General features: G+C 42.9%; 4 protein-coding genes across 9 annotated transcripts; 2 read left to right on the forward strand and 2 right to left on the reverse strand.

The window, feature by feature from the left end:
- Positions 1–468: 468 nt before the first annotated feature.
- On the reverse strand, positions 469–10,745 carry mxi1.L (MAX interactor 1, dimerization protein L homeolog). Its single transcript, NM_001095701.1, is given in 6 exon segments — positions 469–2,591; positions 3,252–3,414; positions 3,553–3,667; positions 4,512–4,541; positions 4,698–4,806; positions 10,523–10,745. Coding segments are annotated over 6 exon segments (717 nt in total). The 5' UTR covers positions 10,674–10,745; the 3' UTR covers positions 469–2,442.
- Positions 10,746–30,858: 20,113 nt separating this feature from the next.
- Positions 30,859–49,470, forward strand: LOC108695696. 2 transcript variants are annotated; one of them, XM_041570104.1, is made up of 15 exons: positions 30,863–31,036; positions 33,432–37,644; positions 38,142–38,202; positions 39,182–39,252; positions 39,430–39,647; positions 39,844–40,004; positions 40,630–40,782; positions 40,901–41,030; positions 41,336–41,410; positions 41,679–41,768; positions 43,145–43,296; positions 43,764–43,937; positions 45,360–45,430; positions 46,483–46,587; positions 48,762–49,470. In XM_041570104.1, the coding sequence occupies exons 2-15, from the start codon at positions 33,834–33,836 to the stop codon at positions 48,917–48,919; spliced, it is 5,430 nt and encodes a 1,809-aa protein (XP_041426038.1). In that variant the 5' UTR covers positions 30,863–31,036; positions 33,432–33,833; the 3' UTR covers positions 48,920–49,470. The 2 variants fall into 2 exon arrangements, with proteins under 2 accessions (XP_041426037.1, XP_041426038.1); XM_041570103.1 differs by lacking the exons at positions 46,483–46,587; positions 48,762–49,470 and adding an exon at positions 45,808–46,334 and having other exon boundaries at positions 30,859–31,036.
- An 8,223-nt stretch (positions 49,471–57,693) lies between these two features.
- Positions 57,694–106,705, forward strand: nrap.L (nebulin related anchoring protein L homeolog). 2 transcript variants are annotated; one of them, XM_018224965.1, is made up of 42 exons: positions 57,694–57,913; positions 61,565–61,659; positions 63,016–63,103; positions 65,093–65,197; positions 66,239–66,325; positions 68,227–68,328; positions 69,014–69,118; positions 70,367–70,474; positions 72,329–72,433; positions 73,263–73,367; positions 76,651–76,767; positions 78,058–78,162; positions 79,269–79,376; positions 80,010–80,120; positions 80,619–80,717; positions 80,840–80,944; positions 81,060–81,167; positions 81,246–81,347; positions 82,298–82,495; positions 83,692–83,796; positions 85,279–85,377; positions 88,496–88,600; positions 89,311–89,418; positions 90,751–91,062; positions 92,133–92,237; positions 93,428–93,526; positions 94,145–94,249; positions 94,487–94,594; positions 95,273–95,386; positions 95,625–95,822; positions 96,164–96,268; positions 96,461–96,559; positions 96,681–96,785; positions 96,932–97,039; positions 98,016–98,327; positions 99,162–99,266; positions 99,601–99,699; positions 100,250–100,354; positions 101,462–101,569; positions 101,993–102,304; positions 103,557–103,706; positions 105,898–106,705. In XM_018224965.1, exons 1-42 carry the CDS (start codon positions 57,842–57,844, stop codon positions 105,991–105,993), a joined length of 5,187 nt encoding a protein of 1,728 aa, XP_018080454.1. In that variant the 5' UTR covers positions 57,694–57,841; the 3' UTR covers positions 105,994–106,705. The 2 variants fall into 2 exon arrangements, with proteins under 2 accessions (XP_018080454.1, XP_041426039.1); XM_041570105.1 differs by lacking the exons at positions 72,329–72,433; positions 73,263–73,367.
- A 1,012-nt stretch (positions 106,706–107,717) lies between these two features.
- habp2.L (hyaluronan binding protein 2 L homeolog) lies at positions 107,718–120,634 on the reverse strand. Of its 4 annotated transcripts, none has more exons than XM_018224966.2 (13): positions 120,458–120,614; positions 116,126–116,150; positions 115,699–115,779; positions 115,252–115,359; positions 113,684–113,800; positions 113,443–113,559; positions 113,189–113,360; positions 112,619–112,710; positions 111,045–111,336; positions 110,735–110,877; positions 110,288–110,422; positions 108,828–108,967; positions 107,718–108,726 (listed from the first exon to the last, which is right to left on the reverse strand). In XM_018224966.2, exons 1-13 carry the CDS (start codon positions 120,521–120,523, stop codon positions 108,565–108,567), a joined length of 1,650 nt encoding a protein of 549 aa, XP_018080455.1. In that variant the 5' UTR covers positions 120,524–120,614; the 3' UTR covers positions 107,718–108,564. The 4 variants fall into 4 exon arrangements, with proteins under 4 accessions (XP_018080455.1, XP_041426040.1, XP_018080456.1 ...); XM_041570106.1 differs by lacking the exon at positions 120,458–120,614 and adding an exon at positions 117,870–117,890; XM_018224967.2 differs by lacking the exon at positions 115,699–115,779 and having other exon boundaries at positions 120,458–120,634.
- Between the last annotated feature and the right edge of the window lie 13,739 nt (positions 120,635–134,373).

Here is a 134,373-nt window from a genome sequence, read left to right on the forward strand (position 1 = left end):
TATAGTTCTGTGTAACTGTCATTGTGTCTGTCCCTTTCTCTGCACTGCTGCTTCTGACTCCTGATACAACTTCCCAATATCCATTCATTCCTCATTCTCACTGGGTTTATAGTTCTGTGTAACTGTCATTGTGTCTGTCCCTTTCTCTTCTCTGCACTGCTGCCTCTGACTCCTGATACAACTTCCCAATATCCATTCATTCCTCATTCTCACTGGGTTTATAGTTCTGTGTAACTGTCATTGTGTCTGTCCCTTTCTCTGCACTGCTGCCTCTGACTCCTGATACAACTTCCCAATATCCATTCATTCCTCATTCTCACTGGGTTTATAGTTCTGTGTAACTGTCATTGTGTCTGTCCCTTTCTCTGCACTGCTGCCTCTGACTCCTGATACAACTTCCCAATGCAAAAGAATTGCATTATGGGTAAATTCCGAATCTAATGAATTTCTGTACAGAGAGAGACTTAATTTTTTCTGGATAATTTTTATTCGCATCAGAGCAACAACTACGGAACAAATAAAATAGTGAATAATAATAGTGAATTAAATTAACTCTTAGTGTAATAATTAAGGGGATGGGGCGGGTCTGGGAAAGGCGGAGTCAATAAATGCCTGTGGATTGGGTTACGGTGCGGAGATGCCCTGCAGCTTTATTTAGACTTCATTTCCCAGAATCCATAGGGGGAAATACCATCTCAGCAGCTCTACCAGGGGGAGCTGAGGATTCTGGGATGTGTCATTTCTGGTTTGTAACAGATTAAAGGGGAAGTCCACCCAAACACAGATTGCAGAATGATAATGACCTGCAGCAGCAGCCGGGCAGTAAATGTGCAGTGGGAGACAGTCACTGTCAATATTCAATAACACAATGTTTATGCAGAATTCCCCTTTATACTTAACAGCCAGACTCGCCCCCTGTGCAATACATTTTAAGTGGAATGTCCCTTTTAGTAGATTTGCCCTTTAACAAAGTGTTGTACATGGGCCCCTATAAATATGGCATATACCTGACTGGGGCCCATTCTTTACAATGTGAGCAGGAGCTGCCATATAGATAAGCTTAGGTAGTAACAGAATAGTAGAATCCAGGCATGGCCACTAGAGGGTGCTCTATTACTGGCCATATACAGAGAGGCAATTATATATATATAGATCTTCCCTTTAGCCATGAGATGCCCAACTCTCCCCCTGAGCTTCACTGATTGGATGTGGTTAATTAAAGGGGCAGGAGCTCTAATTGCCCCTCGGTTTGATTCCCACACAGTAGGAGACTGAGAGGACTGATAAAGGGTTAATGGGGAATCAGAAGGACAATTGAAATAACCAAAAATCACAGTTCCTGGGCGGAGTCACATGCAACCGGCATCATCTTGGCACAGAAAGGCTATTGGGTGGCTGAGCTCTAGCGGTACAAGCTGGGGGCGTGTCATTTAAAAACGCCCTCGTACTGTAGGAGGCGGAGCTTGCACCATCATGTGACAACTTACAAAGTTGAACATTTCCTTGTCTAGAAGACGGGTATATACACCTGCGGGTGTGACCCACATACTACACCTAATCAGGGGCGGGGGGAGTCGCCATAGCAACTAAATGTTCCCTTTCATATTCTAGGGCTTTGTGTCCCAAGATGCCCCGCCCACATCCAACAGGACAATGACAGGGGCTTCTGGGAAGGGAGAAACATTGTATCACACACATAATATAACAATAAATTAAAAAGAAATACAAAAGGAGAAAGAAAACGAGAATTAAAGGCACCAATTGTCACTGTGATGTCACCATGATGTCACTAGTAATATATTATTCTTCTCACTTTAAAAATATTCTCTGTTATCTGCAAAAATAATTTAAGGGAGCGATACAGGGAGACCCGGAAATAGTCGCGCCAGGTCCCCCCGTGTTCTGGAAGTCCATCCGGCGAGTGTGTGGGATGATGGGAGTTGTCCCTCCATGTTCAACAGGAACCAATCGGATCTCAGGGAACCACTTTTTTACCAGCAGATCTATTTCTAAAGACACAGTCCAAGAGAGGTTTGTGATTGGTCCACGGAGGAGTCCATCTTGGTTTATCTGCCACTTGTGGGCTGGGTCTGCTGAGTGGGGATCAGTGCTGGAGTGTGAGTGTGAATTAGTGCTGGAGTGTGAGTGGGGATCAGTGCTAGTGTGAGTGGGGATCAGTGCTGGTGGTCGACAGGCAGAACCAGACTCTTCACATTGAGACCAGTGGGCGGGTCAGTGATTTGCAGCAGAACAAACTGACAGTTTCAAGGTGAGTCCGGCCTGGTCTGGGTCCCATCAGAACCCCCTGACACTGGGACCCCTCAGTGAACGGCCTGTGCTTGGGTGTGGGGGGGGTGCATGAGTCAGAACTGTTGGTCCCAGTTGGTCTGTGATCCACGGACAGTAAGTGCCCCCCAACACTGGACTCCCCGTTGTCGGACTCTACGAGCTGAAGGACAACTTGATGCTGGCGCTGGAGTAGCCCTCGTCACTGGCCAAACTCTGCCTGCTGCTCTGATCATCCAAATCACTGATACTGGCGCTGACCAATTGCAACAACTCTGTGCTCTCCACGTCCACTTCAATCTCCTCTGCAGGGAACAACAACATGGCGGCTTAGAAACATACACAATATACAGTATCTACACGTGGATCGGCTTCACCTTTGTTATGTTATAGAATGGACTATTCTAAGCAACTTTTCCATTGGTCTTCATTATTTATTTTTATCGTTTTTTTAATTATTTGCCTTCTTCTCTTGACGCTTTCCAGCTTTCAGATAGGGGGTCACTGACCCCATCTAAAAACAAATGATCTGTAAGGCTACAAATGTATTGTTACTTTTTATTACTCATATTTTTTTATTATTTCTATTCATATTCCAGTCTCTTATTCAAATTAATGCATGGTTGCTAGGGGAATTCGGACCCTAGCAACCAGATGGCCGATATCACAAACTGGAGAGCTGCTGAATAAAAAGCTAAATAAGTCAAAAAACACAAATAATAAAAAATGAAAGCCAATTACAAATTGTCTCAGAATATCCCTCTCTACATCATACGAACAGTTAACTCAAAGGTGAAGAACCCCTTTAAATATACGACATCATACAGCACAGTGTGAGGTCATAATGGCGCTGACATAAGCCTGGCTCTGGGCCCATATCAGCCAATGGCAAATCAGAACTTCCTACAGAAGCTGCAGCTTTAATTTGGATTTGGGGGAATCATCACAAGGAGTGAGCCCATTACCTCTGTCAGAGTCGGATCTGTCGGTGGATCCAATACTGTCTGAGCGCACTCGCTCCAATTCTGGGCCCCCCTGGAGCTGCTCCAGTCGTCTCTTCAGGAACCTCTGCTCCCGCTCTAGAACCTCCAGCTGGTGCTGCCCACGCCGGGAATTCTCCTCAAGTTTCTGTGAAGACAAAGGGAATTTAGTGAACCAATCACAGACAAGCTTCATTCTCAAGAGGAATAAGACTGTGAGCTCTGTGGCTCAGGGACTTTCAGTGTGAGTTGGTCAATATTCACTAAGCTGCGCCGCGGGCCGTACCTTAATGTGAAGCTTTGCCTTGTTCAGCAGCCCCAGAGTTGTGTGCCGGGCGCTGTCCGACTCCAGGGGGATCAGGTCTTTTAACCTCTCCAAACACAGGCGCAGGTTGGCTCTCCTGTCGGGGGTAGAATAGGATGGGATCAGATTTTAACCCTATATTCACTCTGCCGCTCATTTAGGTGCCTCCCCCCCCCAATACTGGAGTGTAGGGGCCCCTAGAGGGGGAGCTTTCTGAGTATCATAGAAGTCAATTCCCTAATGAAAGGTTACAGCCATGAAAGAGTTAAAGGGCATTAAAAGGCCCAGAGTTCAATTTGCTTCTAGCAGAGCTGCCCTGACCAGGCAGCAGAGGGTTAAAAGATGCCCAACTCCTCTGCACATTTCTCTACTTTCAATTCAATTGTCAGCTCTAGAGGCAAAATAAGGAGGGAGGGAAATCAATTGTCAGCTCTAGAGACAAAATAAGAAGGGAGAGTATTGAATTGTCAGCTCAAGAGGCAAGATAAGAGGGGAGAGAATTTAATTGTCAGCTCTAGAGGCAAAATAAGAGGGGAGAGAATTTAATTGTCAGCTCTAGAGGCAAAATACGGAGGGAGAGAACTGTGTGGAGGGTTCAATGATAAGGATCAAATGATAAGGGTATTAGAAGTTACCTCGGAGTTCCATGACCTGTATAAAAACATATGGTTATGAAACTCCTCTGTGACTTATAATATCCTTATAATTTACAATAGGGGGTACTTTATTCACTATATAAAAACACTGGAAAAAATATCGGGCCCAGAACTGGAATGTCCCCAAATCTCACTCTGACCTTTAGACTGAGCCCCCCTCAGATCTGGGACCTTTCAAGGGGTTCAAGTAGTAGAACTGACAGCCGCCCATGTCTGCTTAGTAAGTACATGAGGCTCCTCCCCCGCCTGCTCCAGATCTCAGAGGCAGAACCCAAAGGTACTTACCGGTTCTTCTCCAGTTCATTGTGGGTTGATCTGAAATGACGAGAGAGAAGTGTCACTTGCAGGAAACAAACGACTCACAGACACTTTATATCTTTGTTCTATTGGGTCAGAACTTACTACAACGTCCAACCCAAAATCAAATCAACTCAGAGTAGGTCACTCCCTATTGGGGTTAATGCCACTTACCTGCTAATGCCGAGGCCACTGCATCTCTTTGACTTTATCCTCTTCTGCTTTAATCTCATTGGGTCGGAACTCTCTGAAGGGAATGTCGAAGCGTAACCGTGTTCACACTCTGTAAGTACAAACACACGTGTGAGATACACCAGGGGCCACACTGAGCAACCAACATGGCAGCTCCCTCCTCCCATATGTATATATACAAATATACAGAGAAGGAATGTTCTGGGCACACAATAAGCTATACCCTCATACTGTACTGTCTAAGGGAATCAATATGGCACCTCCTCCTCCCATATGTATAAATACAAATATACAGAGAAGGAATGTTCTGGGCACACAATAAGCTATACCCTCATACTGTACTGTCTAAGGGAATCAATATGGCACCTCCCTCCTCCCATATGTATAAATACAAATATACAGAGAAGGAATGTTCTGGGCACACAATAAGTTATACCCTCATACTGTACTGTCTAAGGGAATCAATATGGCACCTCCTCCTCCCATATGTATAAATACAAATATACAGAGAAGGAATGTTCTGGGCACACAATAAGCTATACCCTCATACTGTACTGTCTAAGGGAATCAATATGGCACCTCCTCCTCCCATATGTATAAATACAAATATACAGAGAAGGAATGTTCTGGGCACACAATAAGCTATACCCTCATACTGTACTGTCTAAGGGAATCAATATGGCACCTCCCTCCTCCCATATGTATAAATACAAATATACAGAGAAGGAATGTTCTGGGCACACAATAAGTTATACCCTCATACTGTACTGTCTAAGGGAATCAATATGGCACCTCCTCCTCCCATATGTATAAATACAAATATACAGAGAAGGAATGTTCTGGGCACACAATAAGCTATACCCTCATACTGTACTGTCTAAGGGAATCAATATGGCACCTCCTCCTCCCATATGTATAAATACAAACATACAGAGAAGGAATGTTCTGGGCACACAATAAGCTATACCCTCATACTGTACTGTCTAAGGGAATCAATATGGCAGCTCCCTCCTCCCATATGTATAAATACAAATAAAAACCAACCTCATACTTTCTGCCTGGGGTGAAGCCCCCCGACCCATGCTGGACATTTCTGCCCCTCATCATCATTCATGAGGAATTAAAGACATAAATGAGGGATGTAAATGAATGAGTCACTTTCCCTCAGTCTATAAGTGTCAGGCTCGGGCCATGCTCTGGGCACATTAGTGAAAGGGCCCAATTGTGCCCCAGTCTGTCTCTTGTATAGAAGCCATTGTTACCCCAGTGATACTAATTAGCAATGTAAACGCAGCATTTTATCATATATTTCCATTCCCAGCACATTTTGCTCCTCTGGCACTCGCCTGGTTAATTCCCATGAGTGTCTATAGGAACAGATTTACAGACAAGGAGGAGTTGCCATTAGTGCAGGAGACACAGGGGAGTCCAGTTCTCTCCAGGTAGTCGCCGACCTCCAGCAATCGCTAAATATTTATCATTGGCTCCATCTTACACCGGGTCCCCTCCCGTCTCCCAAAAATATCTCCCCTCCTCCAGGAACAAAAATATCCCCAAATCTCTTTTGTTTCATAAAAGAAAATAAATGTAAAGTCTGGGGGTGCTGAGTAATGAAACCCCAGGGTTTAAAGGCAAAATAAGCCGAGGGGACCCTACTCTGCAGCTGCGCAGGCCCCGGGGCCCCCATCAGGCTGAAATAAGATTCAATAGAGAAATAAAAGGGGGGGGGTGTTTACCTTGACGTGGTATGGTGGCTTTTCAACTTTATGATCATAACTTTGTAACTAAAAACCCCTGTTTTGTAAACTTACTTTTGAGACAGGGGCCCAGGGAATGTGCATTAAAACTAGCACTTCCTTTATACTTAAATATACTATTACTTAGCCTTTAGAGTGCTTCCACACCCCTATTTTTATACATTGAGAAATAAAAGGGGAATTTTCTGTCGGGGGTCACATTCGCTTCTCAGGCTCCAGCGACTCTCACTTTGTTACATCTCACTGCAGAGAGAAAGGGAAGGACTTCTGAGCTGCAAGTGCTGCTGGGAAATGTAGTATTTTCCCCTGCTCTGTAATGACTGTAACCAACAGCAACAGACACAGCTGGAGAAGAACTGACTTGTGCTACATTGTTTCAAGAGTCAGAACCAGCAGTGCAGAGAAGATGCAGAACATTCAGCCCAACTGCAACTCCCACCGTTCCTTTGGCTGTTGCAGCTGAACTACTACTATAGGGCCACAGTCTGGACTATTTGCCCCGGGGGATTGTGGGAGTTCAATCTTGGGAATTTATAGAATAGTCTTATTATTTCCATTATTATTATTAAGAGTGATCAGCGGGGGGCGGGGACTATACAAAGCTCAGCCCCCCACACACAGATACAGGCCAGCAAGGGTTAATGTGCAGATGACATCACCAGTTTGTAGCCACGCCCCCAGCCATGGAACCTCAGCAACAAGTGACATGAGAGAGAAAGCTCCAAGCTGATTGGTGATGTGAGCGCCAGACAACTCCACCCCCTGGCAGAGCAGCCAATAGCAGAAAGGAGACTGTATCCATGTGGAAAGCATGTGTGTGCGTGTATCCCGGCAACTTCCTCATCATGTGACCCTGCCCAACGTCTCCGCCACTTGGATCAAGTTCTACTCAGCACAGCCACGCCCATGTCTCATCATTCTGCTTGTGGGCTGAGTACCGACCCACCGTCACAGCTCCCTGACCCCAATTCTGTGTCACTGGCAGTGTAGTTGCCACTTTGGCTTTTTTTCTACAATATTGGGCTACTAATTTCAAGCTCAGGCGGCTTTACAAAGTACAAAGTAGCCGAGATACAAATTACATTTGGGCTGTTTCTTGGTTTGTACTTTGGAAACCAGACAATGTTTTCCCCCTAGTGCATGTTGGGTAATGTAGTTTTTATTTAGCAATTGCCCAAAGCCAAGGTTCATGTGAAACTACAATACCCAGAATGCAATGGGAGTAGAAAGCAAATCCCTATTTGCTGCAGTTGAAGCCTCTGAGTCCCGACGTGTCTGAACTACAACCTGCAACTTTCTGCATCTGCCGTGGGATTATTCTCTTTCTGCACTTCATCCTTTAACTCTTACAATCTCTTGCTGAGTGTTGTAGTTGAACAGCCCCATAGGCAAACACTGTCTGGGGTTAATACTCTGAATCCATTTGTGCAGTGACAAAGCTCCCGGTTGTGTTATTCAGCCTTTGCTTCATGATCCCCCCATTGCTCCCCTGTTTTCTGCTCATGAGACTGTCACATTATTTGGCACAATTGCAGATGTAAGTGTCATGTACTGCTTAGTGTTGTGTTGTGTGGGGGCGTGGCCACAAAGTTGTGTATCCACCACAATACACACGGCAGTTAGTAATAAAGTGTCAGGAGGGATGTAGTGATCTTGTTGGCTTGGCTGAGGTTAATTCCATCATTAGAATAAAACTACAATAACTCTGGTTCTGCCCAACCCTGGTCACTGGGGCAACATGGGATACGTGGAGGGAAGATGCTGTTGGGCTGAACTACAACTCCCCGCACCCTCCTAAAGGCACAGCAGCACATTCTGTGTCAGGCTATGGGAACAAGTGGCTGAAGGGAATAATCCCCTGTAACCCCCTATTTGTTATCAGACGGACACACACAATCCTGACCCCTTTTGTTCCCCTTTAAATGAACTGTTCATAATTAAACAGATATATTTGTTTTTTGGAATGTAATCTGAGCATTATATAGTGTTTTCTTCATGAAATAATCATTTAAGGGATATTCTGAGACAATTTGCAATTGATTTTCATTTTTCATTTTTTGTGGTTTTTGACTTATTTTATGCAGCAGCTCTCCAGTTTGTAATTTCAGCTGTCTGGTTGCTAGGGTCCAAATTCCCCTAGCAACCATGCATTGATTTGAATAAGAGACTGGAATATGAATAGGAGAGGCCTGAATAGAAAGATGAGGAATAAAAAGTAACAATAACAATACATTTGTAGCCTTACAGAGCATTTGTTTTTTTAGATGGGGTCAGTGACCCCCATTTGAAAGCTGGAAAGAGTCAGAAGAAAAAGGCAAATAATTCAAAAACTATAACAAATAAATAAATAATGAAGATGAATAGAAAAGTTGCTTAGAATTGTATAACCCACTAAATGTGAACCTCTCCTTTTAAAGGAACAGCTCAGTATAAAAATAAAAACTGGGTAAATAGCTAATCTGTGCAAAATAAAAAATGTATCTAATATAGTTAGTTAGGCAAAAATGTAATGTATAAAGGCTGGAGTGAGTGGATGTGTAACATAATAGCCAGAACACTACTTCCTGCTTTTCAGCTCTCTTGCTTTCCACTGATTGGTTACCAGGCAGTAACCAATCAGAGGCTTGAGGGGAGGCCACATTGGTCATAACTGTTGCTTTTGAATCTGAGCTGAATGCTGAGGATCAATTACAAACTCACTGAACAGTTATGTCCCATGTGGCCCCCCTTATAGTCACTGACTAACTCAGAGTTAGAGAGCTGAAAAGCAGGAAGTAGTGTTCTGGCTATTATGTTACACATCCACTCACTCCAGCCTTTATAGATTACATGTTTGACTAACTAACTATATTAGTTACATTATTTATTTTGCACAGCCTATTTATTTACCAAGTGTTTATTTTTACACTGAACTGTTCCTTTAAGGAAAAAGCCAATCGTGAAGCCCCACTCACAGTAAAGGGGTGGGATATAATAAAGGGATTCTGGAAACTTTTAGTTGTTCTGATTGTAGAATTTTCAGATTGCAAGCTCTGTGGTACAAGCCTCCCTCATGCACCGGCGCTTTCTAGAAGGACATAAGAAATGGACCTTTGTGCTGCTGGGGAGTCAGGTGGGTTTGTAGGATAAGTGGCCGGATTATGGGGATTAGTAGCCACGAGACTTGGCTCATTAGGGAGGAGAAGCCAATTTATCCTTAAAATAAACGATTTCTTTAAATCTTCTTAGTACATGTCTCCCCCACACCCACCTACAGGGACCAGCAGAGAGTTCAGTTACTGGAAGCTGGGGGGGGGGGTACAAATAGAAAATTCTGTGTCCCACAAACTGTGATGTGTCCCCCCCCAGTCCCACTGACTAAAGACCCCCCAGTTTTATTCACAGGGGGCGTGAGTCTGCGACACAATTATACCCCCCCCCGGCTACTAAGATTGTGATGAGGAAACTCAATTTAACCCTTATTGTCCCACTGACGCTACATGAGATGAGGGGGGGTCACTGGGACATGAGAAATAATGACATTAAATCCCCCCCCAGGACACAATTAACCCTCAAACCAACTCCCAATTTCCCCCCACGTGCGACACCGACACTTTCACTAGTGACCCTCGAGCCCCAAATTCACTAATTCCACAAACCAACGACTGTGTCATTAATAATTAACCCCCCCTCTGGCCCCTGGGAATCTGCACAGGGACTGGGCCCAAGAACTGACACTCTAACGACAAAAGCTCCTGATTCCCAGGGGTGTCGGAGACAATTCCTGAGCCAAATGATCCGACACCAGAGACTTGGGAGACAAATAAGGGGGGGGGGGTGATACATAAAGTGGCAGAAAACTGACAAACTCCCCCCCCAATGTTCCCTTATTGTCCCCCAACTGCCCCCCCCACAATCTCTTCTCATTGTCCCCCAGTTTCTCTCATTGTCTGACATTGAGGGGAGGCAACTTGGTGCCAGTGATTCTCTTTGTTACACCCCCCCCAGTCACTGACCCCCCAGAGAGATGTGGGGGCCCATGTGCCCCAAGTCTTTGCCCCCCCCACTTACTTTTCCTCTCCAGTCTCTCCAGATGTCCCGCCGCCTCCAACAACATCTGCACATGATCCAGAAACGTCATCAGCCCCCCCATGTCCCCCGAGTCCAACAGCTCCGTCACTGGGGGCTCCTGACACCCCTCCATCATCTCCTGCAGCTCCATCACCCCCCCCAGGACTCACAATATCCACCAGCTCCACTGACTCTAATACCGACACTGAGAGGAGTTTGTGCGACTGGAGCCCCCGAGAGTCTGATCTTGTCTGTCCTGTGACTTGTCCTCCCCCTGCAGCCCCCACAGCACAAACTCACCCCCCCTCAACTCCCCATTTATCTGCTAATGAGATTAAAGGGGAAGTTACACGTCCTACCTTTTAAAGAGACAGTAACTCCCAGAGACTCACAATGGAAACTCCCACCTGCTGCAGCATCCTGGTACTTGTAGTTTAACAACATCTCCAACTGACCTTCAGCCTGGGCCCCAAACATTACATATATAGAAATATTGGGGTGTCACCCTGCTATAGTTCCAGGGGTACCAGGGTACAAATAAACACTCACCCCAAATCTCCCCCTAACTGACCTTCAGACTGGGCCCCCTTAGCTCATAACAAGGTTACAGATATATAGAAACATTGGGGTGTCACCCTGCTATAGTTCCAGGGGTACCCAGGGTACAAATAATCACTCACCCCAAATCTCCCCCTGACCTTCAGACTGGGCCCCCTAAGCTCATAACAAGGTTACAGATATATAGAAACATTGGGGTAACAGTCACCCTGCTATAGTTCCAGGGGTACCCAGGGTACAAATAATCACTCACCCCAAATCTCCCCCTAACTGACCTTCAGACTGGACCCCCTTAGCTCATAACAAGGTTACAGATATATAGAAACATTGGGGTGTCACCCTGCTATAGTTCCAGGGGTACCCAGGGTACAAATAAACACTCACCCCAAATCTCCCCCTAACTGACCTTCAGACTGGGCCCCCTTAGCTCATAACAAGGTTACAGATATATAGAAACATTGGGGTGTCACCCTGCTATAGTTCCAGGGGTACCCAGGGTACATTACAGAGAGGAGTGGGGGGTCATTTGGGGAAGTCCAGGTGATTCTGATTTGTACCTGAGGCTACAGCTGATCTCTCACTGTAAGACGGACTTGTCAGGTGAGCTGACCATCTAAGGTGGGTGATATTGAGCAGGAATATGAGTAATGACGTATGAACTGGTGATGGAATAAATAGTGACTGTGAGGATTCTGTATCCAGAGGGGTAACTGACAGTTACTGGGGCCACAGCAAAGTCATTTAGTTTTGTCCCTAATCTCTAACACCAGTCCTGTTTTTCCCACAATGCTTTGCGCAGGGGGCACATCTGGTCAATAAGAATCGTCACCCACCCCCACCTGTTAATTAACCCCCGGGCCACTCACATATTCCATGTACAGAAACAATACAGAGGGATTATCACATGACAAGCAAAGGTGCAGCTCCCCTCCCCCCACATTCAGCATTAGCCAATCAGAAAGCTCCTTTGCATTTCACCTGCTGTCGCTCTGTTCCCTGAAGACAAAACCTGTCCTGGGTCTGATAATTGCACCTGCCATCTGTCTGTCTGTCTGTAGCACCCATTCACTTCTACCAGCAGCACCCATTCATATACCTCCCAACTGTCCCTTTTTCGGAGGGACAGTCCCTCTTTTGACAGCTCAACCCGCAGTCCCTCATTTGTACTGGAAAGTCCCTCTTTTCTCTGCACTGAACAACCAGAACAAGAAACAAAGTTTCTCACTTAATTGGCTTTTAGCAGAGAGCCCAAAACAGCTAACAGGTGCAAATAAGATACTTTGTAACAATTTTGAGACACAAAAACACAGTTTAAATAAGGAGAAATATTTTCAAACTTTCATAACCTGCCAAATTTTGTAAAACAAACATGGTAATTAGGGGGTGTGGCCACAGAAAGGGGTGTGGTCAAAAAATTGCTGCGCTACGTGCGGAAAAAATTTTTTTGTCCCTCTTTTTACTTCCAAAATGTTGGGAGGTATGTATTCACTTCTACCAGCAGCACCCATTCACTTCTACCTGCAGCACCCATTCACTTCTACCTGCAGCACCCATTCACTTCTACCTGCAGCACCCATTCACTTCTACCAGCAGCACCTAAAATATACAATATATAATATACATACTTCTACCAGCAGCACCCATTTACTTCTACCAGCAGCACCCATTTACTTCTACCAGCAGCACCCATTTACTTCTACCAGCAGCACCCATTTACTTCTACCAGCAGCACCCAAAATATACAATATATAATATACATACTTCTACCTGCAGCACCCATTCACTTCTACCAGCAGCACCCATTTACTTCTACCAGCAGCACCCATTTACTTCTACCAGCAGCACCCATTTACTTCTACCAGCAGCACCCATTCACTTCTACCAGCAGCACCCATTCACTTCTACCAGCAGCACCCATTCACTTCTACCTGCAGCACCCAAAATATACAATATATAATATACATACTTCTACCTGCAGCACCCATTCACTTCTACCTGCAGCACCCATTCACTTCTACCAGCAGCACCCATTCACTTCTACCAGCAGCACCCATTCACTTCTACCTGCAGCACCCATTCACTTCTACCAGCAGCACCCATTCACTACTACCAGCAGCACCCATTCACTTCTACCTGCAGCACCCATTCACTTCTACCAGCAGCACCTAAAATATACAATATATAATATACATACTTCTACCAGCAGCACCCATTTACTTCTACCAGCAGCACCCATTTACTTCTACCAGCAGCACCCATTTACTTCTACCAGCAGCACCCATTCACTTCTACCAGCAGCACCCATTCACTTCTACCAGCAGCACCCATTCACTTCTACCTGCAGCACCCAAAATATACAATATATAATATACATACTTCTACCTGCAGCACCCATTCACTTCTACCTGCAGCACCCATTCACTTCTACCAGCAGCACCCATTCACTTCTACCAGCAGCACCCATTCACTACTACCAGCAGCACCCATTCACTTCTACCTGCAGCACCCATTCACTTCTACCAGCAGCACCTAAAATATACAATATATAATATACATACTTCTACCAGCAGCACCCATTTACTTCTACCAGCAGCACCTAAAATATACAATATATAATATACATACTTCTACCAGCAGCACCCATTTACTTCTACCAGCAGCACCCATTTACTTCTACCAGCAGCACCCATTTACTTCTACCAGCAGCACCCATTTATTCTGCCGGGGCCCGGGCTCTGAGAAACACAGCTAGCTTGGGGTCCTATTGATCTAAATCAGGGGTCCCCAACCTTTTTTACTCGTGAGCCACATTTAAATGTAAAAAGACTTGGAGAGCAACACAAGCACGAAAAAGTTCATGGGAGTGCCAAAAAAGGGCTGTGATTGGCAGTTTGGTAGCCTCTATATGGACTGGCAGCCTACAGGAGACTCTATTTGGCAGTACACATGGTTTTTATACAACCAAAACTTGCCTCCAATTCCGGAATTCAAATATAAGCTCCTGCTTTGAGGCCACTGAGAGCAACATTCAAGGGGTTGGTGAGCAACATGTTACTCACGAGCTACTGGTTGGGGATCACTGATCTAAATCCATCCTGTGGCCCCCTAGATGCTCGCTGGACTACAACTCCCAGCATCCCTAGCAGCCTGGCATTCTAGTTACAGTGAATTCACACCAAGAGACCAGGAGCAGATTCACCTTGTCCCACAGCTGACACTCACAAATCGCAGCCCATGGGCTCTGTGGCCCCAGTCCTACACTGCAGTTTCTAATCAGACTAAAGTTGCCCATAGATGTTGAGATTTTTAAAAGATCAGATCCTTATCGTGAGACCTCGATTATCTCAGAACGATCGTACGAATTGTCCATCAAAAAAAAAAAAGACCAATTTACCAGGAAAACAAAGGGGAGCTGCTTGGCCCTGCAGACATACTGTACATACATTGCACTGGGACCCACAGAGATTTTATAACCTGGCTGATAAATTTTCTGACAGATGTCGGCCGAAAAATCATAACATGTACGATCGTTGGAATCCCACTAACCGCACGATAATTTCGAAGGATTGGTCGGACTTCCCTAAAATCGGTCGTTCGGCAAGAGAAATCGTCGCGTCTATGGGGAGCTTTATTTGTACACAATGGTCTTGTACAACTACACCCTGTGATACAATGTGACAAGTATAACCACTAATTATTCCTGTTACCCCAAAACCCCCATGTCTTTCCCTGTGCCGGGGCCACTTTCCTCAGGGGGGGGGGTTGCAGGAACAATGGGGCAGGTGAGTGGCATTGTGGGAAGGGGGAGGGGCGTGTCTTTCAGGTAATGTGAGTAATTATTGATGAAGCAACAAAGAGACAGAGAAACCTTCTCCCTCCCCTTCCCCCGGGTACATCATCATCATCATCATCATCATCATTCATTCATGGGGCAGGTTATTCAGCAAAGTGTCACAATGATACAATCACCAGCAAGTGTTACAGACCAAGATTAAAGTCCTGGTCACAAGAGCTTACAATCTAATAGTTACTGTACTATACGCATCCAGTTCAGCAGCTCCAGGGCAGCGTGAGATTGGCTCAATGCACATGTGGGGGCCAATTGCTCACATATTACATTATTATTATATTATTATATTATTATTATTATTATTATTATTATTATATTATGTTATTATTATTATATTATTCTTATAGTATATTTTTATTATGTTATTATTATTATTATAAAACACTGGGCTGAATGGAGTCACCTCATCACACTGTACAGAAGAATTGAAGTGATTGGCTGCGGTTCAGTTTGTAACGACCAATCCCAGTGGAAGTGGGAAATTAAATTCTGTATATTTGCCCCCCATTTCTGCCCCCCCCATACCTGTGTTCACTTTACACTTGGGGGGGGGGGAATTACAAGTAACACTGGACCCGACAAACCAAGTTGGCAACATATTGGCCCTTATATGGAGACCTCCAACCTGCCTCTCACCTGTTTATCTGGCTGAGGATCTAATCAGTGAGTGGGACAATGGGGCCCCTCTTATCTCAGCCGCAACAATGAGATGAATGGGCAATAGAGCTGACAATCTGCCCAGTCTGGAGCTTTTGTTCTCCCTCCAATCACTGATGGTGTGAAATGTGCAAATGAGGGGCCCATTGTGCTGCCCGGCAGATGTTACAAACCCCCAGCATTGAGTTACAGGATTATTTTCTATAAACAGACAGTCAGGGCTGGGCCAGAAACTGCCACTTCTGCTGCTGCACCTCCCAAGCAAAGGGCAAGTCAACCTGCACAATGACATGGGTGGGAATGTGCCGGTGTTTATAGAGACTCAGGGAGACGTTTACAATGCAGCCCCCACACTGCCCCATGGCAACAATAAACACAAGGGAGGGTCAGTGCAACTTACAGGTAGTTCCCTGTGTGAGCCCGACATACAGTCCACAGGTGACCTTTCTACTTTCACAGGAATTAGTATTTAGCCCCACTCCTTCCTCCCAAGTTCTCATGTGAATAAAGGACAGGGGGAGTCACTGCTGGAGTCCAGGCAGCCCCCCCCCCCACACACCTGCTGCATCTTAAGGGCAAAGACACGTGTAGATTCAGGGAGATTTAGTAGCCTGGCGACTAATCGCCTCTTCTTTGGGCAACTTATCTCCCCAAACTGCCTTCCCGCCGGCTAGAATGTAAATCCTCATGAGGCAACTGTGGAAAACAAAGAGCTCCGAGCGCCATCTCGCCACCGCCGGTGATTTAGACTGTAGCCGGCGGGAAGGCAGTTTGGGGAGATAAGTCGCCCAAAGAAGAGGCGATTAGTCGCCGGGCTACTAAATCTCCCTGAATCTACAAGTGTCTTTGCCCTAAATGGGAACTTCACCCAAAAGCTGATTTTGTACCTAATGATAACAAATCCTCAGTCTCACTGGGTTTATAGTTTGTATAAGGAGTGAGAACCAGCAGTGCAGCCAGCTGATTCCTGTGTGGATAGAATCACCGGCACAGAATTGAGTTTTGTGAGTACAAGTTGTGACATGCGAGTGGGTGGGGCAGAGTTCACATGGGGAATATAATTACAGTTGCCCCCGAGGCAGATGCTGGGAGTTAGCGACTAGTCAAACAGGGTGTGGCCCCCCCCCCAGGTCTCAAGGTGTCAGTTGTCCATAATGATTTCCATTAGTGTAATTGAGACACTGGATTTAGAGAATGACCCAGCACTGATTCTGTGTAATGTACTAAGGGGGGCCCAGCAGTGGGGATTTATCAAGCTGCTCCCCAGTTTCCAGGGAAAAGAGCCCCTAATTACAATGACAGAGAGGAAGAGGAGAGATATTCTGCTGATATTCTGAGCTTGTTCTTATCAAACTGTCACTTTTGACCCAAACCTGCCCCGGGAGCCCATTAACTGCCCAATACTTGTCTGTATCTGATCCATTGGCCCCAAAATCAGATGAACACAGAGTTTCCCCCCGAGATTCTGCTGGTCGGGACCCTAAGTTCAGGGTAAAGATCCCATTGTTAGGGGCCCTTGGCTCTTGTAGGGCCCATCCTTGATAAACAGTTTGTTCCTTTATCTGATCTCCCTCCTTTGCTGGTTTTTATTCCTTTTTTATTATTTCTACCCTCTTGCAACTGCCCCTCTGCCTCCCAATTGCCCCAATACACCCCTTCCTTCCTGGATCTGCACCGCAGGGGCAAACGTCTATTTACAGGCAAAGAATCAGCCTCAAGTGTCAGTAGTCACAACAGTCAGTGCAGCCCAGGGATGTTTATGGTTATTTGCCTTTGTATTGTGTGTCAACCCCAAACACAAAGTATCTGCCCCAAACACCATGTTTCACCCCCAAACACAAAGTATCTGCCCCAGGCACAACCCCCTGTTATTACATGCTCAGTTTCTGTTTCCTTTCTGGTAAATGACAGCAGGACGTCCTCGCTTTGTGGCAGAGATTCTCAGTATAAATGTTACTGTATCTCAGTCTCATGGGAGGGTCAGTTCCGTTGCAGCACTGCCGGCTGGAGATCCCGTGTCTGATTCACTAGGAATAATAATGAAGGCCCCCCCCAGTCTAAATGCTCAGCGGCCAATGGTTTGGGGCCAATCTACCAGTCTCCAAGCAAAACAAATCTCCAGTCCAATGAGACGCCTTTCAAATTTATCTTAGTAAAACCCCCGTTTCCCCCACTCACTGACCTCATGATGAAAAACAGGTTATACTTCCCCTTTAACACACCGGTACTGCAAATGATTATACAAAACATGAATCATTGACCCCCACGTGTTCTAGGCTGTTACCCCTGGGGCAATATTAGACAATAACTTTGATCCAGATCTAGTAACCTATGGCAACCAATTACTTGGCCACCTGGCCATAGGGGTGGGGCAGAGAATTATTAAGCCCCCCAGGTCCAATCAGGTCATTCAAGGTAACCAAGTTCATTTTGGCTCGTTGCTATGCTGTTGGGTGCCTGGCAACAAAGACGGCAGATACAGAGGTAACAGGGAAGGGGAATGACTTTGTAGTTACACCAGTTCTCTCAGTGCAACAATCCTGGCTGGGACCCTGAGGGATAATCTGTTGCCCCCCAACATCTCAACTGACCCCCAAGAGTCTAATGGTGTGTCTGGGGGTCGGAGCAGATCCAGGAGTCAATGGGCTAATACTAGCCGTCTGACTCAGAGACATCTGCCAGCGCTCTAAAGCTGCTCATCCCTAAAGCTGGTCACTAAAGAGTGTCGGACAATTGTGGGGGGGTCATGTAATTAACCCTTCAGGCTGAGAGTCCCCAACACCCACAAGGGACCGTCATTTATATGATAATAATACAGAGAAACAACAAATAGATTAATGGCTAAAAGTAATAAATAAACGTGCACTGGAGCTGCTCTAATTAGATTTAAAGGGGAAGTAAAACAATAAAGGAATATGTTGTTAAGCAGACGCTTTCATTGTGTTTCCAGCAGCCAATTGGAGTGAGTGGGTATAAATTCATATCAGATTCATTCCGTTTGTCCAATCTCACTGGGAAGTGCGATGGGCTGCGGCTTTGCATCTGATCCAATTATTGGCCGGTGCTGAACATTTGGACCCACTATAAATACCAATTATATCAGCCTTTATGTCTTTAAGCCTCCGGCCCTGTCCTGGTATTAAGTATCATTTCTACTGCCCTAGTGACACTAATGATGATGATGTTCTGAAATACATTGTTGCAGCAGTCGCAACCAACGGTGCAACTAAGACTTACTGGGAAAGTATTTTGGGGGCTCCCTAAACTGTTTTATAGAGATATAGTGACATTGTTTATCAGTCATTGCCCCCCTATACCTTCTGTGCCCACAATCTGTTACATGACCTTTATAGTTAGGCCCCAAGCACTTCCCTAATATTATTATTATTATTATATGATTATTAGGGGCATTAGATTATTGGCACCACTGGGGCAGGGGCTGATGGGAAACATTTATTCAGACCCCTGGGTGAAACACTTGGTGGCAGATGCTCAGGGATAATATTAGGGTGGGACGTGCCAAGGATCGGCAAGTGGGGGTGGGAGTCGCTGAACGGCTCAGACCATTCCCATGCACCCCCCCGTCACTTCTTTTGTCCCGTGACCCCAGTGAGGGTCTTTGTGTCTCCCATTGTGACGGCGGCAGGTCCATTTCTGCCTCATTTCTCCTTTTCCTCATAGATTCCGGTTTAATGGACTCCAGGGACTGATCTCACTTCTCATTAGACTCAGACACTTCATTGCAACGTCTGGAGAGAGCGGGGTCACTGACCCCAATTGCTTTTTAATGGATTCACTTGAAAATCCTCCCCCTATTAGAAAGTGAAATCTCATTTCTGTTTGTGAGAAATTTTCTCAAGCTCTATATATAAGTGACAGGTGGGCTCATCACAACTACGGGTGGAATTAGGGGCCACAGCCCAGAAACGGACACACAGTGGGGCCCCACAGAGCAGCATTTGTAGATTAAAGTGCAGAGAACATGTAATGTAGAGCAAGATGGAGACAGTAGGACAAGATGGAGACAGTAGGACAAGATGGAGACAGTAGGGCAAGATGGAGACAGTAGGGCAAGATGGAGACAGTAGGGCAAGATGGAGACAGTAGGGCAAGATGGAGACAGTAGGACAAGATGGAGACAGTGGGGCAAGATGGAGACAGTGGGGCAAGATGAAGACAGTAGGACAAGATGGAGACAGTAGGGCAAGATGGAGACAGTGGGGGCAAGATGGAGACAGTAGGGCAAGATGGAGACAGTGGGGGTAAGATGGAGACAGTAGGACAAGATGGAGAGAGTAGGACAAGATGGAGACAGTAGGGCAAGATGGACACAGTGGGGCAAGATGAAGACAGTAGGGCAAGATGGAGACAGTAGGACAAGATGGAGACAGTAGGACAAGATGGAGAGAGTAGGACAAGATGGAGACAGTAGGGCAAGATGGAGACAGTGGGGCAAGATGGACACAGTGGGGCAAGATGGAGACAGTAGGACAAGATGGAGACAGTAGGACAAGATGGAGTCAGTAGGACAAGATGGAGACAGTAGGGCAAGATGGAGACAGTGGGGGCAAGATGGAGACAGTAGGACAAGATGGAGACAGTAGGGCAAGATGGAGACAGTGGGGGTAAGATGGAGACAGTAGGACAAGATGGAGAGAGTAGGACAAGATGGAGACAGTAGGGCAAGATGGACACAGTGGGGCAAGATGAAGACAGTAGGGCAAGATGGAGACAGTAGGACAAGATGGAGACAGTAGGACAAGATGGAGAGAGTAGGACAAGATGGAGACAGTAGGGCAAGATGGAGACAGTAGGGCAAGATGGACACAGTGGGGCAAGATGGAGACAGTAGGACAAGATGGAGACAGTAGGACAAGATGGAGTCAGTAGGACAAGATGGAGACAGTAGGGCAAGATGGAGACAGTGGGGGCAAGATGGAGACAGTAGGACAAGATGGAGACAGTAGGGCAAGATGGAGACAGTGGGGGTAAGATGGAGACAGTAGGACAAGATGGAGAGAGTAGGACAAGATGGAGACAGTAGGGCAAGATGGAGACAGTAGGGCAAGATGGACACAGTGGGGCAAGATGGAGACAGTAGGACAAGATGGAGACAGTAGAACAAGATGGGCCTTTGGGCAACTATTTTCTCTTGTGATTCAGATCAAGTTTTGGAGGCACTAGCTGTATCCTTCTGAATTAAAGTCAGCTCCTCAGCCCCATACAGTATCTTTGGCTTACTAAGATCATAGACTGAGACACCTCCACACTCCAATGGTTCTATCAGGTGCCCAAGGGCCACATCCCTCCCTTGAATTAAATACTTATTCTATAGATCTGCTGAGCCCCCACTGTATTGTGGTTTTAAAGCAGAGCAGACACTGGGGGCTGCAGTTTTCGAACAACCAGAGGGCTCCAGCTAAACCTGCATGGGGTCACTGACCCTACCAACCAGATGGCTGAGAGGGGAGAATGAAAGGCAAATAATTGTAATAAGTGAGGACGAGCTGAAACCATTCTAATTACAACCTATTAACGTATATAACCCCTCCCCCCACATCCAGTGAAAGAGAAATGTGAAAATATAAAGTTTCCAGCCCCTCCTAAACAAAACTGTGCAGAAAACAGTTGGTGTGGGAGCTGCTCCCCCGAATGAGCCGCCTGGGCTGTATCTTTATTATTAGTCTTACAGACCTGCCTTAATGAGACCCTCACCCCCCAGTCCTAATTAGACACAATCCAGCTGCATCAGCCACAGCCAATGAGAGGAGACCCTGGGCCTGGTCCCTATTCACTGAGCTTTGTCCCATCACAATGGCCTCTCTGTAGGTCACCCAACTCCAGCAGAGCCCGAGCCATCTGCTCCTTCCCCGTCCAACCCCCTAAATAAGGGACGGGATCCTATTGTCATGGAGGGAGGGGGCGCGGGGCTCACAATTATACCAGTTGCCCAATTGCCAAAACTTCCAGGACCGTCAGACTGAAGTCACAGGAGGAATAAGATAATCCATTTATTTCCCCTTTAATATTCTCACCCTGGGACACAGGGGTAAAGGATATAAAACCCGGGGGCATTTGTTCCCCAAATCTGTTTCTGTGCTAAAATAAACCAGAAAACATAAGAATGAAGAAAAGACCAACTGCAACTTGTGCAAAGATCTCACCTGAGCCCTTTCATAGTCAGCATTCCGTTAAAGGGGGCCCCATTCACTTTGGGGCACCCCCACTGTGGGACTTGTTCCCCCTCAGTCCCACAGACACTGATTTACACTTTTACTTGAGTTTTTTTGGGGGGTATGTAGAATTTGGGGGTTTGGGGAAACAAATTTTGCCTCTATTTCTGGGGCCCCAGTGTCACATGTTCCAGTACAGTCTCTATGGGGCCCTGTGCACTTTTATTAAGTTTGGGGGTGACGTGACCCCACAGGGCTCAGCTAAACTCTTGTCAGATGGGGATTTCTTTGTTAATGTGATTTGGGGGGCCATGGGCCGGGCCCTATGCTGCAATGGGGGCCCCTTTGAGTTATTAGCACCAGGGCAGATTCTCATTGGGGGGCACTGGCTTTGTGCAACACTCAGGGCCCCCACATTCTGCACCTGCAGCAAACACACGGCGCTGCCCCTAATTAATAAACTTTATGACCCCAATTCAACTTACGTTGCCCCCGTTACCCTTGAGATGAACCCTCAGTGCTTAGCTCATTAACAGCCCAATTGTCCAACATCCCCCAATTTATGGCACCGACACAAAGTGAGGACTTTGGGGGCTGCTGAGTGACCTCACCTGTGTCACCTCATGTAACCCCCCCAATATACAACTAATCCACTGTGGGGGCAACTATTCCTGCTCCTCACCGGGGGTTTATCCTAATATACAATATACAGACACCGCTTCCCCATTGGCTCCTCTGACACCCCAACACCCGCGGCTGATTTGCTGCTCAATGGAGGGGGGGGTGCAAAGGTCACTCCAACAGGTGCAGAGTCCAGCCATTGTGATGTCTGTGCCCCCCCCATAATGTTAATGAGCTGCAAACTCTGCTCTAAAGGGAATTCTTATTTATTTGTCATTCAGCCCTGGCTCAGCCTTTCACATGTTAAACTGTGACCCCCGACTCACTCTCCAGCTGACAATCTATAGGAAGTAAATCAATAGGGGCCACAACCAGAACTAGTGCCCCCCATTCACTGCCCCCACTGAGAATTCAGCTCCAATATAAACCAACACGTCTGATATAATGTCTTGTATCCAACTGCACCAGCCTGAAATAATGTACCCCCTACTGTAAATGATAAGGATATTAGAAGTCACTGAGGGGTTGTTCTGTGACCATATAAAGGCACAAGGCTGCAGGCTGAGTTATACAGGGAACTCTGAGTATCACTCATGTATTATAAGGGATAATGTACCCCCTACTGTAAATGATAAGGATATTAGAAGTCACTGAGGGGTTGTTCTGTGACCATATAAAGGCATAAGGCTGCAGGCTGAGTTATACAGGGAACTCTGAGTATCACTCATGTATTATAAGGGATAATGTACCCCCTACTGTAAATGATAAGGATATTAGAAGTCACTGAGGGGTTGTTCTGTGACCATATAAAGGCACAAGGCTGCAGGCTGAGTTATACAGGGAACTCTGAGTATCACTCATGTATTATAAGGGATAATGTACCTCCTACTGTAAATGATAAGGATATTATTATACAGGTAAGGGAATGTATTACCGTACATTGAGTTTATCTCTGAAGGTTAAATCCCCACACTTCTCACTCATACAGGGATAGACACTAGTGAGCTGTTCATAACTAAACATCTGTAAAATTGGGATAGTACAGGCCATTCTTTTGAATTTAAAGGCAATGATCAATTTCCAAACCTTACTAATTATGACAAGCCCTACCTGTTTATAGTACATAACATGTTATAATGTGTACAGTCAGAGGTATCTCCAGTGATTATCCCCTCAGACCCTGCACATCACTGTAGGGCAGATATTCCTACGTGTCAGAAGCAGCAGTGCAGAGAAAGGGACAGACACAATGACAGTTACACAGAACTATAAACCCAGTGAGAATGAGGAATGAATGGATATTGGGAAGTTGTATCAGGAGTCAGAAGCAGCAGTGCAGAGAAAGGGACAGACACAATGACAGTTACACAGAACTATAAACCCAGTGAGAATGAGGAATGAATGGATATTGGGAAGTTGTATCAGGAGTCAGAGGCAGCAGTGCAGAGAAAGGGACAGACACAATGACAGTTACACAGAACTATAAACCCAGTGAGAATGAGGAATGAATGGATATTGGGAAGTTGTATCAGGAGTCAGAGGCAGCAGTGCAGAGAAAGGGACAGACACAATGACAGTTACACAGAACTATAAACCCAGTGAGAATGAGGAATGAATGGATATTGGGAAGTTGTATCAGGAGTCAGAGGCAGCAGTCAGGGCCGCCATTAGAAATCACGGGGCCCCGTACAACAAAATTTTTGGGGCCCCCTGGGCCCCGCCCACACTGACGACCAAGCTCCGCCCCATATCCCGCCCACATCGCAGTTAAAAGACCACACAGACATCAGCGCTAAAAAAGTAACCCCCCCCCCCACACAAGTTGTAAAAAGCTATTGATGGTCAGGGCCCCCTTATAAAAAAAATTGGGGCCCCAAAAAAAAAAAATTAAAATTTTTTTTTTTAAAAAACATTGGTGGCAGGGGCCCCCTGTTAAAAAAAACTTGGGGCCCCAACAAAAAAAAAATGTAAAAAAAACTAAAAAATAAACAAACATTGGTGGCAGGGGCCCCCTTCTAAGTTAAAAACAAATTGGGGCCCCAAAAAAAAATTTGAAAAAAAATTAATTTTTTTTTGAAAAAAAAAAAAACATTGGCGGCAGGGGCCCCCTTATAAGTTAAAAACAAATTGGGGCCCCAAAAAAAAAATTTGGAGAAAAAAAAATTTTTTTGAAAAAAAAAAAAATGGTGGCAGGGGCCCCCTTACAAGTTAAAAACAAATTGGGGCCCCAAAAAAAATTTAAAAAAAAAATTTTTTTTTGAAAAAAAAAAAAAACTGGTGGCAGGGGCCCCCTTACAAGTTAAAAAAATTTGGGGCCACCAAAAAGAAAATTAATTTTTTTTTTAAAAAAAAAACCCCAAAAAAAACAATGGTGGCAAGGGGCCCCTTACGAGTTAAAAAAAAAATTGGGGCCCCAAAAACAAAAGTTTTAAAAAAAAGATTGGTGGCAGGGGCCTATAGAATATTAAAATAATACATTGGTGGCCAGGGGATTAAAAAAAAAAAAAAACACAAACTGGTGTTCAGTAGGATTGAACTCATGGCTTCAGTACTTCAACTTCGCCTCCTTTCGTGACTTCGGGTCTTTTCACCGCTTCAGGACTTCGGCTTCGGCTGTTTTCGTGACTTCGGGTCTTTTCGGCGCTTCGTGACTTCGGGACTTCGGCTTTTTCCGTGACTTCGGGTCTTTTCGTCGCATCGGCTTCGGCTTTTCGGCACTTCCGCATTCGCACTGAAGAGGCAAGACGTACGGCTCGGGCGCTCGTAAGGGGGGCCCGGATCTTCAAAAAAATGCAGCGCTGCCGGGCCCCCCTTCATGCCCGGGCCCGGTACGCTTGTCCCCCCTGTCCCCCCCTGATGGCGGCCCTGGCAGCAGTGCAGAGAAAGGGACAGACACAATGACAGTTACACAGAACTATAAACCCAGTGAGAATGAGGAATGAATGGATATTGGGAAGTTGTATCAGGAGTCAGAAGCAGCAGTGCAGAGAAAGGGACAGACACAATGACAGTTACACAGAACTATAAACCCAGTGAGAATGAGGAATGAATGGATATTGGGAAGTTGTATCAGGAGTCAGAAGCAGCAGTGCAGAGAAAGGGACAGACACAATGACAGTTACACAGAACTATAAACCCAGTGAGAATGAGGAATGAATGGATATTGGGAGGTTGTATCAGGAGTCAGAGGCAGCAGTGCAGAGAAGAGAAAGGGACAGACACAATGACAGTTACACAGAACTATAAACCCAGTGAGAATGAGGAATGAATGGATATTGGGAAGTTGTATCAGGAGTCAGAAGCAGCAGTGCAGAGAAGAGAAAGGGACAGACACAATGACAGTTACACAGAACTATAAACCCAGTGAGAATGAGGAATGAATGGATATTGGGAAGTTGTATCAGGAGTCAGAAGCAGCAGTGCAGAGAAGAGAAAGGGACAGACACAATGACAGTTACACAGAACTATAAACCCAGTGAGAATGAGGAATGAATGGATATTGGGAAGTTGTATCAGGAGTCAGAAGCAGCAGTGCAGAGAAAGGGACAGACACAATGACAGTTACACAGAACTATAAACCCAGTGAGAATGAGGAATGAATGGATATTGGGAAGTTGTATCAGGAGTCAGAAGCAGCAGTGCAGAGAAAGGGACAGACACAATGACAGTTACACAGAACTATAAACCCAGTGAGAATGAGGAATGAATGGATATTGGGAAGTTGTATCAGGAGTCAGAAGCAGCAGTGCAGAGAAGAGAAAGGGACAGACACAATGACAGTTACACAGAACTATAAACCCAGTGAGAATGAGGAATGAATGGATATTGGGAAGTTGTATCAGGAGTCAGAACCAGCAGTGCAGAGAAAGGGACAGACACAATGACAGTTACACAGAACTATAAACCCAGTGAGAATGAGGAATGAATGGATATAGGGAAGTTGTATCAGGAGTCAGAGGCAGCAGTGCAGAGAAGAGAAAGGGACAGACACAATGACAGTTACACAGAACTATAAACCCAGTGAGAATGAGGAATGAATGGATATTGGGAAGTTGTATCAGGAGTCAGAACCAGCAGTGCAGAGAAAGGGACAGACACAATGACAGTTACACAGAACTATAAACCCAGTGAGAATGAGGAATGAATGGATATAGGGAAGTTGTATCAGGAGTCAGAGGCAGCAGTGCAGAGAAGAGAAAGGGACAGACACAATGACAGTTACACAGAACTATAAACCCAGTGAGAATGAGGAATGAATGGATATTGGGAAGTTGTATCAGGAGTCAGAACCAGCAGTGCAGAGAAAGGGACAGACACAATGACAGTTACACAGAACTATAAACCCAGTGAGAATGAGGAATGAATGGATATAGGGAAGTTGTATCAGGAGTCAGAGGCAGCAGTGCAGAGAAGAGAAAGGGACAGACACAATGACAGTTACACAGAACTATAAACCCAGTGAGAATGAGGAATGAATGGATATTGGGAAGTTGCTCAGAATGAGATGATATTTTATTAGACAACATGGTATTAGTGGGTATTATATCAATTCAATACATCACTACTAATTTCTTTCCAGGACATGTAGTAACCACGGTTTCCTAAAACTCCATGGTTCCACCTAGTGGCTGCAATTCATAATGCTGCTGAACACAAAAATTGATACAAGTATAGGACCTGTTATCCAGAATACTCGGGACCTGGGGTATTCAGATCTTTTCATAAATTGGATCTTCATACCTTAAGTCTACTCGAAAATCATATAAACATGAAATAAAGCCAATAGGCTGGTTTTGCTTCCAATAAGGATTAATTATATCTTAGTTGGGATCAAGTACAAGTTACTGTTTTATTATTACACAGAAAAAGGAAATACTTTTTAAAAATTTGAATTATTTGAATTAAATCAAAACAACTTCACTTCGTCAGGTTTTCTTTAAGGAACTGCCTCGTTTCTATGTGACACAATTTACTCAACGCAGCCGCCATTGCGAGTGATCTGGTTTTGTGTCTTTAGAGAAAAAAAGCTAAAAATAATATTTTTAGCTGCCTTATGTTTCCATTTTGTTTTTCTCCATTTGTGTTCTTTAAAGGATAAATAAAAAAAGTTCAATATATAATTACTCAAGGTGGTTTTCTAAAGGGGTTGTGTACCTTTAAATTAACTGTTAGTATGATGTAGAGCAGTGATCCCCAACCAGTAGCTCATAAGTAACATGTTGCTCTTTGACCCCTTGGATGTTGCTCCCAGTGACCTCAAAGCAGGTGATTATTTTTAGAATTCCTGGCTTAAAGGCAAAGTTTAGTTGCATAAAAAACATAAATACTGCCTAACAGAGCCTCCTGTTTGCTGCAAGTCCACATAGGAGCCACCAATACCCAATCACAGGCCTTATTTGGAATCTGCAGGAACTTTTTGCATGGTTGTGTTGCTCTCCAACATTATTTTATACTTGAGTGTGGCTCATGGGTAAAAAAGGTTGGGGACCTCTGATGTAGAGAGGGATATTCTGAGACAATTTGCAATTGGTTTTAATTTTTTATTATTTGTTGTTTTTGACTTATTTAGCTTTTTATTCAGCATCTCTTCAGTTTGTAATTTGTCATCTGGTTGCTAGCATCCAAATAACCCTAGCAACCATGCACAGATGTGAATAAGAGACTGGAATATGAATAGGAGAGGCCTGAATAGAAAGATGAGGAATAAAAAGTAACAATAACAAGACATTTGTAGCCTTAAAGAGTGTTTTTTAGATGGGGTCAGTGACCACTTTTTTAAAGTTGGAAAGAGGCAGAATGAAGACCAATTGAAAAGTTGCTTAGAATTGGCCATTCTATAACACACTAAACGTTAATATAAAGGTGAACCCCCCATTTAACGGGCAATATAATATTGTGACAGCACCACCTGCTGGTCAGTGTAAACGGTGCAGTTAAAGAGACATACACGTTAAAGGGATACTGTCATGGGAAAACATTTTTTTTTTCAAAATGAATCAGTTAATAGTGCTGCTCCAGCAGAATTCTGCACTGAAATCCATTTCTCAAAAGAGCAAACAGATTTTTTTATATTCAATTTTGAAATCTGACATGGGGCTAGACATATTGTCAATTTCCCAGCTGCCCGCAGTCATGTGACTTGTGCTCTGATAAACTTCAGTCACTCTTTACTGCTGTACTGCAAGTTGGAGTGATATCACCCCCCTCCCTTTCCCCCCCAGCCAAACAACAGAACAATGGGAAGGCAGGGTCGGACTGGGGGGCCTGGGGCCCACCGGGACTGCTGTCCAGGGCCCCCCAGCCCCCGCCAGCCCCCCAGCCCCCGCCTACCCTTGCTGCAGGGCCCCTGCCTCCCCTTGCTGCGGCACCAGTGCCGCGCTCCTCTTTGGCGTTGTCCCATGCCGGCGCGCATGCGCAGACGGCACCCCTGCCGACGAGAATGCGCAGACAGCGCATCGCGCCGGCTACGTTTTTTTTTTTTTAAATTATTACGATTGGGGGTCTGGCCCGGCGGGGCCCCTTGAAGGTCGGGGCCCACCGGGTATTTTCCCGGTGTCCCGCCGGGCCAGTCCGACACTGTGGGAAGGTAACCAGATAGCAGCTCCCTAACACAAGATAACAGCTGTCTGGTAGATCTAAGAACAACACTCAATAGTAAAAACCCAGGTCCCACTGAGACACATTCAGTTACATTGAGAAGGAGAAACAGCAGCCTGCCAGAAAGCATTTCTCTCCTAAAGTGCAGGCACAAGTCACATGACTGGGGGCAGCTGGGAAATTGACAAAATGTCTAGTCCCATGTCAGATTTCAAAATTGAATATAAAAAATCAGTTTGCTCTTTTGAGAAATGGATTTCAGTGCAGAATTCTGCTGGAGCAGCACTATTAACTGATGTGTTTTGAAAAAAACATGTTTTCCGATGACAGGATCCCTTTAAGAAGGGAAACAGAGACGTGTTCTGATGTTGTTAAGCTCAGGAAGGCGATGGGAAAGGGAAACTGAGGCTTCGGATGTATTTCTCATGCAGGTGTTTGAGTCCCTGGGAAAATATAAATGTTAAATATCAACCCAAATAACTATTCCTGAATTGTAGCGGCGTGCAGGAGAGTCAGTGGGAGGGGCTTTGTAATGGGCGCAGTAAAAGGAAGTGATGTTCTTATGTGCAGGAAGTCCAGTGGGGAACCACATAAAGGAATGATGGAACAGATACATTATCATAGTGATCACGATTAGTGATAAGTTCATTTCTTTTCTCTTCGCCATCTGAATTTTGAGAAACTGCAGCAAAAATCTGCAGAGTAAAAAGTCGCAGAGACAAAAAAGTCGCCACAAGAAAAAACGCCCATTGAATGATGCATTTGGAGTGAGAAAAAATGATTTTGCATGAAAAAACTTGACTCGCATGAAACAATGATGATGCCGCTTGACTTCAATACATTTTGGTAATTTTTTGAAATTTACCAATTTTTTCTACAAAGCTTAGTGGACAGATTTGATCATCACTCACATCACATATTGTATATTTATACCAGGGTTACAGATATATAGAAACATTGGGGTGTCACCCTGCTATAGTTCCAGGGGTACCCAGGGTACAAATAAACACTCACCCCAAATCTCCCCCTAACTGACCTTCAGACTGGGCCCCCTTAGCTCATAACAAGGTTACAGATATATAGAAACATTGGGGTAACAGTCACCCTGCTATAGTTCCAGGGGTACCCAGGGCACAAATAAGCACTCACCCCAAATCTCCCCCTAACTGACCTTCAGACTGGGCCCCCTTAGCTCATAACAAGGTTACAGATATATAGAAACATTGGGGTGTCACCCTGCTATAGTTCCAGGGGTACCCAGGGTACAAATAAGCACTCACCCCAAATCTCCCCCTAACTGACGTTCAGACTGGGCCCCCTAAGCTCATAACAAGGTTACAGATATATAGAAACATTGGGGTGTCACCCTGCTATAGTTCCAGGGGTACCCAGGGTACAAATAAGCACTCACCCCAAATCTCCCCCTAACTGACCTTCAGACTGGGCCCCCTTAGCTCATAACAAGGTTACAGATATATAGAAACATTGGGGTGTCACCCTGCTATAGTTCCAGGGGTACCCAGGGTACAAATAAACACTCACCCCAAATCTCCCCCTAACTGACCTTCAGACTGGGCCCCCTTAGCTCATAACAAGGTTACACATATATAGAAACATTGGGGTGTCACCCTGCTATAGTTCCAGGGGTACCCAGGGTACAAATAAGCACTCACCCCAAATCTCCCCCTAACTGACGTTCAGACTGGGCCCCCTAAGCTCATAACAAGGTTACAGATAGAGTCAGTACAGGTGAGTAATACTCGGCACTGCTCTATACATTCCCTGGGTCACACGTCACTGTTTGAGCCTGTGGTTTTCCTGTCTGACTCCTGCACCCGCCCTGCACCCTCCTCAGGTGACGTCTCAGTGGGCGTGTCTCACCTGCCCCACCCCCCTGCCTACCTGACGTGCTGCAAGTCTCACCTGGGCTGATCCATTCCAGGAAGTACTGTCCCTCCTTGTGAGTTTGTGGATCTAACATCTGACCCCTGCACCTTGACCCTTTGTTGAGGAAAGGAATGTGAGCTCCTGTGGTTCCCAGATCTCTCCAGCAGACAGGTAACAGACTCTTTCCCTCTCCCCAGCCCCCTTAGTGCCACCCCCAGCGGAGTTTCTCACAGTGTGAAGCTCAGATGTCTTTGTTTTTCTTCCTTTACAAACAGCCAGTAAACTCCTGCACTAAATGTCAGGCAGAAAGGAATTGCTGCGCTCTATTGACCCTCTCTCTGGCCTGTGCTCTAGTCTCTCTCTATAACACAATTAGTTGGGTGGCCCCTGTAACACTAGTGATTCTGCTTTAACCTCTGTTGTTTTGTAAGGCAGGGATCCTGCTGCTAAACTACAACTCCCAGCATGCAGTGCCAGCCAGTTAGAGGTGTAGGAGAAGCACATTAAATGGATATTAAATGGATATTAAATGGTCCATCCCTGGGGGGCGCTCCTTCCCTTACACCTACATGACTCAGCAGAGCCGCCTCCAGCTATACCTTCTATAACTGTCATCTCTGGGTGGGCGATTGTTCTGGCCACTCCCCTTTCTGGGCCTTCCTTAGATCCTAATTAAAACCCAGACGACAGCTGATTAACCCCAGCTCTGCCAGACAGAATTAAACAAATGCCAGTAGGACACAGGGCTGGGCACATAGAGAGGCATGGGGTCACTTCCTCATACAACTGGCCAGAGAATGAGTGGTCTGTATAGAGAGAGTCTGCAGGGCTGCATAACAATCAGTGCAGCCTGCATCTAACTGAAATATTGATTTAATGTGTGTCTGGTTATGGCGGAGTTTATTAAATGGGTTGTTCCCCTTTAAACTAACTGTTAGTATGATGAAGAGAGTGATATTCTGAGACAATTTATAATTGGTTTTTATTATTTGAGGTTTTTGAGTTATTTAGCTTTTTATTCAGCAGCTCTCCAGGTTGCAGTTTCAGCCATCTTGTTGCTAAGGTCCAAATTTCCCTAGCAACCATGCACTAATTTGAATATGAATAGGAGAGGCCTGATTAGAAAGATGAGGAATAAAAAGTAGCAATAACAATACATTTGTAGCCTTACAGAGCATTTGTTTTTTTAGATGGGGTCAGTGACCCCCATTTGAAAACTGGAGTCAGAAGAAGGCACATAATTAAAAAAAACTATAAAAATAAATAATGAAGCACATTTGAAAAGTTGCTTAGAATAGACCACTCTATAACATACTAAAAGTTAACTTAAAGGTGAACTAAACCCCTTTAAAGGGGTTGTTTGCCTTTAAATGAACTCTATATTCTGAGACAATTTTCAATTGGTTTTCATTTTTTATTATTTGTGGTTTTTGAGTTATTGAGCTTTTTATTCCGCAGCTCAGCCATCTGGTTGCTAGGGTCCAAATTACCCTGGCAACAAATACATTTGTAGCCTAACAGAGCAGGTTGTTGTTTTTAGATTTAGAGGGGGTCAGTGACCTACATTTCAAAGCTGAAACCATTCAGAAGCGCGTAAAAAATTAAAAGACTATGAACGAAAAATGATGAAGGCCAATTGAAAAGTTGCTTATAATTGGCCATTCTATAACATACTAAAAGTTAATTTAAAAGTGAACCACCCCTTTAATTAAAGCTAATTAATAATCCCATTTGGCCATTAAAGCTCACTGGGAAGTGCCATGTTCAGCCCCCCAAATGCACCAATCAGTGCTAAATATTCTGCAATTCATTCTGCACTGAGTATAATAAGGGGAAGGCTGAGTGTTTCCATAGTAACTGCCCCAGTGTTTAGTGCTAGGCCTGATCTTAGACCAATGGCATGAGGGGCCTATTCTGTCCCATGCAGCCTGTCACTTAGTTCAGGGGAATCCCCCAATGGTCATTATTAAGGATTAAATCCTGTGTCTACTTAGGACGGTGCAGATTCCAATTGGCTAATCCATTAGTTGATCCATTTCTCAGTAGGATCTATGGGGAATTATTGTAATTCTAACAGCTGCCTTTAATGAAACTCAGGGATTCTGCAGGGACAAACACATGGATCAGCTCATGGATTAGTTACAGGGTCGGTGACCCCCCTCCCACAGCAGCTTCAAAATACATAAGAAGGTAAATTATGAAACTTTACATATAGTAAATGGAAAGTCATTGGAAAAAAGTCTGGTGAACTGTCTGAAACCAACTGAACTGGAAAAAGTGTTGGAAGAGGAACAACCCCGTTCACATCTCTTCTCTTTAGGACAAGGGCAGATGGAGTGTGAGCTCTGCTGCTCTCAGTCTGCATCTTGTTTTCCGGCTGAGAGAAGTGGATCTACTCCGTGCCCCATGTCTATTGATTTATATAAGATGTGTGTGTAGTTCAGTCACATGTAACACAGAAGTGTAGAGTTTGGCCCCAAAAGTTCTACAGCCACTGCTGCTTTACATGTCAACATTTCAGGGTATTTGAGTTTCTCTAGTAACTTTGGGCTTTTGGCTGTTGCAGGAGATGAGTCCATGATGGAGACAGACATCAAGGGGAAACAAGGGGATCATCGGGGCACAGAGGGGAATGGGGCAGATGAAGAGGAGGCACCAAGTGATGGCACAGAGGCAATACCCACCGAGAAGGAGAAGGAGCCCACGAATGATCTTTGTGACAGGAGAGAGCAGGGGAGTGAACGGCCAATAACATTAACTGGGGAAACTGGAAATTCTGGCTCAGAGAGCAACATGGCTACCAGCAATAATGGAGACACGGGTCAAAGGTCACATGACAATAGCCCAATAACATCAGTTTCCACGGACTGCTTGGCTTCCAAGAAGAGAGAGACGATCACTGAGCAGAGGAAAACTGTCATGGGGCAGGCCGAGACAGTCATCGAGCAGAGGGAGATCACTACATATTATGAAGAGACAGTCACTGAACAAGGAGAGACATCAAAATGGCAGGGAGAGTCCACCACCAAGCAGGAAGAAGCAGCCACTGAGCCTAGAGAGAAAGGCACTTGGCAGGCTGAGACAGTCACCGAGCGGGGTGATTCAGTCACAGGGTTGGGTGAGACTGCAGGAGAACTTGGAGGGACAGCTACAGAGCAGGGAGAGACAGTCACAGAGCAAGGAGATGCAGCCACTGTGCAGGAAAGGGCACCTACTGGGAACGGAGAAGCAGTCACTGAGCAGAGGGAAATTGCCACAGAGAACAAGGAAACAGCCACTGAGAGAGGAGAGAGAGGAGAGACATCCATTGGGCAGGAAGAGGCAGCCAGCTTGCATAGGGAGACATCTACAGAGCAGGGAGAAACAACCACAGAGCATGGAGAGACAGACTCTGGGGAGGAAGAGACAGCCACAGAGCATGAAGAGACTGCTGCAGAGCAGGCAAAGACATCCAAAGAGCAGGGGGAGGCAGATGATAAGCAAAAAGAGACAGACACAAAACAGAATGAAGCCAGTCACAGAGCATGGAAACACCACAGTCAAGTATGAGCAATACGAGAGTGAAAATGAGCAGTGGCAAACAGCGACTGAGCAATGGGAGACAGACAGAGAGGAAGGAACTACAGACACACACGACATACATCCACTCATAGCACAGAAAATGGACAGAGAGAGAGACACAGAAGAAACTGCCAATCAGAGTAGAAGAGAGACATTGAGCGAAGACAGTGAAGAATGGGAAACTGCGAGTGATGACAGCATAGACAGACCAGTATTAGTGCAGAATGAAGAGACTGTCGATTGGGTTATTAGAGAGGTCAGGGAGATTATGAGGGAGAGAGAAGTAGAAGACAGTGAAGACCTAAACACAATTTCTCATGGAATCCAAACTGCCAGCCTAACAAGTCATGAAGTGACAGACACTATTAGGGAGGGAGAGACTGTTGTTGACAAAAGAACCTCAGTCAACGAGAGTGAAACTGGTGAGACTGGGGGGACACTGGCCATGAATAATGAGGACAATGTGTTGGAAACCATTAGGGATGGGACAACAGAGACAGGTACTGAAGGAAGTGTTACTCAACCTGAGGAGAGACAACAGGAGACTGAGGGGACAGCAGTCAAAATAGGAGAACAATGGGACTTGTTAGAGGAGAGGAAGGACACAAGTGCAGAAATAATGGCACCAAGTAAAACAACAGAAAGGCAAGAGAGTGAAATGGAGAAACTAGAGCAAGAAGAAATTCCTGAGGAAAGCCAAGAAGATGGAATTGTTATAGAGAGAGGTCTGTGCAATCTGTTGGGAACAGATACAAGGGTCCAAGGACAGGGTTTACTGGAGACAGATACAGGGGTCCAAGGACAAGGCTTAATTGAGACAGATACAGGGGTCCAAGGACAAGGCTTAATTGAGACAGATACAGGGGTCCAAGGACAAGGTTTAACGGAGACAGATACAGGGGTACAAGGACAAGGCTTATTAGAGACAGATACAGGAATCCAAGGACAAGGCTTATTGGAGACCGATACAGGGGTCCAAGGACAAGGCTTAATTGAGACAGATACAGGGGTCCAAGGACAAGGCTTAATTGAGACAGATACAGGGGTCCAAGGACAAGGCTTAATTGAGACAGATACAGTGGTCCAAGTACAAGGTTTATTAGAGACAGACACAGGGGTCCAAGGACAAGGCTTAATGGAGACAGATACAGGGGTCCAAGGACAAGGTTTAACGGAGACAGATACAGGAATCCAAGGACAAGGCTTATTGGAGACCGATACAGGGGTCCAAGGACAAGGCTTATTGGAGACAGATAAAGGGGTCCAAGGACAAGGCTTAATATGGACAGATGCAGAGGTACAAGGGCAAGGCTTATTAGAGACAGATACAGGGGTCCAGGGACAAGGCTTATTGGAGATAGATACAGGGGTCAAGGGACAAGGCTTATTAGAGACAGATACAGGGGTCCAGGGACAAGGCTTATTGGAGATAGATACAGGGGTCAAGGGACAAGGCTTATTGAAGACAGATACAGGGGTCCAAGTACAAGGCTTAATGGAGACAGATACAGGGGTCCAAGGACAAGGCTTATTGGGAACAGATACAGGGGTCCAAGGACAAGGCTTATTGGAGACAGATACAGAGGTCCAGGGACAAGGCTTATTGGAGACAGATACAGGAGTCCAAGGACAAGGCTTAATGGAACAGGAAATAACTTGTCAGTTTGGTGATGTTACCAAGCAAAGTTTGGATCATAAAAGTGCTGAAAAAGTGCATTTGACCCAAGAAATTACAGTTACTGAAGAGGAAGAGAGTGAGGCTCAACAGCCAGTTGATGGAATCTCTGACTCTCCACAAGCCATGATGGAAGCTGTTGACCATGAAACCCATTGTCATATTCCTGTTGAATTAAGCCTCAGTTGTGAATTACAAGATCCGATGAGGGGGGTCATCAATCTAGACCATATCTATGGAGAACCCAGTAGTACTTTTGATTTCCAGCCCTTTGAAACACAGAGAAGCCAAAGTTTATGCTCAGATGTTTTCAGCCCCACCTACTCTGACCAAACAGAGCCAGAAGGGTATGAACAAAATGAGATGCCTCAACTTGGGGACAAAGCTCATCAGTATAATGACCAATATCAGGAGGAGAAGGGTTTGTGTCCAGCTGTCCTTACAAGATCTGTTCTATGTAGCACAGACCCCAATAAGGATGGTAACTATGACATTGTTGAAGGTTCACAAGGGGTAGGCTGCAATGCAGTAAAAGAGACTCCTTCAGCGCTGGGAATTTTACAAGAGGCAGCTGGATCTGTGGAAATATCTTTAGAGAAGACAGAAGGATCTGATTCCCAAAACACTGGGCGATACCTCTCAGAGCAAGCCATGGATAAGGGTGAGACAGACTCCATCACTGATACGGGGACTGCTATGGAAAATGAAACACAGGGAATGACTAGGCAGTGGAGTACTACTGAATCCTTAGGGACAGCAGAATGTAGCATCATGCAGTCTGAACCCTATGATGAAGGTTCTCTCCAAAAGACCAGAATAGCGAGTCTCATCCCTCTAGTGAGTCTCACCCCTCCAGAGGACAAAGAGGAATGTTCCCCAGAAATCACTAGAGAAACTGTAATTCTCTCTGCCTATAGTCCACATGTAGGGCAGGAAAGGGATAATATTATTGCCTCAGATGAGAGGAATGCACAAAACAAAAAGACCAACTTCTACCCCATTCAGATTTCAAATCCCATCCTGAATTTGTCTGGAAGTCCAGAACACTTGGGGTTTTACAGTGAAGGGCTGGATAATTCTGAAGGGAACACATGTATGGACCTTCCAGGCAATCAGCCTGGGATGAATTTTGGAGCGTCTCATCATTCTCCTGTTCCTAAAAGACCCTTAAGGCCACAAAATCCTGTGTGGGTCGCTCCCCGCCAGATACGGTATTCGGAGGACCCTGCGAGAGTTTACAAAACAAATGAGCAACGAGAGAGTTTTCTGATAAGACGATCCACAATCAGATACAAGAAAGGTACATATCAAGGGACAGGCAATGTAAAGAAAAGGCGCAGTGTTTTCATTCCTCCTCCAGTGGATGAACAAGAACCTACAAGGGACTCTGGCAAGAGTGGCCAATCTACAATACCAACCTTCTCTGCCATTAACATCCTGAGACCTGGCTCACCTCAGTCTATACTTTCATTCCGACCCGAGTCACAGGCCATATTTGAGAATGAACAATCAGATGACAATTCAGGCCAAGAGAACCTTGCTGGTAAGTTGCTGTTGGTGGTGGGACAAAAGGATTAAAAAGGGTTTATCACATGGATATTATACGGGACATACTGTGTAAAGGCACAATACTGTGCTTTCTAAGCAAATGTGCTAAATTCACTGTGCCATGACCCATTGTTGTGCCACAGTGTAGCTACTTAGTAGCTGAGTTGATGATTGGGGTCATTTACTCTATTAGGTTCAGTTATGTGTAAGTTGTTTAAATAGGTAATTTTTTGTGTCCTAGAAGACACTTACTAAGGGCAGTGGCACCTGATCCACATGTAGAGCCTCACCAGTATCCAATATAAATTGATTCCAAATTTATTAGTAACCGTATCTCATTCCAGAGTTCATGTTGCATTGTCTATTGCAGTTGGAGGCATTTGTGCCTCAGGGTATTTGCACTTCTGGTGGCTTATTGAGTTGTTTTGTTATGTTGCACTTGAAGAGCACACAATAATTTCATATAACTACCAATGTCTTTTATCACTTCAGATGAAGAAGAACCAATCAAAAAAGAAAGCCCTTCTAGAAGGTCGGACTCTGTCGTCCTACGGTAAGTTCACCATGGACACTGGCAGTTTGGGGATTTTGATGCCTATGATTACGTGTGGTAACACACGAAACGCGTTAGGACGATAGATATTTGTGTAATAAAGTAAAGTGATATTTTACCGCTGTCTGGAGTCCTGTTGAGTGCGTGCCAAACTGCCGATTTCCAAGTCTTGATGTCCCCCCCATGCTGAGGGTTCGGGGCGCAGCACCCGGGCCACCGAACAGGAGCGGTGAGTGACCCACAATTTACTGCATTGGAAAGTTAAAAGCAGAGGGTTCGGGGCAAGTGCACCCGAACCATTTTAGAATAGCGGTGAGCAGGTTTCTAAGAACGTAAAAATAACCGCTAAAAAGAAAAGGCTTCCAATATATTGAATTAAACATACGGCGGGGGTTGGAGCGCTCCCGTCTCTTTTCCCCAGTTTAGTAGTTTGGGGTTGTTAACCTAGACTAGAGCCTTCTGGATCACAATCTGTGATTATAGTGTGAGGCTCAAGAGAACATAAACAAAAATGATGAGCCAGTCAGAGATCTCCACCTAGGGAAATTATCTTCCATCTACTTAGTACAACTGACATGTTCTAAATGTGTCTGCATAATAAGGTCCTACTGCTGGCCAAATCTGATAAATATCTGAGCAGATCTTCATGTATATGATTACTTACCAGGGGAGGTTCTCACACATTGAACCCTATAAAGAGAACATGAGACCACCATGAACACACACCAATGGCTTTAATCTAAAGTCAGAATATTAGCAATTAAGGCCCCAGGAATACAGGGCAATGGCACATTTATAGTTCAGACGAAGAAACTGCAAATCCATGAAGTCATCTTTACCAGATTCAGTGGAATTCAATGAATGTCCCACCTTTCTTCCCACACTAGGTACAATACTGATGTAAGAGGAGGGGCTCTGCCTCAGTATGTCTTTATGACTCGCACTCAATTATTCTTTCCATGTCAACCTTTTATTCCAGGGAGAAACATCACGATAAGACCCCAGAGCTGTCACAAAGGTTGCGGCGCAATTCTAAATTCTATGGTGCATGTAAGTGCCAATGATCTTCCTTGGAAATTAGCTTAAAACAAGTATCCAATCAGATATGGTTATTGAATATGATTAGCCATAACCTCCAACTTGTTCTTGCTAGAAGCACTAGGGCGCCATACTTACCCTAGGATAAGCTCTCTGATAGGATAAATATCTCCCTCCTTGACTCCTCAGCCAGAGTCCTGTATCAGGAATACAGCGATGAAGCTCTTAATCAGGCCATCAAAAACCAGACACCCGAGTCACCCAGACTACGTCGGAGGGAATCCCAAGACTCCTACCTGCAGCGCCTTTCCATGTCCTCCGCTGACTCCCTGTGGCAGGACATTCCTGAGATACGTGGCAGTGTGGGGTTCCTCTCAATGTCACGCGACGAGCAGAAACTACAGGAGGTAGACATCCCAAAATAAGTAGTCCATGTGTGATGGTTTTCCTATTGAGGTTGTTTGTTTTAGGTAATTCAATTAAAGCCTATGGCATACATATGATGGATAAGAAGGTGGGGGCATGTGACTAATAGTTTATCTGGGATGTTTTGCCTTTACTGATTCATTTAAGTGTCTACTGCCTTCCCGTTCTCTCCTCCAGGCCAAGTTTGAGCTGATCATGTCAGAGGCCCTCTACCTGCGCAGCCTGAATATAGCGGTGGATCACTTTCAGTACAACCCGGACCTGCAGGAAGTTCTGACTGCCCAAGATCGGCAGTGGCTTTTCTCCCGGCTGTCTGAAGTGCGAGATGCCAGTTCTGAGTGAGTTTGTAGAGATACTGTACATCTCTTCTGCCCAAAAAGCCATCACTGCTACTGTTCTGCCAGGCAGTTACATGCAACTTTTATGCAGAACAAAAGGTCGTTAAAATGCAACCTATGCAGCTAAGGTTTATGTGTTGGGTAGAGGATGTCTTTGGCTACTGATACATTATAACTGAGTAGCACTTGATGGCTTCTTCTCAAGGTTCGTGTTGTTATAATAGATGTTATCTTCTAATGGTTGGAATGGGTAGCATCTAGTCCAAGGATAACTGCAATCTTCTTATAGTTAGAATGATTGGCACCTTGTTAGGGTTAGAATGAGTGCCATCTAAAAAGGGTTTGGATGAGTGTCCTTTTGCTAGGGTTTGGGTTAGGGTTAGAGGATGTCAAGTCTTGTCTCGTCTTGTCTCCACGCAGGCTGTTATAATAGATGTTATCTTCTAATGGTTCGAATGGGTAGCATCTAGTTCCAGGATAACTGCAATCTTCTTATAGTTAGAATGACTGGCACCTTGTTAGGGTTAGAATGAGTGCCATCTAAAAAGGGTTTGGGTTAGAGGGTCCTTTTGCTAGGGTTTGGGTTAGAGGATCTCAAGTCTTGTCTCGTCTTGTCTCCACGCAGGTTCCTGTTCGATCTGGAGGACGAATTCCAGAGAAACAAGTACAACTTCCAAGTATGCAAAACAGTAATCGACCATGAGCCGAACTTCCGAAGAGTCTACCTGCCTTATGTCACCAACCAATCCTACCAGGAGAGGACCTTCCAAAGGCTTCTGTAAGGAGGCACATTGGGCTCTCAGAGTCCACTGTTTTTAGTTGACCACTGAGATTTTGAGTTGAATTTCTGTGTTGGTACGTAAAGGTGTGACTGTAAATTTGTTTCCCTGAATCAGGAACAACAACCCACGTTTCCAGCTAGTTCTGTCGAGGCTGGAGAGTGATCCCATGTGCCAGAGACTTGGGCTCAAATCCTTTCTGATCCTTCCGTTCCAGAGAATCATTCGTCTCCGGCTGCTGCTCCAGGTGATTAACTTGTTGCACGCAACTATACTTGCTCCTAGGTTGTTTTCCAAAACTATTAGTTGGGTAGGGGTTGCTTTGAAGTTAGAAAACCTATTGATTTTGTGCCATAAAACATTCTGTCGGTGGTGGCTTTCTTATAATGCCAAAATAGAATTTTATTGGTAGAAGATTTTATATTTTTGTGTATTTTATTTGATCATGCACTTCTTAAATGCATGGGTCGCAATGTTGGTTTAGTGGGCTTGAGGGCTATAGCTTGTGGAAAGCAACCTTAGAAATCCAGTGCTGGATATTATTTTCTCCAGAACATCTTGAAACGTTCTGCCCCAGGATCCGTTGATGAACTGCAAGCAACGCAAGCTCATAACGCGGTGGAGAAGGTAAGAAACACTTAGAATGCCATGTGTTTGGCTGGACCCTGCCTACAAGAAAGCAAGTCCATAGGATGGTGATTTGTATCAATATCCCTCTTCCTGTTTATCCTGACATTCATGAATGGATATTAGCTGCTTAGAATTAGATTTGCTTTCATTGAGCAATAAAGTGTCGTGTAGATACTAATCCTAAGAACCATACACATGTCCTGAGCAGTTTGTAACAGAGGTTGATGTTTATTTTCGCTTTCCATTCCTCCAACCACACTGACAGCTGATCAGAGACTGCAATGAGAGTGTTCAGCGGATGAAGGACACAGAAGAGCTGATCCTTCTGAACCAGAAGATCCAGTTTGAATGCAAGGTGAGATCCTAATGGCCCCAGGCACCTGCAGGCAAAGTAGTTGGATTTTGGGCAGAAAATAGTTATCCCCATTTTCACTTCCCATTCTAGGCAGCCCTGGTAGTGTCATCACCTAGTGATATCATAGTGATGTCACTTTTGGGATAGTAGACCAGATGACAGGGAAACCTCCTGTGGGTCTGACAGCAAGTCTATAGGAGACTACCCAATCAATCCTGAGGGTATATCAAGAATCCTTACCATAAAGCAAGACAAAACTGTAGAAAGTAGACATATTTATACGCGCTACATGAAATACACTCCCCAAGGGTGCTAGGACCCAGTGGTCTAGGGGCACCCTAGCCTGAAATTCAGGCCTGTGTGTAATCACACTATATGAAGCATGGCTGAAAGGGGGCACATCTGTGATGTAAAGGGGTGGGGAGTTCGGATGGCTGATTTAGTGGGTTATTTATTATTATTATTAACATGTATTTATATAGCGCCAACATATTGTGTAGCACTGAAAAGTACATGTGATTATACAACTAAATCACATGAATTATATGCATAGAACATATGGAGTTACATACATCACAATCAATACCTGTACAAAAGGTGAGGCAGGCCCTATGCAGAAAGAGCTTACAGTCTAAAGGGAAGGGAGTAATACACAAGGTGTGGGAGTGGGCAAGATCGAATTATGTGGGTGAGAAATGTGGTACTGTATGTGGTGTTGCGTTTGGTAGTTAAGCAGAGTGAGGGGAGGCTTCTCGAAAGAAGTGCGTTTTCAGAGATTTTTTGAAAGCAGAAAGGTTGGGAGAAAGTGGGACAGAGCGTGGGAGAGCGTTCCAGAGGAGGGGTGCAGCCCTTGCAAAGTCTTGAATGTGAGCATGTGAGGAGGTAATGAGAGAAGAGTTGAGTAGCAGGTCAGTAGAGGAGCGTAGTAAGCGAGTGGGTGAGTATATAGAGATGAGTTCAGAGATGTAGGGTGGGGCAGAGTTATGAAGTGCTTTGAATGTCAGGGTCATTAATTTGAATTTGATTCTGAAAGGTAACGGAAGCCAGTGCAGGGATTGACAGAATGGCGAGGCAGAGGAGGAGCGGTTGCTGAGGTGTATGAGCCTCGCAGCAGTGTTCATTATGGACTGGAGAGCTGACAGTCTCTGGAGGGGGAGGCCAATTAAAAGAGAGTTACAGTAGTCTAGACGCGATATGATGAGAGAGTGAATAAGAATTTTGGCAGCATCTTGGGTGATAAATGATGGTATTTTGGATATGTTCCTTAGGGTTGGCCTGGGTGATAAAGTGACAGTGGTGATGGTGGATAAGTTGGAGCAGAGATTGGGAAAGTTCTAAAGAACCACTGGGAATGATTCCCATTTTGTCTCCCCCAGATATTCCCCCTCATCTCCCAGTCTCGCCGGCTAATTAAACACAGTGAGGTCTCGGCACTTGAAATGAACTCTATCAGCTTCAAACTGAAGATCACACGGGCCGTCTACTTACATCTCTTCAATGACTGTCTGCTGCTGTCTCGGACCAGAGAGTGAGTCTCACATGAGTGTGACCGCCACTTTAAGCATTTTCAGGCTTTGTCTTCCATTAGGAATTTATCTTACGATGAACTTTTAACACGAACCAGGCAATGATATTCTAAAACAAGTTGCAGTTGGTCAACTTTAACTTTAACTACCCCAGTGTAGGATTATAAAGGACAACTGGTTTCTAGGATCCCTGATTCCCTAGCAAGTGGCTGGACAATAGTGGGGGGCTCTTAGCACCTAGTTCTTCTGCCTGCCCATAATTCTGGCCCTTCTCTTACTTGGGCTCATGAGCGGAGGCAAAGCGAGGAGGTGCACAATCGATAATCTTAATTCTTGGCCTAACAACTTTTTCTTTATTCATGGTTTTGTCTATTAAATATTTGTGTATAAAAAGTAAAATTTTGGAGAACATTAAGTGCTTCTGGTTCGTGTATTTGGGGTCTGTAATAACCAATGATCATGTGCGCAGGGGCGGGCGCTTCCTGGTGTTTGATTACGCGCACGCGGCCGACGTACGGGTGGAACGATGTGAGAAGAGAATTCATGGGAACCAAAAGAATATTTTCTGCATCTCTCTGGCAGAAAATGCTGCTGGGAGTCCAGATGGGAGAAGGGCTGAATATTTCTTCCGCACAGACACACAGTAAGTACCAGCAGCCTATTTACTCCCTGTTGTATATTTGTATTTATACATATGGGAGGAGGAGGTGCCATATTGATTCCCTTAGACAGTACAGTATGAGGGTATAGCTTATTGTGTGCCCAGAACATTCCTTCTCTGTATATTTGTATTTATACATATGGGAGGAGGTGCCATATTGATTCCCTTAGACAGTACAGTATGAGGGTATAGCTTATTGTGTGCCCAGAACATTCCTTCTCTGTATATTTGTATTTATACATATGGGAGGAGGAGGTGCCATATTGATTCCCTTAGACAGTACAGTATGAGGGTATAGCTTATTGTGTGCCCAGAACATTCCTTCTCTGTATATTTGTATTTATACATATGGGAGGAGGAGGTGCCATATTGATTCCCTTAGACAGTACAGTATGAGGTTATAGCTTATTGTGTGCCCAGAACATTCCGTCTCTGTATATTTGTATTTATACATATGGGAGGAGGTGCCATATTGATTCCCTTAGACAGTACAGTATGAGGGTATAGCTTATTGTGTGCCCAGAACATTCCTTCTCTGTATATTTGTATTTATACATATGGGAGGAGGAGGTGCCATATTGATTCCCTTAGACAGTACAGTATGAGGGTATAGCTTATTGTGTGCCCAGAACATTCCTTCTCTGTATATTTGTATTTATACATATGGGAGGAGGAGGTGCCATATTGATTCCCTTAGACAGTACAGTATGAGGGTATAGCTTATTGTGTGCCCAGAACATTCCTTCTCTGTATATTTGTATTTATACATATGGGAGGAGGGAGGTGCCATATTGATTCTCTTAGACAGTACAGTATGAGAATCAGTATAGAAGAGCTTGAGAGATTTATAATTTATTTTTAATTGTGCTGTTTGTTTGAAGTCAAAGTCAACACTGGCAGTACTGTGATAACCACAGGAAAATAAAGAAATTAATTTCTGTGCTCTAGTGACATTTTATTGGCCAACAGAGTTATAGGGCTAGTTTACCTTTAAATTAAATTTTAGTACAGTGCAGATGATAATTACTAAAAATCTTTAAAAAAAAACTATAAAATTGTAGCATTCTTTAGCTGCAGGGGTCAGTGACCCCTATTTGAAACTGGACAGAGACAGAAGATAAAGGCAAATAGTTCAAAAACTATTACAAATAAAACATGAAGACCAACTGAAAAGCTGCTAAGTGTAACATTCTAAAAGTTAAAGGTGAGCTACCCCTTTAAGTAAAGTGCAATAACGAGAGGTGACCATGGCATACAGAATATACACATTACTATAACTACCTGCCGCCCAACTCCCTGCGGCCTGAAGCTGCTGAACTAAACCAGTGAGTAAAGATGAACTTCATGTTATTTTTCTGGGTTACGACACGAGCACCCCCTTACTGAATTGTGTTCCTTCTTCAGGAGTCAGAAACTCAGATGGATCTCAGCTCTATCCCCTCCCAAGGAAGAGCCGGACCTCTTTAAATATCATGGTGAGAAACTCTTCCCCGGTCACTGAACCTCTGGGCTGATACTTATTTTATTGACACTACAATTCTCTAAAATGCCTTAGCAGAATGGATCCCTTTCCTTGTGTCTGGCTCTTCTCAGATGCATCACTGCTCTCTTCTATCTGCCCTCTCACATATGCATTGCTGTTCCCCCTGTTTCAGACCTCTCACAGATGCATTACTATTCCCCTATATCACACATCTCACAGATACATCACTGTTCTCATGGCTCAGGCTTCTCACAGATGCATCACTGTTCCCTTATATTGGGTCTCTCACAGATGCATCACATCTCACACATGCATTACTATTCCCCCTACATCACACATCTCAGATGCATCACCATTCTCCTGTATCAGGCCTCTCACAGATGCATCACTGTTCCCTTATATTTACAGATGCATCACATCTCACAGATGCATTACTATTCACCTATATCACACATCTCACAGATGCATCACTGTTCCCTTATATTGGGTCTCACAGATGCATTACTATTCCCTGTATCACACATCTCACAGATGCATCACCGTTCCGTTATATTGGGTCTCACAGAATCATCACACCTCACAGATGCATTACTATTCCTCTATATCACACATCTCACAGATGCATCACCATTCTCCTGTATCAGGCCTCTCACAGATGCACCACTGTTCCCTTATATTTACAGATGCATCACATCTCACAGATACATTACTATTCCCCTATATCACACATCTCACAGATGCATCACTGTTCTCCTGTATCAGGCATCTCACAGATGCATCACATCTCACAGATGCATAACTATTCCCCTATATCACATCTCACAGATGCATCACTGTTCTCCTGTATCAGGCATCTCACAGATGCATCAATGTTCCCCTAAATTGGGTCTCACAGATGCATTACTATTCCCTGTATCACACATCTCACAGATGCATCACCGTTCCGTTATATTGGGTCTCACAGAATCATCACATCTCACAGATGCATTCATATGCCCCCCATATTACACATCTCACAGATGCATCACTTTTCTCTTGTGTCAGGCCTCTCACAGATGCTGTGCTTGAAATCGTACAAAGCCAGAGAAAATGACGAGCTGTCGCTGGAGAAAGCTGATATCATTTTTGTGAAACAACGCAGTGAAGATGGTAAGTTGTGTGTTTTTGCACTTAGAGACCATTGTACAACTAGGCATAGGCTGCCCCTCCTCTCTACTGTCATACATTGCTTAAAGGGTAACTCTCTGCTTGCTACAAAAATGTAACCAACAAATACATTCTGCACAATTTAGTATCATCAGAAAAATAGAAACAGTACTTTCAATGGCCACCTCCAGGTCATTAATAAACAAGTTGAAAAGCAAGGGACCTAGTACAGAGCCCTGCGGTACTCCACTAACAACACTGGTCCAATTAGAAAATGTTCCATTTACCACCACTCTTTGTAGTCTATCTTTTAGCCAGTTCTCTATCCAGGTACAAATACTATGTTCCAGGCCAACATTCCTTAAAGGGATCCTGTCATGGGAAAACATGTTTTTTTTCAAAACACATCAGTTAATAGAGCTGCTCCAGCAGAATTCTGCACTGAAATCCATTTCTCAAAAGAGCAAACAGATTTTTTTATATTCAATTTTGAAATCTGACATGGGGCTAGACATTTTGTCAGTTTCCCAGCTGCCCGCAGTCATGTGACTTGTGCCTGCACTTTAGGAGAGAAATGCTTTCTGGCAGGCTGCTGTTTTTCCTTCTCAATGTAACTGAATGTGTCTCAATGGGACCTGGATTTTACTATTGAGTGTTGTTCTTAGATCTACCAGGCAGCTGTTATCTTGTGTTAGGGAGCTGCTATCTGGTTACCTTCCCATTGTTCTGTTTTAGGCTCCTGGGGGGAAAGGGAGGGGGGTGATATCACTCCAACTTGCAGAACAGCAGTAAAGAGTGACTGAAGTTTATCAGAGCACAAGTCACATGACCAGGGGCAGCTGGGAAATTGACAATATGTCTAGCCCCATGTCAGATTTCAAAATTGAATATAAAAAAATCTGCTCTTTTGAGAAATGGATTTCAGTGCAGAATTCTGCTCGAGCAGCACTATTAACTAATTCATTTTTCCCATGACAGTATCCCTTTAATTTAACCAGTAACCTTTTGTGTGGCACTGTATCAAATGCTTTAGCAAAGTCTAAGTAGATCACATCCTCTGCCATTCCAAAGTCTAGGTCGCTATTTAACTTCTCATAAAAAATTAAATTAGTCGGCAAGATCTATTACACATAAAACCATGCTGGCACAAACTCAAAGTACGAGTTGCAATGAAGTCCAGTACCTTATCCCTTAATACCTCTTCAAAGAACTTAACTACCACCGACGTCAGACTTACCGGCCTATAGTTTGGAGGCTGAGATCACCTTTTGAATAGCGGCACCACATTAGCAATTCAACACCTTGCCAGACCAATGACTCAATGAATCCTGAAAATGTTTTATATTTCATATATTTTACCCTGAGACATAGTTTTGTGATGGTCTGTGTGTCGCTGATCACCTGACAGGAAGAAAAGATTCCGTTTCTAACTGTCCCTATAGGGTAAAAGACCTGCAGCTGTCCATTCATTGGCTGATACAACCTAGCATATATTTGTTGCCTTGGTTTGTGTGTGAGTGCAGTGCCTCTTACCAGCCAAATGGATGGACTTTAATACATGTGTGAGATCCGTTATCCAGAAATCAGCGGTTTCCTATAGACTCCATTATAATCAAATAATCCAAATGTTTAAAAATAATTTCCTTTTCCTGTGTAATAATAAAACAGTAACTTGTACGTGATCCCAACTAAGATATAATTAATCCTTATTGGAAGCAAAACCAACCTATTGGCTTTATTTCATGTTTATATGATTTTATAATAGATCCAAATTACGGAAAGATCCCTTATCCAGATCTGAAGCATTCCGGATAACAGATCCCACACCTGTAGTTAAAATGGCAGCGTCTCAATATGGGAATAGCCAATGGCACATACTATGAAATTAATGTTTTTCATGGAAAGGATTTATTTAAATGAAACTGTGTTTGACATGTGAGCTATTATATGTTTATAGAGAGCAGCCGTGCTCAGGGGATAGTTTCCCTTTAAAATACTCCCTGCACATACCGCCTATCCCTTATTACACTGCTTCTGTTGATTGGTTGCTATGGGTTACTACACCAGTAGCAAAACTTTTTGATGTTGTACCTTGTGGCAGAATGAGTTGTTGTTGAGTGAGGAGCTGCCATACTGATCACTGTGTGTAAATGATGCCTGTCAATGTTATATTTCAGGCTGGCTCCAGGGTGTGCGTCTCTCTGACATGCAGTCTGGTTGGTTCCCTATGTCACATGTGCAGCCCGTCAGTCGCAACGCGTGTCTCCGGAACCTGGAGGAAGAGCAGAGGTTACAAACTGCCAGGGCCAAGCTGCAACTGCCACCTTCCAACTGACCAGCCACCACTTACAGGGGAATATACTGGGCTCATGAACAGGAATTGTCTCCTTTATTTTCCCTTAAATAGTCAATAAAATATAAGGGCTTAGTTGATTGTATATGTGTAATTGGAAGCTGCCTTAGTGATTGTGCTGAGCTTAAATATCCCCCATAAGAAGAGCACCCCCTAGTGGCCACAACTAAATGGTGGAGATCTCTATTACTGTAAGATCTCAGGAGCAGGACCCTCTCCGTCTCTCGTTCAGTATTTTATAGACAATTAACATTGTTGCTTTTAATTGTACAGAGTCAGTCAATAGGACCACTTCACAAATCCGTAATAAGAATAGACGCTTCTGATAAATTGGAAAGGCATCTATTAAAGGGTAAATAAACCCAAAGAGCACTGCATACATTGCTTTGAATTCTGATCAGTCTTGGTTTGCACCCGTAATGCTCTGCATATTATACTCTGTGCGGATCCTTCCTATCAATGCAACAATCACTCTTCTTCATCCAAATGTGCAGAATTATATTTATATTTTTAATAAAATAACTAACAATCAACGTGTGTCTGTTTTCTGAGTGTAACCAACCTTCACTTGATATGACTGCCCCCCACAGACCGAGCAGCACCCCCAAGAGAAGCACAAATATATAGAAGGTCTGAATGGCTGCCCCCATGGCTACACAGCAGCTTGTTTATATAAACTATAGTAGTACTTATGTTGTCTACTGTGTATCCTGTGCTTGAATGGCTGCCCCATGGCTACACAGCAGCTTGTTTATATAAACTATAGTAGTACTTATGTTGTCTACTGTGTATCCTGTGCTTGAATGGCTGCCCCCATGGCTACACAGCAGCTTGTTTATATAAACTATAGTAGTACTTATCTGTTATCTACTGTGTATCCTGTGCTTGAATGGCTGCCCCCAAGGCTACACAGCAGATTGTTTATATAAACTATAGTAGTACGTATCTGATATCTACTGTGTATCCTGTGCTTGAATGGCTGCCCCCATGGCTACACAGCAGCTTGTTTATATAAACTATAGTAGTACTTATCTGATATCTACTGTGTATCCTGTGCTTGAATGGCTGCCCCCATGGCTACACAGCAGCTTGTTTATATAAACTATAGTAGTACTTATCTGTTATCTACTGTGTATCCTGTGCTTGAATGGCTGCCCCCATGGCTACACAGCAGCTTGTTTATATAAACTATAGTAGTACTTATCTGTTATCTACTGTGTATCCTGTGCTTGAATGGCTGCCCCCATGGCTACACAGCAGCTTGTTTATATAAACTATAGTAGTATTTCTGAAGCAAACACACAGCTTTTACCAGTGCAGAGCGACAGTACATTATATTTGAATGACTTTAAAAAGCTTTCATTTTTATGTTGTTGCTGATGGACTAGTTCAGTGATGGGAAAATGCAACACACAATGGGGCTAATTTATCAACACTGGGGCAATAAGCCCATGGGCAGTTACCCATAACAACCAATCAGTGATTAGCTTTTTAAAGCCACCTTCAAGTAGAACAATGAATGCTGCAATCTGATTGGTTGCCATGGGTTACTGCCCATGGGCAAATTTGCCCAGTGTTGATAAATGATCCCCAATCTCACCTTGTCTCCAGCCACAATGTAAAACTGTTGTTCACCTTCAAACACTTTTTTCAGTTCAGTTGGTTTCAGACAGTTCACCTAAAATAAAGATTTTTTCTATTTTCTATATATTTTCTATTCTTTTGTCTGAAGAGGCTCTGGGAGGGGTCGACTCTGTAAACTGCTCTAAACTTTAAAAAGGCAGCTGTTAGAATTTATACAATAAATGTCACTTATATTCCCCATCGATTCTACTGAGAAATGGATCAACTAAATGTAAATCAAATTGTAACAGTTCAGAATCTGCACCGGGATCACTGAGCTGCCAGACTGAGACCCCAGAGATTTTGGAAAAATGGTAAAAAATGGAAAGTAACTGAAAAATAGTAGTTATTTCTGGGGAACAATCTAAACAAAACTCAACTGGAAAAAGTGTTTGGAAGGTGAACATCCCCTTTATGGCCACTTGGTGGCACACTCACCCCATATCAGATCTGCCAGAGGGTCCCACACACAGGCCTGGAATAAATCTGACTGAGGGTATTGATGCATCCGGCACATTTCCAGCAGCCCCCCCCCCGCACATAATAAGATTCTTTATTTGTCACATGTATAGTTATACGGGTACAACATGCAGTGAAATGCATCCTGATCCACCTTTTTAGACTGTGCAATTAAACATACTAGTTAAATACTACAACTAAGTACAAAAGGATTACCAAAAAAATAAGAAAATGTTTAAATGAAGTAAAGCAGCAGAGCAGATGTAGTGCAAGATGAACCATGTTATTTACATAAGTGACAGTGAGTGAAGATTGTATAAAAATATAAAAAAAACAGCAGTGCAGTACATAAAATATCCATATTACATACCTCCCAACCGTCCCTTTTTCAGAGGGACAGTCCCTCTTTTGACAGCTCAACCCGCAGTCCCTCATTTGTACTGGAAAGTCCCTCTTTTCTCTGCACTGAACAGCCAGAAAAAGAAACACTTAATTGGCTTTTAGCAGAGAGCCCAGAACAGCTAACAGGTGCAAATAAGATACTTTGTAACAATTTTGAGACACAAAAACACAGTTTAGATAAGGAGAAATATTTTCAAACTTTCATAACCTGCCAAATTTTGTAAAACGAACATGGTAATTAGGGGGTGTGGCCACAGAAAGGGGTGTGGTTTCATAAATTGCTGCGCTACATGCGGGAAAAATTTTTTTGTCCCTCTTTTTACTTCCAAAATGTTGGGAGGTGTGATATTATATGAGGTGACAGTGAAATAAATGTAAATGGACTGTACTATGAGAAAGTGCAGTAACAGTACACAGTATTAAAGTGCATAGCATGTGAATTGTGTAGTACTGTATTGTGGTGATGTAGTGTCACATACTGTTAGAGTTGCCACCCGGCCTGTATTTTACCAGCCTAGCCCATAAAACACCTGCCCTGGCCGGGGCCGGTATTACAAATTTAGCGGCAATGCAGTTGCTGGTAATTTGTAATACCCTTCAAAAAAAAGCCCTTGGCCTGCCCCCAATTCGCGCACCTTTTTTCCAGTGTTCTGGACATCGCCGCAATGTTGCTCCACCCCCTTTTGAGGCATGCCACGTGGCTCTGCCCCTTTTTGCATCATGGACCGCCCCCTTTTTGTGCCAACCCCCCACCGGCCGGTAATCTTTTTCAGTAAAGGTGGCAACCCTACTTACTGTAGGACAAATAGGTGCAAGGTAGGAAAAGAAGAGGGGGAGGGATATGGGAGATTATGTCTCTCAGTTCAGGACACTGCAAAACCTGTTCCCCTGATTTAAGTAGGTGAAACAGTCCATTATTGGGATGTGACGAGTCCTTAAAGGGATACTGTCATGGGAAAAAAAGAATTTTTTTCAAAATGAATTAGTTAATAGTGCTGTTCCAGAAGATTTCTGCACTGAAATCCATTTCTCAAAAGAGCAAACAGATTTTTTTATATTCAATTTTGAAATCTGATATGGGGCTAGACATATTGTCAGTTTCCCAGTTGCCCCCAGTCATGTGACTTGTGCTGTGATAAACTTCAGTCACTCTTTACTGCTGTACTGCAAGTTGGAGTGATATCACCCCCTCCCCAGCAGCCTAACAACAGAACAATGGGAAGGTAACCAGATAACAGCTCCCTAACACAAGATAACAGCTGCATGGTAGATCTAAGAACAACACTCAATAGTAAAATCCAGGTCCCACTGAGACACATTCAGTTACATTGAGAAGGAAAAACAGCAGCCTGCCAGAAAGCATTTCTCTCCTAAAGTGCAGGCACAAGTCACATGACCAGGGGCAGCTGGGAAATTGACAATATGTCTAGCCCCATGTCAGATTTCAAAATTGAATATAAAAAAATCTGTTTGCTCTTTTGAGAAATGGATTTCAGTGCAGAATTCTGCTGGAGCAGCACTATTAACTGATGCGTTTTGAAAAAAACATGTTTTCCGATGACAGGATCCCTTTAAGAATCCTGAGGGCTTTGGTCCTGCATCTCTTGGTGTAAATGTTCAGCAAAGATGGAAAAGCTGAGCTGCAGCAGCAACGTTCTGTCTCACGTATCACAGCTGTTTCCAAACCAAGATTTAATGTTCTTTGTCAGGACACTTTCCACAGCACCAAAGTAGTAGGATCCTCGAAGAGACCCCAAACTTCCTCAGCTGTCGAAGATGGTACAAAGGTTGCGTTGCCCTTTTGATTTGAACTTGGATGTGTTTAGACCAGGGGTGCCCAAAAAGTAGATCTGGAACTACCAGGAGACCTTTAGCTGGTGATCAGTAGATCTCAAGGCACTGGGGGCTCATTTATCAACACTGGGCAAATTTGCCCATGGGCAGTTACCTATAGCAACCAATCAGTGATTAGCTTTTTGAAGCCAGCTGCAAGTAGAACAATAAATGCAGCAATTTGATTGGTTGCCATGAGTTACTGCCCATGGGCAAATTCGCCCAATGTTGATAAATGACCCCCTGTCAATAGGGATGGGCAAATTTGACTCGTTTCGTAAAAAATTAGCCGACGACCATTAAAGTCTATGGGCGTCAAAAAATATTTAGTCAAGTCAAGCAACAAGGCGAAAAAATTAGCCCATCCCTAACTGTCAACAAACAGCTTGTCTAAATCACCCTCCTGTTTTATGCTTTTCATTCACATATTTATTCAGTTGTTTTTTTGAATATAGCAATATAAATTCTCTTCAATATAATATTTAAGTAATATGTTCCATGGAACAGAATGCTAACAATGCTTTTATGAATGTAGATCTTAATGAGACAACATCACTAAAGGTAAAACCTCACATCAGTAAAGTATGGGCTCTCCTGGTTTAGACCATGTCAGGTCCTCAGAGATGTGGACACTGGGGTCCCACTGAGGGGTTTGTAGTTCTGCTGCTGTGAAAGTTGTTTCCCAATTTCCAGAAGTGTCTTTCTGTCATAAGCAACCAAGCAGGATGATGTATGTGAGTTCGGAAGTTACAAAATAAACTAATATAATGCACAATCTAGATGGAGCAGTCAGGAAGGCGTCTGGACGTAGCTGCGCCATAACTGACTGAGGTGTAGGACTGTGGGGGCACTCCTGGGGTTTCCGGGCACTTACCCACCTGTGCGGTTGAGCCAGACACTTACTGTCCCTTCCAGCCGTTGCTTATTCAATAGGGGGTACCATATGAATTATTTTACCTGATCCTTATTAATTTGAGCAGAGCCGGGCCAACCCAGCCAGGCGCCCTAGGCAACCTTGCCAGCCACAGCGCCGGCTGAGTGCGCTCTTCAACTGCGATTGAACACACATGCACAAAACTGTGTGTCGGGGAGAGACGGGACCGGACATGGGGTAAGCAACACAGTAGGTACGTGCCTGGCGCCCCCCCAGCTTTGCTCCCTAGACACATGCCTACTCTGCCTACCCCTAGTTCCAGCCCTGAATTTGAGCCAAAATCTGCCCAGATTGCTATGTTTAATACACACACAAACAGTCATACTTCTTAAAACAATTCCCACAATTCCCTGACACTCAAAATTTCATGAACTGTCACCTTCAGTTTTATATTCAGTTACAACCCCCAAAGCAGAGAAGGTTACCTGGTATTAAGGGTTTAAAAAACATCAATATTCATCAAGTATTAAGCTGATCCAGGAAAGGTGAAATAAAACCAGTCTCAATTATACCTGGAACTGGAAAATTCCTTCCTGACTTACATTGTGCAACTGCACCGGTTCTGTGCCAAACACACGACCATTCCTTGAATCTAATGTCTAATCTGCCAGTACAACTTGCCAAACTAAAAGACTAACAGGGGAATGTAATAAAAGTCGCAAAGAGCAAAACAATTCGCACCAATTAGACTAAAAATCCACATCTCGCAATGTAATATTGTTCCTTAAACTGTTATTGCATTGTGAATTTTAATTGCGCACTCATAAGAAGTGCTGGAAGGTGTCGTAATCTTTTGGAGCAAACATAACGACTTTTTCAGTAAGAAGTTTTATTACATTGACTGCGCATTGGCGCAAACTATAAAGTGGTCGCTAAACAGTTTCCGGGCTCGCAAAAGCTATATTAAATTCGCACAAAGCAAAATTTGTTCGCGCAAAGGCATAACTTTTTGCATTGCGAATAGTTTTTCCGTTAGCGATTTTTATTACATTCCACCGTAAGAATCTACATAAGCCTAGAAAACTGCCTCACCTTACTTTTAATTTACTAGCATTCATTGTATAAAGAGACAATATTTGTGTATTATAAGGGGTTTATTCTAATTCTAAGCACTCACCTTTAATCCCATAGCTCCCAAACTCATAACAAGGTTACAGATATATAGAAACATTGGGGTAACAGTCACCCTGCTATAGTTCCAGGGGTACCCAGGGTACAAATAAGCACTCACCCCAAATCTCCCCCTAACTGACCTTCAGACTGGGCCCCCTTAGCTCATAACAAGGTTACAGATATATAGAAACATTGGGGTGTCACCCTGCTATAGTTCCAGGGGTACCCAGGGTACAAATAAACACTCACCCCAAATCTCCCCCTAACTGACCTTCAGACTGGGCCCCCTTAGCTCATAACAAGGTTACAGATATATAGAAACATTGGGGTAACAGTCACCCTGCTATAGTTCCAGGGGTACCCAGGGCACAAATAAACACTCACCCCAAATCTCCCCCTAACTGGCCTTCAGACTGGGCCCCCTTAGCTCATAACAAGGTTACAGATATATAGAAACATTGGGGTGTCACCCTGCTATAGTTCCAGGGGTACCCAGGGTACAAATAATCACTCACCCCAAATCTCCCCCTAACTGACCTTCAGACTGGGCCCCCTTAGCTCATAACAAGGTTACAGATATATAGAAACATTGGGGTGTCACCCTGCTATAGTTCCAGGGGTACCCAGGGTACAAATAAGCACTCACCCCAAATCTCCCTCTAACTGACCTTCAGACTGGGCCCCCTTAGCTCATAACAAGGTTACAGATATATAGAAACATTGGGGTGTCACCCTGCTATAGTTCCAGGGGTACCCAGGGTACAAATAAGCACTCACCCCAAATCTCCCCCTAACTGACCTTCAGACTGGGCCCCCTTAGCTCATAACAAGGTTACAGATATATAGAAACATTGGGGTAACAGTCACCCTGCTATAGTTCCAGGGGTACCCAGGGTACAAATAATCACTCACCCCAAATCTCCCCCTAACTGACCTTCAGACTGGGCCCCCTTAGCTCATAACAAGGTTACAGATATATAGAAACATTGGGGTGTCACCCTGCTATAGTTCCAGGGGTACCCAGGGTACAAATAAGCACTCACCCCAAATCTCACCTTAATGCACCCCCTTATCTCAGCCTTATTCCTAATAGTTGGGGTGAATGTCCCAGGGGCTGTGTGCTGGTGCTATAGGAGGCCTGGGAGTCACCCGTTAGGAATGGGAGAATGACAGGGAACATTCTTACTTTAGCCGCCCAGCTCTATTCTGTCTGTCTGAGTCACAACACTAAGGGAGCGGGTGCCGAGGTGCAGGTCATTTCTCAGCCTTAGCAAATGATAACACAATAAGCAGACAGGGCAAGTACAGCTGAACTACACATCGTGTTTGAGAAATACATTCAAACTTAATTTTAATTTGGCCTTTATTTTTTATTTAAGCTCCGCCCCTCACTAGTTTGCTGTTGGGTCTCACAGAGCCTGGAAATGGTAAGAAACAGCACAACAAATGATTTATATATATATAAATACACTAGAGCCATAAATATCCTGTAAATCATATCCTTATAAACAGAGGTTAGTGATGTCATTGGTTATAATCGGAGCTTAGTGATGTCATTTCTGTCACATGACTCACTGAAACTTGTGTATTATAATAAATAAAGTACCCCCAGTAAAATATGAGGATATTAGAAGTTACCTGGGAGTTTTGTGACCTGTATAAAAACACTCTTTATATTTTATATGGAACTCCTTGGTAACTTATAATATCCTTATATTTTATAAGAGGGGGCACTTTATTATCTATATACACACATTACAGACATATATAGAGTATATTCTGTACAAACATAAAGAGTCTTCCCTATTACAGCCCCCCTTTCATAAATAAAAACCCTGCCATATCCAAGCCTTATTAATATCCTATTTCAATTCACAACTGAACTATATGCTACTGTATATTATTCCGGAGCCATCATTTATGCATTTAGATGGCTTTCTGGTTGCCAAGGTCTGTTACCCTAGCAACCAGCCAGTGCTTCCCATATCAGAATGGAAGAATGATTAGAGAAGGAAGAAAACATAAACATCTAGCCACAGCCAGTTTGTTCCAGGGAAGGGGGTCGCTGACCCTGGAAACATGATAGCATTTTAAATAGCAAACTAGGGAAAGAAGCAGATCATTCTCAAACTGGGGAAGATATGAAATAAAGACCAACTGAAAAGTTGTCCCTCTATAACATATATAATTAAATTTCTGCAGTGACTGAACTTGAGGATATCGCTGCCTGGGATTCCACTGGGCCTTTCAATGACTTCAGGGTCTTTTTTAGAAAGGTCTGTCATATGGGACCCCCCTCCCGCTGCCCCCCGATCTTGTCTCACTGCTCATGTATTCCCATGTGGACAGAAATAGCAGCAGCGACTTTAAAAGGGCAGCCTGCACCTGACTCTGGGCAGAAGGTCAGTCACAAGAGTTGCAGTCGGAGAGAGACAGGGGCATTAACTAGAGCCGTGCCAGCTGGGGGGCTACGCAATTATCTGGATCTATAGCCGGACACGTGTATCTCTGGGTCACTGGGCTTACATATCCGCTTCACCATGAATGTGGCACCCTGCGCCCGCTGTGGATTTGGGGTGTACCCTGCTGAGAAGATCAACTGTATAGACCAGGTCAGTGCTGCTTTATATATACATTATATATATATATACACACATATACAGAGAGGTGATGATTATATAGTGAATAAAGTACCCCCTCTTGTAAATTATAAGGATATTATAAGTTACCGAGGAGTTTCATGACCATATGTTTTTATACAGGTCAAGGCAACTTCTAATATCCTCATATTTTACAACAAGGGGGAACTTTATTTATTATAATACACAAGTTTCAGTGAGTCATGTGACAGAAATGACATCACTGCTCACCGTTTATAACTGATGACATCAGAACTCACCGTTTATAACTGATGACATCACTTGTCACCGTTTATAAGGATATAATTTACAGGATATTCATGATTATATTATATCTGTATTTGCATGAGTTGGATTCTGTATGTTTCACCATGTGCCAATGGGCACTTAATTGATTTCTGCACCCACGGGAGCACCCTTACAGGGGTTGTTCGCCTTTAAATTAACTGTTAGTAGGATGTAGAGAGGGATATTCTGAGACAATTCGCAATTGGTTTTTATTTTTTATCACCTGTGGTTTTTGAGTTATTTATATTTTTTATTCAGCAGCTCTCCAGTTTGCAATTTCAGGCATCTAGTTGCTAGGGTCCAAATTCCCCTAGCAACCATACACTGATTTGAATAAGAGAATGGAATATGAATAGGAGAGGCCTGAATAGAAGAGGAATAAAAAGTAATAATAGAAGGCACACAACTAAAAAACTATATAAAATAAATAATGAAGACCAGTTGCTTAGAATTGGCCATTCTATAACATACTAAGGGGCAGATTTATCAAGGGTCGATTTTTTTTTTTATGGTCAAAACTGTCAAATTTGACTAGGGTGTTATTCAAATTCGATTCAAGTTTTTAAAAATAAATAAATTAGAATTTCGATTTTCAAGATTTATTATACTCGATTTCAACTATTCGCCACCTAAAACCTGCTGAATTGCTGTTTAAGTCAATGGGAGACGTCCAGGGATCCATTTGGAGATGGTTGCAGCCTTCCTGACATTCGGAGAAAGAATCTCGAATCGAGTTTTTTAAATTCAAATTCAATTCGAGTTTTCGGGTCGATTCTATTCTTCCAAGTTTAAAAAGTTGGTTTTATTAATAAATGGTTGTATTTCGAGTTCATGGTAGCTTATGGGAGTTTTAAAAAGCTCACATGAATTCGAAATTTCACCCTTGATAAATGTGCCTAAAGGTGAGCCACCCTTTAAAGGTTAAGCAGTACTGAGCAGACAGTGATGCTCCTTAGCTTGGATGATGCGGAAGCTACAGGGGTGTCATGGAGCCCCCCAACCTGGCCCTCATTAATACAAGGGCAGCTCGGTATTCATAGGAAGGCACAACTCTTGCACCCCTTTCTCGGAATACAAGGAGCTGCATGACTTGCAAACCTGTACTTTGCTACACATAAATGAGGCATGTGAATAACAGCCTCGTTGCTAGGGTGTCTCACAGTAGCAACCAGATAACATTTATATTTGGGATGCACCGAATCCACTATTTTGTATTCAGCCGAACCCCTGAATACTTGGCGAAGGATTCAGCCGAATACCAAACAGAATCCGAACCCTAATTTGCATATGTAAATTAGGGGTGGGAAAACATTTTTTGACTTCCTTCTTTTGTGACAAAAAGTCAAGCGATTTCCCTCCCCGCCCCTAAATTGCATATGTAAATTAGGGTTCGGATTCGGTTCGGCCAGGCAGAAGGATTTGGCCGAATCTTGAACCGAATCCTGGATTTGCATCCCTAATTTATATCCCATGGTGGAGAGCTGCAGAATCAATAAAAAAACACAAATAATGATAAAAAATAAACAGAAATAAAATATGATTTAAGGTGAACAATCACATGACTGGGCTCGAGCTGAAACTTATGGGCCCTAAAGCAAATTCATTTTAGGGCCCCACAAAACTTAGGGAATAAGGTGTTTTTTGTATTTACTGTATTGAAGCAGTGGCAGGTTCTTCTTCCCCAGTAGTTATGCCCCAGTTGGGCTGATTTACTAAGACAGGCGCTGACTCGCAGCAATGCCGTTGTTCAGATGTCTGCGTTCATTTTTGGATGTGTCGGCTATTGATCAAACTGCTGATTGGCTGCTACTGGTCACTGCACGGATGTATAAAGCAATACTGTTAGTAGATCAGACTCAATTAATATGGTTGTGTCCCTTGTTGGAACAATAATAATGAAGTATTTCTCAGATACTGAGCTCTACATCTCATATTTACCCTCTGTGTTGCCTGTGCTCTCAGGCCTATGAAAAGAGCAGGATCAATAAAGTCACAGTCCTGGTGCAACATTTCATTGGGACGTGGGAGTGAGAGAAACGTAAACAAGGACGATCAGACGTCGCCGATACTTTTCCGCTTCCTTTTTATTGTCCCCTTTAAGAGGGAGTTTGCACAAGGGCAGTAACCCATAGCAACCAAACGCTTCAATTCATTTCTGTAACCGCAGGAATTGCTTCATACAAAAGTGAGACAACTAAATTCTCCTCGACTTTAAGCTCTTCTACCCAGAACTCTGCTTTATTTAGTAAAAATGATCACTGGACTGGAGGGAAACAAGGTTTTCTCATGGATAAGTTACACTAATACACAAATTCTCCTGAGTTACCCATTGCCTCCTCCCTCCCCTGCTGGCCAAACTTGTCCAGACTCTTTTGCTGTGAAATACATGAAATGAGCGTGACAAGTAGATTCGATTTTGAATTGGCCAATCCCAAGACAAAGGTGGCCTTAGCTGCTCAGATTCAAGGCCTTTATATCCACAATTTTATTACCAAAATACATTTTTACCAAATCATCCTGTTTTTCTATTTAACATTTTGGAATATACAAATACATGATGGCAGATGTTTAGTAGGTGCAGCACATTCCATATCAATCTTACACACAGAAGCAGTCACACATCTCCTATAATATACTGTATACTATATAATATCTATTATATATTCCTTTATTTCCATACAGGGGCAGTTAATATTCAAATTATACACTGGGGGACACAGGGACTGGTGAGCAACACACTGGGCCAATACATCCCCCCATGCAAAGGAAGTAAAGACAGTCACACGAGTACCATGAAATACACTCCCCCATGCAAAGGAAGTAGAGACAGTCACACGAGTACCATGAAATACACTCCCCCATGCAAAGGAAGTAGAGACAGTCACGAGTACCAGGAAATACACTCCCTCATGCAAAGGAAGTAGAGACAGTCACATGAGTACCAGGAAATACACTCCCGCATGCAAAGGAAGTAGAGACAGTCACGAGTACCAGGAAATACACTCCCTCATGCAAAGGAAGTAGAGACAGTCACACGAGTACCATGAAATACACTCCCCCATGCTAGACAAAAACTATTTTTTTTCTACAAATACCCTACAATACTCTGCACCCTATTACCCACAGTTACTTGGTGCAAGTAAAGGAATCAAGGAATCAAATTTTTCTTTTTGCTCTCTACCATTCCCTCCCACTCTTGTGATTGGCAATGCTGGTCCTTATGTACAGTTAAAGCGCAGGTTTATTTCTGAATGTTCTAGTCCCATACAGAAGCCACGTATAATACGTAGAATAGATTTTGTAGTTAAGCTAAAGGCGTCTCTGTCTCCTCCCCAGACATGGCACAAGGCCTGTTTCCACTGCGAGATCTGCAAAATGATACTCACCGTAAATAACTTTGTCAGTTTCCAGAAAAAGCCCTACTGCCAAGCGTAAGTACTCCCACCCCATTTACTCCCACCCCCCTGCATGTTATCCCCTTACTTCTCATCAAGTGCCGGCTAGAAAACTCCCATTGGATGGGGTCTGACCAGTGACTATTGCCCTGGGGCAACACTGTGAGAGCAGCAGTATGTTGGGGGGCTGGTGTGAGAGGAGGGGGCTGTTACTGTGAGACAATGTATTGTGAGGCGACAGTCACTAAAATGACACTTTTACCTGCAGCTTTGTTTTCTATCTGCTACAAAGCTGGAACTGAGAAGGGGGTGGGGTTTTCTTTATGCATGGGTGGGGCTTATTCCTGGTAGGAGGAGTGGCAATATTGAGAGAGCAGTGCCCCCGAGTAGAGCATAGGCAATATTCTGGCAAATTCAGGGCTAAAGTGAAGATGTGCCCACGTGGGTCTGTTTCTGATTCCTGCTCATTTACCCCCTCTGTTTACTATAAAGCAGAATGCTGTTATGAGAAGGACCTAGGACACTCTAGTTGCTAATTTGTTTACCAGAATCTTATTATTAAGCTAAATTCCAATACAGGTATGGGACCTGTTATCCAGAATACTCGGGACCTGGGCGTTTTCCAGATCTTTCCATAATTTGGATCTTCGTACCTTAAGTCTACTAGAAAATCATATAAACATGAAATAAACCCAATAGGTTGGTTTTGCCTCCAATAAGGATTAATTATATCTTAGTTGGGATCAAGTACAAGTGACTGTTGTATTATTACACAGAAAAAGGGAAATAGTTTTTTTAAAAATTGGATTATTTGGATAAAGTGGAGTCTATGGGAGCTGGCCTTTCTGTAATTAGGAGCTTTCTGGATAACTGGTTTCCAGATAACGGATCCCCTACCTGTAGAAGGTTCTTCAGAATAACTGAATTTATTTATTAGACAAAACATTGGAATCTTGGGAAGCTCTCCATGTTATACTTGCTAAGTGTGACTAGGGCCGGATTTACATAACGGGCGCCCCTAGGCCCACCGCTGTTTGTCACCCGTGCCCCCCCCCCTTTATTCATGCAAATTTTCATAATCGGGATCTGAATGAACAATGTGGATTGGGCATGGGAAATTTACAAAATTATTGAATCTTCTGCTCATCCCGAGTGTTTTTGAACCAATGTGGGTGAGGTTGGGCAGCATGACGCCCCCCTAAAATCCTGCTGCCCTAGGCCCGGGCCTAAGTGGCCTTTCCACAAATCCGGGCCTGAGTGTAACAAGCCTCCCAAGATTCCAATGTTTTGTCTAATAAATAAAGGTTCTGGTATGCAAATGACCAACACAATTTTTGAACTACAGCTCCCAGCATGCATCCAGAGCCCAGTTAAACACCATTTGTTTTCCAGGCACAATCCAAAGCAGAACACTTACACCAGCGTGTATGAAACCCCAGTGAATATCCACGTGAAGAAGCAGTCGGAGGCAGTCAGTGAGGTGAGTGGTGCTCAGGGTTCTCCTTCTTTCTAAAAACACCGCAGTCCACTGAGCTTTCCATCAGAGTGCAGCACCTCCATCTTCTTTTTCTCTCCCAGAATCCCTTGCTGAAGTCATATCCAGTTTTCTATTGGTCACTGACAAACCCGAGCCATTTCCAGCCTGGCTATAAACATAAATACATACTGGCTATATACTCCCCCTTGTCTTCTGCAGGAGACTCAGAACAATGCTGTGAGCAGTTTTATGGGCCCTCAGAGTAATGAGAGCAGGAATGTAGTGAGACCCTCAGGCCAGACACAATAATAAGTTACATAACACAGCCCCTTGCGCTGCCTCTCTGGGATGTGCCACTTGTTCCGGAATGTTCCGACCCATCCCAACAAGTTCTATTTATATTTCATTGCTGTGATTTGAGAGTCTGATATTTTTGAAAGATGTGCCCACGTGGGTCTGTTTCTGATTCCTGCTCATCTGCCCCCTCCAGTAGGTGCCCCTGTCCCTTTCAATCACCTGTTAGTGAGGGTTCCCAGAATTTATCTGTCAGCACCTCTGCCCTGTGCTATTGTAATTATATTTTTCTATTGCTTTTGGCAGCTGAGATTCTAGCTATCTGTATAACAGAACATTCTGTCCCAGTGGCTGCACAGATCCTATCTGATCCCCATTGTAAGCAGCAGTCCTGTCCTGCTTTATGGCAGCTGAGATTCTAGCTATCTGTATAACAGAACATTCTGTCCCAGTGGCTGCACAGATCCTATCTGATCCCCATTGTAAGCAGCAGTCCTGTCCTGCTTTATGGCAGCTGAGATTCTAGCTATCTGTATAACAGAACATTCTGTCCCAGTGGCTGCACAGATCCTATCTGATCCCCATTGTAAGCAGCAGTCCTGTCCTGCTTTATGGCAGCTGAGATTCTAGCTATCTGTATAACAGAACATTCTGTCCCAGTGGCTGCACAGATCCTATCTGATCCCCATTGTAAGCAGCAGTCCTGTCCTGCTTTATGGCAGCTGAGATTCTAGCTATCTGTATAACAGAACATTCTGTCCCAGTGGCTGCACAGATCCTATCTGATCCCATTGTAAGCAACAGTCCTGTCCTGCTTTATGGCAGCTGAGATTCTAGCTATCTGTATAACAGAACATTCTGTCCCAGTGGCTGCACAGATCCTATCTGATCCCCATTGTAAGCAGCAGTCCTGTCCTGCTTTATGGCAGCTGAGATTCTAGCTATCTGTATAACAGAACATTCTGTCCCAGTGGCTGCACAGATCCTATCTGATCCCCATTGTAAGCAGCAGTCCTGTCCTGCTTTTATGGCAGCTGAGATTCTAGCTATCTGTATAACAGAACATTCTGTCCCAGTGGCTGCACAGATCCTATCTGATCCCCATTGTAAGCAGCAGTCCTGTCCTGCTTTATGGCAGCTGAGATTCTAGCTATCTGTATAACAGAACATTCTGTCCCAGTGGCTGCACAGATCCTATCTGATCCCCATTGTAAGCAGCAGTCCTGTCCTGCTTTATGGCAGCTGAGATTCTAGCTATCTGTATAACAGAACATTCTGTCCCAGTGGCTGCACAGATCCTATCTGATCCCCATTGTAAGCAGCAGTCCTGTCCTGCTTTATGGCAGCTGAGATTCTAGCTATCTGTATAACAGAACATTCTGTCCCAGTTAAGTTTTAGTATGTTATAGAATGTCCAATTCTAAGCAGCTTTTCATTTGGTCTTCATTATTTATTTATTTTTATATTTTTTAAAATGATGTGCCCTTTTCTTCTGACTCTTTCCAGTTTGCTAATGGGGGTCAGAGTGGGTCAGATTACCTAAAAGTAAATTCTGCAAGGGTTGAATCTGTAATACTGGCTCCAGCCTTAGCAGTTTCCCCACTAGACCTGACAGGCAGGCGACAACCCTAGTGACATCCATGTAAAGCTGGGAAGTTATGTGACAGTTTGTCTGTGGCTAAAATATTCTCTTCTCAGATCAAATACCGAGAGGAGGGGGAGAAATTCAAGTCAGTGTTTCACTGTGATATGAAGTCCAAAGAACACCAGCAGCACAGTAAAGTGGAGAAGCTGATCAGTCAGGTACCAACCAATGCTCAGTAAAGAAAATATGTATAATCAGTTTTTACTAGGGATGCGCCGAATCCCCGAATCCTTGGTGAAAGATTTGGCCGAATACCGAACCGAATCCTAATTTACATATGCATATTAGGGGAAGGAAAGGAAAAAGTGGGGAAAAAAATCATCTTTTGCGTGATGAAGTGATTTCCCTACCTGCCCCTAATTTACATATGCAAATTAGGATTCAGATTCGGTTCGGCAAGGCACAAGGATTCAAAAAGGCCGAATCCTGGCCGAATCCTGGCCGAATCCCGAACCGAATCCTGGATTCGATGCATCCCTAGTTTTTACTAGTGACACAGTTATTACTTCACTTATCACATATTAAATCTACGTCCTGCTTGGTTATCAGAAGGTAATGCAGATGCATGCTGCAGGCTGTATTAGTATTTATGCAGCCATTCAGAATCCCTTTACGCTGATAGCAACCTGTTTGTGTAGGCAGTGACAGGAATGGTATCCACCTATCATTGTGCATATGTGGCAGATTTCTTCTTCAGGGGCCTGGGTCCCCCCAACACCCTCCTCTAGGTGTACTTGTGGGGTATCCATGACCCAGTCTGTCAACTTTCCCTATAGTTCCGCCACTGTTTGGAAACCTCTGCGCCCCATGTGATCTATCTACTCTCACCCTCTAAACAACAGCCAAAGGTTTGTGGGTCGAGAAAAGGTTGCAAACAACATCCCAAAATTCAATATAATAAAATATAATAAAAGTAGAAGAAAGACAGCTATTGACAGTATTTCCTTGGAGTTCTGCCCATCCATCTTCCTAGTGTTTATTGGTAGAGATGAAACAAACTATCCCCACCATAGTCATAATAATACATAATACATAATGCAGTGGCTCCATCTACACTGCGGGGGGCTGGCTCCATCTGTATCTGCTGGACCACCAAGTCACATGTCCCACAGCAGGTTGATTTTGGCAGGAGTCTCTTATATAAGGAGGGTACAAGGCAGGGACCTTGGTGATTGGCTGCCTTTGTGTTTCATGTGCAGAAAGGGTTTGAAGAAACAGAAACGTGGTTCTCGGATATCAATTCGGAGACAGTGCGGGTCGAGCAGTCCCAGAAGACAATCAGTAATGTAAGTGCATTTGGGGAATATCTGTGCGAAACAGTGAGTGGTTTTTTTTTGCTAGCAAGTGTTTTTTCTAAATTCTTTTATCCTTTGCGACCCTTTCATTGTGACACCATTTTAATATTTTTTTAATGTTGCTTTTGTCCAATTTTTTTTTCCTGTGCTCTCTCAATGTTTTAGCTGCTTTCACTTCTGCTCTTTGTTTTGTTTGTCCATTTCCTCTTTGTTGTCTCCTTATGTCCTGTTTTCTACTTTAGGTTTCCCCAAACCCCTCAATCCTTTATTTTGACTTTACTGATCCCACATTTTCTTCTGTTTCTTCTTTTTTGGCCTGGGGAGTTCTGTTTATGTCCGAGGCTGATGTTTGTCTGTGCTTGTGTATGTGCCCGGATTTGTGGAATGGCCACCAAGACCCCGGGCCTAGGGTGACAGGATTTACTGTGTGCCAATCCCCATTTCTCAGGTCCCAATGGTGAAAATTTGCAAGAATAAAAGGGAGGGGATGGGGCAACAAATGTCAGCGGGCCTAGGGTGCCCACTATGTAAATCCAGCCCTGTATGTGTGTGTGTGTGTGTACCTGTGTGTGTGTGTGTGTACCTGTGTGTGTGTGTGTGTACCTGTGTGTGTGTGTGTGTACCTGTGTGTGTGTGTACCTGTGTGTGTGTACCTGTGTGTGTGTGTGTACCTGTGTGTGTGTGTGTACCTGTGTGTGTGTGTACCTGTGTGTGTGTGTACCTGTGTGTCTGGACAGGTATGTTCTGGGATTTGATGGTGTTGGTGGGTTTATGGTGAGGATTTGTACCTGTAAAGAGGGGAAGTAAGAAGGATAGTGTATATGGCTAGAGCCACCATTCCTCCCAGTATGCAGGAGTATTTAGAGTGTTGGACTGGGTCAGCTATGGCCCACCCTGGTCCCTCTCTCACAGCAGTTAGTTATAAATAGTGCCAAATGGTATCGGTGCAGGACTCAGGAGAACAAGGTTTTCATACAATCTGCTCGGCTCTTAGCATACCTCCCAACTGTCCCTTTTTCGGAGGGACAGTCCCTCTTTTGACAGCTCAACCTGCAGTCCCTCATTTGTACTGGAAAGTCCCTCTTTTCTCTGCACTGAACAGCCAGAAAAAGAAACAAAGTTTCTCACTTAATTGGCTTTTAGCAGAGAGCCCAGAACAGCTAACAGGTGCAAATAAGAGACTTTGTAACAATTTTGAGACACAAAAACACAGTTTAGATAAGGAGAAATATTTTCAAACTTTCATAACCTGCCAAATTTTGTAAAACGAACATGGTAATTAGGGGGTGTGGCCACAGAAAGGGGTGTGGTGAAAAAATTGCTGCGCTACGTGTGGAAAAACATTTTTTGTCCCTCTTTTTACTTCCAAAATGTTGGGAGGTATGAACCCGCAGTCCCTCATTTGTACTGGAAAGTCCCTCTTTTCCTGCACTGAACAGCCAGAAAAGGAAACAAAGTTTTTAACTTAATTGGCTTTTGGCAGAGAGCCCAGAACAGCTAACAGGTGCAAATAAGATACTTTGTAACAATTTTGAGACATATAAACACAGTTTAGATGAGGAGAAATATTTTCAAACTTTCATAACCTGCAAAATTTTGTAAAACAAACATGGTAATTAGGGGGTGTGGCCACAGAAAGGGGTGTGGTCAAAAAATTGCTGCGCTACTTGCGGGAAAAAAATTTATACCCCTCTTTTTACTTCCAAAATGTTGGGAGGTATGCCCTTAGTAACATAGTAACATAGTTAGTAAGGTTGAAAAAAGACACATGTCCATCAAGTTTTTTTTAACTACCTATCTGCCAGTTGATCCAGAGGAAGGCAAAAAACCCATCTGAAGCCTCTCCAATTTGCCTCAGATTTTCTCCAATTTTGCCTTCTTTCCCTTTACAGAACACAGAGCAATCCGAGCAGCAGACGAAGAAAGGCAGTTTCCCTGCCACAATCACACCTGCATATCAGACAGCCATAAAGGCGGGCAGTTTGGCAAGCAATGTAAGCGACGGGGCAAGCTGTGTCCTGACAAATGTCCAACAGGCTGAGAAAGAGAGAGATTATTTGTTAAACATGTTACTTTTCATTGCAGCAGTGAAACAATAAGACCATACAGCTCCCTGGAGAAATGTATATTTTAAGCTGTTCAACCTGGGACGATTAATACTCATTTTAAATGAAAGTTTACATAAAACAATAAGGCTGATTTATGATCATTGTAGTGCTAGGGACGAACATTTCCATTCCATTTAGTAAAGCACTTGAACTTGTCTGTACTTGTTCCATACGTCAATCTTCTGGGTATGGGAGCCCTATATTATATATTCCTTGAGCAGGAGGTAATTCTAGGGTTCCCTAATATATTGGCGCCATACTCTCTGGCATAACCACATGAATACTACCGAATCTTGTGCCACATCTACCTGGCACCTCTATTAACAAATCCAATGTAAGATGCACCACATGCAGTAGTGTTTTTTTTTTAAAAACCCTAGCCCTCACCCAACCCAAATTCTACCCACACCAGATAAGTTACCCTATTTTGTGCTTATACAGGGTCCTATACAGTATTTTTGGTCCTTACTGTATGTGTCACATAATTTGTGACATAATGTTGTTTTCATCTAACGAATCCTGGTAATATTATGACTTTATAATGTGCCTGACTTGTCTCCTTTAATCGCAGGTGGAATACAAACGGGGCCATGAAGAGCGCGTCTCCCAGTACACCACTGTGGTGGACACAAAAGATATCTTACATGCCAAGGCAGGAGGGCAACTTGTGAGCGATGTGAGTACTGAGCCCCTTCTAATATGAATTGTGTTTAGTGATGGGCGAATTTATTTGCCAGGCGCGAATTTGCGGCGAATTTGCACGATTCGCTGGCAGCGAATAAATTCGCGAAACGCCCGCAAAAATTTGCGGCAAAAATTCTACGGCGTCAAAAAACATTTTTTCGAAAAAAAACGAGACGCCAGTGCCGTTTCGCGAATTGTTCGCCGTAATTCGCCCATCATTAATTGTGTTGTCTTAGTCTTGGATACTGGTGCACTCTGAGACCAGGCGAGATCAATACAGATATGGGACCTCTTATACTGAATGTTTGGAGCCTGGGGTTTTCCAGATAACAGATCTTTCTGTATATAAATACCTTACTAGAGAATCATGTCAACATTAGGTTTGGGTTTTGATTAATTATATCTTAGTTGGGATCAAGTACAATGTACTGTTTTATTGTCATTTTTAAAAATTTGGATTATTTGGATAAAAATTGAGTCTGGCCTTTCTGTAATTCATAGCTTTCTGGAGAACGGATCCCATACCTATACCTGGTTTCTGATCAGTAGTTATATTTGTTTCTCTGCTATTAGGCAGGGACATCATCTTCATCTTGAAAAGCTCTATAGCCCATTAGGCCTATAGTTTTTTTTCATTTTGTTTGGCCCTAGTTTTGGTCTTGTCTCAGCCCAGAACCTAGTAAGCCCCTGCAGGGTCGGACAGGGCCGGAGGGACACCAGGAAATAACCTGGTGGGCCCCAGGTGCCCAGATCCGCTCCCACCTGTCTGACTTGCTTAGCGATTTCTCCCCACCCAACCAACAGAAGAAAATCACAGGTATCTCTGGTTGGGGGCAGGGTGGAGGTGGGTTGCAGGCGGCTGCCAAAAGGGGCCCTGAAGTTGGCAGGGGGGAGTGAGAGCCTGAAGCTGGTGCATGTGGCCTCTGATATGGCAGCCCTGGTGGGCCCAGACCCCCCAGTCCAACACTGAGCACCTCCCTCTTTCAGCCTTGACATGAACTAGACGCTGGTCTTGGACTTGACCTCATTCAGTTTCTCGTGACTGATTTCTCCGCTGATTAACAGGCCTGTCTTGGCTGACGCCTAATACAGGGTTTCAAGAGTCTGAACCAGCAGTGAAGAAACGGACAAATACATTAAAACCATCAAGCATTTTAATAAATGTAAAATTATATTTTCTGTCATTTGTCAAAATTATTTTATAATCTTTACATCCCCATTAACTAAATTGCATTATCAGGTGAAGTACACAGAGGAGCATGAAGGGCAGAGAGGGAAGGGGAGCTTTCCAGCCTTGATCACCCCCGGATACCAGAACGCTAAGAGGGCAAATGAACTGGCAAGCAACGTAAGTACCAGTACCCTCCTCATGCCAAACTCTACTACCCCTAGTAGCACTGCTTATCCCCATTAGGTGCTGTGCCCTTGTGGAGCCATAAAAGATCACTAACACCAAGAAAGTTACATTTTCTGTTCACTTAAAGGGGACGTTCATTTTTAAATTTTTATTCTTTTAAAGGGGAGGTTCACCTTTATATATTTTTATATATTATAGAATGGCTAATTCTAAACAACTTTTTAATTGGTCCTAATTTTTTTCTAGTTTTAAATGTATTTCCAGCTTTGAAACGGGGGTCACTGACTCCATCTAAAAAATTATTCTCTGCCAGGCTACACATTTTGGGGCTAATTCACTAACTTCGAGTGAAGGATTCGAAGTTAAAAAACTTCGAATTTCGAAGTTCTTTTTGGGCTACTTCGACCATCGAATGGGCTACTTCGACCTTCGACTACGACTACGACTTCGAATTGAAGGATTCGAAGTAAATATCGTTCGACCATTCGACCATTCGATAGTCGAAGTACTGTCTATTTAAAAAATACTTCAACCCCCTAGTTCGCCATCTAAAAGCTACCGAAGTCAATGTTAGCCTATGGGGAAGGTCCCCATAGGCTTGGCTAACTTTGTATGATTGAAGGATATTCCTTCGATCGTTGGATTTAAATCCTTCGAATCGTTCGATTCAAAGGATTTAATCATTCGATCGAAGGAATTATCCTTCGATCGAACTATCTGCGCTAAATCCTTTGACTTCGATATTCGAAGTCGAAGGATTTCAATTCCCAGTCGAATATCGAGGGTTAATTAACTTAGTGAATCGGCCCCTTATAGTTATTGCTACTTTTTTATTCCTCATCTTTCTATTCAGGGCTCTCCAATTCATATTCCAGTCTCTTATTCAAATCAATGCATGGTTGCTAGGGGAATTTGGACCCTAGCAACCATACGGCTGAAATGACAAACTGGAGAGCTGCTGAATAAAAAGCTAAATAACTCAAAAACACCACAAATAATAAAAAATGAAAACCAATTGCAAATTGTCTCAGAATATCCCTCGCTACATCCTACTAACAGTTAATTTGAAGGTGAACGACTTTATTAATATTTTTATGTGAATTGCAGCTGTTTTCTGTTCCTTAAATGTAATATGCAATGTGGTTGCTAAAGTCAGTGCCCCCAACAACCTGCCAATAGACGAATCTCAGGGCTAGATTTTTATTGTAAGTAATATTTTCTTATTCATCCACCTTTTTGAGATTGGGGCAAATGCCTGGTTGCTAGGGGCAATGAACCTAGGAACCAAATAACAGTTGAATTTCTGAACTGGAGATCTAAGTTTACATGAATCCCAGTGATTAATTAGAACAATGGAATGGTTTTTCAACCCCTGTAGAAAAATAAAAGTGGATAGTTTTTTACCTACACCAACTTTGCAGAACAGTCCAGATGTTTCTGGTGTTAGCCTGACACTGAATCCAACATACAAAGCCCCAATGGGTGGTTGTACATATTTAATCAAAGGGTACAAAGTGGAGATTGCTCTTCCCTTAGGGTAGGCCAGCTGCTAAACTCACACGCCGAGCATCACTGCTGACAACTTTCCCTTGATTCCGCTGACACTCATCAGGATTCTGAAGTCTCCGCTCTTCGTGCTCTTTAACACGGACGCTTTCAAAGAGCAACATCAGAGGTGGAATGAGTTGTCCTTTTACCCCTGTGACCTTGAGGCGACTTTGTCATTGGTCCGCTTTTCCCCTCCGCTCCATTTCCCCCGGTTTCATTCCCAAACGGTAACGGATGTAAAGGATGGTTTAAATGGATCATATAAACTGTCAGTTTTTCTAATTACCTCTGTGCCAGATTAAATACCATCAACGCTACGAGAAAGAGATGAAGGGGAAAGCCAGCCAGACAGCGGTGACAGATGCGACTTGTGCCAAACAAAATGCAGATCAGTTGGGCCAGGTATGTGGCAACATGTGAGATGAGACCCATTTAGTGCAGACTCGCTGTTCCATTATCTCCCCTAATTTCCCTCCTGATACCCCCCCCCTTTACTTCACATTCATCAGAAGGAAACATCAAAGAAGCAGAACATTTCCCTTTGATCCAATCTTACAAGCGCAGCAAAGCTTTGGTGAAGATATTTAGTGAGATCAAACAATTCCATAATGATCCATTTTTCACCTGGAAAACTGTTAATGGAGGAATTAGCTGCGCCCCGACCTTCAGCGAAATCCTCCATCTTCCCGTTTGTTATTAATCTCGCTGAAGTCAATTAGCTGAACTGTCAGAGTGTTATTTTCTAATATTCTCTGACTAATCACTCCAGGCTTGTAATAAAGACTAAATTAATGTTCTTCTTTGTTTTGTTTTTACCTTGGCGGCTTTGCTTTATAATTAAAGATATTGAAAGCACTGTGGTCTTGCTTAGTTTGCACAGGTTACTTTTCCTTTGTCTCCCAAACTGCAGCCTCATTCTCCTGAGTTTATTTATTGTTAAACTGGAAGCTTTTGTTTCCAAATGATAACTGGCCACATCTGTACAACTGGACATATCCCTTTACTGTAGTTCTGGCTTCATCTTTACAGAATTTCTGTTACATACTGTATATAACTAATAGTGATATACAGGACTTTGTGATAACTTTGGCTGTGTCTTCGTATATAAATGAGTGCATTAAATTCCATTTTCTGTGAAATCCATATTTAGTTGCCCTGAGTTTAACCTGAAGTAAAGAAATCAGAAATGTCTTTAATTAAAATGTAATGGAATGGAATCTCTTCCCCGTAGGATTACACAGAGGAATATGAAGAATACAAGGGGAAAGGGAGTTTTCCTGCAATGATAACGCCAGCCTTTCTCAATGCTAAAAAAGCCAACGACATTATCAGTGATGTGAGTAACCTCTGCTTGGATATTCTGGGAGATTTTATTGGGAAATAGAAGGTAAAGGTGACAGCCAATGAGCAGCTCGGAGCTGACAGGGAATTCTACAGGTATGGGATCCGTTATCCGGAAACCCGTTATTCAGAAAGCTCAGAATTATGTAAAGGCTGTCTCACATAGACTCCATTTTATCCAATTAACCCAAATTTACAAAAATGATTTCCTTTTACTGTGTAATAATAAAACAGTAGCTTGTACTTGATCCCAACTAAATTAATCCTTGTTGGAGGCAAATTCAGTCTAATGGGTTTATTTAATGTTTAAATTAATTTCTAGTAGACTTAAGTTATGAAGATCCAAATTACAGAAAGCCCCAGGTTGCGAGCATTCTGGATAACAGGCCCTATACAGGTATAGGATCCCTTATCCAGAAACCCATTATCCAGAAAGCTCAGAATTACGGAATGGCTGTCTCCCATAGACTCCACTTTAGCCAAATAATCCAGATTTATAAAAATGATTTCCTTTTTCTCTGTAATAATAAAACAGTCGCTTGTACTTGATCCCAACTAAGATATAATTAATCCTTATTGGAAGCAAAACCAGCCTATTGGGTTAATTTCATGTTTAAATTAATTTCTAGTAGATTTAAGGTATGAAGATCCAAATTACGGAAAGATCCATTAGCTAGAAAGCCCCAGGTTGCGAGCATTCTGGATAACAGGCCTTATACCTGTATTATATTCTATGGGGAGGCAGAACTGTGATTGGCTGCCCACTTCCTACTTCTTGGATCATTAGGACATGCAGGGAGGAAGAATGGGATCCATAAGTGAGTAGGTGTATTTTAGGGATTTATTAGTTGTAACAGCATAAATGGGTAGCTACATTGCACTCGTCTGGATTTTGGCTTGGGGATACAAAGATACAGCTTTCACAAAGCCACAAATTCTGTATGCGGGCCTTGACAATTTTTAAAGGGGTTGTTCACCTTTAAATTAACTGTTAGACTTTTCAAGGCATCACAATTGGAGATCATGAAACCAAAATTACGGCCTTTGCGGATGATCTCCTTCTATATATAGCAAACCCTAAACAAGCTTTACCGCACATCCTATCCACTATCCAACAGTACGGGCTAGCCTCGGGCTACTGCATCAATATAACCAAATCAGTGATCCTGCCACTAGGGTCAAAGGGGAAGCCTAGATGGAGTAACAAATATGATCTAACATGGGCCAAGGATGCGATTACGTATCTGGGTATTCAAATACCGAAACGACCACATGAGCTGTACACCCGCAACATCTCACGTAGCGTAATGGAAATTACACAAGATCTGAAAAACTGGAGAAACTATCTACTCTCGGCTATGGGTAGAGCCAATTTGATTAAAATGGTGGCGTTCCCCAAGCTTCTATACAAACTACAAAGTCTCCCCCTACTAATAGCTGACAGAGACATCCGAACTCTATATAAACTGTTCAGGGATTTCGTATGGAATGGGAAAAAGGCTCGAATTAGTTTGAGAAAACTCCAACAAACTACCTTAAACGGGGGCCTTAACTTCCCCAATCTTAAACAATACAACTTGGCTGCCACAATGAGACATTTGAAAGATTGGATCCACAATTCAGAAATATACACAAACACCTCCCAGGAACAACAATTCATTCCACAGACGAACCTCTTATATATCCTACACATGCATAAAGCGGAGCTTACGACTACCATTACAGATAATCCATTGTTGTACTCCACCTGGCAGACGTGGAAAGAGTTGAGGAAACAGAATAACTTAAATAGCAATCACTCCTTATACCTACCTCTCCTATCCAACCCAGAATTCCAAAGTGGGAGGGCACTGACGATCTATCAGGACTGGGGTAAAGACGGGGTGACGACGATACGCCAATTGACAAAGACGGACACTCGTAAGCCATTAACGTTTGTACAACTGCAAACCACATTTCCCTGCATACAACATAACGTATTTGCCATTCTGCAAGCTCAGACATATACCAGTAGGACAATACGACTTTTATCGGATAAGGATTGGGACAATGATTTGGACAGGTTCCTTTTATGTACTAACTCCATGAGGGGTACTATATCTCTGAACTACAAGTTTCTGCAAGTCTCTATAGACTATGACAGTTTACCTAACGGACCTAGGCAGTGGATAGTGGACATACCAGAATTGACCACAGAAGAGGTTTTTAAATTGTATGTATATTCCTGGCGCACCATGCCGTCTAGCATATATAGGGAAATGTTTTTAAACCTGCTGCACCGAACATATCTGACTCTGGAGGTTCTTTATAAAATGCAGAGAAGGGAGAGTAGTAACTGCCCGAAATGTGAACAAAGTGGAGCTAGCCTTATTCACTGTTTATGGTCCTGTCCGTACATTCGACGGTTTTGGACTCAGATACGGGACTATGCTACTCGGCATCTGGTGAATTTTGTCCCATTATCAGCAGCCTGGGCGATCTGGGGTAAAATTCCGACTACTCATACTAAAATTACACGGGGTGCAAAGAGGCTCTTGTTGATAGTATCGGCGGTAGCAAAAAAAACGATACTACAAGTATGGATAACAAACACCCCCCCCACCATCAAACTATTCTTGGAGAAGTTAGTCAGAGTTTTTCATATGGACTGGACAGAGCAAACCGAGCCACCACGTGTATAGGCTTTACCTGTTATTATCATCTGTAATTGCTGTCATTGTCATACCTTACTATGAAGATGTACATGATTTCTGCTCAGGAAAATGTATGTGTAGTAACGGAAACTTTCTCTTGGAAATATTGCTCGAATAAAAAATGTTGTTTTAAAAAAAAAAATTAACTGTTAGTATGAAGTAGAGAGGGATATTCCGAGACAATTTGCAATTAGTTTTCATTTTTTATTAATTGTGGTTTTTTAGTTATTTGGCTTTTTATTCAGCAGCTCTTCAGTTTGCAATTTCAGCCATCTGGTTGCTAGGGTCCAAATTCCCCTAGCAACCATGCATTGATTTGAATAAGAGACTGGAATATGAATAGGAGAGGCCTGAATAGAAAGATGAGGAATAGAAAGTAGCAATAACAATACATACAATAGACTGGGGAAGTGGTGAAGAAAGAATGGGTAGGATGATATCAAAATTGAATTAATAACTATTATATTTTGAAATGAAAAGTAAAATCTGAGGTACAGGTACCATGTTCTAAAATTAAGGCTATGGATTCTTATAAGCCTTTTATGGATCCTACTCCTCTAAATATCTGAAATTCTTCTTTTTCAGATCAAATACAAAAAGGATCTATCCAAGATGAAAGGCGCCGCTCATTATCACTCTTTGGCCTCTGAAGACAACCTGACCCTGAAACGAGCCCAAAATGTCAACAAGCTGGTCAGCGAGGTGCGAAAATATTGGGGAACCCTGGTCATTAACTCTACTGGGCGTGTTGTAGGACAAGGAAGACCTTCGCTAGTACTGTGTTACACCAAGGGGCATATTTATCAAGGGTCGAATTTCAGATTGAAAAAAAGACCAACCGAAATTAAGTCGAAGTTTTGTTTTGGGTCAAATAGGTCCATTTTTGATCGAATAGGTCCGAATTTCGGCCGAATTTGAATCGAAGGAATGTTGCATTCGATCAAATTTGATTTGAAGTTTCCCCATAAAAACGTAAATTTTTCAAAGTCCACCAATTGACTCCAAATGGGTTCTAGGAGGTCCCACATAGGCTAAAACAGCAATTCAGCAGGTTTTAGATGGCGAATGGTCAAAGTCGAATTTTCAAAGAGACAGTACATGATAAATTTCAATATTGAATTCTCAAATTTTTTGTAAATTCAAATCGAATTTGGACTATTCCCTAGTCAAAGTTCACAAAAATAGCTCAAAATTAGAATTTCTTTGTTTTGAAAATTTACCTGGAACTTCATAAATCTGCCCCCAAGTCCCTTATTTTCCATATGACTGTGTACCTTCCAGCTGCCAGCTAGCATGCGGCAGTTACAGTCACACCTGTGCCTTTAAGGCATTGTTTACCATTGGGTTAACTGTTAGTATGATGTAGAGAGTGATATTCTGAGACGATTTATAATTGGTTTTCATTTTCCATTATTTATGATTATTGAGTTATTTAGCTTTTTATTCAGCAGCTCTCCAGTTTGCAATTTCAGCAGTCTGGTTGCTAGGGACCAAATTACCCTAGCAACCATGAACTCATTTGAATAAGAGACTAGAGTATGAATAGGAGACTGAACAGAAAGATGAGTAATAAAAAGTAACAATAAGAATACATTTGTTGCCTCAAGAGGAAACTTTGGGTGACTTCGGAAAATGAATCGCTGCGTGTGAATTGCCGCAGACGATTTTCATTTTTGCCAACAGAGGACAGGGGGAAGGCAGTTCGGGGAGATTGTCGCCCCGAAGAAGAGCTGATTTGTCGCTGGGGCGACTAATCTCCCCGAATCTGCTTGTGTGGACTGACCCTTACAGAGCATTTGTTTTTTAGATGGGGTCAGTGATCCCCCTTTTGAAAGCTAGAAACAGAAGGCATATAATTCAAAAACTATAAAAAAGAAAAAAATGAAGGCCAATTGAAAAGTTGCTTAGAATTGGCCATTCTATAAAATATTAAAAGTTAAAATTTATTAAAAGTGAACCACCCCGTTAACTCTCCTCATTGTTATTGAACAGGTGGAGTACAAGAAAGACCTGGAACACAGTAAAGGCCACAGCATTAACTACTGCGAAACGCCCCAGTTCCGAAACGTCAGTAAAGTGTCCCAATACACGAGTGATGTAAGTGTGAGGCACCTGCATGGGGTCCACTGTGGCCCCTTATAACATCTGAGATAATGAATTGCTCTTCCTGTTACTTCCTGATAAGGAACCAAGACCAGTCCACTGTGAGCTGAGATTATAGATTATTTAGTTCTGTATAAAAAGCTCCGGCGCTAGTCTTTCCCCTCACGGGTCCCTGGGCTACTGGGATTGGCTTTATCTCACCTTTCCACATCCCAATGACACCGAATCCCCCCTTGATGTAGTGTGACGGGGGGTTGAAGTGCCCCTAATTAAGGCTGGATAATAAAGTTTGGGAAAGGAGAGAATTTCTTTACTAATTGTGTTTGTTTTGGAAAGAGCGAGTCAAAGTCATTCCCTCTGCACAGAGTCAGGTTGGGATCTTGGCACAACTGGACCGTAGGGTGAGGATTAAAAATTCAATTTGGGCTATTTAGGCAGGCGAGATAATAATGAGCAATATGGGAGAAAGTGGGGCTTTTATATGAAGGGCAAATTTGTTTTAACTTTCTTATCTAACGATGTCACAATAGAATGAAAGAAAAACACAAAGTAGCAGCTTTTTCCCTGAGCTCACTGAACTCTGACATTCTCCTACTAAAGTGTTCGGCCATAGTTTTATGGGATCTCTCTGTACAGACTATGAGCAAACTTAGGGACTGTTCTTGCTGAATTGTGCTTAGTACAGGGAATACCTATGCTGCCATAGTTTTATGGGATCTCTCTGTACAGACTATGAGCAAACTTAGGGGGCTGTTCCTGCTGAATTGTGCTTAGTACAGGGAATACCTATGCTGCCATAGTTTTATGGGATCTCTCTGTACAGACTATGAGCAAACTTAGGGACTGTTCCTGCTGAATTGTGCTTAGTACAGGGAATACCTATGTGCCATAGTTTTATGGGATCTCTCTGTACAGACTATGAGCAAACTTAGGGACTGTTCCTGCTGAATTGTGCTTATTGTTGGGGAATTTGTATGTGGATGTAGTTTTATGGTATATGGTCATTAAAGTAGCTAGAAATGTTCTGTAAAAAATTAACTTTTATGGATTTCGGTGGTTTCTGTATTCTTATTATCTTAATGTTGCTTTTAAACCTGAAGCTGAAATACAAAGAGAAATATCAAAACCAGATGAAGGGTCATTATGAAGGTGTCGGCATGGACAGGCGAACTTTGCACGCCATAAAGGCTGGAAGCCTTGCCAGCAATGTGAGTAACTGCAAATTATAAGAGCTATAAGAATTTAGAATTTCATTGTCAGGTCATTGAGGGTTCTGTGACCATATAAAGACATAAGGCTGCAGGCTGAGTTATACAGGGAACTCTGAGTATCACTCATGTATTATAAGGGATAATGTACCCCCTACTGTAAATGATAAGGATATTAGAAGTCACTGAGGGGTTGTTCTGTGACCATATAAAGACACAAGGCTGCAGGCTGAGTTATGCAGGGAACTCTGAGTATCACTCATGTATTATAAGGGATAATGTACCCCCTACTGTAAATGATAAGGATATTAGAAGTCACTGAGGGGTTGTTCTGTGACCATATAAAGGCACAAGGCTGCAGGCTGAGTTATACAGGGAACTCTGAGTATCACTCATGGATTATAAGGGATAATGTACCCCCTACTGTAAATGATAAGGATATTAGAAGTTACTGAGGGGTTGTTCTGTGACCATATAAAGACACAAGGCTGCAGGTTGAGTTATACAGGGAACTCTGAGTATCACTCATTTATTATAAGGGATAATGTACCCCCTACTGTAAATGATAAGGATATTAGAAGGTTCAGTAGCAGCTGTAACATGGAGTATTTTTTTGTTGTGTATATCTTACAGATCGCCTACAAATCAGACCACAAGGATGACAATGTGAATGTTGATTATTATTATCCGGCAACACTGACACCTTCTTACGAGACCACAAAGAAACTTACTCCTTTGAAAGATGTAAGACAAGAACCATAATGAAATCGAATCACAGGCAGTGGGGGCTACTGTACATGTCTTGAATTGTGTGTCGCTGATAATACCCTGACGCAGTCTGTGCATAGAGAAGTCCTATTAAAACTGAGGAATAATTAACAATCTTTATGTAGCCCACCCTTATGTTTGCACATATTTGCACTTAAGAAGTGATGGGACCCTGTGCACAATGGGGGGACCTGTTATATTTCCCCTTCCTCTGTGTATAGTTCTGCCTTTGCATTTCTGGTCTGTGATCAGTTGGGGACTCTAGAGCAGCCAATAAGATTTCTGGGTGCCCTTCCCTTATGAGAAGCCTGCACCTCTTTAGCGCAGACAGACAATTTTGGGGGAATAATATTTTTTTTAAATTTTACATTTTCCATCGTAGTACATGCACCTTAAAAAAACAACTGACATCTAAAAGCAACTTCATCCCTTTGTTAACGTCATTTCTTCTTCCATCTTTTATCTTCCCACCAGGTCAACTATCGGCAGAGTATCGACAAGCTAAAGTACAGCTCCCTGGCCCTGACCCCACAAATGATTCAAGCCAAAGTCAATGCCCAGCAGCTGAGTAATGTAGGTCCCATAGACGTTCCCAATTTGTGTTCTGTTGGTTATATAAATACAGACACGGAAGCAACAAATCACCTTTGGCCTTGGTCATTGTCACAATACATTCTCTTTTTTCCCTCTATCAGCTGAACTATCGATCAAAGTATGAGAAGTCTAAGACCCATTACACCCTCCCTCAGGATGTGCCGGAACTGGTTAAAGCAAAATCCAACGCGGAGCTGTATAGTGAGGTAATGGGTCGGGCAACAACCACTGCAATACTTTACTTATTGCTATTTGCCTGTCCAACCAGGGTCTTGGAACCTATTCCCCTAAGATCATGTTTCTTTATATAAATATATACAGAATAAGTACAAAGAAGGTTGGACAAAATCCAAAGGTCAAGGGTTTGAGATGAGCCTGGATTCCTTGTCTATTCTTGCTGCCAAGACTTCCCGTGACATTGCCAGTGATGTAAGTCCTGGTCTCTAACCCAACTTCCAGTCTTTGAATGATGCACCAACTGTAACTGATATATCCTCTGTATCCCAGATTAAATACAAAGAAGAGTATGAAAAGAGCAAAGGCAAAGCAGCAGCAAACTCCGATTCCCACCTACTGCACTCTCTCAAGGTTGCCAAGAGGGACAGTGAGGTAATGACTGACCCACAGCTCCAAAATCTGCTCTAGAACCTCCAGCTGCCCTTTCCAGTTTAATCACAGACCCTTAGTGTGTCTCAGGCTAGAGGTGTGAAAGGGAGAATCTTTGTTAACACATACCCTAAATCAGGGATCCCCAACCTTTAAAACCTGTGAGCAACATTCAGAAGTAAAAGGAGTTGGGGAGCAACACAAGCATGAAAAATTTTCCTGCGGTGCCAAATAAGTGCTGTGATTGGCCATTTGGTAGCCCCTATGTGGATTGTCAACCTATATTGATGGTCTGTTTGGCAGTACACCTGGTTTTTATGCAACTAAAACTTGCCTCCAAGTCTGGAATTCAAAAATAAGCACCTGCTTTGAGGCCACTGGGAGCAACATCCAAGGAGTTGGAGAGCAACATGTTACTCACGAGCTACTGGTTGGGGATCACTGCCCTAAATGCCTTTCAAAAATAGCTGGATGCCTTTCATTTCTTTGCAATAGAACATATAGGGTTGCAGCCATTGTGTCACCAGAATGCTTAGAAAGTCAGAAGGAGCAAGAAGAAACTCATTTCCATCAGTTGGATTTTTGCCTTTAGCCGGATTGTGAGCAAGTAGAGAGAATAATAAGGGTTGCTTGACCTTGAGGGACCAACGACTGAAACAAGTTAAGGATTTAGAAATTCATCTTATATACTGATTACTCATCCAATTGTCTGCCAATTTCCACCCCAAATAAAAACCCAATAACTAACCCTAAAGAATGAATGTTAGAAGCCCTATGCTATCATACGTTGTGCCAAAACAAATGGATCCTGCAATAGCATTAAATGTTCTTTCCAGTTTCCAGAGTTCTTTGCTTCTGGTACTTATACCTATTTCATGCCCATCCAAGACTGGTGACTGAATTTCAATTTTCAGACGAAGGCGGTGCTCTATATGTGTCGCTTTTTTTTTTAGATTGCATACAAGAAAGGGTTTCAAGAGAGCAAAACTCAGTTCCACCTGCCGATGGATATGGTCAACCTGTCTCATGCCAAGAAAGCCCAAGCACTGGCAAGTGACCTGGATTACAGGAAGAAGCTCCATGAATACACCGTCCTTCCTGAGGACATGAAGGTCCAATGGGCCAAGAAAGCCTATGATCTCCAAAGTGAGGTAAGAGCATGAACGTAACTCCAAATGCTGAGGGGTTCAAGGTACAGACTCCTTTTTCCATTATTCTGATGCCATCTAGAGGTAACCCCCAAAGAACTCTACTGATGAGTACTGTTATGTATTTAAGCATTTGAAATTGAATTGTATCACTTTTGTTCTCTTTCCTACTAGTTTTTGACTTGAGAGACCATTATCTAAGCCAAGTCAGAAAATGTGTGGATGCCTTGGTCTTCTGGAGATGTGGCCTCTTATACTGAGCACAATTAAAAAGTTCTTACAGGTCCATTAAAGGGCATGTAAAGTCTAAAAAAGAATAAGGCTAGAAATGCTGTATTTTGTATAATAAACATAAACATGAACTTACTGCACCACAAGCCTAATCAAACAAATAATTTATACTTTCAAAGTTGGCTACAGGGGGTCACCATCTTTTAACTTTAACTTTGCAAGACTAAGACTGTGCACATGCTCAGTGTGGTCTGGGCTGCTTAGGGATCATCATAAACAAAGCTGCTTGAGTTCTGCATGGCTGGAAAGTAAGGCAGGGCTCCCCCTGCTGTTCATAAGTATGATTGTTTCCCCGCAGAGCAGTTAGGGACCGTCTGACAATTCCTATCCACAGCAGTAAATGAAGGGAGAATTTCACTGCATACAGTCAGGTTTCTTAAAAAATGGTACACATTTTTTAATTAAAATATATTGTAGATAGCTTTCTTTTTCATTAAAGAAAGTAAAAATGGGATTTTCTTTTTTTGCCTTTACATGCCCTTTAAGTCCATAGAGTCCTAATCTCTCTCTTCAGACGCCAAAGATTCAGATCACCTGAAATAACAACACTGACATATATCTCTCCACCCCCCACCCTCAGTGTGGGACACAGGACCATAGGGTCTCAGAAGTTAAAGGGCAACTAAAATAAGTAGGCATTAAGGCGTGGTACAGCTGCAGATAACTACAGGAGATGCAGTAAAAAGTAAAAGTTTTCCAGGAGTCTTAAGATTTGTAGTTATGTAATAGCTGGATTGTACCAGACTATTATTATTATTATAATAATAATTATTATTATTAATAATAATAATAATAATTATTATTAATAATAATAATTAAATAATAATAATAAATGTGTCCAGCAACAGCCCTGCCTGTAAAAAGGGTATTTTATGCAATTAACTTTTTTTCTTTCTTTTAAATTCCAGAGACAGTACAAATCAGACCTGAACTGGATGAAAGGGGTCGGGTGGATGACAGAAGGAAGCCTCAATGTGGAACAGGCCAAGAAAGCTGGGGAATTGGCTAGTGAGGTAAGACAGGCTGACACTTCAACATACATCCCCTATATCTGTCTCACTGGGCTAGGAGCTGGAGATTGAACTCAAAGGGACTGTTCACCTTTAAATTAACTGTTGGTATGATATAGAGAGGGATATTCTGAGACAATTTGCAGTTGGTTTTTATTTGTTATTATTTGAGGTGTTTGAGTTATTTAGCTTTTTATTTAGCAGCTCTTCAGTTTGCAATTTCAGCAGCTACCTGGTTGCTAGGGTCTTGTTTACTTTAGCAACCAGGCAGAGACTGGAATTTGAATAGGAGAGGCCTGAATAGAGAGATGAGTAATAAAAAGTAGCAATAATAATACATTTGTAGCCTTACAGAGGCAAGGCAAGATTTTAAGGGTGGCATGCCACCCAGCTGCAATCTAAGGAGCACTGGGACGTGTAATCCTCAGTGCTCATGCGGCGGGTGGTGTGCTTGTGAGGGCGTCGGTGCTAGGACCCTGCAGCCTACGGGCGCCCAAGGCCGAACTCCAGGCCTGTTTGTTTTTTAGATGGGGTCAGTGAGTCCATTTGAAAGCTGGAAAGAGACAGAAGAAGACGGCAAATAATTTAAAGAATAGAAAAAATGAAGGCCAATTGAAAGTTGCTTAGAATTAGCCATTCTATCACATACTAAATGTTAACTTAAAGGTGAACCACCCCTTCAATACAGAATAACTATGCATAATGCCCATCTACACAATGTCAAAGTCATATCAAAAGTATAAATGATAAAACTGAACCCATAAACAATCCAAAAAAAACCAAAAACTTAAATGTCTGTTTTATACTTTTATTATTATCGTTATCAATGTAAATGTAATATCCTCGGACCCCCATGCTGTCTGTAAAATCGAGTGAGGACCCCCTGAATGGCTCCTGGAGCTGTTTCAGCACAGACCTATGAGTTGATGTTATATGCCTATACAGGTATGGGATCCGTTATCTGGAAACTCATTATCCGGAAAATCCTTATCCAGAAAGCTCTGAATTAGGGAAAGGCCGTCTCCCATAGACTCAATTTTACCTAAACAATCCAGATTTTTAAAAATGATTTCTTTTTTCTGTAGCTTGTACTTGATCCCAACTAAAATATAATTAATCCTTATTGGAAGCAAAACCAGCCTATTGGGTTTATTTAATGTTTATATGATTTTCTAGTAGACTTAAGGTATGAAGATCCAAATTATGGAAAGATCTGTTATCCGGAAAACTCCAGGTCCTGAGCATTCTGGATAACAGGTCCCATACCTGTATAAATTTATATCTCACCTCCCAAGATGTCTGGTTTGGCCCCGGGCCCTTGCGGCACTTCTCTCTCTGTCCCAACAGACTGTACTATGATTTCCTCTTAAATGAAGAGTAATCAGATATAATACTTCCCGCTGTTCGATAAGTATAACATAATGGCATGTAATATATAAGACTGTATTATTGGATGTATAATAACTGCCTGTTGGGTTGTTACAGAGAAAATACCGTCAGAAAGCCGACTCGCTCAGATTCACCAGCGTCACAGACAGCGCCGACATCACACACGCCAAGAAAAGCCAAGAACTGCAAAGTGATGTGAGTTGCTCCTTGTCTGGCACTTCATTCTGCTTTATGGTCCCTTCAGATGCCCCAGAACAGGTGCAGGGGGGGGGTACAGGAAATCTGAGACCCCAGAATCCACGCAGGAGCCTTAAATAGACTGGAGGCCTCAGTTGTGCCAGTGAGCCGGTTATTAACGGCATTGTTAAACTGAAGCCGGACACTTACTTGCTACTTATGGGGAACATTCCCAGGATATGGGCTGTTGTAACTGCAACAATTTTAGCTGCTTTGCGTTATATAAAAACAGAGTGTGTTCCACTTGCCCTTTGGCCTGTTTCACCCCCAAGTCTCTGTATAAAGGAGATATAAGTGGCTTCTCTGGTACAAACAGACAACAGGTGATAGATTAGCCCCACTGCATTGCTCTCAACTCAACTCACAGCTCTTTATTTTTATACCTGCGCCCGTCCCCCCCTTGCACCCCAATACTGCTTGTTTTTAACCAGGGCATTTGATATGTAGAAGTTATTTTTGTATTAGATTTACTAATTTTAATCTAATTCAGAGCAGGCTGGGTGGTTGCATTGGGGCTTGCCACAAGTTACTATTATTGTTATAAAGCACAAACATCTTCTGCAGCGCTGTACAATAAACGATTGTATACTTGGAACATGCAGATTACATACAAAAAAAACAAAACACTGATAACTGATGGAAATGATTAATGTAGGCCCTGTCCAAAAGAGCTTACAATCTAAAAGTTAAAAAGGGGCATTGGGAGGCATGGCTGTTAACATATTTGATTATAAAATGGAATCAATAATATTTTTGGTTATATAAAGTACAGATATGGGACCTGTTATCCAGAATGCTCGGGACCTGGGGTTTTCCGGATAACAGATCTTTCCGTAATTTGGATCTTCATACCTTATGTCTACTAGAAATTCATTTTAACATTAAATAAACCCAATAGGCTGGTTAATTATATCTTAGTTGGGATCAAGTACAAACTACTGTTGTATCATTAGAGAAAAAAAGAAAATCATTTTTAAAAATTTGGATTATTTGGATAAAATGAAGTCTATGGGAGACAGCCATTCCGTAATTCGGAGCTTTCTGGATATTGGGTTTCCGGATAAGGGATCCTATACCTGTAATACAGTAGCAGTTACTATACTGGTGAGACTGTGGGATAGGCAGAAAGAGGAGAGATGGGACAGGGTCATAACACCCTGAGGGGGGAAAAGGAGCTTGTGGGTAAATGATACAGAACTGAGGGAAATAAATGCTGGTGAGAAACACATTGGGGAGACCTGGGGGATAAGACACTGAGGGGCAAATTCACTAAGATTCTAAGTTGCGCCAGGCGCAACTTCGCCGCACTTCGCCACACTTCGCCAGGCGTAGTTTCGCCAGCGCTCCGCAAATTCACTAAAATCCGAAGTTGCGCTCAGGGGTAGCGTAAGGTTGCGAAGTTGCGCTAGCGTTGTTTCGCTATGTAAAGCGAAGTTACGCTAGCGAAGGCTAATTTGCATACGGCGCCAAATTCAAATTTCAATGGAGGAATACGTATCAGCACTACAAATGCCTAGAAAAACTTCAAATCATCAAATAAAAATTTTATTTTGCCCTACACATGTGCCCACTGTCTAGGTAAGTTGCCATGAGTCAGGAAATGTAGGGGGGAAGGAGGGGAGCCCCAAAAATTTTTTCGATCTTTTTCAGCCTATCACCCATCATGTAGAAAACACGCCAGCATTTTTTGGGACTTAGAAAAAATTTGGACTTTTTTTGAAACAACCCCTATCTACTCTATTGCGCTTCGCCAGGTCTGAGGTGGCGAAGGAAGTCTAGCGTAAAAGGTAGCGTTCAGTACAGTGCGCAAGTTAGTGAATTTGCGTAGTTACGTCGCTAGCGAAAATTCGCCAGGCGTAAGGGTGCGAAGTAACACTAGCGAAACTACGCCAGCGTTCGTTAGTGAATTTGCGCAGTAACGAAAATGCCAAACGCTAGCGAATTAACGCTAGCGTTCGGCGCTTCGTCGCTTAGTGAATTTGCCCCTGAGGGTGACAAAAGCTGGTGGATAACACAATGGGTGAGATAGAAAGTCGATATCACATTTTGGGGAGAGGGGAGCTCTTATATGACACAATGGCGGAAGGAGATAACAGTCTGTAGGGACAGGGGCTGGTGGGTAACAGGCTGGGGAAGACAGGTGTGGGAGAACAGAAAACTATACACTTTTTCACAAATATTTTGTTCTATTTAATAAGATGAGTTTGTGATGGAATATGTTTTTCTCACATTATATCCCATGACAAAATTGTGGCAGACTTTCCAGTGTTTTATAAAAATATCCAACCAAAAGTTTTTTTATGCCAGAAGAAAGAATCTTATAATGAAAAAATGCTGGTTGGCATGTGGGGAAAAAAATCTCCCAAATATTAGTAAATTGCAGAAAAGAATAGTTAATTTTAATGAATTAGTGCCACAGTCTTAAGGTGATGTCGCCAAACGAGTGGATCTCTCTCTGATATACCCACATTAAGAATGGAGGTGATACGGGCGGTCAGATCACGGGACCGCATTAACGAACAGATGTGGCCGCAATCCGACGAGATTTGTTAATCTGCCAGATCGACTTTCGGCCAGATATTGATCGGGGACGCCCGTCAGATGACCAACACAGGGGCCAATAAGATGCTGACTCTGTCTGTCTGCAGCTTTTATTGGCCTTTAGCCCAATGGATTTAAATACAAATGATTTTGGCCCTGGTGCCTCCCAACAGTAACTCTAGTAGAACTAATTCCAATGGGACACAGGTCTGCTGAAACACCTCAATGTTTAATGTGGAATACACTGCAACGTTTCATGGCCTCTAAATGTTTCACTGGACTTTGCAATAAACACTTGAGGTGTATCAGCAGACCTGGGCGCCATTGGAGTTTTTTCTACTTCAGCCCAATGGCACAGGGGTCAGTCTTGGGCATTTCTCCCACTCCACTGCCCTGGGTGCCGTTGTTCCATTTGGAGTGAGAATAGACAGTGGAATAGAACTTGAAACAACCCCTTTAAACAACCCCTTTAAATAACCCCTTTAAATAACCCCTTTAAATAACCCCTTTAAATAACCCCTTTGATCTCTTGCAGATTCGTTACAGGTCGGGAGTGGAGGATCTTCTCCATCATTACACAATGAGCAAAGATGAACCCGTCTTCCTCCAAGCCAGAAGCAACGCTGCCAACCTTAGCGCGGTCAGTCCTACCGGGGCCTCATTCCCTGCTTGTCCTTGTTACCTTCTTCTCCCTCAGCACCTACCTGCACCCAGTCTTTGGTGGGCCAATGAAATATTTCATAAATAAAATAAGTAAAGGAATACATCTATTTCTAAGGGACTTCTAATGCTGAGAAGCTGCAACAACCTAAATCCAGTTTCATTGGAACGCTGGGGCATTATTCATATATAATATATATTATATAGTAGAACATCCTAACCTATGGGCCTGTTAAACTACTACTCCCAGCACCAGTCATTTCTCTAAGCTGCGTCATTGTGCACACACGTGTTTTCCCAGCACATACAATGAATTCTGAAGTGCGCAAAAAAAAAAAACTCCTTATGTTTCTACAGTTTTTAAGCAAGTTCTTTCTCCTATCAAAACTTTAAGTTAGTGGAAAAAACTCCCCCAGTTTATGTTCTTTTTTCCATAGGAAGCAATTGCAGAATATCAGTTGTTTTCCATTGGGTCTTATAATCTGCCCTCTTTCTACCGGCTGACATTTAGACAGGTTATATATGGACTTAAAAGGTTGAACTTGATGGACGAGTGTCTTTTTTCAATCTATGTTACTATGTTACTAATGAGGGTGAAAGGCTAATACATGACTCCCCCAATTCCACCCAGGGCAACAGATAAATACAATGTACTGACCATTCCTCATACATTTCCTTTATTTCTAACAGCGACTGTACAAGAGCAGCTGGAACAAACAGAAGGAAAAGGGTTTTGAGCTGCGACTCGATGCTTTGTCCATTCTCACAGCCAAAGCCAAGAGGGATCTCGCAAGTGATGTAAGTGTTGCACCCTTTGTACATTATCCCTTATAATACATGAGTGATACTCAGAGTTCCCTGTATAACTCAGCCTGCAGCCTTGTGTCTTTATATGGTCACAGAACAACCCCTCAGTGACTTCTAATATCCTTATCATTTACAGTAGGGGGTACATTATCCCTTATAATACATGAGTGATACTCAGAGTTCCCTGTATAACTCAGCCTGCAGCCTTGTGCCTTTATATGGTCACAGGACAACCCCTCAGTGACTTCTAATATCCTTATCATTTACAGTAGGGGGTACATTATCCCTTATAATACATGAGTGATACTCAGAGTTCCCTGTATAACTCAGCCTGCAGCCTTGTGCCTTTATATGGTCACAGAACAACCCCTCAGTGACTTCTAATATCCTTATCATTTACAGTAGGGGGTACATTATCCCTTATAATACATGAGTGATACTCAGAGTTCCCTGTATAACTCAGCCTGCAGCCTTGTGCCTTTATATGGTCACAGAACAACCCCTCAGTGACTTCTAATATCCTTATCATTTACAGTAGGGGGTACATTATCCCTTATAATACATGAGTGATACTCAGAGTTCCCTGTATAACTCAGCCTGCAGCCTTGTGCCTTTATATGGTCACAGAACAACCCCTCAGTGACTTCTAATATCCTTATCATTTACAGTAGGGGGTACATTATCCCTTATAATACATGAGTGATACTCAGTTCCCTGTATAACTCAGCCTGCAGCCTTGTGCCTTTATATGGTCACAGAACAACCCCTCAGTGACTTCTAATATCCTTATCATTTACAGTAGGGGGTACATTATCCCTTATAATACATGAGTGATACTCAGAGTTCCCTGTATAACTCAGCCTGCAGCCTTGTGCCTTTATATGGTCACAGAACAACCCCTCAGTGACTTCTAATATCCTTATCATTTACAGTAGGGGGTACATTATCCCTTATAATACATGAGTGATACTCAGAGTTCCCTGTATAACTCAGCCTGCAGCCTTGTGCCTTTATATGGTCACAGAACAACCCCTCAGTGACTTCTAATATCCTTATCATTTACAGTAGGGGGTACATTATGCCTTATAATACATGAGTGATACTCAGAGTTCCCTGTATAACTCAGCCTGCAGCCTTGTGCCTTTATATGGTCACAGAACAACCCCTCAGTGACTTCTAATATCCTTATCATTTACAGTAGGGGGTACATTATCCCTTATAATACACGAGTGATACTTTATTTCTCTCATCAAGTAACCCTGATATCTCCAATCTGACCCCAGAAGCAGTGACACCGTCTGACATTGTTGTGGTTTTCTGCAGATAAAGTACAAGGAAAGTTATGAGAAGACCAAGGGGAAACTGATTGGGGCTCAGGGAGTGGAGGGGGATTCCCAGTTGTCCCATTCTCTCCAAATGACCAAGATGCAAAGTGATCTTCAGTACAGAAAAGGATTTGCGGAGTCAAAGACAAAATTCCACGTATCTATGGACATGTTGGACATGGCACATGCCACGATGGCCCAGAGTCTGGCTACTGACCGTGGCTACAGGACATTGCTGCATCACTACAGCACCCTCCCTACTGACATGAGAGTGGAATGGGCAAAGCAGGCTTACAATCTGCAGAGCGATGTGAGGGGCTTGGAATGTCTTTAACTTGATATTTTCATGGGTACAGAGTTGACTCCAGGGGGCCTAATAAGGGAACTGGTACTGTTAGTAATGTATTGGGAGGAATTGGCTGTAGAAACCAATAGTAACCTCTCCTGATACAGGAGCTCAATGGAACTCATTGGGACAGAGGTGAGCACATGAAATATTTTGGGATACAAAACCCATGTTATAGGTGTGTTTGATTTCTAACGTGGAGGAGAGACTGTTAGACTGGTGTCAAACCAATGAATTGTCCAGTTAGACACCAGTTGGGAGTCTAATCAGTCAGTGACAGTCTAAGATGTTTATATTGAAATACAAGTCTAGGACCTGATTCAAATAAAGGCATAAACCAGTTAAAGGAGAAGTAAAGTCTAACTAAAGAAGTAGTTAGAAATGTTGTACATGATGTTTTGTGCTTCTGTACCAGCCCAAGGCAACCACAGCCCTTTAGCAGTAAAGATCTGTGTCTCCAAAGATGCCCCAGTAGCTCCCCATCTTCTTTTCTGCTGATTCACTGATTCACATGCTCTGTGCTGCTGTCACTTACTGAGCTTAGGGAGCCACTCACAATATACAGTACACATAGAATAGAAATGTCACAATATAAGGCTGATTAGTAATTAATACACATAATTACTACATGGCAGCACAGAAACCAGTGCAATTAGCATCAGAACTGAATAATCAGCAAACCTGTAGCATCAGCTTATATTACAGCCAGGGAAGGTCATTTTCTGCTGGATAATTAGTGACGAGCCCTAAGCTTAGCTTCTCAACAGCCAATCAGAGCCCACTGAGCATGTGAGTGTCACAGACACTTTCCAAGATGGTGACCCCCTGTGACAAGTTTGAAGTCCTGGATCATTGCTGCTATTGACAAGCTCAAACTTTAGCCTCGTGCAATAAGTTCACTATAGAAAATAGGACATTTTAAGCCATATTCATTTTTAGGAGTTAGTTGTCCTTTAAGCAAAGGCAAGATCATATTTAATTCCTGTCCTGTCCCCCACAACCTCATGAGATGCCTTCGTATCCCTTCTCCATAGAACCAATATAAATCCGACCTCAAGTGGATGAGAGGAGTCGGTTGGATCACGGCAGGTTCGCTGGACGTCCTACAGGCCAAGAAAGCGGCCAAACTTGCTAGTGAGGTGAGACACAATTAGGGGTTCCTTCCTTGTCATTATCCTAATGTATGTGTATGTTCTGATGAGGAGGAGGAGGGGAAGGCTGATGGTTGGGTTAAGCAACTTTTCAATTGGTCTTCATTATTTATTTGTTATTAATGTTATAGTAATTTTACTTTTTCTTCTAACACTTTCCAGCTTTCAAATAAGGGTCACTGACCCCATCTAAAAAAACAAATGCTCTGTAAGGCTACAAATGTATTGTTATTTTTTGTTACTCACCTTTCTATTCAGGCCTCTCCTGTTCATATCCCAGTCTCTTATTTAAATCAGTGCATAGTTTCTAGGGAAATGTACACCCTAGCAACCAGATGGCTGAAATTACAAACTGGAGAGCTGCTGAATAAAAAGCGAAATAACCCAAAAACCACAAATCATAAAAAAGAAAAACCAATTGCAAATTGTCAGAATATCACACGCTTTATCATACTAAAAGTTAACCCAAAGGTGAACAATCCCTTTAAAGGGGTGGTCCCCTTTATAGAGTAGCCATTTCTAAGCAACATTTCAATTGGTCAGTATTATTAATTTTTAAATTATTTGCCTCCTTTTATTTGACTTTTTCCAGCCTTCAAATGGGGGGTCACTGACTCCACCTAAAAAACAAATGTTCAGTAAGACTACAGATTTATTGTTATTGCTACTTTTTATTACTCTCTTCTGTTCAGGCCTCTTCTATTAATATTCCAGTCTCTTATTCGGATCAGCATGATTTCTAGGGGAATTTGGACCCTAGCAACCGGTTAGTTGAAATTACAAACTGGAGAGCTGCTGAATAAAAAGCGAAATAATTAAAAAAATAATAAACTATGAAAACCAATTGAAAATTGTCTCAGAATGTCGCTCTTTACATCATTCTAACAGTTAATTTAAAGGTGAACAACCTCTTTAAAGACCCGAAACATCTGTGAAGCCAAGGTTCTGAAGCAGTATACGTATGTGAGATGAGGAATTGTCCACTATGGTCCTGAGCATTACCCACGTGTGCCACAGTAACAATCTGCACCTCTGGGCACCAGCCATGCACCAATATATAGTGGAAAGGAGGGTGTCATACTAATATTAGTGCAATATATTTCCTGTTCATATTTATACAGTAGATGCAGTTGCATTTTTATAGTTAATCTAATATTTTCTGCTCATTCACCCGACAGAAATGTTACCGGCAGTCGCCGTCGGCGCTCAAGTTCACCAGCATTCAGGACACGCCGGAGCTGATCCAAGCGAGAATCAGTTATAACCAGGCTGTGGATGTAAGGCGACGTTCCCAATAGGAATTTTTCACTCACTGAAGGGACAGTTCCTTTTATGAAAATCGTTTTTGAATGATTTGCCTCTTTCCAGCTTACATTTTAAATGCAGTATGGTCGTTGGGGGTTCAAAGAAGTAGCCCACCGTTTAAATAACTTTGCAAGTGAGGCTCCTCCATCTTCTAAACATTTTGCCTATTTCATGGCCATTACCAATTTTAGTATGGGAACAAAGAGGTTAAATAGATACTGAGCCTGGCACTATATGTAACACATATCACAATCCCTTTAGAAGCCGGGAAACAAATATTCCCAATATTCCCAAGTGTGAAGCTGTAGCCCAATAGGCCCCTAGAAAGGATAAACTATGGATAATATAGAAATAGATCTGTCTCCACTGGAACATCAACATAACTCAGACTGTGAACCATTTGGGCTATTCCAAGTGTAACCCTTGTATTGATACCCTGGGGGGGGGCAAGATAGTGGGGTCAGAATGTAACAGGACATGTGAAATGTTGTGACCCATTGCCCCCCACGTGCCCCTATAATCACAGGACAAATACTGAGGTGTCCATGAAGTGTCTTTTATACAATTGTAATTAATATTGTTCATTACAGAGCAAGTACAAAGAACACGGGGAGAGTCTGAAGCACCATTACACTTCCACCGCTGAACTTCCAGAAATTCTACAGGCAAAACTGAACGCCATGAACCTCAGTGAGGTATATAATATATGTATATTTATATATATTTATATATATAGTGACTCCGCTCAGCTCATATCCCAAACACTAGGGCAGGCAGCATTGAGTGTAATTGTACAATGAGTTTGGATCACTTCTGTAAAAGTATGGAGCCCTTTCTGTTACATTTTCCTTTAAGAGTAACCAGTTCTAATGGAAGGAATATGGGGCACTAAATAATCAGTGTCTGTTGTTAAACTTCTTTGTGATCAACAGACCCAATACAAGGAGTCATGGAGCCGACTGAAAGATGGGGGCTACAAACTCAAACTGGATGCCATTCCCTTCCAGGCGGCCAAGGCTTCTAATGAGATCATAAGTGATGTAAGTTTTACTCATTAATGTGGGAGAGTTCTAGTGAAAAGTGAGGATCGGTGAGTTTATAAGGTTTGTGAAAGGATCCTAGTGAAACGTGAGGATTAGTGAGCTAGTAAAGTATGTGGCAGACTTCTAGAGAGACGTGGGGATTAGTGAGTTTATAAAGCTTGTGGGAGAGTTCTAGTGAGACCTGGGGATTAGTGGGTTTATGAGGCTTGTGGGAGAGTTCTGGTGAGACACGGGGATTAGTGAGTTTATAAAGCTTGTGGGAGAGTTCTAGTGAGTCCTGGGGAATCTGGAGATTAGTGAGTTTATAAGGTTTGTGGGAGAGTTCTGGTGAGACACGGGGATTAGTGAGCAAATAAGGCTTGTGGGAGAGTTCTGGTGAGACATGGGGATTAGTGAGTTTATAAAGATTGTGGGAGAGTTCTAGTGAGTCCTGGGGATTATTGAGTTTATAAGGCTTGTGGGAGAGTTCTAGTGAGTCCTGGGGATTAGTGAGTTTATAAGGCTTGTGGGAGAGTTCTAGTGAGTCCTGGGGATTAGTGAGTTTATAAGGCTTGTGGGAGAGTTCTAGTGAGTCCTGGGGATTAGTGAGTTTATAAGGCTTGTGGGAGAGTTCTAGCGAGGCGTGTGGTTTGGTGTGTGTAAAACATGACCCTTGTATCTCCCATCTACCTACAGCACAAGTACAAGGAGGAGTTTGAGAAAGTGAAAGGGAAGATGATTGGTCTTCGCCGGCTGGAGGATGATATAAATATGGCTCATTCTGTTCATGCCTCCTCGCTGCTCAGTGATGTAGGTCCCTGGAATTGACTGAGTTTATAGACCAATTGCATGAAACGACTTGGGTTGTTGAACCTGGATCCTTCTTCCTGTTGATATTTAAGCACTGATAGAATTCTCCATTACCGTATGATATTGGGTTGTTCTGGTTATTAGAGGGTTGGGAGTTCCAAATAATATTGAAGTTATTGTTATAGTAATTTAACTGAGAGGCGTCTCATTTAGGCACTGCTCTCCTCCCTCTGGCCAGGTGCAGTACCGGAAGGGCTTTGAGAAGTCTAAGACCCAGTTCAAGCTGCCGATGGACATGATACATCTGGCTCACGCCCGGAAAGCCCAGTCATTGGTCAGTGACCAGGATTACAGGCACACGCTTCACCACTACACCGCCCTTTCTGATGACGTCAGACTGCTGACGGCTAAAAAGGCCTATGAACTCCAGAGTGAGGTGAATTCCAAATAGATTGCAATAAATCAGACAAAAGGTTAATCCTGATGGACATAAGTTTCTTTTCAGCCTCATTTACTAGAATAACGAAAAATGTGGCATTTTTAGTTCAAACTCTAGATCTGCCCTGGTCACGCCCACTTATAAATGAACACACCCCTGAGCAGCTGTAATCCCTCATTGTTCAATTAAGCTCCGCCCCTTTGGTGACTCACAACTGGGACCATTGGGGAGAGAGTCAAACCCACTTACTGATGATCAAGTCTGGTCTAGAGGATCGAGAGGAATAAATACATTTACACCGATTTAAAACTTTATTTTCCCTCTTATGACCCTTAAAGAGACTCTACCGCTCTGACCTGAACTTCATGAGAGGAGTGGGGTGCATCACCCCCGGGGCCCTGGAGATTGAAGAAAGAAAGCGAGCCACTCAGCTGACCAGTGAGGTAACAATCACAAATCAACGACGGATATGGGGACGTCTATATCCCCCCCGCGGTGCTAATGCTGTAAATGTGACCCGTCCTGCTGCGATTTATGTTTGATGCATTAAAGGGGAAGTGGTGGTGTGATTAGTGCATTTTAAATCTGTAACAAACTGACTTTCTGTTTAATTATATTTCATGTTTTGTATTTAGCGTAAATACCGGCAGCTGCCCCAGACATTTAGGCACACGGCCGTGGCTGACTCTTTGGATATACTTCATGCCAAGTTCAGTAATAAGATAACCAATGAGGTAGGTGCCAAATCACTAGGGGTGACCTATGTGTGGCCCTGAAAATGGCTTTACCTGGTCATTTAGCAGCAAATGAACACCATATATAATTATATAATAATTGTCTTTATTCCTCATGTAGCGACTGTACAAGGCTGTGGGCGAGGATGCTCTGCACCACTTCACCGCCATCTTGGAATTGCCTGAGCACATCAGAGCCAAGCTGAACGCAGCCAACCTCAGTGATGTGAGTGTCCAACCTTGTGTTGGGTCCATGGGCTCAAGTTTGACCCCATTTCCTCCTTAAATTCATACTATAGATGTGCAAAGACTGTGCCGAAGGTCACATGACCAGACTTACATAGCAATCAAGACTCCATTTTTCTTTTGCAGATAAAATACAGGGAATCCTGGTTGAATATGAAGGCCCGGGGCCACACGCTGACCATGGAAGCGATTCCATTCCAGTCGGCCAAGTCTTCCTCAGACATCGCCAGTGACGTAAGTGCAAGGAGGCAGGGAATTCTGGGTAAAAGAAAGCAGTCATTTCTTGGGATGCGCCAAATCCACTGTTTGGGATCAGCCGAAACTCCGAATCCTTCATGAAAGATTTGGCTGAATGCTGAACCGAATCCAAATCCTAATTTGCACGGGGAGGAAAAAAGTGGAAAAAACATTTTGAGACAAAAATTTATGGGATTTCCCTTCCTGACCCTAATTTGCATATGGAAATTAGGATTTGGATTCGGTTCAGCCAGGCATGAGGATTCGGCCAAATCTGAATTCTGCTGAAAGCTGAAAAAGGAGTAATCGTGAATCAAATCGCGGATTCGTTGCATCCCTAGTTGTCACACCCCACATAACCCAAAGAATAGTTAAACTGCTTGGAAAGTAGGGATGCAACGAATCCGAATTTTGGATTCAGCCAACCTCCGAATCCTTTGCGAAAGATTCGTCTGAATACTGAACCAAATCCGAATCCTAATTTGCATACATTTACTTCCTTGTTTTGTGACAAAAAGTCACGTGATTTCCCTCCCCACCCCAATTTGCATATGCAAATTCGTATTCAGTTTGGCCAGGCAGAAGGATTCAGCCGAATACGAATCCTGCTGGAAAAGGCCGAATCCTGGCCAAATCCCAAACCGAATCCTGGATTTGGTGCATCCCTATTTGAAAGAGAGAGAGATGGCATGGACTGGAATGAGAATCAAATCTCTCCTGTTTCTCAAATCCGTAAGGTGCAAACGGGACTATTTTAGTGTCAGAGCAAAGGAGTGGGATATAAAATCCTTATACATGAGAGAACAGGCAGCACAGCGAGCGAGAGAAGGACTTTGCTGGGAGTTTGCCTTTTAGCTGCATTATTAGCATGTTGGGAGGCTTAAGTTTTGGGGTGCAGTTTACTCATTGCAAGGGTTCCAGAGGGGCTTATTCTGTATGAGCCATAGTTGATTGCCAGTGATTGCCCCTACAGTATAAATACAAGCACGACTACGTCACAGAGAGAGGGAAGCACATTGGATCCAGGAGCATTCTGGACGACCCACAGATGCTGCACTGCCTCAATGTGGCCAAGATACAGAGCGACCAGTTGTACAGGAAGGATTCCCAGCACCTGCGCTCCCAGTACCACCTGTCCATGGACATGATGAATCTGGCACAAGCCAAGAAGGCACAGGCGCTGGCCAGCGAGCAGGACTACAGGCTCAGGCTCCATCAGTACACGGCCGACTCACAGGACATGAGGCTGCAGAGTGCCAAGAGGGCAAATGAACTGCAGAGCGAGGTGAGGAACCGGGACTTATAGATTTATATTATATATTAGATTTAAAGCTACTTGTATACACAGCACTCTCCATCCAACCATTCATCAATGCAACATAGGGAAACAATACAATGGAACATACTGTGTATACTAGTCACGGCTGCATTGCACTGCCCAGGGGTCTCTATAGTGACCTTCCAAATTCATCTGGAATTAAAGGGGCTGTTCACCTTTGAGTGAAATTTTAGTTGATGTAGAGAGGGATATTCTGAGACAATTTGTAATTGCTTTTCATTTTTTATTATTTGTGGTTTTTGACTTATTTAGATTTTTACTCAGCAGCTCTCCATTTGGCAGTTTCAGACATCTGGTTGCTAGGGTCCAAAGTCCCCTAGCAACCACAAACTGATATGAATAAGAGACTGGAATAGGAATAGGAGAGGACTGAATAGAAAGATGAGGAATAAAAAGTAACAATAACAATACATGTAAAGACTTACAGAGCATTTCTTTTTAGATGGGGTCAGTGACCCCCATTTGAAAGCTGGAAAGAGTCAGAAGAAGAAGGCAAATAACTACAAACTATAAAACATAAATAATGAAGACCAATTGAAAATTTGCTTAGAATTAGTCATTCTATAACATACTAAACGTTTTCTTAAAGGTGAACCACCCCTTTAATGTGAAATCTTCTCACCCTATACGGGTGCTAATAATTAATTCTCTGCTGCACCTTCTTTTCTCCAAATGCTCCTGTAATCACTGTGGGCGTGTGTGTGGGAGGTGCCATTCCTCTCATTACCCATTGGCTGGAATTGCCCATCTAATACCCGTGATGCTTCTTTCTCCCAACAGAGACTCTACAAATCGGATTTACTGCACACGCGGGGAGTGGGATGGGAGGCCGCAGGGTCCCCCCACATTGAGGCAGTGAAGAAGGCCGGGGAGCTGATAAGTGAGGTACCTACTGGCTGGGGAAAGGTCACCCTCCCTTCTTTTGGGGTGCTGGGCTCACATCTGATACTGGGAGAAAAGGGGTGCTCGCATGGTGGTGGCATCACATGTAGTAGCTAAAAGGTATATCCAGCCCTCTGTCATTTGGTAATGACAGTTGTAGTTTCACAGCAGGATTAGAATCATTTTGGCCTCTCTGATGCCTCATTTGACAGCACCTTGTACAGTGGGGCAGGAGAAGCAGCTGAAAGGGTGACGCTAGGGTGGGAGGACTGGGTCTACAGATAAAAGCTGCTCATGGTGTCCTGTTGTAATGACTCTTCTCCGCCTGTATGTGCAGAGTAAGTACCGGCAGAATCCGGGCTCCATGGCTTTCACTTCTGTGCAGGACTCCTCTGACCTGGTTCATGCTAAGAGCAGTTACCTGCAGTGCAATGAGGTGAGTACACTCACTGGAACCTACAGTAGTTGCACTGCCATTGTTTCTGATTGGCCAATACTCTTACACCCTCCCTTCATCACAAAAATAAGTCTGCCCTAACCTACTATTCCTTAGTGCTATATGAGTAGCAGGAAATACATTCCCCCGTGCAAAGGAAGTAGAGACAGTCACATGAGTAGCAGGAAATACACTCCCCCGTGCAAAGGAAGTAGAGACAGTCACATGAGTAGCAGGAAATACACTCCCCCGTGCAAAGGAAGTAGAGACAATCACATGAGTAGCAGGAAATACATTCCCCTGTGCAAAGGAAGTAGAGATGCGTGAACTAAACAATTTGTGTCTTATCCTGCTCTACTATACGCAGCAACCCATTCGTTTTGTGTATAAGAGGAGTGGGCTTTTTCTATTAAACTGTAGGTATTTGCCCCCTGTATAGGTTCAGGATGACTTACATGCCCCTGGCTGGATCTCTAGCAGTAGGGATTATGTTTGTGCCAGATTACTCACCATGGTGGAAGGGGCATAATGGTCTGTTATCTCATTGCAGCGACTCTACAGATCTGGGGACTCAGGATCATTGCACAGATACACGCTGCCTCCTGATCACCCCGACTTTATCAGAGCTCGTATCAACGCCTCTCAGATCAGTGATGTAAGTACCTCTCCTCTTCTGCCACTGGTATTTATTATCTTGTCATCCAGAAAGTTCTGAAATCTGGAAATGCCTGTTCCCAAAGAGTCAAATGTTCCAATAGAGTCCAATGTTCCCATAGAGTCCAATGTTCCCATAGAGTCCAATGTTCCCATAGAGTTCAATGTTCCCATAGAGTCCAATGTTCCCATAAAGTCCAATGTTCCCATAAAGTCCAATGTTCCCATAGAGTTCAATGTTCCCATAGAGTCCAATGTTCCTATAAAGTCCAATGTTCTCATAAAGTCCAATGTTCCCATAGAGTCCAATGTTCCCATAGAGTTCAATGTTCCCATAGAGTCCAATGTTTCAATAGCATCCAATGTTCCCGTAGAGTTCAATGTTCCCATAGAGTCCAATGTTTCTATAGAGTCTAATGTTCCCATAGAGTCCAATGTTCCCATAAAGTCCAATGTTTCCATAGAGTCCAATGTTCCCATAGAGTTCAATGTTCCCATAGAGTCCAATGTTTCTATAGAGTCTAATGTTCCCATAGAGTCCAATGTTCCCATAAAGTCCATTGTTCCCATAGAGTCCAATGTTCCCATAGAGTCCAATGTTCCCATAGAGTCCAATGTTCCTATAGAGTCCAATGTTCCCGTAGAGTCCAATGTTCCCATAGAGTCCATTGTTCCCATAGAATCCATTGTTCCCATAGAGTCCAATGTTCCCGTAGGGTCCAATGTTCCCATAGAGTCCAATGTTCCCATAGAGTCCAATGTTCCCGTAGAGTCCAATGTTCCTACAGAGTCCAATGTTCCGATAGAGTCCAATGTTCCGATAGAGTCCAATGTTCCCATAGAGTCCAATATTAGCAAATAACTGCACTTGTTACTATCTTACTATTTCCTTTTCCTCTGTAATAATAAGACAGAACCTTGTACCTGATAAATGTATCAACACTAATCCATGTTGGGGCAAAATACAGGGTGGGACTTCACTAGATCTCTTACATGTAAAACTCAAGGTTCCTTCCAACGATTACAGATAATAGATCCCATAAATGTCCCATAATTCCCATTGGTACCAGTACAGTATTGTGTTCCTAACCATGATATCCCCCCACAGAAAGCCTATAAAACCTCATCGGAGCAGTCACGGGCCGTCGGATATGACCTGAGACTTGATGCCATTCCTTTCCAAACTGCCAAGGTTTCCAGGGAGATCGCCAGTGATGTAAGCTGGGGGTTTGGGGAGCAATCTGACATATGGGGAGAGTTGGGGGTCACTAGATTAGTTATAGTTCTGAGTGACTATTCAAGAAAGAAGTGTTGTAATAGTGAGTGGCCAATCAGGAATTGAGTTCTGCAACAGTGGTCAGTGGGGAACTAAGTGATATAATAGTGAATGACCAATCTCAAATTTGAATATGCAAATTAGGGTTCAGATTATGGCACCATAAACTGCTTACTAAACAAACTATAATTATTAGGTGCACTTCCCTCAACAGCTGTTAGATGGCACTATAGTGTCTCACAACTGTTTAGTATTCAAATCAGAGAATTACGGAAATGAATGTGAACTTTCCCTTTAAGGTAGTTTGTTCTGTTTCCCCCTTGCATGACTTATTGGTTGCCCTTACCTACCCCTGCTATCCAGTTCAAGTACAAAGAAGCGTTTATCAGAGAGAAAGGCCGCCAGATTGGATTCCGCAGCATCAGCGACGACCCCCAATCCCAACACGTCATGAGGGTCAGCAAACTGCAGAGTGACAAGGAGTACAAGAAGCTGTCGGAGGAGAGTCGGTCCCGAGTCAGAACCAACCTGGACCAACCAGGTTTCATCCAAGCCAAAAAAAGCCAGGAGCAAGCCAGCGACATCAACTACAGGCAACACTTGCACCGCTACACGTGTGACCCCCAGCAACTGGCCATGAAGCACGCCAAGCAAGCGCACAGCCTGCAGAGCGATGTTAGTACATCCGCTAATACATTGTGTCCAGGGAGGGGCTAATCTGATACATTGTATACAGGGAGGGGCTAATCTGATACATTGTATACAGGGAGGGGCTAATCTGATACATTATATACAGGGAGGGGCTAATCTGATACATTGTATACAGGGAGGGGCTAATCTGATACATTATATACAGGGAGGGGCTAATCTGATACATTATATACAGGGAGGGGCTAATCTGATACATTATATACAGGGAGGGGCTAATCTGATACATTATATACAGGGAGTAGATAATCTGATACATTATATACAGGGAGGGGCTAATCTGATACATTATACACAGGGAGTAGATAATCTGATACATTATATACAGGGAGGGGCTAATCTGATACATTATCTACAGGGAGGGGCTAATCTGATACATTGTATACAGGGAGGGGATAATCTGATACATTATATACAGGGAGGGGCTAATCTGATACATTATATACAGGGAGGGGCTAATCTGATACATTGTATACAGGGAGGGGCTAATCTGATACATTGTATACAGGGAGGGGATAATCTGATACATTATATACAGGGAGGGGCTAATCTGATACATTGTATACAGGGAGGGGATAATCTGATACATTATATACAGTATAAGTATAATACTCAGTATAATACTCGAGTATAAGCCGAGTTTTTCAGCCCCCAAAATATGCTGAAAAACTCTACCTCGGCTTATACTCGGGTCAAGCGCAAAAACGGTCGCCGGCGTCTATGAATAGTCACTGGCGCCTAAGAATAGTCGCCGGCGTCCAAGAATAGTCACCGGCATCCAAAAATAGTCTCCAAGAATATTCGCCGGCGTCCAAGAATGAGACGCCGGCACCTCCAATGGGAGCAGAAACCCTCAATTTTTTGATTGAAATTTACCAGAAGCTGCTGCATTTCTCACCCTAGGCTTAAACTCGAGTCAATAAGCTTTCCAAGTTTTTGGAGGTAAAATTAGGTACCTCGGTTTATACTCGAGATGGCTTATACTCGAGTATATACGGTAATCTGATACATTGTATACAGGGAGGGGATAATCTGATACATTATATACAGGGAGGGGATAATCCCTCATCTGGAACAACAGGAGCAGCTGCTTTAACTGGGAGGGACTGGGTTGGGGAGCGATTTTTAGCAGAAAATGTCAGGGTGTTGGAGCCCATTAAAGGGAAACTTACTCTATTTTAGAAAAATTTGTGTGATCATTACGTCTTTTATTTTTCAGATTAAGTACAAATCAGATTTGAACTGGATGAAAGGAGTTGGTTGGACTCCCCCAGGCTACTACAAAGTAGAATTGGCTCGCCGGGCGGCAGAACAAGCATATGCAGAGGGCACCGAGTCAGACAGGGCGTCAGTGTCTCCTTATTCAGCGGTGAGTGCCATGTTTCTTTCATAGTAAGGAGAAAATGTAATGTACCCCCTACTGTAAATGATAAGGATATTAGAAGTCACTGAGGGGTTGTTCTGTGACCATATAAAGGCACAAGGCTGCAGGCTGAGTTATACAGGGAACTCTGAGTATCACTCATGTATTATAAGGGATAATGTACCCCCTAATGTAAATGATAAGGATATTAGAAGTCACTGAGGGGTTGTTCTGTGACCATATAAAGGCACAAGGCTGCAGGCTGAGTTATACAGGGAACTCTGAGTATCACTCATGTATTATAAGTGATAATGTACCCCCTACTGTAAATGATAAGGATATTAGAAGTCACTGAGGGGTTGTTCTGTGACCATATAAAGGCACAAGGCTGCAGGCTGAGTTATACAGGGAACTCTGAGTATCACTCATGTATTATAAGTGATAATGTACCCCCTACTGTAAATGATAAGGATATTAGAAGTCACTGAGGGGTTGTTCTGTGACCATATAAAGGCACAAGGCTGCAGGCTGAGTTATACAGGGAACTCTGAGTATCACTCATGTATTATAAGGGATAATGTACCCCCTACTGTAAATGATAAGGATATTAGAAGTCACTGGTAATGTACATGGCCATATAAATGTACCATATATACTCGAGTATAAGCCGAGTTTTTCAGCCCCAAAATATGCTGAAAAACTCTACCTCGGCTTATACTCGGGTCAAGCGCAAAAACGGTCGCCGGCGTCTAAGAATAGTCGCCGGCGTCTAAGAATAGTCGCTGGCGCCTAAGAATAGTTGCCGGCTTCCAAGAATATTCGCCGGCGTCCAAGAATGGTCGCCGGCATCCAAAAATGAGACGCCGGCACCTCCAATGGGAGCAGAAACCCTCAATTTTTTGCCAGAAGCTGCTGCATTTCTCACCCTCGGCTTATACTCGAGTCAATAAGCTTTCCCAGTATTTGGAGGTAAAATTAGGTACCTCGTCTTATACTCGGGACGGCTTATACTCGAGTATATACGGTAGTCAGATTTACAAGTGTTTATATACCCATTTTATGGAACAATAAGGCTGTTATTCTTATATTTCAAAGCCAATTAGCACTGATGACTCGACTACAGATACATCACAAGGATATGTGTCGCAGGTTTATCAGGGTTTTGTTTATGGCATGCAATTAAAGCTGTAATGTATTCTCATACAGAGACACTGCACAATCAGCTCATATCGAATACATGGGAGATACATTTAAATACAGTATATTTTCCCTTTAAGGTTTATACTTTAAATAAGATCCTGGGGAATGAATGTACAGAATGGATGTGAGAGATGCCCAGAGGCAAGTGATGCTTTTGAAGAGCTTTTCTTCCTCCCACTCCAGTGCTCTGTCCCATTATTGTGGTGACTGTGAGATCTAAAGACAAATCCCTTCTCATGTTCATGTTCTGAAAGTTGTAAAACCCACACTGAGAGCAGAGAGGCTGCCATGCTCATAGCACGGGGTCAAGTTCTGTGCCAGTGCCTTGGGCGGTCATTCCCATTGGGTCAAGGTGCTCACAGCTGCCATCTTGGAATAAGCAAAAAATTGAGTATTTCAGCTCTGGAGTACTCGGGGTGACCCTAAGTCATGGCGATCACATGCAGGAGAGGAAAAGGTTAAAAAAAAATCTTCTGGGTGGAGAATTTGATGCCAACAAAATATATAGTGAATAAAGTACCCCCTCTTGTAAAATATAAGGATATTATAAGTTACCGAGGAGTTTCATACAGGTCATGGAACTCCGAGGTAACTTCTAATATCCTCATATTTTACAACTGGGGGAACTTTATTTATTATAATACACAAATTTCAATGAGTCATGTGACTGAAATGACATCAGAACTCACCGTTTATAACTGATGACATCAGAATTTACCGTTTATAACTGATGACATCAGAACTCACCGTTTATAAGGATATCATTTACAAGATATTCATGGGTGTATTATATGAATATATAAAATCTAAATGGGTAATATAGATCTACTCAGGATCTGACTCAAGCATTATGATCCAGCAGATCTATTATGCTGGGGTTGATCATTTATTCACTTTAGAGAGAGAGAATAAACATCCAATAACATAAAACATAAATCTTGCCCATTAGCTGGTCTGTACCGTGTGAGGTTACAGTGAATGTTCTCTGTGGTTCTAGGATGCCGGGTACCAGTCCCCACACAGTGAAGTCAACCCAGATGCCTCTGAGATCCTTCAAGTAAAGAGGAAGAAAATGCTGCCCAGAAAGAAGTAAATATTTTGGCTACAGATTCGACCAGTAGTAAATTCCTTGTTGCTGCCGTGCAGAGAGAGAAAGGAAACTGTGCAGCTTCTCTGCCTGAGACTGTTCTGGACACTCGTTTTACTGATCACGATCATTGGCTTCACGGAATCGTGTGCTTATTATTACCAGTGACCCTAATGTAACTCAGGGTATTTATCAGAAATAATCCCATTGCATTGGTAGTTGCTTAAATGGGTTTGGAGCTACTAATATATTAGTGTTACTAGCAGGGGATTTGGGGAATCGTTTTTACAATTCTCTCTATAATCACATGATGATTTTAATCCCATATATGAACTGCCCCACAGAGTCATTAACTTTAATTATATTACATTTAATTGCCCCCCCCCGTGTTGTTTGATAGCGTTTCCTTGCCATTCAGAACCTGCTGCTTCTCTGATCTCTAGACTCTATGGGGGTCATTTATCAACACTGGGCAAATCACTGATTGGTTGCTATGGGTAACTGCCCATGGTCAAATTTGCCCAGTGTTGATAAATGAGCCCCGTTGTGTTTACATTGGAACGAGATCGCTGCCCAGTGAGTCTGACACGGCCCTTATGTTTGTATGTAACATATATTATAGTTGTAGGGACTGGCAGGATCAGTTTTTATACATGAGCTTTGTTCTCCTTTGTAGAATATGGAATTGTTTGTATGGAATAAATATCGCTGAATCTGAGATCCGTCAATTTCATTCATTGACGAATGTTAACGGAAATTATTGTAAAATGCCATAAATAAGGGAAACAATATGAATCGCGATCCGATGGGATTTTTAGTCCTGTCTGGCCGACTTTCGGCCAGTTATCGATAGGGGAAGCCGTCGGAGGGCCCCATATACGGGCCAATAAGCTGCTGACTCGATCTGTCAGCAGCTTTTATCGGCCCGTGTATGGCCAAGAACAGCACTCAATAGTAAAATCCAGGTCCCACTGAGACACATTCAGTTACATTGAGTAGGAGAAACAACAGGCTGCCAGAAGGCAGTTCCATCCTAAAGTGCTGGCTCTTTCTGAAAGCACATGACCAGGCAAAATGACCTGCACCCCAATATTACAACTAAAATAAATACAATTGTTGTGTTAGGAATGAAATGTTACATGGTAGAGTGAATTATTTGCAGTGTAAACAGTGTCATTTATGAATAAAAACAACACCAAAAAAACCTTAACAGAATCCCTTAAAGTACAAGGTCTGAAGGGGGCACATGTACATGACACCCCCTGCCCATCCCTCTGACTGAACCCCCCTAGTTTGAATTCATTGGGAGCAGTAGATCTCTGCACAGAGACTTAAGGTGGCCAATAAAAGCTGCTGACAGACTGAGTCGGCAGCTTATTGGCCCGTGTATGGGGCCCCCTTGACAGGCTTCACCGATCGAGATCTGGCCGAAAGTCGGCCAGATCTCGATCGGATGGGACGAAAAATCCCGTTGGACCGCGGCCGCATCAAGGTGGGTATATCGGGGAGAGATCCGCTCGTTTATCTATGGAGGGGCACAAAAAACATGGCAGACATTTTTGCTCTCTTCCCTGCACATAATAAATGACCCCAGTTCTTGGCAAATGTATCAGAATCTGTGGGTAAAGAATAAATATATATAAACTTCTCCTCAGTAATAAATGCAGGGAGTTGGGGGCTCTATTTACACCCAGTGGGGAATCTTTATACAAACACAAGAGTCATAATAATAATAATAATAATAATATGTTTAATTTATGGACATTGGGATAAACATATTCCATAATAATGTTGTTTCTATGACCCCCCATGTTCTAGAGGGGCTGTAGGGGTAGTTTCTCCCATTGGAATGTTTTAACTGGTCCAACCACAACTTTGATCTTTTTCTTTCACTTCCAACTTTTTATTTCCACTTCCTCTTTGACCAAAATGTCTCTGGAATTTGCTCACGAGCTCAACCAGAAATCCCATTATTTCCCATGGGAGGATGAAGAACTTTTTTTCTGGACAAAATTAAAGGAATCAATATTTTATGACTATTTTACAAGTTTGTGGCATTTTTGGTGCTTTAACCAAACCTCCAGAGCCACGGACTCTCCCATCTCTCTGACCGGAGTGGAAATTATCTGAAGCTTCACAATGACTTGATCTTGTTTAAACTACTACTAAACTTTTGTTGAATTTTTACTAAATTTTTGTAAGAAAACTGCAGAAATTTTCCAGCTATGGGGAGGTTGAAATTAATCGCAATTTTTTTTAAATCCCAAAATATATGTAATTGTTTATAAACAATGGGATTTTCCCAAATATTGGCAATAGAAATTAATAATTTTCAGTAATTTTTGAAAACCCAATTTTCATTTCAGCGTCTTATCAATTGCCCCTTTGGATATTTGATGCCCCAATAGATGTAGACACCCAATTATTTTGAGTTTTACAGTAGAGTGTTGCTCTTGTTACTGGTTAATGCACTCTAATAATATTGTCCAATGAAAGGCTGGCCCGCCCTCACGCCTGTATTTCGGCAGTTAATGGAATTATTGGACTTATTGCCTAGAAATGATACATCCCCATGGATTATTTGGTCTTCATGATATTCTGGATCCACTGGACAAAACGGAAGGTGTGAGCGTATACACCGGGCTTGTCTTTCACACCACAGCCCTCACCCCAACTGACGACCCCGGCAATGTAATGAACATGACTCCGCTCGCAGATCAGAGGGCCCCCAGAGTCTCCCTGGAAAATAAATACAGATTTTAATGAGGAACATCAAGTTTGGGAAGGAGAACTGGAACTGGGAGCAGAGGGCACATGGTTGACATTGACTTGGCACCCACCTGGCATGAGTCTAATCCTCCTTGTGCGACTCCTGCACACAACATGCTCCTATCTATATTTTTCCCATAAGATTTGGACTGGGAGCAGTTGGCTTCTGAGATGAGCTGGACGGTGGCTTCTAGGAGCTGAGACGTGGCACCTTTAGGTGAAGAGCAGGGAGAGGAAACTGAAGGATAGGCATGTTCCATATTCATACATCCATATTCATTCATGGAACAGATTTGTGTATTGTTGAAATAAGACACACGCTCATCAAGTTTAACCTTTTCTGTCTATATACTGTAAAACAATCCTCAATTGCTAGTTGATCCAGAGGAAGGCAAAACACCCTTCTGAAGCCTCTCCAACTTGCTTCATAGGGTCAAAAATTCCTTCCTGACTCCAGATCAGTCCCTGGATCAACTTGGGTTGTTCCTTTATTTGCTAAAAAGCCATGACACATGCTATGGTGGTTCCTAACCATAATTCCATTCTCCAGAACATATTCTTGGATGTGATCCCTTAACAAACCTTTAAATACCTCAGACTCACTGGCCTATTCTTGCCAGGCTGAAATCGTAATCTGATTCAGATTTAGGAATTACATCTGTGTTCCTCAAATCTATTTGCCTTTCTGTATCCTTAAAAACCACAATATTACCAGTATTTAATGGCTCTGCATCTGCATCTTTTTTCTATTAATATATTTAAAAATTTCTGGGGTTAGTTTTAGCCAGTGCTGCAATCAGTTCCTCATTTTTTATCTTAGCTTTCTTTTACATTTGTTATAGTGTTTATATTTATTGAACGCAGCTACTGTCCCTGCTGACTTGTACTTATTGTACGTAAAGGATATAGTCAAGAAAACTTGATATTTTATAGCAGCCAGGGAAGCCGCCCAACAGTAACATTAATACACATTCTTCCTTAATATTGAAATTAGCAGATTCAAAATGAAAATGCAACAGATGGGTAAAAAAAATTAATACAATTTATAAAAAAATCTCAGTCACTGCAAAAATCACAATCTTAAATTTCTTTTCAAATCTGAGTTTTCTGCACTCAAATTTATCAATTTGAAAAAAAAATTGGCAGCTAAAACCTGTCAAGTTTCTATATCCCAATGGGAGGTATATTTTCAACACTACAGTCAAATTAGCAAAAATGCAGTTTTGTTATGATCATTTTTCCCCATGACTTAATGCAATCAAGGTTTTTTCCAAAAATATGCTTGCGATTCAGAAAAAAAATTGTTCTTGAAAAAAAATGTTTTTTGCAGATTCATTGAAATTTTTTTTGTGTTTTTTACTTAGGTATCTGCCTTCCTGTATATATTATGCCCCGCTAAATTGGGAGGCTACCGGTGATATGATTTTCAGTTAGTGCTGGAGATCTATTGAGACAACAAGGAAAACATTTTGCTTTTAGGGTTCCAAAACTACTTTCAGATAATCATTATTTCCTAGGAATTCTATCAAACCTTTTTCTGTTTCCCCCCATCCAGCGATCATACACGGCTTTCCAGATTTGAATTCTTGTTTGGGCAAGCAGGCCGTCTTCACATATCTGGTTTCTTCAGCGCATTTTCCATTCACTTTCTTCAGCTTCAGGAGAGCTGCCATAGAGATAAATAGGAGAAGGTCACTTTATAGTTAAATGTCCTTATATGTTATATATTCATCATCAGAATCAATATCATTGCAGGCTATACAATGGCCATATTTCTAGATAAACATGGTTTCTGGAGGTTCTACCTGAGTATATTCCTAATTCTGGTCCAGATATAACCTCAGCAATGACAGTTGCACTGAGCATTGATTAATGTATGTCAGGTACAGTGGACTCAAGTGACCATTCCACTCCATCAACTCTTCTTAAAATGCACCCCCTTTATCCTCCATCCCCCTCATTTGGAGACAGCACATACCAATGTCATTATGGAAGCTGGAGACCCCCTCAAGATAGTTTTCATGGACAAATATCCCATCGACATCAAAGCTTTGCTCAGAACTCTCGTTCTTTGCCAGATCCGTTCTTCCAAGCAGGACCTTCCATTTATTGACTTGTAACCTGTGTGACAGATGAGACATTAGGGGTGAGAGAGGCTCTTTCACAATGTTCTACTAAATGGCTCTGATCCATTGTAGAGCCCACGCTATTATTTCCTTGATTCCCTGTATCCATATGACCCATGGGTTCCTTGGATCAGCCAGGGATTTGGTTGTCCCATTACTTACAGAGAGTTGACGCAGTGAGCAGCAGTCAGTACCCAGCACTCAGCTATCAAGGAGCCCCCACAGAGATGCCCGGCAGGATAAGGTGGAACTGGAATTTTTAGCTGTACGGATGCCAACCACGGGTGCTTGCCAGGCTGTGTTCTTGTTCCACCAATTATTCGCCCGCGGGCTAAAAGATGATCTCGGACCCCACATGTGGAGAAGGAAACATTTTTATTTTCCGTTGATTTAAGAACGACTGTTGGAACCGCATCTGGTACCTTCTGTACTGGGCTTTTAGTAGGGGGCCGACCTACAATGCAGAAGATTGGTTCAGGAAATACAAGGGAAACACAACAATGGAACTGAGATGGTGCGACTGCCTGACGTAACTGTGCTCGAAGTCAGAGGCAACCCACTGACTGTCTGATCGTATTAACTCACTACATGTGCCCCAACATCCATTATTTTAATAGCAGAAATTGTCATTTACAGGAAATCTGGTCATAGAGATGATGGTTTTTGTCTAAGCAAAGAGAAAACTAGAGAACTGGAACTATAACTGGGTGAATGTTACCCCAATGTTTCTATATATCTGTAACCTTGTTATGAGCTAAGGGGGCCCAGTCTGAAGGCCAGTTAGGGGGAGATTTGGGGTGTGTTTATTTGTGCCCTGGGTACCCCTGGAACTATAGCAGGGTGACTGTTACCCCAATGTTTCTATATATCTGTAACCTTGTTATGAGCTAAGGGGGCCCAGTCTGAAGGCCAGTTAGGGGGAGATTTGGGGTGTGTTTATTTGTGCCCTGGGTACCCCTGGAACTATAGCAGGGTGACTGTTACCCCAATGTTTCTATATATCTGTAACCTTGTTATGAGCTAAGGGAGCCCAGTCTGAAGGTCAGTTAGGGGGAGATTTGGGGTGAGTGCTTATTTGTACCCTGGGTACCCCTGGAACTATAGCAGGGTGACTGTTACCCCAATGTTTCTATATATCTATAACCATGTTATGAGCTAAGGGGGCCCAGTCTGAAGGCCAGTTAGGGGGAGATTTGGGGTGAGTGTTTATTTGTACCCTGGGTACCCCTGGAACTATAGCAGGGTGACACCCCAATGTTTCTATATATCTGTAACCTTGTTATGAGCTAAGGGGGCCCAGTCTGAAGGTCAGTTAGGGGGAGATTTGGGCTGAGTGTTTATTTGTACCCTGGGTACCCCTGGAACTATAGCAGGGTGACACCCCAATGTTTCTATATATCTGTAACCTTGTTATGAGCTAAGGGGGCCCAGCCTGAAGGCCAATTAAAGGCACCCAATGATGACATTGCAGTGTCTTTATGTTAATCAGATCTGTAGCAAAGTGGAGCAGCAGTTGGAGTTGCAGGGGGGCACATTGAGTTTGGGGTGGAACAGACTTGGGACAATAGTTAATGACTCAGGTAGAACAAACGTGGAGCCATATGCAGTTTGGGGATTATATCCAGAGAGATGGAGGAATGAGCATTAATGTGTATCAATTAAATTTAATGAAACCATGGAGCAGCAGTTGGTAACTATTTATTGCAATACAAACGGCTCGGTGGCCCGGCGCTTACGTGGGCACGATTTCACATCACACAAATCCCAGGCCAGTTTTCCATTATCAGCTTGAAAGTAACACCAAGGTTTCTCTGCGCCATCTGGATTCCTGCGCAAGAAAGCAGAAGGTATTCCTCTAATTAGGCAAACGAGCCCATTAGAAACTTCACTAGCAAATCGACTAACTTTTAATACTCAGTTAATGATCTGGGCCTTAGCGTTTTCTTAACGAAAGTTGGACAAATCCATTTACCAGAAACTCTTCCCATCAACTGGTGGGCCTACCAAAGTTCTCATTTGGACCAATGGGAATATTCAGAGAATGGGGACCTTCCGTGATCTGGGTAACTTTATAATATGCTGAAATTCAAATCTGTTCAATGGATATCAGTTGGGCAAAGCAACCGCTAGAGAGACAATGGAAGCTTAGGCAAAGCTGAACCTGCTTACTACCTCTTACAGGCTCAGGCAAACAAAGCAAGGGGGTGGGGATGATAATACATTCACCTCACTTTGGACAATGACCTTTAATATGGAAATTCTGGTATCCCCCCCCCACCCCATATAACCCACTTGAAAAATTTTACCGGCAGAAATTGTGTTCTCCGATCCCATAGGCCGAAATTCCAGGAACAAAAGCATGGATTCCCTCTTGGATAAGGAGGTAGGAGTCCCAGGGAAGGCAGGTGAACCCCAATTCCGTCTGGCTGATGTGACCCCTGTACATGAGACCGTCTTGCTTGTAGCAGTCGTGGGGCCCTGGGTTGGGATTTAGAGGGAGGGAGTGATAGCATTAATGCTCATGGGAGGGACCCCACCACTGATAATGGCACAAACATACCAATTTCACAGAATTCTCCCCTGTAATTCATAGAACATTTGCACCGAAAAGTGTTGTCCAATCTCTTAAGGCAGACACCACCATTTTTACAGGGGTTTCCGTCGCAGGCCACAATTGCTGTACAAGAAGAGAAACATTTCTTTACAATAAATTCCAGAAAGAAACAAGGAACACTCTGTATAACACAGGGAAGAGCAAACGCACGGACTAACATCCAACCCACAGTATCTGTGTATCTCACCTGAACGGCACGTAGATCCATAGTAAGGATAATCACAGCGGCACTTGTAATACGGCGAAATCCTGCTGAGAACGCAGTCTCCATATTGGCACGTGTGCTCACTGCACGAATGTATTACTGTACAGGATCAAATAGACTGGATATAAGCACAGCACTGCCCCCACATATACACAGTAACCCCCATATCATATACACACAGACAGTAACTGTATAATATATAGACACCCCCATTTCATATACACACAGACAGTAACTGTATAATATATAGACACCCCCATATCATATACACACAGACAGTAACTGTATAATATATAGACACCCCCATATCATATACACACAGACAGTAACTGTATAATATATAGACACCCCCATATCATATACACACAGACAGTAAGTGTATAATATATAGACACCCCCATATCATATACACACAGACAGTAACTGTATAATATATAGACACCCCCATTTCATATACACACAGACAGTAAGTGTATAATATATAGACACCCCCATATCATATACACACAGACAGTAAGTGTATAATATATAGACACCCCCATATCATATACACACAGACAGTAACTGTATAATATAGAGACACCCCCATATCATATACACACAGACAGTAACTGTATAATATATAGACACCCCCATATCATATACACACAGACAGTCACTGTATAATATATAGACACCCCCATATCATATACACACAGACAGTAAGTGTATTAATATATAGACACCCCCATATCATATACACACAGACAGTAACTGTATAATATATAGGACACCCCCATATCATATACACACAGACAGTAAGTGTATAATATATAGACACCCCCATATCATATACACACAGACAGTAACTGTATAATATATAGACACCCCCATATCATATACACACAGACAGTAACTGTATAATATATAGACACCCCCATATCATATACACACAGACAGTAACTGTATAATATATAGACACCCCCATATCATATACACACAGACAGTAAGTGTATAATATATAGACACCCCCATATCATATACACACAGACAGTAACTGTATAATATATAGACACCCCCATATCATATACACACAGACAGTAAGTGTATAATATATAGACACCCCCATATCATATACACACAGACAGTAAGTGTATAATATATAGACACCCCCATATCATATACACACAGACAGTAAGTGTATAATATATAGACACCCCATATCATATACACACAGACAGTCACTGTATAATATATAGACACCCCCATATCATATACACACAGACAGTAAGTGTATAATATATAGACACCCCCATATCATATACACACAGACATTAACTGTATAATATATAGACACCCCCATATCATATACACACAGACAGTAAGTCTATAATATATAGACACCCCCATATCATATACACACAGACAGTAACTGTATAATATATAGACACCCCCATATCATATACACACAGACAGTAACTGTATAATATATAGACACCCCCATATCATAGACACACGGACAGTAACTGTATAATAAATATAAATGTGTCCAGAGGAAAGTCCCCACTTACATTTCTCGCAGTTTTTCCCCCCGTAGAATTCCGTACAGAGACAGTTGTAGCCGATGTCGGTTTGGACGCAGGTCCCATCATTCCTGCAGGGCAGCTCAGCACATGGATCTGTGTATTTGGGGGGGGGGGGGTTAAAGCTTAAGGTGAGAATTAAAGGTCTCTGTGCCCCTAACTCACTGTACAGTATTTTGACCCCCATGAGAAATCGTGGCCCCGCCCCTGCACACATTTGCCCATTTGTTCTGTTTATTCAGTGTCATTACAACATGGACACAAAGTTCATTGCTCTCATTGGGCTGTTGGGGAGAAACAGAATTCAGACTGTGGCCCTTGGTTTAGCTGTCGGGGAGTTGCAGGGAGTTGCAGTCTAACATTGATTGCCCGTTTTTAATTCACCTAAATATAATTATCCACATTAATGACCCTAAATGGAATATAAATACCCACCGATAAGTTCATCATAATAACGCAGCGCCCAGGACAACAAATCTTCCGCCAATAGTCTGTCCAGATGCCCCAGCGCCAAGTCTTTGGGGGAAATAAATCATTTTGAAAGGGGAAAAAAATTGCCTAAACTAAAACAACAAATTTGTGGGCTAAACCCCAGATCTGGGATTAACACTGGCAAGTTTTACGTCCCCTTTAATTGGTTCTAATGCAGCCCAGTGATTGGCCAATTTTTGCCCTTCCTTTCCCTTGGGGGGAGATTTAAAAATTATCAGGATTGCTACTGCACCCCCTCCAACAAACACTATCCTACACCCCCTCCAACAAACACTATAAAACAAATAAGGCACAACAGTGACAATTCTGCTGTAGAAAAGACAGTGGATGTCTCCTCAGAAGGGCACAAGAGCTAACAATCCATATTTACCGGGAGTGGAGCGGTGGCGCGGGTGCTGTGGGGGGAGAGAAGACAATTATAAGGTGGAAGATATAGAAACACAAATGAAAACAATTCTCATTCCTCACAATGACAAGAGCTTCTCTGCACTCTCCCAATATCAATATATTAAGGACATTGAGAAGTTTTTTGTGCTTTAAGCTACTTAAAAATAACCCCTGTTTTGTTTAAACCCACTGGGGGTCATTTATCAACAATGGGCAAATTTGCCCATGGGCAGTTACCTATAGCAACCAATCAGCTTTTTAAAGCCGGCTGCAAGTAGAACAATGAAAGCAGCTATTTGATTGGTTGCTATGGGTTACTGCCCATGGGCAAATTTGCCCAGTGGTGATAAATGACCACCACTGTCTTTAATGATAGTTCCCTTAAAGGAGAAACAAACCCTTAATTAGAGGAGAAGGAAACCCCGTTGGTGCAAAAATCCCTCCCCTGTGTCGCCCCCCCTCCCTCCTCCCCCCTGGTCTACCTGTCCCCCTGGGCAAATGCCCCTAACTTGTTACTCACCCCTCTGCGCAGGTCCTGTCCACAGAGTTCACAGGCGCCATCTTCTCCCTAGCCATCTTCTACCTGGATTAATCAGCATCTTCTGGCGCATGTGCAGTAGAAGCATTTACCGGTACGGATCTACTGCGCTTACGCCAATTTCACTTCAAGACTTTCGACGCATGCGCAGTAGATCCGGACCGTTAAATGCTTCTACTGTGCATGCGCCAAAAATGCCAGTCAAAGCAGGAAGAAGAGTGCTCGGGAGAAGATGGCGCCTGTGAACTCCATGGAAAGGACCTGCGCAGAGGGGTGAGTAACAAGTTAGGGGCATTTGCCTGGGGGGACAGGTAGGGAGGGGGGGCAACACAGGGGAGGGGGAGGGATATTTGTGCCTAGGGGGTTTCCTTCTCCTTTAAAAAGAACCCCACCCCCTACCCTGCATAGACCTCCCTCCCTGCTAGAGTCCTGCAGCGGGTCGGGTACCCTGCGGGTTGCGGGTAGAAGTTCCGGCTGCGGGTATAGACACGGGTCGGTGGTTCTGCAGGTTTGCAGGCCGCGTGTCTTCTCAATAGCGATTTTTACTCCTTTTTTCTGATCACGTCTACTTCCGATTATGTCACTTCCTGTTTACAATTATAGCACTTCCTGATTCTTGATGGTCAGTGGGTCGTGGGTCTGGATTGCGGATAAGGTACTTGCGGGTCGGGTAGCGGGTCCAAGTGGTCAGGAATGCGGGTTGCAGGTTGCAGGTTGCGGGTACAGGTCGGGTACGGGTTCCAAAAAACGGACCCACGCAGGACTCTACTCCCTGCTCCCCCCATGCCTAGCTGTTACCCCTGGTAAATGCCATTAACTTTTTCTCTTCGGAAATCTTCGGCTCTTCTTCTGTGACTTTCGGAGCATGTGCAGATGTCGCAAACCGGGAAATTGCTCCAACTGTGAATGCGCCGACATGCCGCTCTATTCCTGATGATTCCTGAAGCGGCTGAAGACGGCGCCCGTGAACTCCGATGCCCTGAATGTGCCCCGAGGGGTAAGTAAAGATTTAGGGGCATTTGGCAAGGGTAACAGCTAGGCTGGTAGGGTTTAGTTCTCCTTTAATCTGGACCAGGACCTTTACAGAATACTAGTCACTGTTATGAGCAAATCTTCATTTTGGACTCAACCAGACTGACACGAGTCTATTGTTAAAGATTATACCAAAACTGTGAGAAATGTCTCATACATTCATGAATCGAGTAAGTGAGAGAATATTGTTGTCACCAGGGTTAGTTAATCAGTCAGAGACACATAAAATGGCTGCCAACTGCAAACTGGGAAAACTGCTGGAGAGGGGGAGGGGGTTAAGGGTCACACAGCTTCCTGGTGCTACAGGGAGAGATGAGGGACAAAATCAACAAGATGCAGCTACAATAAACAAGGCATTTAAACAAGGTTGTGTGTAACGTAACACTCCCCTTTAACTAAACACTAATGGTTTGTCCATAAATTGCAATATATATTCACGCTCGCACACTCGCACACTCACTCATTCTCCTCCAAATATTTATACAAGTAAAACTTGCTGAAAATCGTCCATTGTTGTTGTTCAATGTTTCTGCTATTTATATTAGTTATAGGCCAATATATCCTGCACCTATGAGTCTCCTCATCAAACCTTCACTCAGGGTTTAGTACCAGGACGGCCAATCAATGAGCTTGTTGCACTGATACTCCCAGCACCCTCGGCAGCCCGCAGGGAGTTGTACCATAATCCAGAATGTTGCCTGAAGTGACGCAGTAAAGCGATGTCTGGTTCCACAAGGAACAACAAATTGATTAAAATTCTAGGATCTTTGTTCATCAAATTAATAAATTAATACTTTGGCCAAAGATCGGGTTCAGAGGAAACGTCTAATTACCAGATACATCGACAAGTTTAATGGGCTCAGAAACAAATTCAGAAGCAAATTCATAAAGGGACTAACTAGTTGGAAAAGAAAAATATAGGAGACATTTTAGTCCAATGATAAAGGGGGAAATGAATAGAGAAGTGGAGATTTTACCGTCAGCCGAGTAAGAGCTGATTTAAAGGAGAAGGAAAGGTTAAAATGAAATAAGCTTTATCAGAAAGGTCTATATAAATACACCAGTAACCCCTCAAAGTAATGCTGCTCTGAGTCCTCTGTCAAAAGAAACATCACATTTCTTTCCTTCTATTGTGTACTCATGGGCTTCTGTATCAGACTTCCTGTTTTCATCTTAAACCTCCAGGGCTTGGGCTTGAGCATGCTCAGTTTGCTCCTCCCCTCCCTGCTGTAATCTGAGCCCAGAGCTATGAGTGAGCAGGGAGAGACTCAGGCAGGAAGTGATGTCACATCAAGCTAATATTGCTGCTGCTATCCTAAACAAACAGAGAGAGTTTCTAGAGCTGTTTACTCAGCTATGGTAAAGCATTCTGCAGAATAATTATAGTGTTATAGCTTGCACTATGCAGCTCATCTTTTGGCTTTAATTCACGTATGATGTAAAGAGGGATATTCTGAGACAAATTGCAATTGGTTTTCATTTTTTATTATTTGAGGAGTTATTTAGCATTTTTATTCAACACCTCGTGAGTTTACAGTTTCAACAATATGGTTGCTATGGTCCTAATTACCCTAGCAACCATGCATTGATTTGAATAAGAGACTGGAATATGAATAGGAGAGGCCTGATTAGAAAGATAAGTAATAAAAAGTAGCAATCACAATACATTTGTAGCCTTACAGAGCATTTGTTTTTTAGATGGGGTCAGTGACCTCCATTTGAAAGCTGGAAAGAGTCAGAGGAAAAAGGAAAATAATTTAAAATCTATAAAAAAAAATAATGAAGGCCAATTGAAAAGTTGTCTAGAATTCTATAATCTACTAAATGTTAACTTAAAGGTGAACGACCCCCTTTGATATCATGATCACATTACTGGTGTCTGCACTGGCGGCTTCTGCATCTAAATGACTTGTGTCTCCCCCTGAGTTTACACACAATACAATTCCAGTTTAATATCTAACTCAGTATTGCAGCTCCGTTATAATAATTAACCTAATAGATTACCGGGAAATAGATACGTCACACTGGCATCTCCAGCAAACAACACATAATATTTGCCATTCCCCTGTCAGTTTGTGTTTTGCTTTCCCTTTAAATCTGAGTCTGTTCAGCAAAAACAAGATGTGCAATGAATTTCCTAAAAAAACAAGTTGAACTGCAATTATTCTGTTTTCCCTCAGTTACAATGAATCAACCGGCCCTTTTTGTTTGTTTGTTTTTTTTTATTTTATTTTCCATTGGGTTTAGTTTTTTATCTTACGTTCTTTTAAATATTACAGATAAGGGATCCGTTATCCAGAATGCTTGGTACCCGGATAATGAATCTTTCTGTAATTTGGATCTCTATACCTTAAGTCTAAAAATGTATTTAAATATCAAATAAAGCCGATAGGCTGTTAGTTGGGATCAAGTACAATCGACTGTTTTATTATTACACAGAAAAAGGAAACTTGGATTATTTGGATAATATAGAGCTATGGGAGACAGTCATTCCATAATTAGGAGCCTAGGATAACCGGTTTTCTGGATAACGGATCCCATACCTGTATATATGGAATGATGACAATCTAGATACAGTTTTGCCAATGAAAAAAACTTGAATTATTTGCAGGAAAAAAAAAGACTTGCAAAAAATAATTGTACTTTGGCACATTTCGGTGGGTTCCAGTGGAAGGACATGTTGTTATTAAATAGATACAGTAGAATAACTAAGAGGTGACCCCTCCAGCATTAGGGATTACTTACAGTTGAGAGAGTCGGCAGCAGGGAGAGGAGGAAGATGAAGGAGAGAAACATTTTGTTGCACCTCATGTTGCAGCGACACAACTGCCCATATACACAAAGTACAGAGTTTCTATTAGCTCAACTTATACAAATTAACTTACTCTCATACCCCCAAATGCCGCCCATCCACCCCAGTGCCTTCCCTCCTGCCTTTTCTATTTGCCTTAGAAAAATGTTTGTAAAAGATAAGGGGGGTCCTGACTTTTAGTAATCCGTTAACCTGAGTCCTCAGATACTTTGTGTTTGTGCCCATTTCCCTGTGTTAGTCTGTGTCTCACTGTCCCTTTCTGTTCTCTGGTTCTGACTCTTGCAACAATAAAGCACAAGTTTTATGACTCAGAACCAGTTATTCAGAGAGTATATATATATATATATATATATATATATATATATATATAAAACCAGACACTGCTGTCAATGGCATAAGAGTTACACAGAACTATAAACCCAGTGAGAATGAGGAATGAATGGATATTGGGAAGTTGTATCAGGAGTCAGAAGCAGCAGTGCAGAGAAGAGAAAGGGACAGACACAATGACAGTTACACAGAACTATAAACCCAGTGAGAATGAGGAATGAATGGATATTGGGAAGTTGTATCAGGAGTCAGAAGCAGCAGTGCAGAGAAGAGAAAGGGACAGACACAATGACAGTTACACAGAACTATAAACCCAGTGAGAATGAGGAATGAATGGATATTGGGAAGTTGTATCAGGAGTCAGAAGCAGCAGTGCAGAGAAGAGAAAGGGACAGACACAATGACAGTTACACAGAACTATAAACCCAGTGAGAATGAGGAATGAATGGATATTGGGAAGTTGTATCAGGAGTCAGAAGCAGCAGTGCAGAGAAGAGAAAGGGACAGACACAATGACAATTACACAGAACTATAAACCCAGTGAGAATGAGGAATGAATGGATATTGGGAAGTTGTATCAGGAGTCAGAGGCAGCATTGCAGAGAAGAGAAAGGGACAGACAATAGCAATGACAGTGTTATATCCCAGTGAACATGAGGAATGAGTAAATGTTGGGGAGGGGGGTGCTTAGAATGACTGTTTATTGGGGTTCACATATGTTCCTGAATATACGAATTTTCCCATTTTTCAAAACAGAAAGTATTTTAGGGTTAAAACTCCAGCAGGTTATTGTGCACTAAAACTTTAGCCCACCAGAGGGAAGTACAACACAGGGAAACAAGCCGCTGGCAGTTAGTTCTGCTCCACTGTCAGTTGCCTTTGGCGTACGAGTCTCTAGTGATAAGAATCTGTTTCCTAATGGGGCATTTATATAAACTGTCAGTAGTGGGAACATTGGGGGGGGGGGATAACACCAGGGGCAACGATATAGGAATTACTATCAGTTCTGACTCTTGAACGTGCCATAAGAAAAGTAAGGTATTGCTAGGGTTTCATTATTGCTGTGTGTAAGAATTAACTTACCTGCTCCAAGGTAACTAACCTACTAACATCTCATTGAGCATTTATTAGACATTTTCTAAGGTTTTAAATTGATTTAGTAATGTACCTTGCCTGCACTGCTGCTTCTGGCTATTGAACAATGTATGTGCCAGGAGTAAAGTGTTGGAAGGGCTACCGCCTGCTCTGCTTTCGTCTCTTGTGCTGTTACAGTGTATTGTCCCATGTACATTATCTGTCTGTTCTGTTGATTGGACATTGTATGGGATCGGCCCATGTTTGGTCACATAAAGGTTTATGTCACTTGTGGAACAGTGCAGGAGCAATGGGACACTGGAGAAATCTGTGCACTGACATAGCAGGGTGGGGGGTGTATTGGGTGACATTAGTGGTGGCAACTCAGAGGGTAGTATTGAGCCCCGTGATTGGTTCACTTATATTGGGGGTGGGGTTTGTGAGAGGTGACGAGAGTGACAGGGCAGGTTGTGGCTGCTGGTGGAAGGCCCCTGAAGTCAGGTGGGCCCAAGGGTCTCAAGTCTGACACTGTAGAAATTAAAAGTTCTGTCTCACCACAGTGATCCCTAAACAAATTAGGGCATCCAATCAAGTCCTAGCACAGAGGGTGCAGAAACGGCAGAGAATCACATGGATTTATGCCACCAGGACGGGCAAATGTCATCGACCAATCAACCATCATCCATCAACCAATCAGTCTATTATTAAGGACCTCTTATTCACTCTCTTGATTGACATTTGGAAATATGGGGCTTGACCTGACGCTGTGTGGACCAGACTTGAAAGTTGGAATCTTTTTATGTTCTGCTGAGGTTCTGGGACAGATTAGTGTAGTGACAAGTCTCAGGAGTCTCACTTCCCCCACATTTCTACTCAAATGCCTCAATTCTCTGATCTCTCAGCCTTTAGTTTGGCTCTAGTTTGGAGTCTCTTTCAGCTTCTTCTTCCTACTGGATATTTCCCTTATTTCTCTCTATTTTCCCCTACTTGACAGAGATGTCATCAGAGGGTGAAAATAGGATTAAATGTCCTGAATAGATAGTAGATCCATAGGTAGGAAGTATGGGGACAGTGGCAGTAGGACAAGATGTTGACTGTAGTGCAAGATGGAGACAGTAGGACAAGATGGAGACAGTAGGGAAAGATGGAGAAAGTAGGGCAAGATGGAGACAGTAGGGCAAGATGGAGACAGTAGGACAAGATGGAGACAGTAGGACAAGATGTTGACTGTAGTGCAAAATGGAGACAGTAGGATGAGATGGAGACAGTAGGACAAGATGGAGACAGTAGGATGAGATGGAGACAGTAGGACAAGATGGAGACAGTAGGATGAGATGGAGACAGTAGGACAAGATGGAGACAGTAGGGCAAGATGGAGACAGTAGGGTGAGGTGGAGACAGTAGGACAAGATGGAGACAGTAGGGCAAGATGGAGACAGTAGGACAAGATGGAGAGAGTAGGGCAAGATGGAGACAGTAGGACAAGATGGAGAGAGTAGGACAAGATGGAGATAGTAGAACAAGATGAAGACAGTAGGACAAGATGGAGACAGTAGGATAAGATGGAGAAAGTAGGGCAAGATGGAGACAGTAGGACAAGATGGCGACAGTAGGGAAAGATGGAGACAGTAGGACAAGATGGTTACAGTAGGACAAGATGGAGACAGTAGGACAAGATGGAGACAGTAGGATGAGATGGAGACAGTAGGACAAGATGGAGACAGTAGGATGAGATGGAGACAGTAGGACAAGATGGAGACAGTAGGATGAGATGGAGACAGTAGGACAAGATGGAGACAGTAGGGCAAGATGGAGACAGTAGGGTGAGGTGGAGACAGTAGGAAAAGATGGACACAGTAGGGCAAGATGACAACAATAAAACGATATATAATTGTTGCCCAGTCCGAGGCCCTTTCGTTTATGTTGAGTTTCAGCTGCAAGAACCCACCAGGTTAGATTATGTAGTTCAAGAAGGTCCCTGACACCACTTGAGACATAACCTGCTGGTGGAACCTCTCTTTTCCAATTTGTTTTTATTGAAGTTTTAACATAGATATTCAGATATATCACAAAATATCAATATTATTGACAAGAGAATCAATACAGAAATTGAAACCAATGCTTGATTGGTGGAACCTCTCAACCACCATAACCAAACAGACTCCAGTTCAGTCAAAGTTATTGGTCTTAACTTAGATATTGTGTTTTTCTTGACTCCTCCCGTGAGTCCCTGGAGCTTAGGTTCCACTATCATCAGTTTTGTCCTTGCAGGTAGTACAGCGGCTGTACCCAAACTCAGGGCCTGATTTTATTTTATTTTCCATTTCAAGAGATAATAATACAACAAGATCAGATGTAATGAAATCTGGAGTCTTCACAGCAATGTCAACTTCCAAGGCTTTCAGCAAAGGCTTCTCTCCAGTGACAGTATTTAACTACTTGCTCCCCCTAGTGGCAAAATTAAGAATCAATAAATTAATGGGATAAATTATTTATGGGTTGGGTTAGCGTTAGATTGTATAAATGAGTGTAAATATCAATAATGAGTGAAAGAAAGAGAGCAGCATTGATGGTTCCCATTAAATAATAAGTATTGAAGGTAAGTTCCCATTATATTGGTTACTGGTAGCACCAGTGTGCCAGGGAAGGGTTAAACCTGATGGGCATGCGTTTTATTCAACATTAACTACGTGACCATGCAGAGTGGGGGTCTCTAGCTGTTTGGCGGGGGCTGGATTAATACATTATTATACAGACTTGGTGGAACGGATTCGGGTTAATAATGACCCCTGTGACTACAGACAGTTTTTAGGAAGTGCCAATGAAGTCGGGAAAGAAAAACAAGGAGATCTTTTATTTATAACCCCCCATTCTGCACGTGAGCGGCATCTCTGGAGGTTCATTTCTTTCCTTCCCCGGGTTGGGGGCGAATGTTCTGAGGCTGATGGATCGGAGCTGCTGGGAGCTGCTGATAAGGGAGTCATTAACAGATGAAAGGCGACTGTAGGAATTATTGGCGTATAACGCAGCCCATGTGACTCGCTGAGATGTTGGAGTGGGTGATTGTGTGCGGCCCCTATACCCGGGGACTGGCGTTGGGCTGCTTGAGGGGTACACACATATCCTAGGGCCACAGGGGGAACGTCTGACACTGAACCTTGATCCAAGAGGTGCCAGAAAGGGAGGTGCACATTTGCTGCATTTCCATATGCCCCAAAATCCAATCAGGTTCCGCTGTGTTAGTTACAATTCCAGGTCAGATTTGGTTCCTACTGTTGGATTCAAACCCATTGTTTATATGGGGAGTTCACTGATTCAGTTATACCATGTAATACATATGAAGTGGGTGGGTTTGGGTCACAATTTATTGACCCGTTGCCAGTCCCTGCTAACCCTGACCCAAGCTGTAACCCGGCCAGAGGAGATAATTAGGCCTGACACCCACCTGCAACCCTCCAAAGGGTTAAACTGCTGATACTGTGGGTTTTGGGCCGAGAACTCTATTCTGGAGGATTAGTGTTTATTTATGGACAGGGTGCAAAGTGCAAAAAACAGGTGCAATCTGTCATGTTTTTGCACGTTGGGGTGGGAGGTACATAACGGCCCCCTTTCCTGCCCCTACTATGGAAGCTGATCACCCAACAGGGCCCTGGAATAGTGATGGGCGAATAAATCCGGCAGACAATTGCACCGAATTTCCACGTTTCGCCGCTAGCGAGTTAATTTGTGAAACTGTGGCGACAATTCACCAGCAAAAAATCCGCCACGTCCAAAAAAAATAAAATAATTGCCGTGCGCATAAAAATTGTCGCTCGTCAAAATGATTCGGACACCGGTTGACTTTAATGTATTTGGACCGCACATATAAAAATTGTCGCTTGCGTCAAAGCTGACGCACGTCAAAATCACTGTTTCGCGAATTTCACGGTAAAACGGCACAGATCTGCCCATCACTACCCTGGAATTACAGCCTGAACTATGATAAGACTGGCCTGTGCCCCCGACACTGTTCTCTGCACCTTATGCTGGATTTATGGCACCCAAACCCAGGGAAATAGTGATCCTTGTTTCAGCACTACGGGGTGCAGCTTTGCGTCCATCGACTGAGGCCACTTTGGGGACCCTGGAGTTACAGACAAGGTGATGTCAGTTCAAGTGTCCCCCTTTGTCAATAGATGCACTTATACAAAATGCTTTCTCTTTGGGGCTGCTGAACCTCTGGGCTGGAACAGTGAGTACAGTAAGTAAAATACAGTATTTCCAGCCAGATTCTTTTTAGGCTTTAGTTCCCCTTTAATGATACAAAGTAAATGCAATATAAGTAACCTCTTCCACCAAATCCCACCTTTTGCACCCAAAGGATATTCCCAATAATTGAGTCTAATGATTTGCTAATAAGACATCAGTGATGGTTAATTGTGATGAGAGATGAGTAATGGGGGGGGGACAGATAGGGGTCACACAGATAATTAAACTTCATTTACAGCATCACAAGGAGGTAAAATCCCCACAAGGATCTCACTCATCTCCAAATCTGCATTCAGTTTCCCCTCCTCGGTTTCGGGGTGATCCGGTGACAGACAGGCCGTATATGTTCTGTCTCTTAATTTGGACCGGGAGGGGCGGCGCCCCCTTATTCTATTGCCGCTGTGATATCAAACCCCCCTTCTCCCAAGGAATCATCATAAATATGGAAAGTCTGGTGTTTGATTTCATTTCTTCTATTTGTTTCCCTTGTTTAGGGAGGAAGATGAAAGGGAATGTGAGAGGAGCAGCCGGAGCAATAGACTTCTTTGTACATTCTGAATATTAACAAATAAAAACAGCCATTTGCAATTCAGCGACACGCAGGTACAAACGCAACATCTGAAAGCGACGACATAGGAAATCCAGGCACGTTCTGTATCGGCAGGTACCGGGGGATCATGTCTGTCTCGCTCGGCTTCAAGGACACTTGTCACTCACCCCGAGGAACCCCAGGGACACCCCGATCCAGTGGTGAAACTAGATATAACTGGGCTCCACAGCAAATTATTTTTCAGGACCCCCAAAATGTCTAGAAGTTGACATGTTTTACCAATATTTATTGGAATCGTATATGAATTAGGACCCCATTATACCCCCTGCAGCCTCAGGGTCTACTTGCTCTGTAGTTACCCTCCTGCCCCAATCTACACCCCAAACCTTCACAAGATTCAGCGACTTCCATAGAACTATCACAGGCCTAGCGTGATCTGCACAGGCCACACGCGTCTCTCAGTAGACAGGAGAGTTCAAGGGTAAATTCACCTTCTTTTCCAGTTTACACTCAACAAAGGCTCAGCCTTCCACCCTCCCATAGCGACTGCCCCTCTCTCTGTTCTTCTCCATCAGCATCAAGGTTTTAGGGGTTTAAGAGCCATTATCTTTCTGCAGCAGATCTATCCAGGCATCCCATAATAACAGCAGAACGGAGGGATTGTTACAGTGAGAGACGTGACATTAGGCAGCTTCAAGGAAGGGTCGGATGCCTTTTTTAACCAAGCAAGAAAAATACAGGGTTACTGGTATTAATACTCAGTAGAGGGATGATTCACGGATTGCTCAGGAGTTGGGAAAGACACAAGAGGGTTCATTTAGGAACCCACCTACAAGTTCCTACAATCCATATTCACTCTGTAGCAGAAATACTAGTTTGCCAAATCCCGGCGATATACGAAAAAACCTACGTCTGGCCCTTTAAGAAGATGAGCGTGAGTGTAGTCACATGAGCAGCTACTGATACATTGTATCCGACAGTTTCCCCTCTAACATTCTACTGTCATTTGGTCAATTTCTACTGTCATTTGGCAAATTTCTCCCGTTTCTCCGAAACAACGGCAGAAAATTCACGGAAAATTTGTGAAACTCAAAAATTTAAGCCCACATCAATTTTGACACCGGCATTCAAGTCAATGGGGGTCCGAAAAGTGTTGCCGGGCGGCGATTTTGACGCAAGCGACTTTTGAGAAGCTCGCTCAAATTTTTTTGTTGAATTTTCGCAAATTCATTCACTGGCAACGAAACGCAGAAATTCACCGCAAGTTCGCGCGAGGCAAATCTTTTCGCCCATCACTAGTCAATGTGTATTAATTACTGGCCGCTACACCTTAAAGGGGTGGTTCACCTTCAAGGTAACTTTTAGTATGTTATTGAATGGTCAATTCCAAGCATCTTTTAAGTTGGTCTTCATTATTCATTTTTTAAAGTTTTTTTAATGGTTTGCCTTCTTCTTCAAACTCTTTCCAACTCTCAGATGGGGGATCACTGCCCTAACACTGTCTTAATGAAAGAATTTATAATTATAAGCACATTTCCAACATCCATTAATTGTTTATAGTAAACGTTACTGAAAGTAGTGTCTGCCTGTTTGTTAATATTCTCTGCACTGCTGGTTCTGAAACAGGTTAGCGGAAGCAGCTGATGAGCAGACCTGGAAAAGAACGGACTTCTGCTACTTTGTTTCTTGAGTCAGAACCAAAGAAGAGAAAGGGACAGACAGACAGACGCTGCTTTCAATAGCAATTGCAAATCTTTAATTCATTAATGAATACGGGGAATCGTGCCCTTGTTTCTCGCATCTTTGTACATGAGCAGCAGGAACAGCAGAATCAGTAACGATGTGTATTTGTAATTGTGTGCTATATAGATTTCATATCTCCAATAGTTCCCGCACTAAACCAACAACAACGTGACTATTTATATCTCAAATACGCTTTCTCCGTGGCGTCCCTATTATTTGGCGCAGCGTATAACTCCCTGTTCATTGAAGCAGGTGAAAGGAGTGATAAGTAATTAGAGTGCAGTCTGGGCTCGTTGCTGCCGTGCCGGGGGGGAAAAAAAACCCTTCCCTGTCAATATCAGTTACGAGATCAATAAAGCCAAACGATGGTGGGTTTCCAACGCCGGGCGAAACGAGGCGCCGCATTCCCTGCAAAAAAACTTCTCCAAGTTGATTCCTCAGTAAACTCTTCCCAACAATAGTTAGTGACAAGCCCATCAGAAATAACAAACTCAGCCCCATAGAAGAGCCATCAATAATTTAGTGAGGCCCCACCGGGGACCCCTTGTTTTGCAATAATGAAATATACGATTTTAAAAATAAATAATAGGCGCTTGTCAGGCCGATCGCAGCCGAGAAATTGTGGATTTGATTGATTGACTGAACATTTGTCTGCGTTATTTCTCGCCGGATCAAAGGAAAACTATTCCGTTTGCCCAAGGCCACTTGCAATTTATTTAGAGAGTGTGTTGCTGGCCCAGCAGGTAACAATATTGGACCGAAATACACAGAAAAGCAACTCTTTGAGCTTCTCCTTATTCCGAGGGGGGTCACAAACGAGATTTCTTTTTTACTTCATTAAATCATTAACTGCTTAGGCTCCTAGAACTTGCGCCTCGACTCGTGGCATTATAATGATGCCAATTACCTGCGCCCGGATTAAACCCCCATTCTATAATCACGGGAAATTACTGTCACTTGCCTTAAATCCAAGAACAATGGAAACAAAAACCCCAGTCTGATATGGCAGCCAATCAGAATCAACGTAACGTTATAGAAATCAGGTCACAGGCACCAAAACATGAAATGTAACGGAATGAGGGAATGTGACGTTTAGCATCAAATCAATTGTGATTTTTCAAATTCCTTCAGTTTATTTCTCCCATTTAGTGTCTTTTTATGAACAAGTATTTATAGTACATAGTTACATAGTTACATAGTTACATAGTTAAATTGGGTTGAAAAAAGACAAAGCCCATCAAGTCCAACCCCTCCAAATGAAAACCCAGCCCCATACACACACCCCTCCCTACTTTTAATTAAATTCTATATACCCATACCTATACTAACTATAGAGTTTAGTATCACAATAGCCTTTGTATTATGTCTGTCCAAGAAATCATCCAAGTCCCTCTTATAGTCATTAACTGAATCATCACCCGGCAGTGCATTCCCCAACCTCACTGTCCTCACTGTGATGAACCCCCTACTCTGTTCCTTTAAATGAAACTTCTTTTCCTCTAGTCTGAAGGGGAGGCCTCTGGTACGTGATTCTCTTTATGGGTAAAAAGGTCCCCTGCTATTTGTCTATAATGTCCTCTAATGTACTTGTAAAGTCTAATCATGTCCCCTCACAAGCGCCTTTTTTCCCCCAGAGAAAACAACCCCAACCTTGTCAGTCTCCCCTCATAATTTAACTCTTCCCTCCCTCTAACCAGTTTAGTTGCACTTAGTCTCTGCACTCTCTCCAGCTCATTTATATCCCTCTTAAGGACTGGAGTCCAAAACTGCCCCCATACTCCAGATGAGGCCTCACCAGGGACCTATAAAGAGACACAATTATGTTTCATCCCTTGAGTTAATGCCCTTTTTTATACAAGAACTTTATTTGCTTTAGTAGCCACAGAATGACACTGCCCAGAATTAGACAACTTGTTATCTACAAAGACCCCAAGATCCTTCTCATTTAAGGAAACTCCCAACACACTGCCATTTAGTGTATAACTTGCATTTATATTATTTTTGCCAAAGTGCATAACCTGCATTTATCAACATTGAACCTCATTTTCCAGTTTGCTGCCCAGTTTTCCAGTTTAGACAAATCACTGTGCAAAGTGGCAGCATCCTGCATGGAACCTATAGTTCTGCACAATTTAGTCTCATCTGCAAAAATAGAAACAGTACTTTCAATGGCACCTCCAGGTCATTAATAAACAAGTTGAAAAGCAAGGGACCTAGTACAGAGCCCTGCGGTACTCCACTAACAACACTGGTCCAATTAGAAAATGTTCCATTTACCACCACTCTTTGTAGTCTATCTTTTAGCCAGTTCTCTATCCAGGTACAAATACTATGTTCCAGGCCAACATTCCTTCATTTAACCAGTAACCTTCTGTGTGACACTGTATCAAATGCTTTAGCAAAGTCTAAGTAAATCACATCCACTGCCATCCCAGAATCAAGGTCCCTGCTCATCTTCTCATAAAAAGAAATTAAGTTAGTCTGGCAAGATCTATTATGCATAAAACCATGCTGGCACAAACTCATAGTATTATGATTTGCTATGAAGTCCAGTATCTTATCCTTTATTAACCCTTTGAAAAGCTTTCCTACCACTGACGTCAGACTAACTGGCCTATAGTTTTTGAGGCTGAACAGGATCCCTTTTTGAATACCGGCACCAAATTAGCAATACGCCAGTCTGTCGGCACTATGCCGGCTCACTAAGCACCCTGGGGTGAATGCCATCTGGCCCCAGACCTTTGTTTATCTTATCGTGTTCTAGTCTCTTTTGAATTTCCTCATGTTTGAACCATGCATCATTAGTTGTATTACTAGAATTGGGACTATTAATAAGAAACCTTCATTAACTGGTTCCTCATTTGTGTAGACAGACGAAAAATATTGGTTCAGAATCTTAGCCTTTTTTTTGTTCTCATCAACCAGCTGACCCCCCTCTGATAGTAAAGATTAAAGATTTTTTTTACTATTAACATATTTAAAAAATAATATTACTTCTATCATCTGCTTTGTGTCTCGGTATTTGATTGTCTCCGAAAACCTTTATTTCACCTTACAGTTCTCAAATCTGACATAAAGAGGAAAACTTGTTTTTTAATAATGAATTTTCTTTTGTTGTCCTAATTTAAAGGGGAGTCTAATGATTTTCTTTATATATTAGAGTGGAGCAGAGCAGTAACCCTTCCAACACTTTCCTCTTGTCTCTATATATTAGGTACCTATCTAGTGTTACCAATCCCTATTTCTGTAGGGAAATGAGAGAGAGCAGACAGTAACCCTTACAACACTTTCCTCTTGTCTCTATATATTAGGTACCTATCTAGTGCTACCAACCCCTATTTCTGTAGGGAAATGAGAGAGAGCAGACAGTAACCCTTCCAACACTTTCCTCTTGTCTCTATATATTAGGTACCTATCTAGTACTACCAATCCCTATTTCTGTAGGGAAATGAGAGAGAACAGACAGTAACCCTTCCAACACTTTCCTCTTGTCTCTATATATTAGGTACCTATCTAGTGTTACCAATCCCTATTTCTGTAGGGAAATGAGAGAGAGCAGACAGTAACCCTTCCAACACTTTCCTCTTGTCTCTATATATTAGGTACCTATCTAGTGTTACCAATCCCTATTTCTGTAGGGAAATGAGAGAGAGCAGACAGTAACCCTTCCAACACTTTCCTCTTGTCTCTATATATTAGGTACCTATCTAGTGCTACCAATCCCTATTTCTGTAGGGAAATGAGAGAGAGCAGACAGTAACCCTTCCAACACTTTCCTCTTGTCTCTATATATTAGGTCCCTATCTAGTGTTACCAATCCCTATTTCTGTAGGGAAATGAGAGCAGACAGTAACCCTTCCAACACTTTCCTCTTGTCTCTATATATTAGGTACCTATCTAGTGCTACCAATCCCTATTTCTGTAGGGAAATGACAGCAGAGCAGACAGTAGCCTTTCCTTTCTATAACATGAATCTAATCATGCATCAGTGAATTTAAATACATACATTTTTTCATTATTTTTCTGAAGGAAGATACCTTTCAGCTATTATATTTGCCTGCTCTGCTCACTCCCACATTTGAATATGAAACTTTGGTGTAAATAGGGTATTATGGAGAAGGTGGCAGATTTTACCCCTGAACTTTGCTGTTGAGATGGCCAGGCAGTCAGGAATGCAGAGCTCACTGAGCATGTGCAGTGTCGATGACTCCATCAAGAACAATACCAGAAAGATATGGATATACTAAAGATTCCAGATCTTTCCGTTCACAGGGCTGTACAGTAAAGTCAGGAAGGAAATTTGTCCCCCTCTGAGGCAAAGTGGAGAGGCTTCAGATGAGGTTTTTTGCCTTCCTCTGGATCAACTGACAGTTAGGCAGGTTATATATAGACTTAAGGTTGAACTTGATGGACGTGTGTCTTTTTACAACCTAACTTACTAAGTTACTATGTATGTTACCATTAAGAGCTTATATATCATGCTTTACTTGTCCTTAAATTGATGTTTTCTGATTAAAGGGAAACTTTACCTACTTTTTAACATTTGTTGGTCTATTGAGATTATGTAGAAAAGCTACAGAAACTTCCAGATATAAACATAAACATGTTTTGTTTTACACAGATGAACCTGATCGAAAGGAAACTAAGATACTTGTCGGAACTATTCTCCCCTTGCCCTTAGGCTCACAGTATAACGCAATCCCTATCTCACCTTGTTCATAGTGGGTGGGGCACAGATTCTCTGGGAAGTAGGAACTTTAAGTCCCAGAACCCATCATTTAATGAGGGCTGATTTAACCTGAGCTATAAAGGATCCTCACCATGAAATAAGGCTTCTTTATTGGAGCGTCCCTGTGCCCTGTCTCCTATGATCCTTCCAAGAAGTACAGTGACCAATCACAGGTGTGCCTTCACTTAGCATAAAATTCAGTTCTCTATCATGTCCACCTAGCAGCTGATTGGCTGACTGTTTTGGTGAAATTGCTAATAAACCAGCACAAAAAGCAATGTGATATTGATACATATGTGATATAGATACATAGTGCAATGGTGAATATGTGTCCATGACTCTACATTTACTCTTTATTGTAACTTTTTTTTTTTTTTTTTATCTCTGCTAGAATTTAAATTTAATCCAGAATCCATTCCATTGCTCCCAGGACACAAAAAGTAATTTCATTCCTATACGGCCTCGGCTCAATCTGACCGTTGCCCCCATACTGAGAATAAGGGCAGGCTTTTATGTCGAAGATCGAGCATTGTTTGAAACACTAAAGGAACAGGTATCTACCCCCCCAAATAAATACATAATTATTTGAGATTCTCCGGGAAAAAATAACTCTGCTCGCTGCGCCAAATAAAACAGCAAAATCCCTGGGGTTCATCAACTGTTCCTTTAAAACATAAAAGAAGTCTAAACACTTGTGCATAAAACACATGAAAAGGGAACGAAAGCCTTCTCTTATTATATGGGGAGAAAAGTGAAGCCTCATACAACTCTAAGGCACATACTGTATAATAACCTGAATGGCTTCCTATCGGAATTCTGCAAATTCTGCCTCTGATTCTGCTAAGAAATGAGACTCATGATGGTTTCTTCTCTCATCCAATTGGGAAATTTCTCACTTCTCTCCCAACTTCAATGGAGCCAGGGGAAGGTAGAGCTTTGAAATGCTGATTCCCAGGCAGGAACGGCCTGCGATCCTTGTAAAATTCGAAAATAAATAGGAAAAGAATTCAAAGCAAATAATTCCTGATATTGATATAAATACTTCTAAAGTTGACCAGCAATGCTGCCATACTGATATTCATTACAATATTGGCCTATAGGGGCACCAATTTAAACAATATCAACATGTTTCACTGACATCCTCATTAAAGGACAACATAACCCTTAGTAATAAC

The sequence above is a fragment of the Xenopus laevis genome, chromosome 7L (assembly GCF_017654675.1).
Source record: "Xenopus laevis strain J_2021 chromosome 7L, Xenopus_laevis_v10.1, whole genome shotgun sequence".
In the NCBI taxonomy this organism is placed as follows: Eukaryota; Metazoa; Chordata; class Amphibia; order Anura; family Pipidae; genus Xenopus; species Xenopus laevis.

What these genes read in the sequence shown, in the direction of transcription:
- LOC108695696 (XM_041570103.1), top strand. Translation starts at nt 33,834, where the DNA reads ATGAAGAGACAGTCACTGAACAAGGAGAGACATCAAAATGGCAGGGAG. An exon ending in TTCTAAATTCTATGGTGCAT is followed by an intron (nt 39,253 to 39,429) that starts GTAAGTGCCAAT and finishes TTGACTCCTCAG; the next exon opens with CCAGAGTCCTGTATCAGGAA. An exon ending in GTCTCCGGCTGCTGCTCCAG is followed by an intron (nt 41,031 to 41,335) that starts GTGATTAACTTG and finishes TATTTTCTCCAG; the next exon opens with AACATCTTGAAACGTTCTGC.
- nrap.L (XM_018224965.1), top strand. Translation starts at nt 57,842, where the DNA reads ATGAATGTGGCACCCTGCGCCCGCTGTGGATTTGGGGTGTACCCTGCT. An exon ending in GCCAAGAACTGCAAAGTGAT is followed by an intron (nt 85,378 to 88,495) that starts GTGAGTTGCTCC and finishes GATCTCTTGCAG; the next exon opens with ATTCGTTACAGGTCGGGAGT. An exon ending in CCTATGAACTCCAGAGTGAG is followed by an intron (nt 95,823 to 96,163) that starts GTGAATTCCAAA and finishes TGACCCTTAAAG; the next exon opens with AGACTCTACCGCTCTGACCT.
- habp2.L (XM_018224966.2), bottom strand. Translation starts at nt 120,523, where the DNA reads ATGAGGTGCAACAAAATGTTTCTCTCCTTCATCTTCCTCCTCTCCCTG. An exon ending in GCGCCACCGCTCCACTCCCG is followed by an intron (nt 115,780 to 116,125) that starts GTAAATATGGAT and finishes TTTCCCCCAAAG; the next exon opens with ACTTGGCGCTGGGGCATCTG. An exon ending in GGGGAAAAACTGCGAGAAAT is followed by an intron (nt 113,801 to 115,251) that starts GTAAGTGGGGAC and finishes GATCCTGTACAG; the next exon opens with TAATACATTCGTGCAGTGAG.